At 38.7% G+C, this 105,116-nt stretch overlaps 3 protein-coding genes across 8 annotated transcripts; 1 reads left to right on the forward strand and 2 right to left on the reverse strand.

Moving 5' to 3' along the window:
- Positions 1-597: 597 nt before the first annotated feature.
- LOC127662100 (protein FAM149B1-like) lies at positions 598-17,785 on the reverse strand. Of its 2 annotated transcripts, XM_052153075.1 has the most exons (16): positions 17,382-17,785; positions 16,895-17,014; positions 15,011-15,158; positions 14,205-14,347; positions 13,990-14,106; positions 13,562-13,720; positions 13,234-13,412; positions 12,828-12,970; positions 9,464-9,532; positions 8,948-9,063; positions 7,523-7,741; positions 5,681-5,804; positions 5,335-5,454; positions 5,121-5,202; positions 4,875-5,012; positions 598-3,316 (listed from the first exon to the last, which is right to left on the reverse strand). In XM_052153075.1, exons 1-16 carry the CDS (start codon positions 17,426-17,428, stop codon positions 3,261-3,263), a joined length of 1,980 nt encoding a protein of 659 aa, XP_052009035.1. In that variant the 5' UTR covers positions 17,429-17,785; the 3' UTR covers positions 598-3,260. The 2 variants fall into 2 exon arrangements, with proteins under 2 accessions (XP_052009035.1, XP_052009036.1); XM_052153076.1 differs by lacking the exon at positions 9,464-9,532.
- Positions 17,786-21,404: 3,619 nt separating this feature from the next.
- Positions 21,405-23,717, reverse strand: LOC127662103 (ribosomal protein 63, mitochondrial). Of its 2 annotated transcripts, XM_052153086.1 has the most exons (3): positions 23,665-23,699; positions 22,208-22,244; positions 21,405-21,962 (listed from the first exon to the last, which is right to left on the reverse strand). In XM_052153086.1, exon 3 carries the CDS (start codon positions 21,928-21,930, stop codon positions 21,619-21,621), a length of 312 nt encoding a protein of 103 aa, XP_052009046.1. In that variant the 5' UTR covers positions 21,931-21,962; positions 22,208-22,244; positions 23,665-23,699; the 3' UTR covers positions 21,405-21,618. The 2 variants fall into 2 exon arrangements, with proteins under 2 accessions (XP_052009046.1, XP_052009045.1); XM_052153085.1 differs by lacking the exon at positions 22,208-22,244 and having other exon boundaries at positions 21,411-21,962; positions 23,665-23,717.
- A 332-nt stretch (positions 23,718-24,049) lies between these two features.
- Positions 24,050-91,680, forward strand: LOC127662096 (tetratricopeptide repeat protein 7B-like). Of its 4 annotated transcripts, XM_052153069.1 has the most exons (22): positions 24,050-24,246; positions 27,290-27,444; positions 31,058-31,226; positions 39,139-39,266; positions 42,164-42,285; positions 44,729-44,749; positions 50,278-50,356; positions 51,864-52,036; positions 52,842-52,905; positions 55,051-55,188; positions 55,769-55,852; positions 57,638-57,742; positions 57,917-58,034; positions 59,739-59,796; positions 60,104-60,176; positions 60,499-60,659; positions 64,386-64,502; positions 67,498-67,595; positions 68,702-68,863; positions 78,049-78,189; positions 78,797-78,999; positions 87,846-91,680. In XM_052153069.1, the coding sequence occupies exons 1-22, from the start codon at positions 24,126-24,128 to the stop codon at positions 88,065-88,067; spliced, it is 2,712 nt and encodes a 903-aa protein (XP_052009029.1). In that variant the 5' UTR covers positions 24,050-24,125; the 3' UTR covers positions 88,068-91,680. The 4 variants fall into 4 exon arrangements, with proteins under 4 accessions (XP_052009029.1, XP_052009030.1, XP_052009031.1 ...); XM_052153070.1 differs by lacking the exon at positions 44,729-44,749 and having other exon boundaries at positions 24,051-24,246; XM_052153071.1 differs by lacking the exon at positions 68,702-68,863 and having other exon boundaries at positions 24,052-24,246.
- The last annotated feature ends 13,436 nt before the right edge of the window (positions 91,681-105,116 follow it).

A 105,116-nucleotide genomic window follows, 5' to 3' on the forward strand; every position in this document is an offset into this window, starting at 1 on the left:
CGCATCACAAACCAATATTTCCCTTTTACATCTTCAATTGGAATGCCTTTTTAATTAGTTACATACAAATAATATAGCCTTCTACTGGCTTAACGATTACTTCTGTTTCAAGTGCTTAACTAAATAGTTTTTTATTCTAAAAGTGAATTAAATGAAAATCAGAGTTTATAATCAGTCTGTTAAGTTAATTATTTGTCCAGCTGAAGTTGCCAATACACACACACACACACACACAAAAGAGTAAAATAGTGCGTACGCACATTCAAGAGTGTCTGGACGGTGCGCACATATTTACGGCAAGTTTATTTTTCATAAATCAAGATATGGTCGTGGGAAATTGCTTATGCACATTTCAATGCCAATTTTGTGCATACGCAACGTTTATACATCAGGCCCCTGTTCTTTTCTTCAAGTTGATTTCGTATGTATACAGAAGTTTAAGCTTTAAAATGGGCTTTTCCCATGTAATAACATTATTTCACAGAATATTAACACAGATTTTTGTTATGACGTTAGGATCAGCTAGTGTGTGTGTGTTTGATGCAGTGTTGCAATGTCAAAGATAAAAGAAAAAACAATATTACTCAAATAATCTCCTTTATTTTTAAATTACCATTCCCACTTATTTTATAGAGGTAAACATTCAGGGGAAATCTTAAGGTACAGCAGTGCTACACCTTCCAAGAGCTGTGCCACCTCCACTGAGTCCACAAACACATTCACTCCCGTCCAGTATCAAACATTCTCACCTCACACGTCCACTTGAAAAACAACAACAGCAAAAAAAAATCTATATACATATGTGTGAAAAGTGCCTTATTGGCTCAGGTGGCATGGCTTTTGGAACCTGCCCACTTCAAATCATCAGCAGCAATGAAACTCTGTGGTCTGCAGTCAAACAGCAGAACATCTGGAATTCTAGTAAATTGACAAAACAAACTATATAACTCAATTATGGCTACAACTTCCACAACTGTAGATTGTCCTTGCTGAGCTGTGTGAAGAATTGTTGGATCTGTCTTAAGGACAGAGGCATTAGGCTGGGGTTTGAAGAGATGACGTAGGTGAGAACAGTTCCTCTACTTATGAAATTGCTTCAGTATGGCTGTAGAGGAGTCCATCTCTCAAATCATGAAAACGTATGACTCTTGTGGTCTATTCTCTCATAATACGTGCTTTTAAGCTTGGTTAATCTCCAGATAGATTTATACATGTAGATAAAATGAAATACTCACTCACTGCGATCATTAATAAAGACATTAATCAAATGAAATGCAAATGCTCAGTTAAAACAGAGTTAGATGTGGTACAATTTCAATAAAATGCTGTTACAGTGAAGCTGCCACATTAACATTACAACCCTGAAGAACCACATTCAATATCTGCCAGTAAAATGAACAGTGAGAAAATGTTTTACGAGTCAGAATTTCCTGGCACCAAAGAAAGCAAATTCCAATTAGTTTTAATAATTAGACCAGACTTATTTTGTTCCTGTGAAGTCAAAAAATGTATAATAATATTTGAATGAACCCTGAACTCTGCTGTTCTTTGTGTGTGTATGTACAGTATATAGAGTAGATCTATATGCAATAATAATACACACTTTCCTGTTCCTCTTGTGAAGACAAATACTGCATAATCTACTTATATGGCTAACTGGACTAAGGCTCTATCACAAAGGCTTATTTTATGAATAACCGTTTTAAAAACCAAGAAACTTTAAACTTGAAATCCGCTTTTCAATTGTCATTATGTAGCCTGTTGTACTGGCCTGCCCTTGAAAAGTGAATTGTTTTCCTCTGAATAACAAGGTCATAGTGTTCCTACAATGAGGCTCTGGTGTGGTAATAGGATCTTATTCAAAGGGTCAGTTATGATGTGACAAATGACACTCTGCTATAGCACATTCCATGATCACCAAATCAGAATGTTAAAGGAATAGTTCACCCAAAAATGAAAATGACTTTCTTTCATCTGCTGAACACAGATTTTTTAGAGAATATTTTAACTCTGTTGGTCCATTAAATGCAAGTGAATGTCAGACAGAACTTTGAAGCTTCAAAAAGGACATAAGGGCAGCATAAAAGTAATCCATATGACTTCAGTGGTTTAATCCATGTCTTCAGAAGCAATATGATAGGGTGAGAAACAGAACAATATGTAAGTTATTTTCTTACTATAAATTCTCCCTGCCAAGTAGGTGGTGATGTGCATGAAGAATGTGAATCGCCAAAAACAAAAGAAGAAGAATGTGAAAGTGGAGATTAATAGTAAAAAAAGGACTTAAATATTGATCTATTTCTAACCCACACCTTATATATTGCTTATGAAGACATTAGAAGTTGTATGGAATACATTTGTGATGCCTTTATATGCTTTTTAGCCATTTCATTTCTGGCCACCATTCACTTGCTTTGAATGGACCAACAGAGTGGAGATATTCATCTAAAAATCTTAATTTGTGTTCTGAAAATAAAGTAATACACATCTGGGATGGAAAGAGAGTGAGTAAATGATGAGAAAATTAAACATTTTGGGTAAAGAGTAAACAGTAAAGAGTGTTCCAACTGCGGAATCTTCAAGGATGTTTTCATGTGCAAAACTCAGAACCATGTACAGTATTAGTTCTTACACACCGCTGAAATATCAAGTGTAAAGGCATTAACTAATTTAACAACTTAACTTGTTTTCACTGGATAGAGTTGTTACAGTTGCATCATGATGACTAAATTAATTTTATAATATATAGAGTATCTTTTTCAGCATGTTCCAGAACCCATTTTGAAATTCACATGTGATATCTAGAGCTGAAGAAATCTTGAACACTCTAGTAAAGGCAACTTCCAGGCAATAAAAGTTATCTCCTACACGTATGATGCTCATAGTGCTGAAAAACCTGCTTTATGAACCTGCATAGAAATTCCACGTAGGCCTCACTGAGCCGTCTTAAGGGAAAATAAAGATGTGTTACTCCATACAGTACAGCATATACAGTACATCTACAGATGTAAGTGATAGACAGTTTTCTGTATTTGGCAGCCATATGAAGCTGAATAATCCAATATACAAAAATAAGGTTGTAGCAAATTTCAAACAACAATATGAATAACAATAATAATAGCAATAGTGGTTCATAAATAAATTTTACGCCCAAACGGAGTGTCATACAAAAGTTCAGCAGACGTATAAAGTGTATGTCAGTACTGAAGAAAAGCATCAGTGCTGAGGTGTGTGTGTGTGTGTGTGTGTATGTGTGTGTGTTAAAGCCCTGGTCTGCTACTGCGTGCCGTCGTACTGCCTCTGTTGTGGGAGCGTTCTGGAACAGACATTGGGACCAGTAATGTTAAGAAGAAGGGAGAAAGAGACAAATAATAACTGATCTATTGTCACACATTATACATACATTTTTTGCATATATACAGTGAAAATATTTTTTTCACATATCCCAGCTAAGCTGGGGTCAGAGTGCAAGGTCAGCCATGATATGGCGTCCCTGGAGCAGATAGGGTGTTGGTGTTGGGGCTTGAACCCAGAGCCATAACCGCTGAGCCACCACTGCCCCAAATGTGTGAACACTGACTACATGCTTTCTGAGGTACATTTAAAGGTGCACTCAGTCATTTTTTCCTCTCACATGAGATGAGGACTCTAGTCATATCAGTAACTATATAAAAGCTGTTTTATATAGTTATATAATGCATAGGTGCCCTCATGGAGGCTGCCATTTAAGAGTCACATGACCAACTGGCTTAATCTCAGTAACCGTCTTGTTATTGGACACTTTCACTCTTGGATTAAATTAAACATGGCTAATTGTGAATAGTGAATTTCTACAATGGGATCTGTAACTGAAAACTGTTGATTTTGAATGATGCTGCATCCACACCACTAGGTGTCACTGTAAGTCCAAGATGACAAAACAAACAGTTACTGAGTGCACCTTAAAAAGTAAATAGTTAATTGAAAGTGTTGAAAAGTATAACTTTAAAATAAGATTCTATTTGTTAACATGAGTAATACAAATTTAAGTATCATGAACTAATAATGAACAACATAGTTTAACAGCATTTATTAATCTTGGTTAAAGTATAATAACACAAGTGTTCATTGTTAGTTCAAGTTAGTTCATAATGCATTAGCTAATGTTTTAATAAATGTAACTTTTTATTTTAAAAATGTATGTGTTGAAATGAACATTAACCTAGGTTAAGTGCTGTAACTGTATTGTTTATTGTTAGTTCATGATAACTACAAATATATTCTTATTGTAAAGTGTTGCAACATAATGATTGAAATGAAACATTTTTAATCATATCGCTAATGCACGTCTGTAAGGAATTTTTCATTTGAGATATGTCTGAGAAAGTTTAGACTTTTGGCACACAGACGAGTTAGAGAATGGTAGTTAATGATTAATAATTAATAAATAAATAAATATTAAATAATAGATTGATAATAAATCAGAATAATAAATAACTTCCTTTCTCTAATTCACTCCTTTCATCATTATCCAAAAGTAAAAAATTATGTAATATTCATGTGTGCTGAGAATGGTCGAATTTGAGGAGCCAATGCATAAGTCTTACTACAGTGCTTTCAAGGCAGCCCTATCTTGATATTCCTCCAAAATTAAATTTGTATTATTCACAACGTTCTACAATTTGTAACACATAATACAGTATTTGCATTATGATTTGTGATTGGTCTTTTCTCTTACATCTATATAACTTCTTAACTTTGCTGCCTTATCAGCTATTGATTTTCCTTCAGGAGAAAACAATTACCATTTTGTTTATTAAGGCACCTCAATTCCTTTCTGCCATTATTTTTGGTGTCATGAATAAAACTGTAGATTCAAACTGATTCTCACTGACCTGGCTGAGAGTCTTTTGCATCTGGCTCCTCCTCATGCTCTATGGGGAAGTGGCCGAGAGGATGATGGGAAACTGAGTCTATAAAGGAGCTGCTGCTGATGCCCAAACTGATTCCAGTCACACCAATTCCCAGAGAATCTGCGCACACACACACACACAATAGAGGGTTATATATATGGCACACTGTTTTTATAGATCTACGGTTTACATTTTCAGGAAGTGTAATTTGTGTGTTAATGCACCAACCTTTGCCAACAGATGTTCTGCCAAGTCGTCCCTGCCCAATGTTGTCTATTCCAGTGAATGAATGGCGATAAGGGGTGTCTGACTGAAAAACAACCAAGACACTCCTATGAATAACACATAAACACACATGTCAGTGTCTGCTGAAGATTTAACAGTCATGCTATGTGCTTGCTCAGGTGTACTATATATGTATGCACTTGTGAGAGAGATTCACCCTAATGGTGTGTGTAGTGTTGGGTCTGGAAAACACATCCAGCAGGTGCAGTTTGTCTCTGGGCTGTAGACTGACACCCTCGTCAGTCACTGCACTGTGAGGCCGACTCGAGGAGCCTCTCTGTTTCCACACACACACACACACACACACACACACACACACACAATGGCATACAAACACACATGCATACACACAACCATATATACACATACACATATGAGCACACAAACACACACAGTAAAAACATTTGTATCTTATATTTCCATTGTTAAGTCTGGACATTATCAAGCACAGCAAATAGTTATTGCTAAAGAATGAATCGCTCTGTGTGTTGTGATTAAAGCACCTGAATAAGCCGGGAGTGTTGTCCAGAGTGTGTGTGCTCTGTGTCTCCTGCACCAATGGGAGGGAGGAGAGTATTTCTGCTTATAGGCATTGGAGGTGAGGTCAAACGATCACTGGCTGTTGTCCTAAAACCCACATACACATTTGTTTTTCTATCATTGTGGGGATTATCCATTGACTTCTTTTGCTTTTATACTGCACTGCCTCTAAACCAAAAAAATCTCAGGAACTTTTTGGATTTTCATTAAAGGCATAGTTCACCCAAAACAAAAATTCTCTCAATAGTTACTCACCCTCATGCCATCCCAGATGTGTGACTTAATTTCTTCTGCAGAACACAAAGATTGTTAGAAGAATGTCCCAGCTCTGTAGGTCCATTTAATGCATGTGAATGGTGGCCAAAATATTGAAGCTCCAAAAAGCACATAAAAGCAGTATAAAAGTAATCCAGATGACTCCAGTAGATTAATAAATTTCTTCTGAAGTGAAACGCTAGGTGTGTGTAAGATATAAATCAATATTTAAAACTATTTTCTTACCAGCTGTGGTATGCACGTTCACAAATGTCGAGGTCACGCAGCCTCTCGCGTAATATAAGTGCGTTGGCAAGTTATGTGAGAACTGATGCGTGAAACATGCAAAATATGGAAGCGCAGTGTTGTTTACAACAGAGGAGGTGGAATGTTACACAGAAGCTGAATTGGTTTTGCTATAGATTTGTATCTGTTTCTTTTTCAAAATGGTGCTTGCGTGTGTGCTTATCCTGGATGCCTCAACCTACTGAAAAACATTAGATTATGTTTGCGGGTCATAGAAAGACTAACTTGTCACAGATTTTCTATCCCTATGATCCTGAGCGACGGAGGCTATAGCAGCTCGCTGACTCAATACACCCACTGACTCGTTTAAAAAATGTAGGTTGTGCAGAGAACAATTTCCCTCTGCAGAATTCAGACCAGCCGAGGGATCCAACGATATCGACATGCCTCATGAACGTGCATAACACAGCTGGCCGGAAGCAAACATTTTTAGTAGAAAAAGTTTTCAATATTGGTCTATTTCTTACACACACTTAGTGATTTGCTTCAAAAGACATTACTTCATCAGTTAATTAACTAATGGAGTACTTTTATGATGGCTATATGTGCTTTTTGGAGATTAAAAAATTGCATTGTATGGACCTACAGAGCTGAAACATTCTTCCAAAAATCATTGTTTGTGTTCTGCTGAAGAAAGACAGTCATACACATCTGGGATGGTGTGACAAGGTTCTTTCACTCTCTCAAGGAGGAAGCGGGAGACAGCTAATCAAACTCAAAAATATCTTTATTTTCTCTCACTCCAATGCTTTTCAGCAAAAGCAAATGATGCCCACACACACAAGTGCAGGCTCGGCTCTCTCTCTCCCCTCACGTTCTGGACTACTCCTTTTTATCTCACTCCAAAACACAAACAGCTGTAAGAGATAACACCCAAAGGTGGGACTCCTTTCTACTCTCATCTCCTGACGTCGCTCTCCATTCACAAATCGGTTCTCGACCACCCCATCACCTCCACAGATGGCATGAGAGTGAGTAAAAGAGAATTTTCATTTTTGGGTGAACTAGTCTTAAAGCAGTTTTCCTTGTGAGCAATTTTGGCATGTTCCCGCAATGTAGGTGATTTCAGGTTTTACTTTGCTTTTATTGATGTTTGAACCCCACAATGGAGGCAAAATCTGACCCACACACAAACTATTGCTAGGGAAAGGGCTTCACGACAACAGAGTGAAAAGAGATGGAGAGAAAGAGGGGATAAAATGAGCCTTGCAGAAAGAAAGAGTTGTTATAAATGGAACCCTTACAATCTTGTCCCTCTAACCACCTCTTCCATGGACCCGGGTGTGATAGGCTGTGTTACACTCGAGGTCAATGGCATCAGAGTGCGTGGAGGTGGGTTCCATCGCCGTGCCGACTGAGGAGGGCGTGTCAAGGAGGATGTGCTCTGCTCCAGGGCACGGTGGGGTTTACTTGCGGGAAGGACACTAGAGCCAGGGCGATGAGACACTTTCTCCTCAGAGTCCCTAAAGTCAGAGAGAGAATACTATATAAATAATGTACAAAAACCTTAAAGGGACAGTTCACCCAAAAATGATTTTGTTTTCAGAATTTCAATAATTTACTCACCCTAATGTTGTTCAAAGTCTGTTACACTAATGATACACTGCTCTTTTCCATACCATGATGATGAATAGGAACTAGGAGTGTAACGGCATGATACATCACGGTTAAAACATTTGACAAAGTGCATCGTGGGTATTGGACAATTGTTTAGTTTTTATTACTTTAGCGTCTATTCTATACAATAAGCAGGACATCCCACACCTACGTAACATGGTCAAACAAATGGAAATCGCTTCACTGCACACATGAAGCTCTAAAATAAGATTGCACACAGTAGCCACATGTGTTGTACAATGAGTTCGGCTGAAGCTGCCAAAATGTAAAATGATGCCAGTAGCAGGAGATAGACGTGTCTTTTTAGCGTGAGGGATCAAATGTCCGTTTGAAGTGCGAGAGTGACCTGTTCAGACTGTGTGAAAGAAAATTAACGTTTATAGAGGTTTAATGATATGCCATAATAATCTACTATATATAATACTGAATATTATGTAAAATAATGCTATGTGGAAATATGATCCTAATGTCAAATGTCATGTCTGATTAGATATCATCAGTAAATGATTGTTTTTTAACTAGATAAGCAATTAAATTAGCATTTCTTTAAATAATATTTGTATGTAATCAGTGACAGTGTGTAAGCAGCATATGCAACTAACTTAATTCTGTATTTTCAGTAAGCAGAATTATTAGCTAATATTTCCATTTGGTGTCACCATTGCCCTGTTCTGGGCTGATTGATTTTCAATGATGGATCTTTTACAGTAGTACTTTTGAGAACAGTCCATTTAGCTTAATTTTACAGGGGAGGAACTCTTTTGCATCTGTCTTCAACGTAATAATAATTTTTTTAAATGTACAAAGGTAACTTTTCTTTATTTAGTTTAAAGAATCTTGAACTGAACAGTGAGATAAGTGAATCATTACACCCCTAATAGGGACCACTTTCATTGTATGGAGTAGACATACTACTGTTCCACAGAAGAATAAAGGTTTGAAACAAAATGAGAGTGAGTAAATTATGAGATATTTTTCATTTTTGAATGAAAAATATATGGAAATTCAGTAGAAATGTTGCTAAATATACACAGTAGAGCTGGTGTTCATACTGAGCTATTCGGTCCAGAGTTCCCAGGTTCCTTTGTTGCAATGGAATGCCATGTATCATGATGAGGTCATTGAGATTGTGATGAGTCATGGCCGCCCCTACAGGTACCCGACTGGACTGAGGGGAGAGTGAGAAAGGGAGAGAGAAAGGAAATTTATATAAATATATCCAAAGGAATGAAAGGCTTTACATTTTATTATTTTCATATAACGCACATGTCTGCATGATCACAGAGACAGCATTGACAACATCTGACATCCATCATCTTCACAACATGCAGTAATGTGTTAAACAGATGCAAGCAACAGAAAAAAAGACAATGAAGAGAAATAAAGACAAGCATTTTAAACATCTTCACAAAAATAAACCAAGCTTGAAAATATGTCCGACAGTGTTAAAACAGTGGCCTGTGGTTTGTGTTAGAAAACAAAGACAGGTTTGGGAAAGAGAGAGAAACCTGTCAAAAGACAGAAAACTCTCTCTGTTTGTGTGATGTTATCATGAGAGAGTTACATACAGTCGATGACTTTCTCTGCTTTTTGGATTTCCGTCTTGACTTGTGCTTTGAACCCCATGACTTTGAGCTCTTTGGAAAGAAGATGGAGGGAACAGAGATAGAAAAATAGAGAAAAGAAATAGAGAGATATAGAGAGTGAGAAATTAGATGACAGTTGGATGATTGGACAGAAAGGCAGAAACAGGGACAGAGAGGAAAACAGAAAAAAGGAGGTAAAAGGTTAATGAATTGAAAGTCCGGAAAAAAGCTGAAGACAAATGATGACAGCAGTGAGAATTTTGTGTTTCGATAATGTGCAAGTTTGTGTAAAGACAGAGAGGACACAAAGTAGTGAAGTTCTGTCAACGATAACTACACAATAAAAATAAATTATGAGAGATTATGGGATTCATTCCAACAAGTTAATTTCTTGGACAGTGCCTTCTCCTCAATATTCATGCTCATTATTATGGAAAGAGAATGATCCAAGAACTCTGTTCCCAAACCTAGTGTTCTGCCTGCCTAGACAGCAGATAAAGGCATTATTTGAGCATGGCCACAATGTGAAGGCTGTTCCAAAATGTAGGATGTAACATCATGCTGCCTTGTAAAATGAAGTATCTTTGTTTTGGCCAAAATGATAAATACTGAAAAGCAGTCAAAAAATAGTTCAATCTAATTAAAGATTTGTTTTTGTGTTTGCATTCTGTGTAAATGTTTGCTTATTAGTGTATTGGATTGTTAGTTTTGCAACGCTAACATCAAAGTCGTACACTATTTGTGTGGTGGCAGGGCCATTTCGGACTATTTTGGCACCGTAGGCGAGATCACTATTGGCACCCATACTGGACAAACCCCACCATATTTTCCAATATGTGGAACATAAGAATATGTGGAAAAATACCTTTTTATTTCTAAGAATAACACTTCTTTCTTTCTGTCTGTAATTGCGTTCCAGTTTACTCTCTATAGAGATTCCCTACTCACTAATAAGACAAATCATGACTTTACGTTTACTCCATGGCAAAATATGTGCTAACTTGCACCACTATAAAATTATTACAGTGTGTTTTTAAATAATACCAATTTGCAGGCGCAAGATGTATTAAATAAAAAATAAATACACATATCTTATGATAAATTAGAAAACCTTCAACATGTTTTATTAAACCACATTATCTAAGTCTGCATTATAATAAATTATCATTTAATTAACTTTTTGTAACATTACCTGGATTAAAAAAAAAAGTAAATTTAATTAATAAATTACCGAACAAAAACAAATTTCTATTTTATATAGGATATAATACAGCTGTTTTGACGATGCATTGGATTAGAATGATGATATGATTATTCAAAGTATTTAATAGGAGATTGAGATGTATTACTGACATTAAGATGTTATTTCCACATGTGAACGAAACACTTTATTGTGTTTTCTTGACAAACGTTTTTTAAATACTACAGCAAACCTTTGGTCGAGGCAATCATCAACTAACACTTGCATCCTTTCACAGTCATTCATTTTTTATATAGAAGAGGTGGACATTCTGCAGGTGGTTTGGGTTGGTTGTGGTGGAAGGTGTGGTGCCTCCTCAATGGCGCCCCCGTAGCTGGTGGCACTCTAGGTGACCGCCTAGCATGCAAATGCCTAGAAACAGCACTATGTGGTGGTTCAATTTGAGTTAGAATGCTGCCTAGAAAGCCTATGTAGGCAGAAGAGAGTATTCAGAGTATCCAGAAGAGGAAGCTTGCTACGTTTTTTTAGAGCTGTGCTTTGGTTATCTCAAATTCAGCCTGTGCCATCTGTTTACAAGCTACTATTCTATTTTACCCAAAGATGGTTCACAGCTGGACATTATCGGTAGCATAACATTGCCTTTAAAACAGGCCAGCTGTCTAACACGTCACACATCATTCTTAAAACCTCAGGATAAAAGCTGAACCGATTATCCATATTTCGGTCAGTATGTTTTCTGAAGTTGTGCAGCTATAATTGATCTATAACAAAAACATGAAAAATCATAAATCTAAAATCTTTTTCTGGATGATTTTAAGTGGTTAAAGTTTACATTTTTTTTCTTCTCAGTAAGAAGCCATGTAGAGAGGGGCAGCCCAAAAGCATTTGCCCCACCTCCAGGGTTGGGAGTGTACTTTTTAAATGTATTCTCTTACAAATACTGATTACTTAGTAAAAAATTAAATAAGTAACTTAATCCAACTACTTCAATCTAATCGAATTTACCTTAAACTTAATATAATTATAAGAAATTAATGTAATCAGATTACTTTTAAATACTTTAGATGGCCTCAATTGGGGGGGGTCAAATTCGCCCAATTTGAAATGCCCAATTCCCAATGTGCTTTTAAGTCCTCATGGTCGCATAGCGATTCGCCTCTATCCGGGTGGCAGAGGATGAATCCCAGCTGCCTCCGCATCTGAGACCATCAATCCAGACATCTTATCACGTGGCTTGTTGAGCGCGTTGCCACGGAGACATATCGTGTATGGAGGCTTCACACCATCCACTGCGGCATCCACACACAACTCACCATGCGCCCCACTGAGAATGAACCACATTCTTGCAACCACGAGGAGGATACCCCATGTGACTCTACCCTCCCTAGGAACCGGGCCAGTTTGGTTGCTTTGGAGACCTGGCTGGAGTCAATCAGCATGCCCTGGGATTCTCCACTTTAATACGAAACATGTTCCTGTCACCATTCCATCAATGATGCGAAATTCATATCACAGTACCGGCTATTTCTGCTCCCACGAATCGATCGATGGACGGCAAACTGTTAAGGAACACTTATGACTAATTTTAGCCAACCCAGCAAATGTGATTTTCATTTGGGTATTAACTTAAAATGCTTCTTTAAATTGTATGTCGGGTCATTGGAAAATGACAGTATCTTCACAGCTGGAAGGCATAAATCGCACTGAACTGTAATGTTGTTTCCCTTTGAAGAGACACAAATTTTGAAATTTCCACGAAAACAATAAATGTTCTCCAGTGGCCATCGCAATAAAACAGCCCAATGTGAGACAGGTATTATTTGTGAATGTGACACATGAGTCCCAAGAGAGAACCTGAAGAGATGTTGACCACGCATCTGAGCATCTGTACCACACTAAAGCAAGCAGCGGTCTATATCATTTTATGTCAGGTGGATCTTTTGTTTCCTTTGTTATAAATTAAAAACTGTTCTTCTAATTTTTCTAAAATGTAACTGTAATCTGAATACATTGGGTTTTTAATGTAACTACCGGATTACAGTTACACATTATTTGTATGCTGACTACATTACGCCATTACAAGTATTCCGTTATGCTCCAAGCCTGCCCATGCCCATTCCACAGTCTCTTGAGCTCTTAACTAACCTGTGCTTGCAAGCTAGCTGTGTGCTGTTGTGTTTGGATCTGGGACAATGTCGGAAGCACTGTTGAGACAGTGGACAAAAACAAAAAAGGATTCTGGGAGTCACTGCATGCAGGGCTGAGGGCCACGGCATTCTTCTCATCATCTGATGGGCAGAGAGAGTCAGAGAGGTATTATTATTCAATATATTAATTGTTCTCAACCTCATAGTTACTATACCATAATAATACTCAAATGCTGACACACCAGGTTGCTTGGTAGAATGAGGCATAAAATTATAATATTATGCAGTTCCAAAGAACAATCTTAACTCACAAAAAAATATCTAAAATTTTCTTATTGTTATAAAACATAAGTCAAAATAATCTAACCATACCTTTTGAACAAGCACCTGAAAATTCATCCTACCTGACACAAAACCCTCCCAATGCCTGCGTACCAGCTCCTCCATCCAGCCAATAAGCTCGCGCCACACATCATCAAAAAGCAGATCAAGCACTGCCTCACGATGGCATCGATAGGGTGAGACAGGGGGCAGGCAGTGTCTCTGCCTTCTGTTAATGTACTCTCGTTCCCACTCTTCATCCCTAGACACACACGCATTTAAAACAAATTGACAAATATCAGGCAGATGCACATTAATTATGCTCTAGACCAACCTACATATCACCATCTGTCATATATGTGAAAACATCTCACATACATTCACACAAATTGCGTGCGCACACACACTCACAAGTCTCGGCAGTCGAAAGCGAGATACTCTTCTATCAGCCCCTCTGCTTCGAAAATCCTGGGGAACTCATCTCCATGGTTACAGCTGGGTGTGGCACTAGGGTGTGTCACCTCCACAGATGGCTGACACAAAACAGCCCTCCGGCCTTGAACACACAACCTGCGACACACACAGAGGCATGAAAATGAAAAAAAAAAAAAAAAGATGTTAGGCAGAATGAGCCTTAGTGACATTGCATCTTTTTTCCATTTAATGACAGTAAATGGTGACTAAGACTTTCAGTCCTTAACATTCCCCCTACTGTCAACTGTGCTCCATTAAAGAGAGACATTCATGTGTTTAGAACATGAGGGAGGGTAAATGATGACAACATTTTCATTTTTGGTGAACTATCCCTTAAAGGTTCAACCACGCAAAACTAAACTCACTCCTTTGCTGTTTTCTCTTGGTTTTGTCCTCCAATGGAGGAGATGGACGTTTGAGCAGGCGTGGCATACCACTGGAACCCTTCATCCGTAGGACACACCAGCTGTGCTCCAAGGATCCTGTTACAAACAAATGCTCCAAACAGGTCAAATAATCCTAAAATATGGAGCCATCTTCAGCAGTTTGTTATGCTCTGATCATGTGGATATATATGTACCGTAGGTGAGGGAATCGTGATGCCCACTCATGACACTCTTCCTGTAGGCCTTTGAGGTGAGTTTCACCCCTCCTCTCATACAACAATTCATCAATCTCTTCAAACATCTGTTGGACCTGCCTAGAGGCGGCTTTATCAAACTCCTACAGGAAAAGAGAAAAAGTGGGAGAAGAAAAAAATACATTTTATTCCCCATATTTGGTCTCTATCATTTCTGACCGTGAACAACTGACAATGAATTGTATTCAGTAAAAGATAATTTGCACTATTAAGGATGTTACACATCAAACACGGAGCAAAAAAGTGAGATGAATTGCAGACAAATGGCCCTTTCACACCAAAAGCGATGCAAATGCTTGTCTCTAAAGTGGCTTTCACGTGACTCGGGGCGTCGAGCAGGACTCCTGCTTTGCCCTCCACATGGCAAGCATTGCAGAGAGCATGACTGAATTTTAAGAGTTTGTCAGGAGGTGTGAACAGTAAACATTTGGGCTAGAAGAGAAAAGAGTCTTGGCAATTGATGCAATACAAGATTGTATAAAATAAAAGGAGGACTTAAGGCCTGAGTATAATTCGGTTGTCCGCACTGCTGATTGCTCCGCGCACAGTACGCATGACGCTAATTTCGTCATCACAGTCAAGCCCCTGCCCCGCAGATGTGTTGTCTGTGCGCATTGCATTGTTGGTGCATGCGCTGGCCAAAGTACTAAGTACGCCATAGACTTCAATATTCGACAGCTTTAACATGAGTCATGTGGAAGCTACTGAATCATCACCACGCTTGCTGTCATCATTCTGTCACTCACATCATAGCCCCAAGTGAAGACAGAGCTGCTTTCTGTGGAGATGCCTGTGCCTGTGTAACTATGGATACCAGACCAGGACTGAGGAGTGTCATCTGTGGTGACTGTCTGACATCCTGATCTAACAGATGAAGCAGAGGACTCCTCAGACCTATAGAGAGAGATTCATAATTCAATAAATTCAAACATCATGACTATTGAAACAATATCAGCTGTAAACCATGACAATAAACACTGTGTATGAGAATGAACAGTTTCCATAAGGTCTGTCTCTGAATATTTAGCCAAAATGATAGCTAACATATTGCATGTCAAACACAAGTTAACATAGCTCTGTACACAGAGCGCTATTTGAGCCTGTGGGGGTGTATGTAAGAGGATCCCAACCCCCTTGTTGAAGAAATGACATCCCCCTTATAAAACAACCCCTACCATCCCCTTTAGATCAGTTGTGTCATGTACAGCAGGTATAACTTAGAACTAATCATCCAAATAAAATACTTTAATTCTTTACATATGATATCTAACAGAAATTAAAGAATTGAATATTCCTGTCCTACATATTAAGGTAATGCCAGTTTTCGTCTGTTTCGTGCACCTTCAAAAATGGCCAAGAGAGCAGTTCAAGGAAATCTTTTCACTTGCTTTAAAAAGAAGAGTATGGAAGGTAAGATATTGTTATAACTAGTGTTTTAGAACATTTACAGTGACTTAATAACATTACAATACACAAACAGGGGTTGTGCTAACCAGAAATTCTCAGTTGGATAGATAATTCAAAATGCTCTCCGTCATTTTGACAGGAAAATCTATTTAAAAACAATTTAAACTAGTGGATCAGTTTTGACTTCTTTGTCTCTCTCACAAACACACCTGCTGTTAATTGCCTGGTATTAAGATGTGTAGCCTATTAACAGGCGCCATCACCATTAACATCTGGTAATATGCGTCAATTTTGACAAATTGTGTTCGTATTTTCCGAGAGGGTCTCAGAATTAATGACTGCATACATACAGTATGTCATTCAGTTAGTGACTTACTGCATGATTAGTGTGTTACTTTATTATAATAAAGCCCAAAAAAGTATAATAACAAAATTAAAGCACAAAAAAGCAGTGAATCGTTTCTACCAATTAATTCCAATTAATCTAAGCACAGACATTTAGACCAGAATTGTCAGTTATTTTAGAGGAGTAACTGTATTAGAGCTTCTCATCTGTCACACTTTATTGTGATATCAGGCACACTGAAAAAGTTGTGCATGTCTATATGCGCATTTTCGAACATTTATTTCCTTTTGAAGCACCACATAACCGGCAAAGTTTAAAAATTAGGCAGGTAGAACGTTCAACATATAACTCCTTGGTTTTAACAGACTTGTGCTTGGGGAGTCAAAAAATATATAATTTAAGCCCATCCATTTTCATGTAATGTATATGCCATTATAATGGATGCTACGCTCTTGAATGTAGTAGGCTTCTTATCAAATTAAAACAAGTATAACGGATAAAAATAGACCATATGTAAATTTTACAACTAAGTCTGTCAGAGTGACAGATAAAACCTTTTTTGTATGCAACCTCTGGTTATAACATGTACATGTTTCCCCATATCATGGGGTTTCCACCATCATATGGTTCCCCCTATCATAGGCTTCCCCTACATCTCAGGGTTCCCACATCAAAGGGTTCCCCATCATACAGTTCCCCCATTTTAGGCTTACCCCACATCACAGGGTTATTCTACATAACATATTTACCCACATGAAAGGTTTTCTCCACCTCCAAAATCCCAATTGAACCCCTACTTACATATAAATATTAAAAAAAATTGGTAATGACTTGACAAAGTACTTATACATGCATGTGATTATGACCAGTCACTCACCTGCTGTATGAGGACATATCCTCCTGTAGATCATGCAGGAGTCTGGGAGGATGCACAGTGCCATCATCTGCCTCCTCTGGAAGAGGATGCTGGTCAAGACAGCTGTGGGACAAACCACGGCTATAGATTCACCAAAAACCAGGAGACAGAGTGAGAGAACGAAGATCCATGAGATCATACATGACAACTTCTAATTGGTGCAAAATATCTTCTAACTGACATAAAAAGCACATTTGTACTCAAATGTAAGATATAGTAAGATATATCTAGTGATAAGTCACCCAGTGTGTCTGCATTGAAAATGATCTTAATAGCAACACAAAGAAGAATGCTACCTGACATGCGCACTTACTATGGCTGGGTCTCCAAACCTAGTAAGCGTCCTACCTGCACAGGTAACACCAGCCCAAAAATGCTGGCTTGGTAAGCAGCTCACTAGGTTTTGAGACACAGCCTGTGTATTTGTGAATACTGAGGTGATACGCACATCTCAAGGCTGTGAGATACAGGCCGTCGGCTGTATCGTGAAATCATTCTTCTGATGCTGTTACAGGCGATTCTCCTCCATCAAGCCTGCGATCAGACTCCGAGCCGCCTGTGTCCGGATCGGGCCGCTGCCCCACCGCTGCTCTCTCATGCTTTACCGGCTTCGGAACCACAAAGATGCAAATGACAAGTTACCACGCAGACAGGCACTAAGCTGGAGGAGAGAATCTACTATCCAGCCCGCCGTAGATGATGGAAGAGAGTCCGCGAACATGAAAGGAATATTGGCTCATTCCAGCATATCGAAGAGTGATTTATTGGGTATGGCTACATGAAGAGAAAAGCGGTTAAACTCTTCATCCAACTATGATTATCTATTGAATAACAAGACTGTCATGGAGACCAACCAAGGTGTTGGTGAGCAAGTAATTATGGGAAGGGTAGTTTTTAATGTAAACACGGCAGCCCTAATGTAAACGCTTCCCTCTAGTGCATTGGAGTATTGAGTGTTGGGCACAGATTGAGGGCACAGCCATGGGTGCCACCATGGCCCCAGATTATGACAATTTATATCTTGGTTATCTGGAAGACAAATGTATTTTCAAGAACAACCCCTTTTCTGATATGCAGTTTATTCTGTTTAACAGATATATTAGCCAACCAACATCAGTCCTGATCATAACTATCAAATATATATATTCATTTTCATGATTTTAACCCTTTAAATGCCAGTTTGTCTACATAATGACACTGTTGTTTTTTTACACACACACACACATATACATACACATTTCTCAATACACGCATACAAAACACTCCATACCAACACACCCACACCATTTTAGCTGCATCATTTATTTAATTGGCCTGCAGTGCTCCACAATACAGCAAGCAGAAAATAGGGAAAGGGCATGTATTTGCTCCATAGGCTAAACATGAGAAAAATGTCACCATCTGGTGGAAAATGTAAAAAATTATCATTTTTAAACCAGGGCTCTGGAATGAAAGCATAATATCATAGAATTCGTGATTTTATGCTTTAATGACACTGGGATCAAATATTGCAGTTTTAATGGGTTTCAATGGGGATATTTTTGAGTGTAACAATTGTGTGTGCACCGTGTATTGTAGATGTATTATAGGATATGAGGTTGAAATGTCAAAATTCCCCCAAAAATAAACACTTTTGGCAAAATGTATGCCATTGGCATTAACACAGCCACAATTATTGAAAAAATTTAAATGAAAAAGACAAAAATATCCTGAAGGTCGCTTCTAAAACTGATCCATGCAGTTATATCCATCTCTTCTCCTACAACCCTCATCAATGCCCAAGCAGGGTATCTTTCCATGTAACAATTATACCTCTTGTTCTCAATATGTGAAATGTAAATCTTTTATACACCTCTAAACATCTAAAGCATACAAGATTAGACAATTGCAAAAGCACACGTTTACATAATATTTTTTACATGCTATTTGATATATATTGGTAAAACTAAACGTACATTGCACACTAGACTTATTGATCACACGAGTGCCGTTAGGAGAGAAGATGACACTTCTCTGGTTTTCCAGCATTTTAAGTATGCTAAACACTCTCTTTTAGATTTTCTGGGCATTTAACCTCACAGGAGAGGGGGTGACAGAGAAAAAAAATTGTTACAGAGAGAGGCTTTTTGTATCTTTAACTCCAGATGAATGAAGAGATGGACCTTTCCTGCTTTTTGTAAATGTTCTTTGATATTTTGCTGTCTTATTTTTTCAAGTCTTTGTAGATCTTACTTTAAGAGACTGTTGTCAATTCATATAGTCCAGCTGGTCATAATCTCCATTTAAGTAGGCTTACCTGTAAAATGGGTGAATACAGTGGTGGCCAAAAATATTGGCACCCTTGGTAAATATGAGCAAAGAAGGCTGTGAAAAGAAATCTGCACTGTTTATCCTTTTGATCTTTCATTCAAAACATTTGCAAAAATCTAACCTTTAATTGAAGTAAAACAATTGAAAGAGGGGAATATCTCATTATTAAATAAATATTTTTCTCCGAAACACGGTCACAATTATTGGCACCCCTGGAAATTCTTATGAGTAAAATATATCTGAAGAATATTCCCATTCATATTTTCATTTTTTTAGTGGACCTGGGAGACTAGGAACATGACATTGTTTAACCATGGATTCCTGTTTCACAGGGGTATGAGGTAACACAAATGCCAAATTCCCTTAATCATCAATCACAGTGGGTTAGACTAAAGTATATAGTTCTGATGTGCGGCAAAAGATTGTTGAGCTTCACAAAAATAGCCAAAGCATTGAAAATGCCATTTCCACCATTAGGGCAATAATTAACAAGTTACAATCAACAAGAGATGTTAAGAATCAGCCTGGAAAAAGATGCGTTTCTATATTGTCTACACGTACAGTGAGGAGGACAGTTCAAGCGGCCAAAGAATCTCCAAGGAACACAGCTGGAAAATTGCCCATGCATGGTTAAATGTGGTGATGCATCTTGAATGTTGTGGGGCTGTTTTTCTGCCAGAGGTCCCCGACATCTTCTTCAGATCACAGACTCTTTCAAATAACAACAGATAAAATATAAAACCTGACTGCCTCAGCCAGAAAGCTTACAATGGGCCCTGGTTGGATCATCCAGCTGGACAATGATCCAAAACAAACATCAAAATCAACAAAAAATGGTTTACTGACCAAAACAATCAAAGTCCTGCCATGGCCATCCCAGTCCCCTGACCTCAACCCCAATAGAAAATGTGTGGGGTGAACTGAAGAGGAGAGTCCACCAACATAGACCTCCGAATTTGAAGGATCTGGAGAGATTCTGTATGGAGGAATGGTCTCAGATCCCTTGCCAGGTGTTCTCCAACCTCATTAGGCATTATAGGAGAAAACTTTTATAACTGTTATCTTGGCAAATGGAGGCTGCAAAAAGTACTGAATAAAAGGGTGCCAATAATTATGGCCAATGTATTTTGGAGAAAAATATTTATTTAATAAGGAGATATTTCCCGTTTCAATTGCATGTTTTACCTCAATAAAGGCTAGATTTTTGTGATTTTTTTTAAATGAAAAATCAAAAGGATAAACAATGCAGATTATTTTTTCCAACAGTCTTCTTTGCTCAAATTTACCACGGGTGTCAATATTTTTGGACACGACTGTAACTGCTTTGGATTGAGCTTTGAAGATAGTGATGTGCTGAAACAGCGACTCCTGAATATGATCTGGCTATAGCAAGATGAGTCTTGGAAAATGTTAATTTTTTTTATCTCATCCTTTCTAAACATCTTAGGGATTTTTAATTGCCACTGTCACTTTTGGCTTTCTGATGGTATTAAGGCCCTATTCTCGATAAAGCTGTTTTGGAACAATATGTATTGTGAAAAGCGTAATGTAAATACACCGATCAGCCACAAACAGTGCCAAACCGCATCTCAGAATAGCATTCTGAGATGATACTTTTCTCACCACAATTGTACAGAGCGGTTATCTGAGTTGCCATAGACTTTGTCCGTTTGAACCAGTCTGGCCATTCTCTGTTGACTTCTCTCATCAACAAGGCATTTCCATTCACAGAACTCACTGGACGTTTTCTGTTTTTTTGCACAATTCTGAGTAAATTCTAGAGACTGTTGTGTGTGAAAATCCCAGGAGATCAGCAGGTACAGAAATACTCAAATCAGCCTGTCTGTCTCCAACAATCAGGTACGACTATCTAATCTGCAAATCGTGTGGCTGCAGTGCATAAAATCACGCGGATATGGGTCAGGAGCTTCAATTAATGTTCACATCAATCATCAGAAGGGGGAAAAAATTTGATCTAAGTGATTTAGACCATAGCATGATTGTTGGTGCCAGATGGGCTGGTTTGAGTATTTCTGTAACTGCTGATCTCCTGGGATTTTCACACACAACAGTGTCTAGAATTGACTCTGAATGACAAGCTGGATTATACTTTTCTCCGAATTTGGAATGCCCAATTCCCACTACTTAGTAGGTCCTCGTGGTGGGGTGGTTAAGCCGGATAATTAAAATTGCTCAATGATTCAGAATAAACATCGCAGCCACATGTGTAAATTAGATATAATTTATAAACAGCACATATCACACACAGATGCACAATGTAACATCCACAAACAGAAAATTCAATTCAACACACAAGTCCTTTCTGCTCCCTCTCAAAACTCAGAGATCTGCTCAATCAGTCTTTGGTGTTCTGATTAGCTGGACCAGGTCTTGGTGATTTTCAGGTGGTTCAATTGGTCTGCAATGTATTTGTGTTCAGGGAACTTGGCTTGTCGCGCAGCTTTGATTTGAAGTGACATCCACTCCCGTCTCTGTGCTGCATGGCCTCTCTCCTGCGCTAATGTCATGAAAGGCCGGCTGATCCAGTATTCATTCTCTGCTTCCTGCTCCAGGCGTTCCACCATATTCCGCTTCATCTGCCAGGTGACTGCACGAGGCCGACGGTGCTTCCCGATCCACTGCTTTCCTGGGATCCCCTTCCGAAAAAGTGCCAGAGTCAAGAACATCCTGCAGCCAGTAAAGGGTTTTGAATGTGATTCTATGAAAAACCAGACCAAGTCATTAATTTCAGGCACAACATCAGCTAAACCCATAGTTTATTAAACATTACAAATGTGCACAATAAAAGTAAAGACATACCAGAAAAATTTATGTAGCTATAACCAATCAAGTATAATACACATGAATACATTTATTCCCAAAGGTCACCTTACTTAAAAACAAGCCCACAAGCTTAAAGGGATAGTTCACTCAAAAAATACAATTCGGTCATCATTTACTCACCCTCAAGTTGTTTCAAACCAGTAAAACTTCCTTTCTTCTATGGAACACAGAAGGATTTATTGTTGTTGTTTGTTTGCTAAATGTTACTATCAGTAACCATTTAGTTTCTTTAAATATAAAAAGTATCCTATGAAAGTGAATAGTTACTGACATGCTAACATCTTTTGTATTTCACTGTAGATAGAAAGTCATACTAGCTTCAAACAACATCATGATGTGTGGCAGATTTTTCCATTTGGGGTAAACTATTCTTTAATGGAATAGTTAACCCAGAAATGATAATTATCTCATACCATCCCAGATATGTATGACTTCCTTTCTTCTACTGAACACAAATTAAGATTTTTAGAAGAATGTCTTGGCTCTGTAGATCCATACAATGCAAGTGAATGATGGCTACAATTTTGAAGCACCAAAAAGGACATAAAGGCAGCATAAAAGTAATCCAAAAGACTCCAATGGTAAAATCCACGAGTTGAGACACACTATGACAGGTGTCTGTGAGAAACAGGTCAGTATTTAAGTATTTTTATTTATAATAAATCTCCATTTTCAAGAGTTCTTCTACTTTTGTTTTTGGTGATTCACAATCTTGGTGCATATTGCCACCTACTGGGCAGGGAGGATCATTTCTAGTCTTAAATATTGATCTGTTTCTCATCCACAACTATCATATCGCATCTGAATATACATGGATTTAACCACTGGAGTGTTAAAGATTACTTTAATGCTGCCTTTATGTGCTTTTTGGAGCTTTAAAATTCTGGACAATGTTCGCGTGCATCGTATAGACCTACAGAGCTGATATATTCTACTAAAAATCTTCATTTGCGTTCTGCAGAAGAAAAAGTAATTTACATCTGGGATGGCATGAGGAGGAGTAAATAATGAGGGAATTTTCATTTTTGGGTGAACAATTCCTTTAAGTTTGAATTCTGAGACGCATAAACTGATTCTGTTCTGTATTGACTAAAAAAACTGTGACGTGACATGTCAATTAAGTAGATAGAAAACTCAAAAGATAGAACACTAAATCTTTAATCACCTGAAAATCTAACTAACTAACTGAATATATCTGAAGCAGCTTCACAACAGAACACTGAGCTCTAACAGTCTTATTGACCTTGACATCTGTTGCCATTGGAAAAAAAACAACAGCTTTCCTTAAAAGATAAAGGTCTAAGACAAATAATTATGGTTTAACTAATCATTCATTATAGTCTTAAAAGCCAGATACCAAACACTCGCTATCATCCTTAAATACATTGATTCTCTCTTTAAAAAACATGGCAGCCAATAGCAACATGCTGTAAGCCAATAATAAACACACTGCCGTTTGCAAATCAACGATTAAAATCACTTATTCTAGACAACTTAAATATTGTATGATACACATCAATCCAACCCGTAAATATATTCCTATATACATTTCTTAATTAAAATCTATGATTACTTACACAACGTTCTCTCTACATTCACGACAGAAATGCCGCAGACCGGAAAGCAGTTGCAAAATTGTCGTTTAATGCAGCGCCACCAACAGCACAGGATGTTGCAGTGCAACGCGCTCTCCTGACAGATGAACTACTAACAACTTGGAAGGGAGACTTCTTACAATCTGAGCTGCTAGAAACGGCGCTCTAATGTCCAAAAATACAATTTTTCTAAGGTTTTCAGACGTGTAGTTACTATACAACTACTCTGTTGGTACATTAAATAGAAACATAGTTGTAAATATACGTAAACGAAAAAAACGCAACGCTTGTGGACATATCACCTGACATTGGTTTATCCAATCAGCGTTCAGATTCGTGGCTCGGAAGTATTCCCAATGTTGTCATTCTGTCGTCCTCTCTAGGTATTTTATGTTTCTGTTCTGTGACTCCGGGTCGTGTTTTGGTCCGGAGGTGGCAGAAAGATGACAGCCAGAAAGTCCGGGTCGCGATTAGAGACTGAAATAGAGCGCTGTCGATCGGAGGGACAATGGGACAAGATACCCGAACTTGTGCGGCAGCTGTCCGTGAAGCTCATCTCAAACGGTCTGTGTGTTTATGTTTATACTACATTGTGGGGTCAAAATGTCCAAATGTCCCCACAAGGATAGTAAAATCTGAGATCACCTACATTGTGGGGCCCAGCCAGCGGTTCCCACGAGGGAAATGGCTTATAATCATAATAAAGGAAGTTTTTTTGAACATGTAAAAATGCAAAGGTTTCTTTGAGGGTTATGTGTATTGTTAGGGGATATACATTTATCGTTAGCTCTGTATAAAATCCATAAAATGCATGGAAGTCTATGTAGAGCCCCCACAATTATATAAAAACAAGTGTTGGTTTCTGTAAATAATCTATGGCTAACGCGTTAGCTTGGTTGTCAGAATACATATCTGATTGTTTCCTTCGCATTCAACCACTCTTTAAACGCTACATTGAATGAATAGTCTGATTTCAGGGTGACTAAAATGTGATGTCAATGTCATGTTGGTGCTAAACTCATCTGCCCCGAACACTTTCTTATTCCTAACACATTTGTGCCCATTAGTGCTCATTATGTCTTTAATTCATCTGTTGATCAAGCCTAGGTGTTTACTAAGTGTAACTGTTTGTCTTTGTTTCTTGTGATATTGTATTGTGTACTGTTTTGAATCTAGCAAACGTTCAGACAGTCGTGGATAAATTGCCGCTGGCTACCTTTCAGTAGTGCTCTTTTCGTTAAAAGTTGTATATTAATACAAGAATCATTGATTATTCTCATCCAGAACAATGAATGGTTCGAGACGCGCTCGTGAGGAATCAGATTAAAGTGCACGTGATTGTACTCAAAGCTGCGCGTGTAGTAAGATTTGTAAGAATGTGTTTAGCCTCGTGTCCAAATGTGCAACACTGGATTATTATTTGGCTTTATGTAATGCTGTATTCACAACTCGGCGCTTCTCTGTTGCACTGTGACAGTCTGTACCGTATTCATATCGCGGTAAAGATAGTTTACGGTTTGCGACTTTGATTGGCTAGAAATCTGCTATGCTGTCATTAACTACGATTCCATCCAAGGTTTTTTTGCGAAAAAAGTTTTAGCGCATCAAAATTAAACTGATGGGAACGCAAATTAAATCAATGGCAGATCAAATAAATGGCCACTCTTTGTGATTCAAATAATCGTGTTAGACATCCGTTTATTTATTAAAGTTTCTTTTCCACACCATTCAGAATAATAGATGGGAGTCATGGAATTAGTCCGAAAACGTTTCTATGCACAAAGATGTTTTAAATTAAAAATAAATACACAATACTAGGAGAAAAGCATCAGTGGAACACTAACATATAGCCCAAATCTATACCATTTTTGTTTAGCTTTTTTTTTTTTTTTTAAATGCAGGCAATATTCCCAGTAATAAATTAAATAAATTACCAAACGAAAAAAGCATTAAATAAAAAAATAAAATAAAATGCCAATTTAAAAAATTTATATTTTTAGACCTAAATAATTGCCTTTTCTTTACTCAAACTTAAATTAGCCTCACCCTGTTCTGTGTACCCTGTTTGACAAAAAAAAATCTATCAGAACTATTTGACCTATGCCGAGTTCACTTTCAGAAAACGAGCTTTTGAACATTTTAAATTTTTTATATATTTTAAATCTAACCCTCTTTATGTCAGATCGCATTTGCCGAGCTTCAGAAAATGTAATTTGACACTAAACTTAATTTTAGATGACAATCAAGTTCAGTTGCTCGTTAAATGTTACTGGACAAATATGCGGGGCATAATGCAGTTGTGATGGCGATGCTTTAGATAAGATGATTGTTCAAAATAGATTATTGAATATCAGGAATGTATTTATGTAAACTCTGATATTATACTGCATCAATTTTTCTTTAACAGCATATGCACATCGATGTCCTTATACTAAGACTGAAATTTTCCCTCACTACTTGGTGCAGGTTGCCACCAGTTCTGCCAGCCCTGTTCAAGCTGGCAACCTGCACCAAGCAGTACCAAGACCCGTCTAGGTGCTCATTTTGTATAAGACATTTATTGGTTTTATGGCTTAGAAAATTTGTATTTCACAATGCCAAAATGTAAGAAGCCATCAAACTGAGTAAATTCAATCTGTGAAAGTTTTCACAAATCCAGTTTTGTATGAAACTATAGTGTTTTTCTTTCATAATTATCATGTGTTTGTAAAATGTGACCTCTCAAAGCCTATAACACTGATTTTACAGGTAAACTGTTAAGAGACAAAAACTGATCTGTAAAAAATTCACAAATTACAAAGGTCTATTACAAGTGAATGAACCCAGATTGTGTGTTTATTGGAAATGGCCATTAAAAGTGAAGAGCACTTATTTTTCACCTTCCCGACTCATGGACTTGACAGTAAAACAGACTGCTGTGAAAAAATTCACAAATCAGACTGGTCAAGATGAGAGTGGTTTCAGTCTTCTAGGTGTTCAACTTCTGGAGCTTTTTGGACTATGTAATGAAGAGTCGTTAATGATGATGTCATCCGAAATAACACATCATGAAGAATCACAAGCAACATTATTTACATGTCTATGACCGCGCATAGCAGATTTCTAGCCAATCGAAGTCTGAATTTCAAACCGCAAACTATCTTTACTGTGGTCTGTAGCATCTTGACAGAGTAGATAGGTGCAGGTGACACAGTTACTGATACATTTAAAAGAGTCCTAGAAAGATAATCTGCAGCAGTACATAGTTATTAGCTTATACCACTTTGAAAAATTCTAGTGCACGTATTTAAAGAGCTTTCTTCTTGAGAGCAGTGTGCCGATATGCCCTCAGTTGGAAAGTTGCATGGCTACTACCTTCACCTCGTCATGAGCTCCACATTTACTGAGTGCCACTATGATCAAATGCTGAGCCAACAACAGCTCATTCTGATCATAATATAAACATTGTAGAGTACACATTCATATTCCACATTTCAGAACATGTGTCATGTGGTGTGACCAATTGTCTTCTCATCTCTGTTTGTTTGATGTGTAGGAGTGAGTGTGAAAGGATTTGTCAATCTAATAAATTCATTTGTGCAAGACTGAACAACTTCTTGTTTTATAGATGATCTCGGGGAACTCCTGCTGGGGGAGGCCAAACTCCAGCAGTACCTGAAGGAAAACCCCATCAAGCAGGGAGCCAGTCCCCACAGGACCCGGCCACACCTCCAGGAGGTCCGGAAACACCTGACGGTTGCACTTGATCGGGGAAACTTAAAGGTAATGCTGGACAGGGCCCATTAGACACGTGTTGCTCATTTGTGTTGCATAATGTATCTGACCCATAGTCACACTGGTCAAAATAGATTACTATTATTACTTAAAACCCAATTCATTTATTATTTACGTGACTATGCTATTCATCTGGTATAACATCATACATTTGTCTTATTTGAGTTTTTGTGTGGCATACTGTAAGTTGGTGATGTTCTGTGTTGGAATATCTGCCTCATTCATGAAACAAGAGCAGAACGAATTTATGTAAAATTCTTACGTAAATTTTCAGATACATTAAAGTTTTTATGTTTTCAAAATGTTGTTACAAACAAAATGTATACCTACTCCTGACCACATGTAAACAATGTATGACAACAGAATGTTTTGTGTTCTTTTAAAGGGTTAAAGAAATTCTCTTTTTTAATTGTATATATATATATATATATTAGTTTTACTATAGATCCACTGATAATATTAGTAAAGTTTTTTTTGCGTTAAAATGGTTATAATAATATAGTAATAGTAATACAGTTAACATAAAAAGTGTACACACCCCTGTTAAAACAGCAGGTTTTTGTGATGTAAAATATTTAACAAATATAAATCATATCAGACTAGGGCTGGGCATGAGGACTCGAGGACTCTGATACTCGGACGTGGCAGCTATGATTGATCATGAATAAAGATTTCCGCTCGAGTTTCCAAGTTAGATATCTGATATAAATTGTCATTCTGTTGCACTTTCCTCAGTTGAAAGGTGGAAATTCAGATTCTCCGAGTTGAATGGAACGCTTCATGAATCACAGCAACAACAATACAGAGCATCGCAGCTTTCCTCACAAGAGCGAACATTTGGGGACACACACACACATAAACACACTTACACATACACAACAGGCGCGTGTGGCAGAGCGCAGTTAAATGGAACACAATGCGGCATCTTCAAAACTGAACTTCAACTTAACACGAATATTAAATCGCAATGGTTATGGCATCTCCTGTTATTTGAAACTGTTGACTGTTCAGACAATCTCTAAAAAAACTGGCGCACACTTACTAAGATTATTACGGTAACCTAAAGGAAGAACAGGCAGACGCGTGTTGTGCACATTCTTTCAGAGTTGGGGAGTGGATCTTTGCATAATGACAAAATATGATGCATTATATTTTGATTATGTAATCTTTTGTACATTTTGTAACATACTATTTTATAACAGCCTATAATAATGAATAGACCATACACTGGAACAACAAGATGTAATGCAGCAGCCATAGACGTTTGTCAGACATGTTATTATATATACAGATATGAACATGTAATTGCCCCTTGAGTACTCGATGAGTACTCAAGTAATTAGTCACAGTATTCGAGTAGACAAAACGACCAAAATGCCCATCCCTATATCAGACTTTTTGCACCTTTAATGGAAAAAAATACAACCTATGCAATGCCACTGAAAAACAAAGTGACACATTTCAGAGAAAAAAATAAAAAACTTTGAATAACTTAACTGCATAAGTGTGCACACCCTTTTATATCTGGGTATGTGGCTGTGTTCACTGTCCTTTTCTGCATATCACGGTGCCATTTTGGGGTCCGTTCTGCATAACGTGGCGGCTCATTTTAGCTTATTGCGGCCCATTTGGCCCATTTTGTGGTCGACCCTCTGCCCCGCTCGGTTCTACCGATGGCCAGTCTGCCCCTGATTGGCCCCAAGGTGCGTCGATCCACCAGAAAAATGCCTGGTATGCCAGATTACCAGTCTAGCCCTTGTGACAACTATCTCCCGTATTCTGCATCTGTTTGAGCTATGGGGCAGTGTGGCAAAATGCTAGCCTTTTCTGATGAAAAAAACAAACATCCAAGCCTGGCTAAACTTTGCAAAAACCTATATCCTGTCTCCCAAAACCTCGTGGAAAATTTGGTTTTAGTCTGATGAGACAAAGATTTAACTATTTGCCCAAAATTATAAAATGTATATTTTGTACAAAAACAACACAGCACATCAGCAAAAGAACACCACACTCACGATGAAGCATGGTGGTGGCAGCATCATGCTTTGCGGCTTCTTTTCTTCAGCTGGAACTGGGGCTTTAGTGAAGGTGGAGGGAATCATGAATAGCTCCATGTACAAGTCAGTTTTGGCACAGAACCTTCTACCATCTGCTAGAAAGCTGAAAATGAAAGATCTTTCACCTTTCAGCATGACAATGATCTAAAGCACACATCCAAATCAACAAAACAATGGCTTCAGTAAAAAAGATTAATGTTTTGGAATGGCCCAGACCTGAGTCCTATAGAAAATCTTTGGGGGGGACCTTAAAAGGTCTGTACACAGGAGATGCCCTTGCAATTTGACAATTTAAATCAAGATGTGCCAAGCTAATAGACTCTTATCCAAACAGAGTGCTGTGATATAATCAAAGGGTGCTTCAACTAAGTATTTATTCAGGCATGTGCACACTTATGCTGTTAGGTTAGTCTAAGTTTTTTTCTCTGAAATGTGTCATTTTGGTTTTCTGTGGCATTGCAAATTCTGATATTATTTATCTTTATTTAATTTGTTGAAGAATTAAATTCTTGACCTAGGAGAACTTGTTACCTAGCTTACTGTAGTTAAAATGGATAACTTTGAAGCCTGTCTCTCAGAGATTGTGCAGAAGTATCCATTTTTGCGACAATTGAGTAGACAGCGATTTGTGTTTTTAAAAGAGGAAGGGCCATGACAAGTTTATTAAAGCAAAGAAGCAACACAGTGCTTTATTATAACCAGCATTATTGGCATTACTTATGGCTGGAACAGTACGTTAAACACTGTGACATCACCCTAAACAAACACATTTTGAAACAATGTTGCGCATTGTAGAAATGCAGGCTTCCTTCGCCTAGGGTGCTTTAGTTCGTCCAGGAGAAAAAAGTTAGACTTCTTATAGTATAAATCAGGCTTTAGGCAAACTGCCATGACTTCAATTTGACAGACATTTTTTACACTAAAGCTTCATGTCAAACCATTTTGATTGACCTCTTGGACTGTTCGATTCACAAAAGAGACTGCGATGACAGCAAAAACATGCTATGACAGTAAGTTCCTCACTTTCTTTGAGACGCTAATGTGTTTGCTAAATAAAAATGGTATGATGTGAATGCACTTCATTTCATTACTGTTCTGCATACATGTTTTAAAAACAATTACTAGCGATTCTGGTGCCTTCCTTATATGGTGTTTTCATGGGTGTGGATTATGATAATTGTGAATGAACATGCACATGTCCCCTATTTACGAATGTTTGGAATTCACTAACATACGCACATTTAACAAACAAATCTTGGATGTACGCAGCATTTGTGAATCCAGAGGAAAGTTTTCAGGAAGGTCCATTTTACATGTAAATCACTCTCAATTTACTGATACATTTACGAAAGTTTCATGAATGAGGCCCAATAAGTGCAATTTTGTGTTTGTGTGTATATGTTTACTGAGTATAAGCTGTGTCTGTGGTCACTTCTGGGTTTTCTTTTGGAAATGAACGTGTGGGGTTATGTATGATAATATAAAATTCATGCAGAACTATATTTGATATGTATTTGTGTATAATGCCATCTTTCCTCTCTCAGCCTGAATACATGCAGGAGGCCAGTCTGATCATGGCTAAGCTGTGTTATGTGGAGGGTGATTACAGGGAAGCAATGAATCAGTATAGCCGAGTGAATCTGGAAGAGCTGCAGCTAGTGGGTGCTCCGGTATACAGACTCTCCATGATTGCAGAGGCCTATGCCACCAAAGGTGAGTCCTGTGTCTGAATATGCCTACCTCCCTACTACATAGTATGTCGAAAGACATTCTGAAGTGTGGAACCAATGGACACTTTGCTATCCCACAAATCCACAGGAGCTGGATAGACTACAGAGCTAAAACACTGATTAAATAGAAAATACAGTACATAGGAGTTGCACAGACTAGTTGACTACAAATATTGTATTCAACACTTTCTGCCTAATAGCTCACCACATGATTTAGAAAACTTGGGGCATATTACAGAAAACCTCTTATCTTAAGTCTTAACTAAAGATCTGATCAGTTAGGATTTTTCAGAAATTCATATTACAGAAGCAAATCCTAACTGTAGATAAGATAATGTACTTTGGAAATGTTATTCTGTAATAGCTTTTGTCCTAAATGAGATCCTAACTTAAATTGCCATGGTAACCAGGCAGATAAGATTCTAAAGTTTAGATAATTCTATAATGCACCCCCAGGTCTGTAAGTAATACAGTGGGTGTGAAGCCCTGTGGCTCTGCACTGAAAAGGCATAGTGGCTGAAATAAAGGCTATGATGTTCTGTCAGACTTGCATTAAAAGATGCACACACAGAATGCACTTCAGAATTGGTGTTTATTTACTGTGTCACTCTGCATAACAACACATCGTATCAACATATAACAATCTTGGGCATTCTCCGTAACTGTATGCACATGGCGCAGAGCTTTTGTACAAACACTGATAATGTTCAGAACATTCCATAGGTTGCATGGATAAGGATGACACAAATGCTACGGTAACCTGCTTTATATGCAAATTGGCCTTTAAAAATAACCGAAACACTAATGTTATGCTGACCAGGATGCTCCATCAAGAACACAATTCAGCGACAGTTAGAAGAGTGCTTCAAGTTTGAGTCCAATGACCTGACAGAATACCTCCCAATTGTCATCTTTGTGAGTTGGGACATTTGACTTGGATGACTTGGGGAACCGCCTGCAGCTACAGGTAGTCCAGGCTATCTTCAAACACTTATGTTATCTTTTAGCTACTTTACAGCTTGACATATGCCTACCAATTTTGGCACACTTCCAATAAAAAGGTGCTTAAGAGGAGATAAAGTTATGGTTGATGTTTGTGCAGTGGTTTGGAGGTGGATGAGTAGTCATGACTGGTCGAATTGGATTCGACAAATAGGCTCGACTAGCTGTTGTGCAACCCCTAGTGCATAGTGTGAAAACATGCAAATTCTTAGCTAAGCTAATGCAAAACATTAATATCAATATTTCTAGTTTTCCCCTCTGTAGTGGAGTTGTTGTTTTTTGTTCATACAAATGACCACTTGTAAGTTGCTTTAGTAAGGGAATGTGTTCTAAGAGCATAACTATGTACAACATCACATTTCTGTTATCAAATAAATTGTTCTAAAATAAATGTTAGTGTGATAAAATAGCTTAGTAACCTTTTTTGTGTAAAGTTATTGCCAATTTTACGACTTCATTACCATGATGATATAATACCAACAAACCCTAAAATGATAGGTTGCCTATTCTGTTACACCAGTTTTCTGAAACATTGAGTGGAGAGATCCACCCATGGGAAGGGCATATGCACCTGACCACTGCAGAAGCATCCAATTGCACCAAGACTGGCTTGACAGACAGGAGTGTGTGGCCAATGCTGCTGTAAGGCCCCACACCCTTGTCTGATAGAATAAAAGGACCGGTACCTGCTAATTTTCTTCATTAAGAGCGTAATTGCTTCTCGTGAAACAAGCGGGGCAAGCTTGGTGGATCTCTCCACTCGATGTTTCAGAGAACTGGGGTTACAGAATAGGTAACCTATCATTCTCTTTCATCATCTCGTGTTCGAGATCCACCTATGGGAAGATATGGCAACTCCCGATTGCCCAATACACTCACAGGGAGATGCTGTCAGCCAAAAAGGACGGTCACCTAATTAAAAGCAGTGCCTGGCACATCCTATATAATATTAGCAGGCTCTATAACCCATACGCATTTCATGCAGAAAAGCATTGTTTTGATATAGGTTTACCTGTATGGGGGGCTCTTTCTGATATTCTCAGTCTTATGCAAATACATATGGAGTGCATGCACAGGACATAAAGCATTCAGCCTCTAATGTTCTAGAGAGTTGAAAGGTGGTGGGTGGAAAGCACTGACTCTTTAACACCTCCCCTGTGAATGTAGGGAAGCAATTATGCAGAAAGACTGGATTGGGTCTTAGAGAAACCTTCTCCATTCCCAGGGAAAATCTTGTACAAGAATCAAGAACAGATAAGGCAAGCAGCTCACTGACACATCTGGCTGATGCAGCGCCAGGAGTAAAGCTGCGACTTTAATAAATATTCTCCAAGGGCTTGAAATGCTGCTGTGACAGAGCCTCCAGCACCATGGAGATGTCCCACTCAGGAATAAGCTTTCTAGTAACTGGAACAGAACGGCGAGTACCATTCTTGTATCTACGAATGAAACTGTGCTGTCCCACTGTTGCTTCACTAAAGCCAAAATGGCTGTCAGGTAAACCTTGATTGTAGAAAAGGATTGTCCTGGTCACTAAGGTTTTGTAGAAAGCATAATGTGTCAGTGACACTTTCATGGGGGTTCAGGTTGGACCTCTAACGATGGCTCATAGTGCCACCCATAGTGTCTGGGTGAGGGTGGTAAATTTCTAAATTTTCCTGAGACAAGAGGTCCATGTGAAATGGGAGCGGGCATGGCTGGGTGTAAAGGAGAGGAATTATCTCAGCCAGCCACGGTGCTTTGGGCCTTCTGGGCGCTATGAGAATTAGTTTCAAGCTCTGCTCCCTCAGAACGTACGACAAAGGCCGTTTTTGCGAGAGTTGAAGAGATCGACAAAAGCCCTACTGAACCTCTCCCATATCACACACACTATTTGCGATTCCCCCTCAATAGAAGATCCGCACCTGAGTTTAAAACACCTGGGACATGTGTTGCATGTAACGACAGGAAGTGCTGACCGCTCCATAAGAACATTTTGTGGGCTAGGCAGGGAAGCTGAGGGGAACACATCCCTCCTTGATGATTAATGTGCACTACGGCTGTAGTATTGTCGCAGCGCACCCGTATATGTTGCCCCTGAAGACGGGGCAGAAAGTGTCTTGGAGCCTTCCAAACAGTGAGGAGCTCTAGATAATTTATGTGAGCTGAGCGCAGTTTGGTCGGCCACGTACCATTCACTGTCCTGCCCTCATGAGTTGCACCACACCCAATATGGGAAGTACTTGTTGATATGACTTTTCGTAGCATGATAACCCGTAGAGGCATTCCATGTGCATAAAACTCTGTGCTTGTTCCGTGGCACAATGCTGATGTGCAAGCACGGGTCACTGTAATGTTTCAACTGAGATCATGTAAGGGGCAGAGACGAAGAGACAAAATCCATTTCATGAAAGCTGTCATTCTCAAAAGCCTGGGGACTGACCCCACTGAATGAGAGTTTCCTCCTTTTGGGAGTAAGGATGGGAAAATCCAAACTCGCTTCCATGGGGCTGGTAACTCACCCGCGCAGCTACCCCAACTGTTTTCCATCATAAACATCCCTCTCCTGATCGGTGGCATTTTGAAGAGCCAGCCATTCAATGTTGATGCGGTAACACTGCCAAACCGCTGACTGGTTGAGCCTGAGCCGACAGGATGGCCTCCTCGTCCTCTGAGCTCTCCAGCACAGTGTCTTCATCATCCCCAGAGCCAGGAGGCTCGTGCCCAAACGAAGAAACACCGGGGTGGAAAGATTATTCGAGAAAAGAAGCCTCAGCTTTGTCGGCCCAACTGAGAGAAGGCAAAGACTTGGAAGCCCCCAGAGTTGCAACGTCGTTGCCATTTCCTCCGTTCAAGTCATAATGCTCGAGTTCACTGCCTTGGGTAGCAGCTACTTTGAGCTTACGGTGCAGTAGTTTCCTGGGCAAGGACATAAATGGCTACAATTTTCAGGGAAGGAGAGAGCCTGCTCAATGTGTTTGAATCCCATGCACACAGCGCAGAAAGGATGGGAATCCTTGGAAACGCGCTCCTGTCTGTCAAGCCAGAGTTGGTACAATTGGATGCTTCTCGAACGCTAGACGATGAAAGAGAACTACTGTAGAAATGACAATCTAAACAAATTTACAACTCAAGTAATACATGAGTTTTAACAGAATAAGTAATGTAAGTGCATTTTTTAAAATTATAAGCTTCAAATTTCTGTGTTTAAGCCCTGTGAATGGCCATATTCACTTTCATTGTTTCCATTAACTTCCATTGTAAATTCCTTGCTGTAACCTCTATTTTTGCTTTATTTAACAAAAAGGAGGGAGCGAGTCTAAATACATTTTTGTGGTAATCTTGATCACACAGTCAAAGATTGTTATAATAAAAGACACAAGTCATTGGATTCAGAGCCTTGTGTTTATCTTGTAGGATCCTATTTTGTCATTGGCATATAAATGCATCATGTGCTCCTGCAGTTCACTTGTTGACCTTTGGGTGGCAGCATTGACTAAACATACATGGTATTCTGCAGAGAAAATAGTGCTTGCAACTAATCCTGTGCTCTGTGAACACACACACTTTTAATACTGCATACAGTGATGTGTTTGCCAAGGCCGCAGCATGAGGTCTTTGATCAGAGTTCTGACAGATCAGCGGTACTGTAAGGTTCTTGGGGAAAACTGCATGGTGGCACAGTGCCTGTCTCATCCAATCAACTCACAGCATCTCTGTGACTGACAGCTGCACATCCTGCCATGGTTCTAATCATCCATCCCATCCAGCCACATACTTGCACAAATACACGTGTGTATGACACTTCCTGACTTTTCTCCTGTGTTTATTAATAAATGGGTAGTTCTCCTCAAAATGATCAATTAGTGATTATTTCCTCACCCTCATGTTGTTGCAAAACCATATGTCATTGTTTCTTCCTTGGAATACAAAGGAGAGGTTAGCCTCAATCACCATTCACTTTCATTGCATCTCTTTTCCATGCAATGAAAGTGAATGGTGACTTAAGAATAAACATTTGGCCTAACATCTAATTTTTTGTTCCATGAAAGAAACAAAGATATAAAAGTTTGGAACAGTTGACCATCTCTTTATACTCTCATTGTGAATGATAATATCTCCCTCCTTGCTGCTCTGAGCTGCTCGTCACAGACTGTCATGAGATGTCAGATTTACTGCGGCTGTTATACAGGTAACTAAAGAGACCGGTTACAGTAATGGAACTTGTCTTGTGTCTGGCTAGTATAAAGGGCCTTGAACCTATAAAGGACATTTCTCCAAAATATAAGATCAGACCAGAGGACATTTCTCCAAAATATAAGATCTTTGTCCCCATGTGCACTTGCAAACTGTAGTCTGGCTTTTTTATGGCAGTTTTGGAGCAGTGGCTTCTTACTTGCTGAGCAGCTTTTCAGGTTATGTTGATATAGGACATGTTATACTGTGGATATAAATACTCGTCTACCAGTTTCCTTCAGCATATTGACAAGTCCTTTGCTGTTGTTCTGCAATTGATTTGCACTTTTCGCACCAAACTACATTCATCTTTAGGAGACAGAATGTGTCTTCTTCCTGAGCGGTATGATGGCTGCGTGGACCCATGGTGTTTATACTTGCGTACTATTGTTGTACAGATGAACTTGGTACCTTCAGGCATTTGGAAATTGTTCCCAAGAATAAACCAGACTTGTGGAGGTCCACAATTATTTTTTCTGAGGTCTTTGCTGATTTCTTTTGATTTTCCCATGATGTCAAGCAAGGAGGCACTTTGCTTGAGAGTTTGAAGTTAGACCTTAAAATACATCCACAGATACACCTCCAATTCAGTACACCTCCTATCAGAAGCTAATTGCCTAAAGACTTGACATAATTTTCTGGAATTTTCCAAGCTGCTTAAAGGCACAGTTAACTTAGTGTATGTAAACTTCTGACCCACTAAAATTGTGATCGATATTTAGTATGTAAAAAAAAACATTTATATATTTTTTTTACTTTGACAGGCACAGACAAACAGTCCTAAATTAATAAAATCTCAGATGCAGTATATTGTTCAACCAAAATTACATAATGTGGGACTTTTAAGTATAAACAAGCCAGAAGTACATCGGGGACTCCTATTTCAAAATGAAGAAATTATGAAAAAACTATCGGCACAGATTTTTTAAGATAACAATAGTTCCAAAAAGCAACTCTCAGCACTGATTTATTGGTAAAACTGATATGTCAGTCTACCTCTAGTGTGGAACAACAAGACTGTCAAAAATGTCTTTGGCCTCCTAAACTGTGACATTTTACTTGTCCTTGAAGATGCAGTGTGTCATGTCTGTGCCACCAGCAGCACCTTATGAAAAATAAACATTGCTTTGTTTGAGCATCCCAACCGGCCTGACATAGCGACACTTCCTCAACAAATGGTGTGAGTTTGGGGCGGGAAGATCTGCTTGTCTAACAAATGAGAGACAGGGGGCATATATGGGAAACCTATTTGAAAACGATCAGTAGGTTGGCTTGACAAATCTAATGTACTGATACTCTACACCCTTCAGTTAGGGTTTTTTCAAAATCTTCCCAGAGCTTTTGAGCTTCATCCATCAAACTCTGTACAGACCTTCAGACTGTTCTGATCGATCGTACTAACGGTTTTCCCATAGCCAATGAGAAAAAATCCCCAAAATCCTATAGAGTCACAATGGCGGAATGTTGAAAAGAGCCTTTGTTTGAATAATAAATGTAGTTTGAATAAAAAATTCAACAGTGAAGTTTATCCCAACAGACTTTTACCCATATAGTTATTTTTCTGTTTGGTGTTGCTAAGTAGGTATATTGACATAATAATAGTTATGTCAATCAGTGTCTCTATCCCTCTATCTGCATTATTCTCTTCCTCTCTTCTACTGTGACTTCACAGTGCACTTTTAATCACTTCTTCACCGTTACCTCTTAGTTCATGATTAATTATGCAGTTTTCATTTTGGAATCATTTCGAGACTCGACACTAGAAACTTCCAGACAGTTAATAGCTTTCTTCGCCCTGTGATATATGTTTATAAGCACTTATGTTTTATTAATGTGGTTTGAAAAGTAGTTAGGAGGGTTACAGTTTCTGTTTCCTGTCACACAGCAGTACTGTCATGAAAACTTTATCTGTGCAGAGAACCCAATACTAACACCAGCCAAACAAACAACTCTCATCATGTTCACTGGCCACTTGAGCACTGGGTCTGGCCTGTTGTTCTCATACTGTGAGGGATTTAAGATTTGGCTTTAGAAGCTGAAGCCAGAAGGCAAAGATTGGCCACAGATTGTATGACATCTCTAAGGAGCCGCGCTTGTGCCTGTACCACACTGTTTGGTTCTCAGCTGACCCAGACAAGGCAACGGGATCTGTCAGTGGAACAGATATCAGCTCATGCTAAAACATTAAAAGCTTTTCTGGCTTTGATTTTTTTCACACATTTATATTTCAGTGTATCATTTCTACTGTCCAGAAGCAACGAAGAAAACAACCTGGAGTTAAAAGAATGAAGCATGTGACATTCAGTTTAAAGTGGAAGTGTGTAATTTCTGTGCCACTAGTTTCACCAAACAAAATACTGATTATTTCAAACAGGTTTCTTGTATACTCCCCTCATGCACCATATGTTGGATAAACAGAAAGTCCTGCCCCAAACTCACGCCATTGGTTGAGTCAATGTTGCTATCTGGGCTGTTCGGCATGCTCAAATTAACAGAGCAAAGTTATGATAGCACCACAGAGCAACAGTGTGACTTTTATATTTATATAAAACCGAAGTACAAATTAACTATCATAAGGTATGAATATCCCTGTGAATCTGGCAGTTAGGACAGCCTTGTGTGCTTTCTTGCTGTTGGCTTGTGTAAGTCATTTTTGTGTTGTTGTTGTTTGTCTGTAGGTCTTTGCCTGGAGAAGGCATCTGCAGCTTCCCCATTGCTTTCCAATCGAGACCGAGACCAGGAGATCATCACTTGTTATGAGAAGTCTGGAGACATTGCTTTGCTCTATCTTCAGGAAGTTGAAAAGGTAATTTGACTTTCCTGTTTCATGGGAACATGATGCTGATAAAGACCAGTGCCTGGTTGCATAAAGTCCCTGAAGTGTAATTGTCTCCTAAGTTTCTCTTGAACTTAAGGGTGTTTTAGAAAATAACCCTTAAGTGTTACTTAAGGGCTTTTATAGGTGAAACGCAACAATCATTTACAATTTCCCATAAATATTTATTTGTTTATTTAAGTCTGCCCTTTAAAACCGTTAAGTGTTGTATAAAGTATTTCTTACAGTTAGGAAAACCACCTTAAGTGTAGGTTAAGAGATTGTAGATACAAGATTTCTAAAAATGAAGAAATGACCAAGTTTATAGAACCAGTTGAAGAGTACAGTGTGCGAAGGTGAATTTCCGCATTAGGGAGAACCCTTTAGACCATCTTAGTGCTGATTTAACCGCCACATAGTATGGGAAATAGTTAAGAGGGCGAAGTGTCCCTAGTATTTTCTGCTCTTTGCAACTGGACTAATGGATATATTAAAAATCATATTGCATGTTAATTTGTGTGATATTTCACAAATATTATATATATATATATATATATATATATATACACACAGTATATCTGACAGCTGTACTGTCCACCACTGAAATTCTTAATTTGGGCTGGCAATCAGTTCTCTGCACAGTTATACTAGCATCTTTTAACACCTCTTACCTGGCCTAGTCTTTCAAATTCAAAGGTCTCTTTCTCAAGAGGGTGCTTACCTGTGTCCTAATTTATCCACATGCAAAATTCAGGAATTAAAATTTTTTTTTTACTTACACAGGAAAGATTTTTGTTGACCCGCGCACGCTGTCTTCGGCAGTGCGCATCGCTGACGCATGCACCTGCTATCAACTGTACTTAAAGGGTATCACAAAGAATTTGTAGTGGGCATGTGTCAAACGCGTTTGTATCCACTTACGGTCAGAAGAGTATACTCACAAATGCAACATGGTCGACCTGGAACGCGCCAAAACAAAGTATACCTGGGCCTTAACAGGTGCCATGTGACAATACCGTTTAAACGCTGCTTCAGAAGAGGTCGGACAATAATGAACACATAAATAATGACACAGGGAAACTTTAATAGTCATTAAAACTATTATAAAAAATGATTTTCTAAGTGGTAAAATTGCTCAAGTTTTCGTCAGGATATTTCCAAACTTCTGAAAGTTGGTAGGGACATGTTGTGTCCATGGTAAAAGTAGAGTTTTATTATGGTAAACCTGTTTTATCACTGTAATAAATCCCTTAACGGTTTCCCTTGCCTAAAATAATGATTTAAGGGATTATATGCAACACCCCCTAACCCTTAGGTAAGGGGAAATCTTGCTTTAAAACTTTTTTATGCAAAAAGACACAGGCTTCTTCACTGTGTTGATGTCAGATAGATCCGCATTCCAATCGCTGAGATCTTAGAATGGACCCTTTTTACAGACTGTGATGACACATTTACGCCTTATTTAGTAGCACAATTCTAGCAAACACCTTACTTTACTGAAGATTATTAATAGGGGTGCACAATTAATCAAATACATAATAAAGATTGCAATAACAGATGCAACAATTAACTAATCATGAAAAAGTGTCAATTATAGCAATCCACATCTACTCATGTTGCATCCAAATGTTCTATTTCATTGTCTATTTAATATATGATTTTGCAGCGGTTGAGCATGGTAACAAATCACAGACAAGGCAACTAGTCTTGATTTACTGATGTTTAAAATGGCAGTAATTATAATTCAGCAATAAAACAGCATTAAATTAATTCAGGAATACAGTTTTGGATGTGTAGCCAACAGAATGGGCCATGCAGTTGATATACCCAAATTAAGAATTTTCATGTAAATTCAATTAACAGAAATCAGCTCTAATTCTTAATATAAGATTTGATTGGTTCAGCTACAGTGTTGCAACTGTATAGGTAGGTTGATTCTGAATTCCTTTCAGCAAGCTGCATGACTCCAATGTTTTGTTGGATTGGGATTCATAGTCTCTAACCATAAACCTTTCTTTATACAGTCTTTATGTGTTGCTTTAAATCTCTTAAATCTTGAAATTGCAAACATGAGGATACGTCTATTGAACTAGGGCCCCTTCATACTGACTTTTAGTTAAATTTTAATTTATAGTATTTTTTGCATACAACAATCAGTATGGACCCAGAGGTTATTTTATGTGTTAATGTAGCTGTCTGTTGATTATTTCTCCCTGTCGGTTTCTGATGGACAGTGGAAATGTACATTTGCTTTTTAGCAGAGCACAGATTTGCACTGTAATGCTGCAGAGGGTCAGAGTGAGGAGCAGCCAACCGCGAGACTAATCTCTTCCTGTCCTACCTGTGAATTTTAACTTACAATCAAAGCCTTTGACAGGTCAAAGTTCACCTAGAATATTGTCTTTCAGGACAAGAGCCGTCTCTTTCTTCTGTCGAATGATTTCACCCTCATTCGGTCTGTTCGTAATAGTTCCACACATAGTGAATATCTTCCCGCAGCATGGTGTTCAGTATTTACTGCAAGTGTTTTAATGCTGTTGGAGAGGGGAGGGAGAGTAGAGAGATGGAAAGAGAGAACGAGAGTGAGTGATGGAGAGGAGAAAGGCAATGCTTGTGTTCTGCTGCAGTGTTGACGCTGCATCTTTCGGGTGCAGTCGAAGTTTTACGTTTGACCTTCACACTGTGGATACTCGCACCCTCCAAACTAACATCCTTTTCAAAGTGCTTGTTTTATATTTTGGTAAATATAGCAAACAAGTGTGACTTTGCTTCTTTTGATGGTGTGGTTTGTATTTGCTAAATGATTAACAGGAAGTGGAAGCTATGCAAGCTTGAGATTTTTATAGTAATCTTTGGCTTTATTAATTGATGACATATCCTGTCTTTAGGCCCTCAGTGCTGGCATTCAGAACCGCAGTCCAAAGCCCGGCCCAGTCACACAGGAACAGGAACTGGGCTACTTCCTGGAAACTGGACTTCAGAGGGCCCATGTTATCCTTTTCAAAAAAGGGTGAGTGCATTTCTTGGTGTGTTTATATTTGGACTGAACGAATTAATCATAACAAAATTTAAATTGCGATATGAGGTAGTACGATTATTAAACCGCAAAGGCCTCATAGGCTGATGAGCTTAGCATGTTAAATATACTGAGCTCCAGTTTCACTAATTGCACATTTCTCATGTTTACAAGAATGCCTGGCTGCTAAAAGTTACTAACCAAACCTAAAGTAACCCCCATAACACTAGGTTTTTTTTGGTCAGAAGTGTGGATGTGAACATTTCTCTGCAGTAAACAGCCATTGTGAGCTCAAATATAAACAAATGTATTCCTTGTGTGGAAGCTGGGGAGTGCCAATTTTAAAATAATGAAGAAATAAATGATCAATCTATTAATTTGTAAATAAAAACTTGAAAAAATAAACCAATATGTAAGTGGACAAATAAATAGACACATTTAAATGTATTTAATTCATGTTTAAATAAATTATAATATTTAACAATTAAATTGCACATTAAAGGTGCTGTAAGTAATTTTGGCCATTCTAGAATTTCCACAAGCTGAGCTGTTGGATTAGCCACAGCCCCTATTTCAAAAACACCACCCTTCAAAGAAACCAAACAAGTTTACTGAGACCGACACAAGCTGAAACTGTTGTCAAAAACAACAGCAGCAAAACAGTGCCCTCAACAGAGACCCTATCAATGTTAATGTAATGTGAATCTCAAGTTAATTAGCATATTGTTCTCTTGTTACGTGATTTTCCTTAGTTTCCTGCTCTGACTAAAGGTATTTCAGGCCTAAACTTTGATTGCAACAATGCAATGCAAAGTTATAGAATTTTACCCAACATCAATATTATGGAAATTTACTATGGACCTCATAAATACCAAACATGAGTTTAATAATAATAATTGCAATGGTAACAACATGCATGATAAGCGATTTAAAAGAGTAATAAAAAATTAATCATATTAAAGCAAGGATAACATTACATGAGGTAGTATGACAACTGACAACTGTTATGAAAAACATGCCATAAAAATGGCATTTAAGGCTCAATAATTTGCTGCAACTACAATACTATGAGAACAGCAATAATGATTGACAGGCAGAAAGTGTCAGAGACCACGGCCCATGGACACATTTTTGTTTGCTGTTTACAGAGTCTAGAGCTGCCACAGAGATTGGTGAGATATCTCAGGACACTTATTTTATTAATATCTTTCAGAGTAGGACCATTTTTTTGCATTCATTTCCATGAAGTAATCGCTTACAGCACCTTTAATAAATCATGTATTTAAATAATGTTTAAAATACAATTAAATGTATCAATAAAATAACACATTAATAAGTTATTTTTAAATGCGCCTTTTAAATTGCATTTATTTTTAAAAATTTGGCAATTGTTTTTCATTATTCATTTGACAGTTACTTTTCTTCCTCCATTTGACAATTGAAATTGACAACTGAAAATGCCATTAGACAGTTGGCTCGTGGGAGCATCTAGTGAACTCTTCATTTCGTGTGTGTGTGTGTGTGTGTGTGTGAGTTTTAAGACACACCCCCTCTCCCACGTGCCACTCGAAGGTGATGTTAGACAGCCTGTCATTGGGACGGTTATTGATCAGAGTTATGAGCAGTTCATGTGCTCTATGAAAAGAAAGGGAAGCAAAGCGGTTCAGAAGTTAATGGTCACTTGTCACTGCTGCAGTTAAAGAGCATAGCGCGGCCCTCCTCATGTGTGCATGATGGAAGGGAGCTGTTAACCACGATGCAGTAAACAGAACAAGCCCCCCGAACCGACTGAAGATAAACAAGTGCCTGTAGACAGGGAAGCAAATGGCGACTGCACTGTTTGTTTTTTGTCAGTCGGATTGGGGGGCTCATTCTGTTCTGAGGTACTGAGCTGCTAGAGAAAGCTGCTAGACCTTGCGACTGCAGCAGCTGCTAGATCCTGAACCTACCTGAAGAGTTCCAAAAAATAGTAGTGAAAAGTGGTCTGAGACCCTATCACAAAGCAGATACAATGTGAATGTGATGTGAATCACGTTAACCCAAATTATGTTAATATTCAAATCGCAGTTTCAAAATATTCGCAATTAAATTTTTTTGGTCCAAATCGTTCAGCCATAGTTTATATTTTTAGTAAAAGCGCACAATTACGATTCACAGACCATTCAAGTGTCCTTTTGAGAGATTTTAACCTGGGACAACTGGATCTGAGTTGTTTACGTTCATCCTTCCTTTACTCATGAGTAGTTTTTTAGGAATCTGCTGGGCTTTCTGTCTGTACACTAACTCTTTGCCTGTCTTTGTGCCTAATGTTTTATTTTACACTGATTCATTAACCCTTCATTAGTTTTCAGCTGGTGTATGTTTGTGTGTGTCTCATCCTATGTGTGTTCTGATGTCAAACTCTTCCCCCCTGCACCTTGGCCTTTTCACCATGGAGCCATGTGTATAATGACTACTCGTACGTATCCCTCCACTCTCTTCACATAGAATAGTGTCTTCGCATTACAGTAGCAGCTCCACACAGAGACAAAGAGAAAATGAGCTAGAGAAAGAGAATGTTTTCTGCTGGCCAGATCTTCTTGATTTTTACTTGCCCTGTCAACTTTTTCACTAGCCCTGTCACAAAATATTTTTATTTTTTTAAAAAACAATATTAAAAATGTAAATTTGCAATAATAAATGTACTCCGGGTAGGGAAGGAGGTATTGTCCCAAGTGAAGGAGTTCAAGTAACTCGGGGTCTTGTTTACGAGTGAGGGGACAATGGAGCGGGAGGTTGGAGAATCGGGGCAGAGGGGGCAGTATTGCACTCGCTCTATGGAACCGTTGTCACGAAAAGAGAGCTGAGCTGGAATTTTCCGGTCAAATTTCGTTCCTACCCTCACCTACAGTATGGTCTTGAAGGCTGGGTCATGACCGAAAGAACTAGGTCACGAGTACAAGCGGCTGAAATGGGTTGCCTCAGAAGGGTGGCGGGCTTCTTCCCTGAGATAGGGTGAGGAGCTCAGTCATCCGTGAGGAGCTCGGAGTAGAACTGTTGCTCCTTTGTGTTGAAAGGAGCCAGTTGAGGTGGTTTGGGCATCTGGTAAGGATGCCCCCTGTGTGCCTCCCTAGGGAGGTGTTTCAGGCACGTCCAGCTGGGAGGAGGCCTCGGGGAAGAGCCAGGACTAGGTGGAGAGATTACATCTCCACACTGGCCGTGGAACACCTCGGGGTCCCCCAGTCAGAGCTGGTTAATGGGCCTGTCTAGATTTGATAAATAAGTGACTTTTTCAAATAGTTTTTTTACATCAGTAATGTCCTGACTATAATTTGTGACCGGTTGAATGCCACTTTGGTGAATTTAAGGACCAATTTCCTTCCAAAACAGTAAAATCTGTACAATATTCCAATTGTACAGATTTGGCCACCAGTGTAGCAGAAGTGGCAGGGTTACATGGCTGTAATGATGGCCTGACAAAACAATTGTAATTATTATGTGAATATGGCAACTACTGAAACTTCAGTGAAGACAGCATTTTGTAAATGTGAATTGAGTGCTTTACCATCACCCCTCACTGTATCAATATGTACATTGTTTAAGTGGCAATGCATTGCTTGCATTTAAAACGTCATTTCTGCAACGGAAAAACAGCAAATGCTTCATTTGTAGTAAAAACGTTATTGTTCCATTTGAGAAGATACTACAGTACACAATGAAAATTCATACAATAGATCGCAGTGTATAGTTTGAGAACACAGTGTAAAGTGTTTTATTGAGAAATTTTCTGTCAGCTGAAGTTTGATTTAGTTTACGTTGTTAGGCATGCTAAATGTAAACATTTACTGTACAGTAGATGAACAAAAAAACAGGCAGTCTAGTCAGTTATCTACCTTTCATTTAAATAAATTCAGAGGAGAGAATGATAGAGTTGAAGAGAACCTGGACTGTGTACTGCAAAGTGTCTCCTAACTTGAGGTACTATTATCTGTTTTACAGCCAGATGGTGCCACTACTGTGAAATGTATGGCCTTACAAACATGACTATTAGCTTATGTTTATGAAAAACCCTCCAATCCATCATTATATATTTGTATGGTACAGACCTTCCATATGAAACGAGGTGGAGCACCTGTCAGTTCTTGTAATGTAATGAGTGAAATATGATAAGATGAAATATGGTGCATTGTGGGTCATGTATCATGTATCAACAGTACACAAGTATAAACACCATGGGTCCACGCAGCCATCATACCGCTCAGGAAGGAGATGCATTCTATCTCCTAGAGATGAACGTAGTTTGGTGCGAAAAGTGCAGATCAGTCCCAGAACAACAGCAAAGCAGGACCTTGGGAAGATGCTGGTGGAAAACGGTAGACAAGTATCTATATCCACATTAAAACGAGTCAGGAAGTAGCCACTACTCCAAAACCGCCATAAAAAAGCCAGACTACAGTTTGCAAGTGCACATGGGGACAAAGATCTTAATTTTTGGAGAAATGTCATCCTGTTTAATGAAACAAAAATTTAACTGTTTAGCCATAATGACCATCATTATGTTTGGAGTAAAAAGGGTGAGGCTTGCAAGCCAAAGAACTACGAAAGAACTAGCCAAAGAACTTACGAGGACCTACTACTTAGTAGGTCCTCGTAATGCACTCAGAAGTCTGAATCCACTCAGCACACCCTGGATTCAAACTCGCAACTCCAGGTGTGGTTGTCAATGCTCACTGAGCTACCCAGGCCCTCAACTCATTCACATTCTTAAAATAAAGTAGTGATCCTATCTGAACTAAGACAGGGAATGTTTTCTATGATTAAATGTCAAGAATTGTGAAAAACTGAATTTAAATATATTTGGCTATGTTATATGTAAACTTCTGTCTTGAACTGTCTGCTCTCTTTGTGCTGTCAGAACACTGTAAATGTGAAGTATGTACTTTTGTTGTATTTTTGTTTAAGTATCCCAGCTTAAAGCTATAGTTCACCCAAAAATAAAAAGTCTCCCATCATTTTCTCTCCCACATACCACCCCAGATGTGTATGACTGACTTTCTTCTGCTGAACACAAACATAGATGTTTAGAAGAATTTCTCAGCTCTTTAGGTCCATACAATGCAAGTGAATGATTGCCAGACCTTTTTGTATCTCCCAAAATCACAAAGGCATCATAAAATGTATCATCTGAAAGTCACATGTGGTGTCTGTTAGTTTCACTTTCACATTTTAAAGTGAATGTGAAAATGGAGAATTAGAGTAATAAAGGACTTAAATATTGTTCTGTTTCTCACCCACACCTATTATATAAATTCTGAAGATATAGATTTAACCACTGGAGTCATATGGATTACTTTTATGTTTGATTAATGTGTTTTTTCACCTACAAAGTTCTGATCACCATTCACATGCATTGTATGGACCTACAGAGCTGAGATATTCTTTTCAAAGTCTTTGTTTGTGTTCTGCAGAAGACAGAAAGTCATAAAAACGTCTGGGATGGCATTAGGGTGAGTAAATTCTGAAAGAATTTTCATTTTTGGATGAACGATCCCTTTAATATACAACTATAAATAAGCCATTTGTAAGTTGATTTCTACTCTAACTTTGTGGGGCTATTAGTCATTGCTCTATTTGTTTGAGCAGCCCAACCATTGTGAGTTTGAGCTTTGACCATCCGTTTGTACACCTAAAAAGGGGTTTTCAGAGATCTATTTGAAAACAGTGATTATTGTTGCAACTCCGTTTAGTGACTCTGAAATTGCTTACTTTAGTCACCATTTGCAATCAGGGAGAATCTATGTTTAAAATCGGTTAAATGCACGTGACATTCTTTGAACTGGCCCTGACTCTGAGACTGTTTTAAAGGACCATTTAATGTGCTAGTTCTATCACTTGCTGTCTTTTTCTGTCTCTCTTTCTCTCTGTCTTGATCTCTTTGTCTCTTTAAACATTATTTCTGTTCCGAGTCACCCTGCATTAATGTGCATCACCATAATGCCTCACACTTCCACAGCCTTGAGCTATGTTCTCACACACATACACATACACACATGTCCATTAATGATGTTTGTGTGTGTTCGTGTGCTTTCAGTTTGTGAATAAGTGTGGGAACTCTGCTATTCTGATACTGACCCCAGTCATTGAGGACACTATCTCACACAGATGACCAAACACACACACACACACACACACACACACAGCCTGTGCGCCATTCAAATAGGTGTTAATTGTGAATTATAAAATGGATCGTTCAGACATTAAATTCTATTTGAATGTGCCAAGATGCTACTTTGCTTGGCATCATCAAACAGCCTACAATTAAGCTAATGAACTATATTACTTAATGAAAGATTGTTTATTCTGATTATTAATACATGTAACTTTATAGAACATTGGTGCATTTTATCATATAAGTCTTGCTGCCAAAAGTACTCAAAAGTTGTGCATTACAGTGATTTTACCATAAGGGTACTGGTACTCCACGTCATCTGAAGAACACCCCATTAAGGCCTTTGCACACCAAACGCGAATCTTTGCTGCGATTTCTCAAAACAAGAAACAATTTGAATGGAAACTATGGATTACTAATGAGCCATTCTCACCTGGAGTGAACATTAGCTCCAAATTGCGCAGCAACAGATTGAAGCTTTTTTTATGGTGATTTTTTCTTCTTCGCCGGGTGATGAAATGCCCTGACTTATTAAATAAGAGCTTTGGATCATGTGTCAGGAGCTGCTTCAGTTACCAAAACCAGCGCAACAGGTGACTAAAGCACAGAAAGCTTTATTTGACCACTGACATTAAATGGTGAATGAACTCAAGGAAGAAATCCTGAACCAGCTGTGTGTACGTGTATTTCATTTGCATCAAATGCCTTAAAAACTTAATTTATTTTCCAATATTCCATATTGCTGCAATTTTTGCCTTTTGCATTTAATCTTACATGAGTTCTCTTATATCTCTAATATAACATATTTCACAGCATATATGCCTTTGTATCACCTTTTTTAATAAACAACTTTAATGATCTTAAGTGTTTTTCTTCACCAATTTTTAATCATACTAATAGTATTGCTGTGACTTGCAGTGCACTGTTCATATGTCTTTGTATCAAAATATCTTTGCATACCAAATATTTGGTGGTGTCTCCTCAAAATCGTTAGTTCTGTGCAATTGTTAAGTCATTAACAGCCATGCAGTTGTTGGCAAGTTTTAAAGTATCTAATAATGGGTCCGACTGAAGATGAGTATTGTTGGATGAGAAATGTGTTGTATTGCTTGCATTTTATAGCTTAAATGTTGTCATGTTTAATTAGAAACATGCAGGGTTTTGAGAGAATGTATAACACAAGTAAAAATACATGCAATAAGAAACATTTAGTATTGTTCAAATTGACAACATCTGTTACAACAGTCATTATACAGTATGTGTGCGCATCACACAGTCTGGTTTTAAACAAATGTACTTAACACAAGTACTGTATATAGAGAATGCCTGGCAGTGGCATGTAATCAGCATTGTTCAAAATGCTAACATGCTTTAACTTAAAATATTTTTATTTTTCACTCAATTCTTTCTAATCACCCCTCAGACTGTGTACACATGATAATACTGCCAGTCAACTCATCCAGCAGGTGAACTGAAAGAGACTCGCTTCTAATAATTGTGTCGCCTTTGGTGTGCAAAGGCCTTAACAGTGTTGTTACACCTCTTGTGTCTTATTGCTTTATTGCACTATTGAGAACCCCTGTAATCGATATGCCCTACAGGCCCCAATAATTTCCTGTCCACTGATAAGTGAATATTTAGTTTGAGTGCTTCATGCTAGAGCTCATCGAATCATGGATGGATGGATTTCTGTGTGTGTGTGTGTGTGTGTGTGTGTTTAAAGAAGAGACAAAAGAGTGGAGTTGATGTGACATTTGTTGATGTCACCCATCAGGTTTCTTCAAATCTCTCTAGGTGATTAATGGATCTTTTTTCTCTCCATTTCCCTATTGCCACAGTAACCTGACCCGCGGTGTTGGCCGCTTCCGAGAGATTCTCAGAGCTGTTGAGACCAGGACCACTCAGAACCTTCGTATGGTGAGCTGTGTGTGTTTGTATCTTTGTGATCATAGAACATGTCTAGCCATGTGCACACTGCTGCTCAAAACTGTTGTCCATGCTTAAAAGGATAGTTCACACAAAAATTAAAATTCTCTTATTTACTCACCCTCATGCCATCCCAGATGTTTTTATGACTTTCTTTCTTCAGCAGAGCACAAACAATGTTTTTTTTTTTTAAATGTCTCAGCTCAGTAGATCCATACTATGCAAGTGAATGGTGATCAGAACTTTGTAGCTCCAAAAATCACTTAAAGGAAACATAAAAGTAATCCATATGACTCAGTGTTTAAATCCATATCCCGGAAAGTGATAGAATAGGTATGGGTGAGAAACAAAACAATATTTATGCCCTTCTTTACTCTAAATCTCCACTTTAACATTCAATTTCAGATGTGAAAGTGAAACTAAACAGGCACCACATGAGACTTTCAGTTGTAAAAGTGAAAGTAAAGTTTTAAGTTAAAAAAAGGACTTAAATTTGTATCTGTTTCTCTCTCACACCTATTATATTGCTTCTGAAAATATGGATTTAACCACTGGAGTCTTATGAATTACTTCTATGATTCCTATATGTGATTTTTGAAGCTACAAAGGTCTGATCACCATTCACTTGCATTGTATGGACCGACAGAGCTGAGATAGTCTTCTAAAAATCTTCGTTTGTGTTCTGCTGAAGAAAGAAAGTCATACACATCTGGGATAGCATGACAGTGAGTAAATGACAAGAGAAGTTTTGGGTGAACTATCCCATTTATGCCGTTCTGTACACACAGGGTTTGGTTATTTATGGGCGTGACAACCACATTCTACAACCAAATTCACTCCCCAAAAATGCAGGTAGTGACAACCGCATTTGTATTAAAGGGTATAAATAATGAATTCAGCCACACAAAAAAACGGGAAAAAAATTTGTCATAATTTTCTCACCCTAATGTCATTCCAAAACCACATTAATTTCTTTTTTCTGTGGAACACAAAGAAAATTCCACTCCCTTTTTTCAATACATTGGCACTTTCAAGCAAAAAAACTAAACAATTATTAGCCCATGTGACTCATGTATCATATCCCTAGTCTTCTAAGGGTATTAAATAGATGTTGGTGAGGTTTTGGACATTTTTGAGTGAATATCTTGACGTCCTTTGCACTTTAATGAGAGTTCACTCTAGAACTTGGATTTTTGGGCTAAACTACTTTAATGGTGTTTTTGCATTCTTTTTGAAGCTTGAAAACAGAATCGCTATCCAATGCCTTTGTATTGATAAGAGGGACCGGGATATTCTTCAAAATATCTAGTTTGTGTTCCGTAGAATAACGAATGTCACTCATTCATTGTAATTTTGGAAATTACTCCTATTGTGTGAATACATCACTCCTGCATGTATATGTAGTTTTCACTCCCACTTTGCAGTGTGTACATGGCTTTTATAGAATCTCAAGGCAGAATTTCATAAGTTACAGCCATATGTGAATATGTTTGTTTAGACTATTGCCAGGCAGCTTGCAGAAATCCTGCTGAGAGGCATGTGTGAACAGAGTTACTGGAACCCCTTGGAAGACCCCCCTCACCACTCCCCCCTGGACGACCCGCTTAGACACACCGCTCAAATCAAGGACTACGCCCTCAGCCGCCGCCCACGTATCTACTCAGGAGAGAAGTAATACACACCCCTTTGTCCTCTGTCAATCGTCTTCTATTTCTCTGTTGTCTCTGTCTCTCTTTGTCTTCACATCTGTGCAGTGGTATCTCTAAGGCCCAGATTACACCTGGTGTTAACATCTGTTGTCAATGAACAGTCCTACATACAACTGTAAACGAGTCCAACATTTTGTGATCGGATCATTCAAACCAAATTCAGAAATGCATATGACTACTACTTTGTTGTGCAAACACTAATATGCCTCGGTGCCTCGCTGAAAACAGCAAAGCACTGCCTTTTCACTGGTCATCAGTCATTGTGGCAAAACAAGGGTTTTGAAATGCGAACTATGTACGGTTTTTAAAGGCAATCGTACTATTGGAAAATTTGGAAAGGGGTATATACTGTATATAGTACATGCTGAACTTTTGGGGAAGGTTATTTGATTTGGGAGATTATAGTAAATTTTTCTGGACACATGGTTAAATTATGCATTGCATATTCATGCTCTTTTAATGCATATATACTTGTACTTAATGCATGCATTATACCTTTGTCTTATGGTAACAATAGGTGCTCCATAGCAGACACTTTTGAGACTTATGTTCATACCAGGTTTAAACAGCGATCTTGGTCGGCTGACCAGTTATGATCAGCTCACCCGAAACTTTATTAATACTAGGTGTAAACAGAGTTCTGCTTTCCACACATGGGAAAAATCATAGAAATTTGTCATTTATGGTATGTGATACAGAATTGAAAAATTAATGATGGCCTCTCTCTCTCTCTCTCTCTCTCTCTCTCTCTCTCTCTCCATCTGTAGTTTGTTTTGTCCACAGGAGAACACAGAGGAGGCCTTACTCCTGTTATTAATCAGTGAATCTATGGTGAGTAACAGTAAAACTGTAACTTTCTGAACTTCTATGTTTATATCACTGGCACAGTATTTGTGTTAATGGCGTAAGTTTGGTCTCAGGCAGCATAGTTGAATTCAGGTGAGTATGAGATGTCTTTAACTGTAAGTCAATAGTCCCTTTTGTTCTTTTCTTTAGTTTTCTTTAAACTCTGGTGCTTTTCTCACAAATTGTTAAACTATGCCACAGCTCAGAGCAGAGCCAGAAATAAACATTTCTTATTAAGGGACAATATTTTCAGGGGCAGTTTAAAAAAACTAACTTTATTGGGCCATTTATTTCTAATCATAATAAAACTCATATTGAACAATTATGAATTCTAAGAATATGATGAAATGAACTGTAAATAATGCACAAGATATACACTCTAAACACTCTGCTATAACACATGTTCAATTTCTGCTTCAAAATCCAACTCATGTTAACAGTTAGCATCACATTCAACAACACTTGCCTCTATAAAGCCATCTTTACATTGCAACGGTGGCATAGAAGCTGATGTGGCATTTAGGTGTATTTACACAGCCTGTTTATACCTGCTCAGAGCAATTTTACATAGCAATTACAAATGCATTACAAATAATGTAATGAGATGAATGTTTTAAATGTAACATATAGAGGTAGACCGATATATTGGTTTTACTGATTAATCGGTGCTGATTGTCGCTTTTTAGAATGAGTGTTATCAGCAAATATCTATACCGATAGTTTCTTTTATTTTTTAATTCTCATTAATAAACCTCATCTGGTGAAAAATATATCTAAAAGCGCTATATATATATATATATATATATATATATATATATATATATATATATATATATATATATATACACATACATACACACACACATACATTGCTTGGCCAAAACAAAGTTGCTGTTTGGATTTAAGGCAGTGTTATGATCTGGGGTTCAGTTTGTCAGGTCTAGACTCAGCAATGCTATGCAGCAATAATATGAAGTCAGCTGATTACCTGAATGTTCTGAATGACCAGGTTATCTCATCAATGGATTATTTTGTTCACTGACGGCACAAGCATATTCCAGGACAACAATGCCAAGATTCATCAGGCTCAAATTGTGAAAGATTGGTTCATGGATTGGCCACCACAGAGTCCTTAACCCCATTGAATGTCTTTAGGATGTGCTGGAGAAGACTTTATGAAGTGGTTCGACTCTCTCATCATCAATACAAGATCTCTGCAAAATATTTATGTAACTGGACGAAAATAAATGTTGTTACATTACATAAAGTTGTCGAAACAATGCCATTACGAATGCACGCCTTAATCAAAGCTAAAGGCGGTTCAACTAAATATTAGTATGTGACTTTTTTTATGGCCAGGTAGTGTATATTTACTGTGTGTGTGTATATATATAAACTATACAATACTGTTCATCTGGTGAATATAAAGGTGATAAAAAGCTCCTTACATATACTTTAGAGCATTGTAATGCAGCCAAGTCTCATTAATGTCAAAATAAGAATTCCAGGCATCTTTAGGGATTGTTTATTGTAAAAAGTTCTGCATTATGCACAAAATCTTAATTTTTCTGGTTATTACTGGAATTTCGGTTGCGCAATTTTTGCTTTTGGGATTGTATTCATTTTGGAACCTCAATGTCTGTACCCTCCAATGTACAGAATGACTAAGAATTTTTTTAGTTCTATAGGCTAAGTCTTTTTAAAATTATTGGTCGATTAATCGGTTATCTGCCTTTTCCCCCACCTTAGTTATCGTATCGGCAAAATCTACAATCGGTCGACCTCAAGTATAAATATAGAAATGTGAATTGAATTAAAATATGAAATTATACTTTTAAATATGGAATTAAATTATGAAATGTATGCTCTATCGTGACAACAACAATGTTTAAGGTTTCTCTGATGCTCAATTTAATTTATACAAAACTAAAGCAGCATCAGGACTGCCTTTGATGCTAGGGGCTGAGCAGGCACAGAGCAGGTTAACATGGCTTTGAAATGATTCCTCAAGTCATTGGATACAAATATCTAATCTGATTGCACTTTATTAATTGTTTGTATTCTATATGAGAGTGATGTCATTTTTTATGTCAAGATTTGTGTGTAGTAATTTGTGTGCATCTATCGAAGGCTAACAGAGATGCTGTATTAAGCCGAATCCCTGAGCACAATAACGACCGAATCATCAGTCTGCAGAGTGCCTCGCTGGTGTACGACCTGTTGACCATCGCTCTCGGCCGACGTGGACAGTACGAGATGCTCTCAGAGGTGAGACCCCGCCCATGCTCGTCGCCATGGGAACATACAGGAATACACCCTCAGCAGCACCACTCATACCTCCTGGTGTGGTTGCTGTGGCAGCAAGACTAGAACTGCATTGTAGACTCTACAGCAAAAGATTACATGTCAAGAATTTGACAAACGTGTTGTTTTTATTGTGATGTTTTAATTAGTGTACCTGGGCACATTTTTCTCTCTACCTAGCATCTGTTGATCATGCTGTAATGTTTGCCTTTCTGCTGTGTCTTAAATTCTGATTTTGTGGATGTGCAAGCACAGGGCCCCAAGAGCCTGTCATATTTAATGTGCATGGCCTCTGCAGGGTTATGTGTGTATGTGTTTGTGTGGCTGTTTGCTAGATAGATTTAATTGTTCAATTAAATACTTTCTACTAAGTTGCTGGTGTGAAGAACTGTAATGCCTCAGAGATGTGCTAGAAACCCTCTGACACTATGGCTAATCTTCAACAGTGTGGCTCTATGTTTGACCGTTGTATGTGTGTTTATGTTGGCTCTTCACAGTGATTGTTTCAGTTCTTATCTGAGTTAATTTTAATGTCCCCTCTCAGTGTCTCGAGAGGGCCATGAAGTTCGCCTTTGAAGAGTTCCATCTCTGGTTCCAGCTCGCTCTCTCTCTTATGGCTGCTGGGAAGGTCAGTTTTCAATGTTCGGCCCCCTGTGTATCCACTAAAGATGTGCAAAATCAACGAGTCATTGGGTTTTCTAAACGATTAAGCACAAAGTATACTTTGGTTTTGATGCAAATGCTTACAATATGTGAACAGTCAAATGCTTTGCCTTTCAAAGTATATTCCATTTGACCGTGTGCATACACAGGTAGTTGGCGCATACACTCTATAAATGCAATGAGATGCTGGACTATTTCTTTCCTGAGTTTAGACCTATAAAGATGTCTTTATAGTCCTTTAGACTCGAGTTACACAAATGAAGGTATCTCCTGAACCTCCTCACATACGCATTCTTGACATACACATCCACTTCTTCTTGCACTTATTTGTGAAACAATAGCTCAATTGTGAGTGTTTCCACCTTGTGGACCCACTAAGAAGTGCAAATAATTCCAGATGCATGTAATCGGACCGAACGTTCAGTTTTTGAGCACTGTGCAGATGATGGAATTGTGTCACGCGTCTAACCGAAGTGTACTTTGGGCTTCAGTCAACTAGTCAGTTTAAGGAAAGACCTGAATATTAGGATCCACCCCAATCAAACATGTTTCATATTTGGGACTTTCATGCAGGACACGTTCTGCTGTTTCAAAACAATTGGATAGAATAGTATAGAACAGAACGCATTCTTGAAATATGTTTTTAAAAGTTGACCCACAATTTTTAACTTGACATGTTGTTTTAAATATGCAATGCTCATGGTGCGAGAAGTTTAAAAACACAGCAAGATGTGTCACAATGACCAAAGACTTGTTTGCATGTGTATACGTACCAACAGTTAAAAAATAGCCCTGACGTTTTGATTATTTATTATAGTGGGAATATTGCTCACAACAGATCATTTAACCTGTTGATACGCACCATCTTTTTGAGCACAAACCATGAAAATGACATACCTGAACTTAAATGGTTGTATTTACTGGACCCTTTGGAGTATGGACACAGTTTTAGTATCTTTTGAAAGAAGACGCTTTGGGCTTTATTAATCAGAATTAATATATGTTGTTATTTTTTAAAGTTAGAGAAGCTGAAGTTGGAAATATTTTGTGCTGAACATGTTTTTATAATCTAAAACACCCCATTTTTAAAATAGACTTTGGAGACAGGCTCATTTTGTTTACTATACCCTAATATATAAGATAATATACAGTTTTACAACATGAATGCTGCTCAGATTGCATAGTTTGTTGAAGAAAGACGACGAAGGGTAGTTCTTCCAGGCGAGATCTCATGTAAACAATGGAGAATATATCAATATTTCTCAGATTTATCACTTTTATGGACAAAAACGCTTGTCATGGACAATTGACCCAAGTGTGGCGAACTGATTTCATCTGGCATTCACGTTTTCATAAAAAAGGTATGAAGTCCTGTTTTGATATTGCATGTTTTCATTTATACTCCTAGCACAAATAACTCAATTACTGTTTCTGGAGCATTGCTGTCGTAAAACAGAGATCGGATATCAATATTGAACCCTTAGACCTTTGAAAAGATGTATAATTTGTTAATATTAATTAAATTTATAGATGGTACATTTTATATCAAAGTGACTTCACTACCGTGTGCGTGCATTTACTTATCAACAGGTTAAAGTCTGACAATAATTGACTTAAAATTCCATTTAAATTCTGTTAAACCTAGTTTAAAGCACATCTGCAAAAAAAGTTGTAGTACAGGATGTATTTCCTGTAAAGATTCACATGTGTGTGTGTGTGTGTGTGTGTGTGTGTGTGTGTGTGTGTGTAGTCGGCTCGAGCAGTGAAGGTGCTGAAGGAGTGTATTAGACTGAAGCCGGACGATCCCACTATTCCTCTACTGGCTGTCAAGCTGTGTATTGGAAACCTGCATTGGGTAATGAAACCGGAATCATGGGAAATATATGCAGGCTTAATCAGAGAATTTACAGACCTATTTACGACTCTTTTTACAAGACCATTTTTTTAAATGACCTGTTTACGAGACCATTTATGATCAGTGAGGTGGGGATGACCATAACATGAAATGAAATAACTGAATGTGTTTCAGCTGGAAGAGGGTGAGCGCTTTGCTAAAATAGTGATTGATATGGGTGAGAAGGCGGCTGAATTCAGGGCTAAAGGGTATCTGGCTATCGGTCTGGTCTACAGTCTGAAAGCCACAGACGGTGAGTATATCTGCAGCAGGACACTGCTTATAACCTTTTAATCCTCAATATCCTTTCTGTATCCTCTTTAATACACTACATAACCTCTCTATAATCCCTTTGTAATCCTCTATACCATTGATCAAGACTCTATAACACACTCAAACCCCTTTACCTTCCCTCAATCACACATCCTGAACCATTTATTTACCACTATATAATCCCTTTGTAATGCATTATACCCTTTCTCTCCCATCTATAACACAATCGAAGCCCTTTCTCTATCTTCTGTAACACACTTTAAACCCTCTCTGTAATCCTTCTATAATTCTCTATTCTCTTTTTCTTCTTCTTCTTCTGAGAGAGAGAGACACGTTTCATTAACACTAATGTTGCCAAATATCTGATTTATCTATGGATGGTATAAAGTTTTGTTTCGTTAACAGATAGCAATAAAGCAGGGGTTTTCGAAGTTTTTGAAGCCAAGGACATCCAAATATGATGACCCCCTCTGTACTGTAAGAAAAGTAGTAAAGATTACATTTATAAAGACTTCTTGTTTGCAGGATTAAATCATTTGCTTGTATATTGCCACTGTCCTTAAGACAAAAGAAATTTAAATATTATCTAGCTACTTATTATGTAGTTGTGGTGATGTGGGAGGGAGAAGGAGAAAGGTAATGATTGACACCTGTTCTGCGTTTCAGTGAGAGCTGTAGGGGGATAAAAAGGGTGTCCAGACTGCCTGAGAGAAGAGAGATGCACAACGTTGACTGTGTGCTCGTTCATTTTATGTTGTGCTGAAAAGCAGTTTGTTTGGTTGACATTTGAAAAGTGTCAAAATAAAAGTCGTGTTGGATTTTTCACCCGGTTCCCGCTTCCTCCTTCAGAGAGAACTCAAGAAAGTCAGAGACTTTGTTACAATAGTTGACTATATATCTTTCTTATGCTGGTGTAATGTTAAATGTAAAAACCCAAAGAAAAACATTTCAATACAATTTAAATTATATATATAAAAAAAATATATGAAATATATTTTAAATATTTATTATGAAAAGCACAATATGAATACATTTGTAAAAGTATACAATTAAGCAATAAATATTGTTTCGAAGCAGCTTTACAGAGAATAGTGAATTACAACACTTATTTAGATAATTATTTTTTTTTTAATTATTTTTAAAAATTATGTTATATCGTCACCTTTCTAAAATAATGTCCTAAGTCATTTTTTGACAAAAAACTTGGGACATTATTTTAGGAAGGTGACGATATGCCAATTTACTTTTATATCTGTTTTTATTTCTCACTATGGCTGTCAGTACAATAAAATAATCATAATAATTCTAATGATTTCTGAATTAAATGTAAAAAAAAAAATTCTCTTCAATTTTTAATCGGCCCCTTGGGGTTCCCCAGGCCCCAGTTTGAAAAACTTTTATTTTTCAATATTCATATTTTGTGGGAGTCCCACATGTAATTTCATTCGCCCGCATCCATACTCAGCAAATTAAAACTTATCCCATGCCGCACTCTGTTGCGTTGGGTCCTGCGGATCCCACGGGAGTGCAGGACTCTACTGTAAACCTTTTCTATAACACTATATTCCCTCTCTTTAATCCCTTTTATAATACGCTAGACCTTTCTTCTTGAGGTTTAAACTATCTGAAACTTTACAGGTTACACTTTCTCTTTTTCTTACATCTTCTCATTTTGTCTGAACAGCATCTCTTCGAGGAATGCAGGAAGAGTATCAGAAAAAAGCCCTGAGTGCTTTCCAGAGGTGAGTTTCAGACTCTGTCTAAAGTATCTCTGTGTCTCTTTTCTCTCTCTCTCTCTCTCTCTCTCTCTCTCACTCACTCACTCACTCACTCTCTCTATCTATTCTTGGTACCTTTAACTCATGGCTAAATGAAGACCTGTGGTCCGCTGACCTTCTGAATATTTACTCAGGTTGTTTTTATGTTCTGTTAAATGAAAGGCAGATTATACATGGTGACTGGGGAATGGTTTTTCTGTATGTAAGAGAGTTTAGTGTTCAGTGGACTACAGACTGAAAACACACTAATGAAACAATCTCTATATCTCAGGGCACAGAGTCTATCCCCCACTGACCATCTGGCTGTTTTCTACCTGGCATTGCAGCTGGCTGTATCTCGACAGGTAGGATAATTTACATCTATTCTGATCTTGATGGCACCTTATAGCAATCAGTGGAAATGTGCTTATGGCTATATTCATTTGATTAAGGCCAAATCTCACTTTTATTTGTGGACAGGGTTGCCTTTGTCTTTAGCATTTAACTGTGCCTTATGCTTTACCAGACTATGGGCTTCTGCTTGGTTTCTCCCTATCTGTCTCTTTTCCTGTCAATCTATTATTCTCTCCCTCTCCTTCTTTTTCTCTCTATTTGAGTGATTGTTAAACCCTGTTTTTAACACTCATCTGATAAAAGCCTCTCTACTCTGTGTGTGTGTTTGTGTAGATTCCAGAGGCTCTGGGTTATGTACGACAAGCGTTACAACTGCAGGGGGATGATGTTCATTCCCTGCACCTGCTGGCCTTGCTGCTGTCTGCTCAGAAACACTTCCACGATGCTCTCAACATCATGGAGATGGCCCTTAACGAATACCCAGAGAACTTCATGTGAGTCCAAAACACAAACTCCTTGTCACATACTCAATCTAACCCCTTGAGCTTTCTTTTTGCTGTTGTTTTGTTCTGCACCTGGACTGATTTAGTAGAGGTGCACAAATACGGTCAGAGTCAAGAGGGTTGTCATCAACCAATCAGATAAATGGGAGGAGACTATTCATGAATCTGAGAACCAATCAGAAATGGTAAATTTTCACACAGAAGGTGTGGTATTCTTGTAAACAACATTTAGAGGGTTTAGACATGCCACAGTGTCCACTCTAATGAGAATGTTTGCTGTAGTAGCTGAGATAGATTGGGAGATATCTGCTGCTGACATCTTCAATTAGAGCAGCGAGAAGAAGTGAGTGTGTGTGTTGGGTGTTTGGAGCACTCCCCACACAAATTCCCTTCTCATTTGATTTGTGTCCCCTCATCTCTGTGTTTGTGTTTGTATGTAGTTTCGCTCCTCAGGCTGTGTGCTTTAACCACTTACATAATAGAAAAAAGAAAACAGCTTTTCCTTCTTCCCCCTATACTATGCCCCTCTTTTTTCAAGCTGTTTTGTCCTGGGGGATTTTGGTTTTGTGGATGTCTGAGTTTGTCCAGTTCTGTAAATTTGTGTGTGTGTGTGTGTTCGTGCATTTTTCTTCATTGCCTTGAAAGGAAATGCACCAGAACATCCAGCCCTCCTTATTCAACACACACAGTGGATTAATTCAGTGGTTGTGTGGGCGTCCTAGCGGTGTAGTGTACAAATAGAGCTGAGATGAAAGCACAGCTGATGATAATGTTGCCGTCAGTGTTCTGAATCAACTGAACTCAGATCAGTGTGGCCTTTAGAGCCTGTAGTGTGTGTTAAAAGCTCAGACTGATCTCAGTTCTGGTGTTAGCAGCTGCAGTAGTGAGCTGTGGAAGAGCAACCTCTGTATATGATGGCTTGACACACACACTGGTTGGATCTTCTCACACGCTGCCCTATCTGATTATAGAAATGCCCATCAACACTTTCGACAGTGGCGCTGGTGGTGGGCCTGTGAGCAGGTCATTGGCCTGCAGAAATGAGAGTGTGAAACACAGGGGTTTTTGTTGTTGTTGTTTTACAAGAACCTCACCGGATGTTAAGACATTATGTGTGCTGTCTCTTTTGAGGAGAGTTAAAACACCACACAAAAAATACAAAACCACAATACACAACACAATAAACACAACCCACAGTGTACCACAAATAAGCAACACATACACAGAATAGCAAAAATCTAAAATGTGTGTACAACACATACATTCATCAGCCACAACATTAAAAAAACTGACAGGTGATGTGAATAACACTGATTATTATACATTTCAATTGCGCCTGTCAAGGGGTGGGATATATTAGGCAGCAAGTGAACAGTCACTTCTTGAAATTCATGTGTTGGAAGCAGGAAAAACTATGCAGGGATGTGTAGCTGCAGACCGGTCAGAGTGCCCATGCTGACCCCTGTCCACCACAGAAAGGGCCTACAATGGGCACGTCATTGTCAGAACTGGACCGTGAAAGCAATGGAAGAAGGTGGCCTGGTCTGATAAATCACATTTTCTCTAAGATCATGTGGACGGCTGGGTGCGTGTGCATCGTTTACCTGGGGAAGAGATGACAGCAGGATGCACTATGGGAAGAAGGTAGGCCGACAGAAGCAGTGTGATGCTCTGGGCAATGTTCTGCTGGGAAATTTTGGGTCCTAGCTTTCATATGGATGTTACTTTGACATGTACCACCTACCAAAATATTGTTGCAGACCACGAACACCCCTCACTGCCATCAGGGCCCCTTTTCATAATGCACCCTGCCACTCTGCAAAAATTGTTCAGGAATGGTTTGAGGAGCATGACAAAGTGTTCAAGGTGTTGACTTGGCCTCCAAATTCCCCAGATCTCAATCCGATTGAGCATCTATGGGATGTGCTGGACCAACAAGTCTGATCCATAGAGACCCAACCTTGCCACTTACAGGACTTAAAGGATCTGCTGCTAACATCTTGGTGCCAGATACCACAGGACACCTTCAGAGGTCTTGTGGCGTTCATGCCTCAACGGATCAGATCTGTTTGGCGATACGAGTGGGACCTACACGATATTAGGCAGCTGGTTTTAATGGTGTGGCTGATTGGTGTATACAACACATACACAATATTAAACATCACACCACAATTACACAAAGAAAATATACAACACGCGATATGTTACAAATATGCAACACATACCCACAATATACAACACAACAGAAAATATAACAAATGCCTAGCAGATACACAATATATAAAACAATACACAAACACAAATGCAGCACCACTGACAATATAACTCAAAAACACAACATTTACACAATATAGAATACAATACAACACAAGATACTACAAATTTGCAATACATACAATATACAACACAACAGAAAATATAACAAATGCCTAGCAGATACACAATATATAAAACAATACACAAACACAAATGCAGCACCACTGACAATATAACTCAAAAACACAACATTTACACAATATAGAATACAATACAACACAAGATACTACAAATTTGCAATACATACAATATACAACACAACAGAAAATATAACAAATGCCTAGCAGATACACAATATATAAAACAATACACAAACACAAATGCAGCACCACTGACAATATAACACAAAAATACAACGCATCATAGAACACAATAGCAATACACAAACACTGTATACAACACATTACATATAGAAACCGTATACAAGACAACACAACACACATTATACTTCAGAAATACAAAATACATCACATAAATATACACTATAATACATAAAAAAGAGCAGTTTAAAAGCTGCAAAACTGCTGTTGTTTATAAATGGAGTAATGCTGTCTGTACATATCCTCAAATCTGAACTCAGTGTTCATATTCTCATTTTGTATCTCTAATTGTTCATTTCATCATATCATATATTAAAGGGATAGTTAATTTACTCAACCTCATGCCATCCCAGAAAGGACATAAAGGCAGCATTAAAGTAATCCAGATTACTCCAATGGTTAAATACATGTTTTCAGAAGCTATATCAATATTTAATTCCTTTTTAACAATAAATCTCCACCTTTGACCCGCCCTGACTAGTAGGTTGCTGAATGTGAACGTAAGTGTAGATTTACTGGAAAAGGGACTTAAATATTGTTCTGTTTCTCACCCAAATCTATCATATTGCTTCTGAAGATATGGATTTAACCATTGGTGTTTTATGGATTACTTTAATGTTTTGTTTATATGATATTTGGCGCTACAAAGGTATGATCACCATTCACTTGTATTGCATGAACCTACCGGGCTGAGATATTCTTCTTAAAAAAACTGTGTTCTGCAGAACACATATGGTATGGCATAAGGCAGAGGAAATGATAAGATCATTTTCATTTTTGGGGAACTATCCCTTTAAAAGAAAGATCTAGTGATCTGCATTGTTTATGTTTATTTGAAACTATTCTATTTATTTGCAGAATCTTCTTGACACTGGATAAAGTTTTCTATAAAAATTCCAGAGAGTGATTCACCTTCATCTGTGTTCAGTAAACTCAACTCTTGTCTCTGTTCCTTAAACACTTTTTAAATATTCAGACAGGAAGGAGAGATGATGTTGTGAAAGACAACAATGAAGTTTGAAGTCTGGGTCAAGCTTTTTTAAAATTTATTTTTAAATAAATTATTTTCTTGTCTCTGCAGTCTTCTGTTCACAAAGGTGAAGTTGGAGACGTTGTGTCGAGGCCCCGAAGAGGCTTTACTCACCTGCAAACGCATGCTGCAGATCTGGAAGTCCTGTTACAATCTCACCAACCCTAGGTACACGCACTCTCCAGCTGTTGTCACATGAATGCTAGAAGCTCAAGAGTTGGCACTCACGATAAAACATAAGATACCACAGCATGTCTCTCAGACAATGAAAAGCACAGCGTGTGCCATGGCAGCATACTATGATTCAGTCCTACTCACTCTTTCTCTCTCTCTCTCTCTCTCTCTCTCTCTCTCTCTCATTTTAAAAGTACTTTACTAGCATGATTGTGTTTACATACAATATTGCCAAAACATGAATACACAAAACAGATAATGACAAGACAAAAATAATAATAAAACAGTAACAAATAACAATACACATAGAATTTGAATAAGATGCCAGGTAATTAATAAAATAAAAAACTATAACAACAATAAACACTATACAGTATAAAATAAGAATTTAACAAGACATTATGAACATAATTTTTTTTGTTTAATTAAATACTGTAATGGCAGTGATTGGTGTCTGTGGGTGTGCAGCTCAAAAATGAATTTGGCTTCAACTGATGCATGATTGCAAATGCATCAACACTTGCATTTGATCTGTTTCTGCTGAACTGGAAAATTGAGGCATTAGGTTTGAGAGTTTTTCAAGGTATTTCTCTCTCACAGTAAAGGAGAAAGTGTGTCTCTTGTCTCGACCTCACCAGTGTCACAGTGAGCACAGACTTGTTTTCCTTTGGAAGCCATGTTTGTCTGTGTCTTCCTTTTTCTATGGTCAGACTTTGATCACTGAGTCTGTATTTGGTGAGGATCCGTCTCTGTTTTGGATCTCTTACACTGTGGAGATATTCTGCCAGATTATATGATCTGTTTAGGGCCCGATAACATTCCAATTTGCTTTGGTTTTTACTTTAATGTTCCCAATGCTCCAAATATGAATTTTTGCTTTCTTTTATGATGTGGTTTATTTCAGCAGTGCTGGTCTGAATCTGGTGTCTGTTAGTTGTTAGTGGGTTTGTGAGTTTCAGAGCTAGCTGTCAAAGAGGACTGGTTTTATGCTTCAACTCTTGGGTTTTAAGGGCTTCATGTTGCAGTGTGTTAGGGAAACTTGAATTTAGGTGTGTCCAGAATGTGAGGGATAATTTTTCAATATGTATAATGAGGGCGTATCTGCCTAGTTCGGCCTGACATGCATTAGTAGGTGTTCTTCTCTGAACTCATCTAGAGTAAATGCCAGACAGAGTGGACCCCAAACCTCACATCCGTACAGAGCAATAGGCATTATAATTCTATCAAAGATTTTAAACCAAATTGTTACAGGAATGTCTATTTGGGTAAATTTGCCCTTAATATCATAGAATGCTCTTCTAGCTTTCTCTTTTAGTGCATTCGCTGCCAGACCAAAACCCCCTGAAGCACTGATTTTTAGACCGAGGTTGTCATGGTGTAGGGTGTTTTATTGCAGTGTTCTATTGAGTGAATGTGTATCTGGTTTCCTGTAAACTGCCTTTTATCTGGAAGATCGTAATTGAAGTTTTTTTTTTTTTTTTTTCAAATTGACAGTCAGGACCCAGTTCTGACAGTAGTTTTCCAGCATGTCCATGTGCTGCGGTAGCCCTTGTGCAGTAGTTGACAGCAGCACCAATTATTTAGAGTAAAACCTGGTGTTGCAGATTGTTCCATTAGTACTGCTAACTCATTAATGTAAAAGTTGAACAGAGTTGGACTCAAACTGTTGCCCTGTCTCACTCCACGTCCTTGTGTGTGAAGAATTTGATTCTTTTTCTGTCAATTTTAGCTCCGCCCCTGTTGTCCGAATACATAGATTTGATGGTGTAGTACATTTCACCCCAAAGTCTACATTTTGACTTTGCTTTTTTGACGAACGTGCTTGTTGAATATCGTGTGTAGCATTCATGTGAATGTTTTTTGGTAGGAATCCAATCTGACTCTTACTCAAGACATTGAGATACATTCTCTCTCTCTCTCTCTCTCTCTCTCTCACTCTTTCTCTCGTGCTAATGGCTGAAAAAGCAGCCCCCTGCTGTCAGAACACTCCATCTCTTCCTGTCAAACTGTCCTGAACTCAGAACCTGATGACAGACTACCAGAGACCAATTAGCGCCCGGACACATTTACCAAACCTCAGTACTTCCTAATTTTCAGAGTCCCCCTCCGAAGTCCAAACCTTGGGTAGTGCCAATATGCCAGGGCCCCTTGAGTCTTTCTTCCCTAAACCCTTCCACTGCCTCATATTCAGAGTCATCCTCAGACCCTGAGCAGATTTCACTCTGTCTGAATTTTCCCCTCCTACATCTACTTTTCAGTCGCCATAGAAGTACTGTTATTAGCAGACTGCTTGGTAGCTGTTATGGGAAGTGGACAGACATTGTGCTTTTAAGAGACTGTTTAATTCAACCTTTCTGTTATTTGAGTTTTGCGGAAACATAGAGTGGCAGAGAAATTTACTTTCATTGCATATTTTTTCCATACAATGAAAATATATGATGATTGAGAATGAGTCTAACATCAGAATGACATTTCGTAACATGCTAAAAAATACCTCTGAAGTCCTTAGCAACTGCATAGCTACACTTCAGCAAACCACCCATCATTTTGGCATTATTGGTATTCTTAGAATAATAATTTATATTACAGAAGCATTGTCAGTGTGTGTGTGTGCTGCAGTAGTATGTCATAAGATTTTGAGATCTGTCTAGCTGTGTAGATGTGAAATTTCTGAGGATTTCATCAGAGTGTGTGTGTGTGTGTGTGTGTGTGTGTGTGTGTGTGTGTGCGCGCGCGTGCGTGCGTATTGATGTACAATTATCAGGTCGCCTGTTTGAGTGCTTGACTCACATTTTAATGTCTTAATTGTCTCTTCTTTTCCTGCGCGTGAGTGTGTGTGTGTGCATTTGAGCTTGTGTGTGTGTGCGTGCGTGCGTGTATTGATGTACAATTATCACGTCGCCTGTCTGAGTGCTTGACTCACATTTTAATGTCTTAATTTGTCTCTTATTTGTCTCTTATTTGCGTGTGTGCGTGCGTGTGTGTGTAGTGATTCTGGGAGGGGGAGCAGTCTGTTAGACAGAGCTGTCGCTGACCGTCGCCAGCTGAACGCAATGACGCTACCTGACTTCAGTGATCCAGAAACAGGTGAACACATGCATATTACCATCACATAATTTATATGTCTGCAGTTATTGTGGAAACATATTTTTTGCCCCTCTTCATTACGACATCAGACATCAGCTTCTTTGTGATTTCTTCAGGATTTCCTCCACATATATCTCTCTCACTCACATATTATCTCTCACACACACTTAACTAGAATTACAATGAATGACCTTTAGAGTTAATGTGTTTTGTCATAAAGTCTGTGTATATTAAGTTCTACAAAGGGGTAATATCATGAAAAATCAAGTTTTTCTTGATCTCCTGAAAAAAAGGTGTTTGATGAGTACTATGAAATCATACCGTAACTTTCATTTACATTTACATGTATGCATTTGGAAGACGCTTTTATCCAAAGCGACTTACAGTGCACTTATTACAGGGACAATCCCCCCGGAGCAATCTGGAGTAAAGTGCCTTGCTCAAGGACACAATGGTGGTGGCTGTGGGGATCGAACCAGCAACCTTCTGATTAACAGTTATGTGCTTTAGCCCACTACACCACCACCACTCCTTTCAGAACTTAAAACAGTCCAAAAAGACCATCAGTGCTAATCTGCATCCTGGCCCGCCCAGTCATGTTAAGGTAGTTAGGGGGAAATAGATAAATTCAATTATTCCTAAACGACAACAAATAAAATAAAAAAGTATGATATGATCCCTTGAAATCCTAAACAAGCTGTGGATCTTCATCATACACTATGCGAAAAGCTGCTTTGAGTCATTTCCATTTTCTAAAAAATGTATGAGTGGATTTTTCCCATTATCTGGAGCATTGAGTAAAGTAATTAGATAAGAGGGGCTGAAATGCGTCCAGGTGGTGATTTGCTGTGTTTGCACAGCAGTGATGGTGGAGAATTTCTGTGTTGTGTATGCAGACAGTAAACATGTCATTCTGCCTTTGTAATTCATCAGTTTTCTTTACAGCCATCCTGTCCTGTTCCAGCTATTCAGTTCTAGTTATTTACTCCTTTTACTGTTCCATTCATTTCTGTCATTTCTTTTGTGTTCACTGGACCAGATTATTTCTCTGTTTTCTCTTTTTCCATAAAGTCACTCCGTTTTCACCTTCTCCTTTTCATTCCTAGCCTCTTACACCTCTTCTTCCAACTCGGGGTCAGAACCTGTCTCCCCTCTCTTTCCTCTTCCATCCTTCTATTCACCACCTCCACCCAAGACTGAATCCATCCAGAGGCGCAGCAGCCATGCTTTCTGTGACCACGTTTCCTGCCGGCGCTTCTCCTCTACCAGTAATGTGCTTTGCACCTTGTGTGTTTTTTCAGCCAATAGCATGACTCACCAGCCAATCCCCTGCCACTAACTGCACTGCTTTGCCCGAATCCTGTGCCCACCAGACCAATTTGTGTGGGCTTTGATTGTGTGTTTTGTGACTTGTTTGCTGCTGCAGTTTGAATTTGTGTTGAGGCATTGCATGAACTTTGCGGGCCTCTTTTTGAAGACTTTTCAAGCACTGACAACTACTGTAAGTAATGTGCAGTGTTGGGTAAGTTACACAAAATAAGTAATTCACTACAATGTTAATCAGCCCAATAAACAATTTTTACACTAATTTTCAGATGTTTTTAGACCACGTTTACATAAACCTTCAAACAATGGAAGAAGTCAAACTTTTTTGTCCTGAACAAACTAAGGCACCCTAGGCGAATGAGCCTGCTTTCATACCATGAAGTTCAAACTAAAGCAGCCTGAGTGAACGAGCCTGCGTTTATACTACAACGTCTTCAAATTAGTTTGTTGAGGAAAAATAAATAAATAAATAATGTCACGTCCAAACCATCCATTATTAACGCTCTTTGACTTGCCGAGTTTTCCAAGGTCAAGAATTTAGGGGATGTGTGTGCAAACAGGAGAAATATCACCAAAAGAACTCTTTAGCAGAATATGCATACTGTGTATGCGCACACAGTTAAATGCAGTATAACTTGAAAGGCTATGTGTTTGGCTATAGGCAAACACTAAGCGTTTGTTCCAAAACCGATGTATACTTTGGGCCACTAGTTGTGGCATCTCATACCATGATGAGGCTAAAGTGGGCTGTAAACTGTAAAAATCTGCTTTACACTTTATAATGTATTGTTAATTACCGTAGCAATTAAAAAAAGGGGACATGATGACATGAAGTTCATCAAGAGAGGCCCTTCCTTGAGCACTGACAAATAAACATGTAGATACAGTGCTCGGTGTCACTCGCACAAACACTATACAATATCAGGGTAACACATGTGAAATTAAAATAATGTAATAAACATTAATTAAACTACATCAAATAAAACATGTACATAACTGATATTAAAAATAAGAAGAAACAACTGTTCCCATAAAATATATTGAAATATGATGGGCCACGCAGGGAATCCTAGGAATGGCAATTATAGTTTCTTTTCCGTAATTTTAACAGTGTTATTTAAACGCGTGTGCGCGTGTGTGTGTGTTGATGTACAATTATCACGTCGCCTGAGTTCTTGACTCGCATCTTAATTGTCTCTTATTTTCCTGTGTGTGTGTGTGTGTGTGTGTGTGTGTTAAACATAATATAAATATACATTTATATATAAAAACATAATATAAACATATTATACATTTTTACTGTTAATTATACATAAAATCATAATTTTTACATTAAAAAATTTTTTTTACAAAATGTTACAGTAAAACTACATGTATTGTCTTTTTAAATATATAAAAAATGTGTTAACCAATGAATGTTTTTTACTGTAGCATTTTACCGTTAAAATTACTGTAGCTGAAAATTTGCCGCTAATTATTTTCACATCCAAATGAGCTTGTGATTTGATGCAAATGTTTGCCAGAAGTTTTAAGCTCTTCACCGCTAGTGGTGAACCTGCAGCAAACCTTTGGCAACAATGGACAATTTGCCGCAAGTTTGCCACAAATCTAATTTGCATATGAAAATGATTAGTGCTGAATCTGCAGCAAATTTGCGATGAACTCTCAATTTTTGTAAGGGCAGAGTATCAAGATCTGAGGGGGGTGCAGATGTAGCCCTCCCACTTCAATAGTTTGTCCAGGTATGGTTAAGATCAGCTGTAAAAGGGCATTCAGTGAGTACAGGGCTGTTAGACTGTAAATGCCTCTGGCTGGATAATGTAATGGGGGTGTTGGAATTGTGTGGGTTAAGGGATCCAGTGGCCCGTGAGAGTGACACTAAGCTCTTAATCTCCACTGAGAGGCTCTCGGAGAAATGGAAGACAGAGAAGGAGTGACACTTGCTCTCAGCTAGCCACTTAAGACCCCGGATCATTTGTGCCACCACACTGTTATCAAAAGAGAGAGAGAGAACATCAGGAAATTTCATGTGTTTTTCTGATACTCAATCATACCGAAATTTTGTCAAATTTCACCTCATCTCAGGCTCTTTCGCCCTCTGTCTATTTTTCTCTCTCTACTTTTTACACTTTGTCATTTAATGCGTCCTGATATATCGTATTGCTATCCAATAGGGTATACACATTCCATTTACACTTGGCCACATAATCTGATCTACTATTCCTGCATTTAATGCAAATATAAAAAATTTCACTTCTGTGACGATCCAAATTGGTATACATTTTTATTTTTTTTATGTGCTACATAAAAACTAAGAACAGGAGGTGGCTAAAATTGATAACATTGCTGTTTGTGGTTTAAAAGACAACAGCTGTAACAGCATGTGCTACATTTTCTTTGTTGTCCCTGTAAAAAGGGCATTTATACATGGTTTATTCATGAGCATACATAGTTATATATATATATATATATATATATATATATACCGTAATTTCCGGACTATTGAGCGCACCTGAATATAAGCCGCACCCACTGATTTTTAAATAAAATATTATTTTGAACATAAATAAGCCGCACCTGTCTATAAGCCGCAGGTGCCTACCGGTACATTGAAACAAATTAACTTTACTCAGGCTTTAACGAAACACGGCTTGTAACAAAAATAAATAGGCTTTAACGAAACACAGTGTGGCAGCGGGGGCGTGGTCAAGCGTAAGGGTAAGGGCGCTTACACCTGAGCTAAATTATGTCTAACACCGGTGTCTAATTTCAGTAAGCATGGGGAGAGCGGCATAAAAAGGCAGCAGCCACAGAGCTGAGAGAGTGACACACGTCAGTCTAGTGTTGGCGCATAGAAGAATTGAGAAACTTTATAAAATTGATTGTAAACATTGCTGTGGCCATTAAAAGCCTTACCTGGAACGTCAAGTGCCCTGCTGAAAACTGTCACACTGGTGCCCGTGTGACAGTTTTCCCAAGAAGGACACGTGAAGCAGGGCACTTGAAATTAGACACCGGTGTTAGACATAATTTAGCGCAGGTGTAAGCGCCCTTACAGATTTTCTCTCCCGGACGGGCGCTTGACCACGCCCCCGCTGCCACACACGGCTTGTAATAAAACATTTGCAGTAAACAGTAGCCTACCAAGAAAGTCATTGGTCACTATCTTCCTCGTCCAGTGCACTGAAACCACTGAAGTCATCTCCTTCGGTGTCGGAGTTGAATAGCCTCAGATTTAGTTGTCTTTTTGCACTGAGTCAATTCCTCACGCTGCTGTTTCCAACGTCTTATCATCGACTCATTAAGACCAAGCTCCCGTGCAGCAGCTCTATTTCCTTTTCCAACAGCCAGATCAATCGCCTTCAACTTGAAAGCAGCATCATATGCGTTTCTCCATGTCTTTGCCATGGTGAGGGTGACAAAATTACTACCGTAATCAGAATGATGGGAAGTTTGAGCGCGCTCGATTTAATCTAAACAGTAAACAAAAAAGTTTTGACCTTAACCCGTTCTGCAATTTCAATTGGTCTAATGAAAGTTTCACGCCGCCAAAAAACTGAGCACGTCACAGAATGTTTTTTTTTTTTAATATAAAATTTGAAAGCGGGAAAAATCCATATATTAGCCGCGTCATTGTATAAGCCGCGAGGTTCAAAGCGTGGGAAAAAAGTTGCGGCTTATAGTCCGGAAATTACGGTATATATATATATATATATATATATATATATATATATATTTCCATCATCCATCCATCCATCCATCCATCTTCAACTTATCCGAAGTCGGGTCGCGGGGGCATCTGCTCCAGCAGTGGGCCCCAAACTTCCCTATCCCTAGCCACATTAACCAGCTCTGACTGGGGGACCCCGAGACGTTCCCAGGCCAGTGTGGAGATGTAATCTCTCCACCTAATCCTGGGTCTTCCCCGAGGCCTCCTCCCAGCTGGACGTGCCTGAAACACCTCCCTAGGGAGGCGGCCAGGGGGCATCCTTACTAGATGTCCAAACCACCTCAACTGACTCCTTTCGACACAAAGGAGCAGCGGCTCTACTCTATCTTTAAGGGAGAAGCCCGCCACCCTTCTGAGAAAGCCCATTTCGGCCGCTTGTACTCGCGACCTAGTTCTTTCGGTCATGACCCAGCCTTCATGACCATAGGTGAGGGTAGGAACAAAAATCGAGAGCTTTGCCTTTCGGCTCAGCTCTCTTTTCGTGACAACGGTGCGATAGAGCGAGTGCAATACCGCCCCCGCTGCCCCAATTCTCCGGCCAACCTCCCGCTCCATTGTCCCTTCACTCGTGAACAAGACCCTGAGGTACTTGAACTCCTTCACTTGGGGCAAAACCTCCTTCCCTACCTGGAGTACGCACTCCATCGGTTTCCTGCTGAGAACCACGGCCTCAGATTTAGAGGTGCTAATCCTCATCCCAGCTGCTTCACACTCGACTGCCAAGCGATCCAGTGAGAGCTGAAGGTCACGGACCAATGATGACATGAAGACAACATCATCTGCAAAAAGCAGCGATGAGATCCCCAGCCCACCGAACCGCACACCTTCCCCACCCCGACTACGCCTCGATATCCTGTCCATGAATATCACAAACAGGATTGGTGACAAAGCGCAGCCTTGGCGGAGGCCAACCCCCACATGGAATGAACTCGACTTCGTGCCGAGCACCCGGACACAGCTCTCGCTTTGGACGTACAGGGATTGGATCGCCCTAAGAAGGGACCCCTCCACCCCGTACTCCCGCAGCACCTCCCACAGTCTCTCCCGGGGGACCCGATCATACACCTTCTCCAGATCCACAAAGCACATGTAGACCGGATGGGCATACTCCCAGGCCCCCTCCAGGATCCTTGCGAGAGTAAAGATCTGGTCCGTCGTTCCACGGCCAGGACGAAAACCGCATTGTTCCCCTATAGGGTATCACACTTCTCAGCCTCCCTGGTAAAGATTACTCCAAGGTGCTGGAGAGGAGGGTTCGGACGATTTGTGTGTGTGTGTGTATATATATATATATATATATATATATATATATATAAACTATCCAAACAATAAAAATATGTAAAGTGACAAAGTGTAAAAACTTGCTAACTCTATCTTCCTAAATGCTCTTCATCTGATTCACCATTCTCTACTGTAGCTCTACTCACTGTGCTATGTGTGCATTCAAACTATTGTATTTACACACACACACAATGTCACACAGCTGTGCACCTGACGGTCTGTGTCTGCAAAATGTGGGAATCACAGATATTGGGTTTACAAGGTTATTTCCTGCTCAATCCTCAGGACCGAAATCCTATAGCTTTGATTTGTGGTATAAAGAAAGACAAAATCAATGTTCTTTTCACACTGGAAAAGCCATCTTCTACTAGCTCTATTTTGGAACGGGGTAGTTGGTTTTTAACTCTTAAGGTGGCCTAAAATGGCCCAATTTGGTCATTGACTGGTACAATCTGGTCATTGGCTGGTACAATCTGGTCATTGACTGGATCAAGCTGATCATTGACTGGTTCAAACTGATCATTGACTGGTACAATCTGGTCATTGGCTGGTTCAAGCTGATCATTGACTGGTTCAAGCTGATCATTGATTGGTACAATCTGGTCATTGACTGGTACGATCTGGTCATTGGCTGGTACGATCTGGTCATTGACTGGTTCAAGCTGATCACTGGCTGGTTCAAACTGGTCACTGGCTGGTTCATGCTAGTCATTGGCTGATTTTAGCTGGTCATTGGCTGGCTCAGGCTGGTCATTGGCTGGACCTTGTCTGGTCCAAGGTGGTCATTAGCTTGGACCAGATAATGAACAGTGTTTGGACCAGCTAATGTCCATTTTAGATCAGCTGCCATGTTCCAAGGCACAGCTACCAGCTTAAGATGGATGTTCCATCAGGGTTTCCATAATATCTCTCTGTTTTAGTAAATTTTCTGTTGTTGTTTTTTTTGTTCTAATTTTTGTTGAGTGATTGCCCCCTTTTTGTTTTAATGTTGTTCTTTTGGTTTCCAAGGCAATGTTCCAGATGCTTTCTTTCATGGTTTTGACTCCTTTATTGGGGTTTGTAAGTAGCATTTGCTGTTACTGCTCTACCTCCATACACACACATACCTGCTTCATTGCCCTGCTGGTCTTCTCCCCTTGGCAGAGTTCACCCACCAACTGTCTGTTAACAAATTTTCTCATTGTGTGTTTAGTGGACATGTTGCCTCTTATCTTTGTTTTGCCCTCTTATTGTTTGTCCTCTCCTGTGGGTTTTGTGTCCCCAGGCCTCTTTGTGCTGGAGAGAGACGTAAATGCACTTGTTTGGCCTCAGTTCTTAATAATTAAAGAGTCCGTATTGTTACTCCATGCTTTCAAATGGGGTTTAACACACACAGCTGCATAAAACCATACAGTTAAATAAACACACACATATTTACACAAGCCACTTTCAGCTTGGTATGAATTCCAACTTTAATGATTAATGTACTTATTACTATTAATCATTAGTGGTGCTGGCTACTGCATGCATCACTCTTACTATAACTTATAGTTAAGGAAACTATCCAGTATTTATTTATTTTTTGCATGATTGCACAGCAAATCACTTTTCTTTTTATAGAAAGCAATGACTCTATGGTTAAAAATTAATAAACTAATCTAAGTAGATTTGTTTCCTCAAGAGAGGAGTGACCTTTGTCTAAAATGCACTAAAGAATTTTAACCATTAATCCAAAATTAGACATAAGCCCTTTTAATTCCATCAGACAGTCTGCCGTTTAATCTGTTTAATATCATTGTTTAATTTTGTATTCAAAGAGTTTGAGACGTGAGTGAAATCATCCAAAAGGGTTCTGAGGAGGTATTTTTACTGATCCTGTAATTACTTGAAAAGTTATTGTTTAAATATTCATTATTTGTCATTAGGGACACTTGATATAAAGTAGGTGTGAGATATCTGATGGAATAGCACTCAGGTCTTTGGAGTGGAGACCACAAGCTCTTATTTCCCTTAGTGTCTCAAGTTTAGCAGCTGTTTCTAAACTCCTCCGAGTCTGGGCTTTGTTAACAGAGTGATGAAACATTACAAAGCACTGGAAGGGTGTAAAAGTGTCATGATCTCACTGAGAGTTGCTAATTAAAAGCTAAGTGGGATGGACAGAAGATCCAAAATGAATCTCCGTCTGGGGCCCCATGCAATTGCTTGGTTTGCATGGTGGTTAAAACAGCTACTGCCCTCACCTATCTAATGGTTTTACTTTACTTTAGTAGTTTGTTTGGCACAGTCTAGTCCTGTATATGACTTCTGGTTGAGCTTAAACATCCATAAATGAAGAACATTCATGTACCAAATGTTCTGTTTAATGGCTCATTCTTGTCCGTTCGTACTTGTGGCCTGCATTGTTTTTTAAGGCTGATATGACATTCAGGAAGAGATCCCCTAGAAGCTTTTTAAACTCGGAGCCTTGGTGTTTAGTCCAGGAATCCATGCCTTTGTCCACAGTCACAATAGAAATGCAAAACACAGGCACAGCAACAATGGATTTGAGTCAACAGGCTCATTGCTAAAGGGAAAGAAAGAAAAACTGATATGTCTGGACAATTTATTGATAAACCTCATAAACAGAGCAGACAGGAAAATATGCTTAATTTACATTGGTCTGTTGTGCTGGTTGAAATTTATATGTTGCAGCCAGGCGCTTCAAATGTGAGGAGTAATACGTTTGTGGAAAGAAGCAGCAAATGTGTAGGGCTTCGTTGAGCCCATTTACATGCACAATCTTACACCGATTTTGCTTTATAAGCCCACAACCTTAAATTTCTTTCCTTTTTATGGTCATAAATGTTTCAAGCATAAACCGATTGACACAGGTTAATTTTTACCCATTACCTCGATTTTGCGTTGCATGTAAACACCTTTACCGGCATTCTTTACAGCTTGTCCAATGTGCGCAAGTGTTGTGAACATGACTGTTTATGTTTCATGCAAAAAAGTTGAGAATAATCTGATAATGTCTCGTGTAAACATGTTTTTGTTGCGTTGTCAGAGTTTGTGAATAAACTAATTTATGGGAGTCATCGGTGTATAGACCTTATTCACAGTGGCACCGAGTTTGAATTAAGTGAACGAAAACAAGGCTGTGAGGGATAAACCTATAGTCTCTTCAGTGGCATGCACTGTAAAAATCACAAGTTCTTCAACGGAATGATCCAGAACACTTTAAACAACAGTACAAACCATTGAAGAGACTACAAGTCTATCCCTCACAGCCTGTGTCAGTCCAGTCAAATATTCAAGATGGTTCTTGTGTAATTAAGGTCCATTGATGTGCATGTAAACATGCTCACGGTTTACTATTGATAAACCTATGCTGTACTTCAATATGTATTGTGAGTAAGGGTGCTTTCACACTAGCGCATTTGATGCACGCGCAGGTTCATCTGACGTCAACATTTTGTTTGTTTGATTGGTATGAAGGCTGTTTTCCGAACTTGGGCCGCTCAAGTTCCTCACATCTCTTTTGTCGGCCCGCGGCAGACAAGTGCTAACATTCTTCACATCTTTGCACATTCAGTGCATGTCAAATTTTTATCATAATCCAAGTGACAAATGCTTCAAGAACACAGTGAAACTGGCGTCTTCTGAGCTATTACTCATACTCACGTTAATGACGGAATCGCACATACCCAAATACTACAATAGAAACTGGAGTCTGCAGAAGGAGGGGGAAGGGGGAGGAATCAAAATCCAGTTCGGACCAAGCAATGGAACCAAGTGTGAAAGCACCAATAAGGTTTATTCCACCTTTGGGGAATTTAGAGAGCGGAGTTCACAATGTTGGAATCTTTTGCATGCATTCAGAAATCATTGTCTCCTTGTCTCCATGTAGCCTCCAAACCCTATGGAATCAATACATTTCAGACTGGGCGTCTGTCTATCAAATATAGGAGGACAGAGTTTTAAGATATCTGCCAATAATGTGAATTAGAAAAGGAAAGTGATACTAGATCAGCATTTTCGGTCAGAGAGGCCTGATAAACATGACCCCTAATCTGTGGAGTTTTGTGAAGTCTAACCTTAAATAGAGTGAAGCTCCTTTGGATATGTCATTGCTCACAGTCTGTGTTTGAACTGTAGGTTCTGTCCATGCCACCTCCATTGCAGCCTCACGGGTGGAGCAGGCGCTGTCCGAGGTGGCCTCCTCCCTGCAGAGCAGCGCTCCAAAACAGGGACCCCTCCATCCTTGGATGAACCTCGCCCAGATTTGGCTTCATGCAGGTATATGGCATACATTCCACCCTAATTTGATTCACATGCCCAAAAGTCACATCCACATTGCTACAAGTAGGTGTAACAGGGGGTTAAAATGGGCAAGGAGGAGGTGGGAACCAGCTAAACAGTCAGTAATATTTAATTTAAACCTAAAAAAAAATAAAAGACACACACACGGCAGCTGCATGTGCCTCAAACACAGCTTGGTGCCTTTCACCAAGCTCTGTGAAACTCTGGCAGAACTTGGCAGGGTTAAATAGGTACCTAGAGTGAAGCTCATTTAGTAGTAATTTTCCCTTGTTGTTTTCCCTTGAGTTTTTTGGCTGAAACTTGAAGAGGGAAGATACACCTCCATTATTTGTCTTCTCTCAATCCCCCTCTATTATCACCTGCTCATTGCTGTTTATGAGCTGCATTTGAGAGAAACAGTTAGAACTTCAAGATGTGATGTTGTAATGTATTTGAAAGCCTGTTTGAGAATCTAATTTCCTGTTTGACTACAGATCAGATAAACGACTCAATGATCAGTCACCCCCAACAATGAGGCTTTCTCTTATTTCCTCTTTATCAGTCCTCCTCATTTTTATCTCTTACCGTCTCTGTCTCTCTACAGCGGAGGTGTATGTTGGAATGGGGAAGGCAGCGGAGGCGACAGCGTGTACGCAGGAAGCAGCCAACCTGTTCCCCATGTCCCATAATGTGTTGTTTATGAAGGGTCAGGTGGCAGAGCTGCGGGGGAACGTGGACGAGGCCAAGCGCTGGTACGAGGAGGCGCTGTCAATCAGTCCCACCCACGTCAAGACCATGCAGAGACTGGTGAGCATGTAAACACACACAGTTTCAAAATTTTGTCTCCAATTTGGCAAAGGTTATTATCCAAACTTACTGACAGTGCCAATAAGGTATACATTTTATCAGTATTCATTCTCCTGGTTGTTGCCAAGCGATTTCATGGGGATTCAGGTAAATAGTCCAAATATAGAATAAATAATTTCCTTGTTCCATACACACACACACATACTGCCCACATCAAGACCACCATCATCCCTCTGGTCACAACACATTCTCTCTTTGCAACTTGTGTGCGCGCGCGCGCGTGCATGTGTGTGCGCACGTGACATCGAGATGGCGGAGAGATGGGAGACCTCCATCCATAATTAGTAGATTGCAGACAATGAGTCCAGGATGTATAAACTTGTTATAGAGTCTCTGTGTGTGTTTGGGCATGATCAAATTCTGATGTCTCAGGCTTTGTGTGTGTGTCTCTTAATAGTAAGCAAAAATGTAATGTCTTATAAAGGAACTCACATTTAGTTAGACAGCAGCAGGAAGTATTATCCCATCTCTGTCAAACCTCTCTTTCTCCAAAAGCAGGAGAGTGGACTTTGACTGAATACTTTGAGCAAGACCAAACGCTGCTCACAGATCACAAGATAAAAATTCTTAATTATATTTACTAACATTTACTAGCTTCTGAAATAAAATAAAAAATAATTAAATATATATATATATATAGATAGATATATACAGTGAGGAAAATAAGTATTTGAACACCCTGCTATTTTGCAAGTTCTCCCACTTAGAAATCATGGAGGGGTCTGAAATTGTCATCATAGGTGCATGTCCACTGTGAGAGACATAATCTAAAAAAAAATCCAGAAATCACAATGTATGATTTTTTAACTATTTATTTGTATGATACAGCTGCAAATAAGTATTTGAACACCTGAGAAAATCGATGTTAATATTTGGTACAGTAGCCTTTGTTTGCAATTACAGAGGTCAAACGTTTCCTGTAGTTTTTCACCAGGTTTGCACACACTGCAGGAGGGATTTTGGCCCACTCCTCCACACAGATCTTCTCTAGATCAGTCAGGTTTCTGGGCTGTCGCTGAGAAACACGGAGTTTGAGCTCCCTCCAAAGATTCTCTATTGGGTTTAGGTCTGGAGACTGGCTAGGCCACGCCAGAACCTTGATATGATTCTTACAGAGCCACTCCTTTGTTATCCTGGCTGTGTGCTTCGGGTCATTGTCATGTTGGAAGACCCAGCCTCGACCCATCTTCAATGCTCTAACTGAGGGAAGGAGGTTGTTCCCCAAAATCTCGCAATACATGGCCCGGTCATCCTCTCCTTAATACAGTGCAGTCAGCCCTGTCCCATGTGCAGAAAAACACCCCCAAAGCATGATGCTACCACCCCCATGCTTCACAGTAGGGATGGTGTTCTTGGGATGGTACTCATCATTCTTCTTCCTCCAAACACGGTTAGTGGAATTATGACCAAAAAGTTATATTTTGGTCTCATCTGACCACATGACTTTCTCCCATGACTCCTCTGGATCATCCAAATGGTCATTGGCAAACTTAAGACGGGCCTTGACATGTGCTGGTTAAAGCAGGGGAACCTTCCGTGCCATGCATGATTTCAAACCATGGCGTCTTAGTGTATTACCAACAGTAACCTTGGAAGCGGTGGTCCCAGCTCTTTTCAGGTCATTGACCAGCTCCTCCCGTGTAGTTCTGGGCTGATTTCTCACCTTTCTTAGGATCATTGAGACCCCACGAGGTGAGATCTTGCATGGAGCCCCAGTCCGAGGGAGATTGACAGTCATGTTTAGCTTCTTCCATTTTCTAATGATTGCTCCAACAGTGGACCTTTTTTCACCAAGCTGTTTGGCAATTTCCCGTAGCCCTTTCCAGCCTTGTGGAGGTGTACAATTTTGTCTCTAGTGTCTTTGGACAGCTCTTTGGTCTTGGCCATGTTAGTAGTTGGATTCTTACTGATTGTATGGGGTGGACAGGTGTCTTTATGCAGCTAACGACCTCAAACAGGTGCATCTAATTTAGGATAATAAATGGAGTGGAGGTGGACATTTTAAAGGCAGACTAACAGGTCTTTGAGGGTCAGAATTCTAGCTTATAGACAGGTGTTCAAATACTTATTTGCAGCTGTATCATACAAATAAATAGATAAAAAATCATACATTGTGATTTCTGGATTTTTTTTTTTAGATTATGTCTCTCACAGTGGACATGCACCTATGATGACAATTTCAGACCCCTCCATGATTTCTAAGTGGGAGAACTTGCAAAATAGCAGGGTGTTCAAATACTTATTTTCCTCACTGTATATTATTTTTACCAGTATGCCATGTTTTTTTCTCAAGAGTCACCAAACTTTATGGGCATACAGGTGAAACTCGAAAAATTAGAATATCGTGCAAAAGTTCATTAATTTCAGTAATTCAACTTAAAAGGTGAAACTAATATATTATATAGACTCATTACAAGCAAAGTAAGATATTTCAAGCCTTTATTTGATATAATTTTGATGATTATGGCTTACAGCTTATGAAAACCCCAAATTCAGAATCTCAGAAAATTAGAATATTGTATCTCAAAGTGTCACACTCTAATCAGCTAAATACCTGCAAAGGGTTCCTGAGCCTTTGAATGGTCTCTCAGTCTGGTTCAGTTGAATTCACAATCATGGGGAAGACTGCTGACCTGACAGTTGTGCAGAAAACCATCATTGACACCCTCCACAAGGAGGGAAAACCTCAAAAGGTAATTGCAAAAGAAGTTGGATGTTCTCAAAGTGCTGTATCAAAGCACATTAATAGAAAGTTTAGTGGAAGGGAAAAGTGTGGAAGAAAAAGGTGCACAAGCAGCAGGGATGACCGTAGCCTGGAGAGGATAGTCAGGAAAAGGCCATTCAAATGTGTGGGGGAGCTTCACAAGGAGTGGACTGAGGCTGGAGTTACTGCATCAAGAGCCACCACACACACACCTGGACATGGGCTTCAAATGTCAAACGTCTTACCTGGGCTAAAGAAAAAAAGAACTGGTCTGTTGCTCAGTGGTCCAAAGTCCTCTTTTCTGATGAGAGCAAATTTTGCATCTCATTTGGATACCAAGGTCGCAGAGTCTGGAGGAAGAATGGAGAGGCACACAATCCAAGATGCTTGAAGTCCAGTGTGAAGTTTCCACAGTCTGTGTTGGTTTGGGGAGCCATGTCATCGGCTGGTGTTGGTCCACTGTGCTTTATTAAGTCCAGAGTCAACGCAGCCGTCTACCAGGACATTTTAGAGCACTTCATGCTTCCTTCAGCAGACAAGCTTTATGGAGATGCTGACTTCATTTTCCAGCAGGACTTGGCACCTGCCCACACTGCCAAAAGTACCAAAACCTGGTTCAATGACCATGGTATTACTGTGCTTGATTGGCCAGCAAACTCGCCTGACCTGAACCCCATAGAGAATCTATGGGGCATTACTAAGAGAAAGATGAGAGACATGAGACCAAACAATGCAGAAGAGCTGAAGGCCGCTATTGAAGCATCTTGGTCTTCCATAACACCTCAGCAGTGCCACAGGCTGATAGCATCCATGCCACGCCGCATTGAGGCAGTAATTAATGCAAAAGGGGCCCAAACCAAGTACTGAGTACATATGCATGATTATACTTTTCAGAGGGCCGACATTTCTGTATTTAAAATCCTTTTTTTATTGATTTCATGTAATATTCAAATTTTCTGAGATTCTAAATTTGGGGTTTTCATAAGCTGTAAGCCATAATCATCAAAATTATATCAAATAAAGGCTTGAAATATCTTACTTTGCTTGTAATGAGTCTATATAATATATTAGTTTCACCTTTTAAGTTGAATTACTGAAATTAATGAACTTTTGCACGATATTCTAATTTTTCGAGTTTCACCTGTAATTATGACCGTGTAAAAGTGTATAAATCACTTCTTGAACTGAAATAGACAAACCGAAAATAAACAAATATTTTGTATTTCTCTGATGTAAATAAAGAAATAGGAAATAAAAGGGAACATAAAAGAAAGTGACAAGGTAAAAAGACAAAATAAAATTGTATACAATATAAACTCCTCTCACTTTCAACTGGTTTTATTTTCAGCAAAATTAACATGTGTAAATATTTGTATGAACATAAAAAGATTCAACAACTAAGAAAAAACTGAACAAGTTTCACAGACATGTGACTAACAAAAATTGAATAATGTGGTCCTAAACAAAGGGGGGTCAAAATCAAAAGTAACAGTCAGTATCTGGTGTGGCCACCAGCTACATTATTTTCTGAAGTGCATCTCCTACTCATGGACTGCACCAGATTTGCCAGTTCTTGCTGTGAGATGTTACCCCACTCTTCCACCAAGGCACTTTCAAGTCCCTAGCCCTCACCCTCCGATCCAACAGGTCCAGACGTACTCAATGGAATTGAGATCCGAGCTCTTCGCTAGCCATGGCAGAACACTGACATTCCTGTCTTGCAGGAAATCACACACAGAACGAGCAGTATGGCTGGTGGCATTGTCATGCTGAAGGGTCATGTCAGGATGAGCCTGCAGGAAGGGTACCACATGAGGGAGGAGGATGTCTTCCCTGTAATGCACAGCATTGATATTGCCTACAATGACAACAAGCTCAGTCAGATGATGCTGTGACACACCGCCCCAGACCATGACGGACCCTCCACCTCCAAGTCGATCCCACTCCAGAGTACAGGCCAACGTTCCTTCAACGATAAACGCGAGTCCGACCATCACCCCTGGTGAGACAAAACCGCAACTCATCAGTGAAGACCACTTTTTTGCCAGTCCTGTCTGGTCCTCACATGTCTTCAGCTGACAGCTTCATTGAATTCTACCTGCTCAGCACCAGTTTCATGTACAACAAAGAGAAGACTCAGGGGTGCAGGGCTTATGGGAAGAATTGAAAAGAAAAAGCCACTTTTGAAATAGAAAAACAAAAATAAAAGGTTAGAGTGGGAAAAGAAACACAGACATTGGACAACAGATAATTGGAATAGAGTGTTATGGATCTTAACTCCATTGCAATTTTGTGGGATCAGCTAGGCTGTAAGGTGTGTGAGAAGTGCCCGGCAAGACAGTCACATCTATGGCAAGTGCTACAGGAAGCATGGGGTGAAATTTTACCTGAGTATCTGGACAAACTGACAGCTAGATTGCCAAGGATCTGCAAAGCTGCCATTGTTGCACATGGAGGATTTTTTTTATGAGAAATCTTTGAAGTGTTTTAAGAAGGTTTTTTTTTTCAAATTGTAATAGTAATTTTTCACATTATTAATATCCTGACCATGCATTGTGATCAGCAGCACTTATGTTCCCACGTGTCAAACACCTCACAGGTCAGGATGGCGAAGGTCCAGTCGATGCCGATCACATTTATGGAGGAGGAAACTTTCCACCCTGATCACAAGAATGGACAATGTTGAAAAACGGGTCAAGTTTCTGGAGTCAGCCGTAAGAGAGCTACAGGCTAAACCACCTGCTACCAAGGCTGATGTGGAATGCGTATGGAAAAAACAGAGGATATGGAAAATCGCAGCAGGCATAATAATATTTGTTTTGTTGGAATCCCCAAGGGAAAGGAGAGTCCATTTTTGGTGAAGTTTTTGGAGGGGCTCATTCAGAATTTGATTGACACAACAGACAGAGTTTTCGGGCAGCTTCCCGTGGTGGGTGACAGACTCCAATCTATCCTCGCAAGATTCTTGTGGTCGGCTGACAGAGGATATGGAAAATGCATCCCATTATTTCACACTTACATTCAGTATGGACAATGGTTTCCTGTTTGTAAAATTTTTTATTTTTACCTACATATTTCCTCAAACATATGGCTGAACCCCAAATTGTGTATTATCAAGTCCCCCTTTTGCTGGAAAGAATGGTTGGAGTGGGGTGTTGCTACACTTTGAGATCATTTGATAATGGGATTTCTAGGTCTCAATTTTTCAGGTATTTACAGTTGCTGCATTTAATTTGTACTATTTGTGGTGCTAGTACGCAGCACCCTAAAGCTGCAGACACCCTCTGTTTGGTGCTCGCAGCCTTTGGGAAGGGACATGAAGCATCAGAGTTTTATTCCTCGTTGATTTAGCATCTTGGTGACAGGGCCTTAACAACTCTTAACAAGTTATGGGAAAGAGATTTGAACTTGGTATTGGTGGATGGGAATAAAAAAATATTAAAACAATGTCTAGGGATGCAAGAGTATGCCTTATTTATTTTAAGATTTTGCATACTATGACTCTGTATGTTGTGTGATGGGGGAGGTTATTAAACTAGGTGTCAAATATACAAAAAACTGGGCTTTGACCATTTAGCATGTTTGTTAAGTGACCGGTTGGGGTTATATTCTGTGTGTGTGTGTGTGTGTGTGTGTGTATATACACACACACACATATATATATATATATAAATCAATAAAAAGTGTTAATAACAAAAACATTTTTTAATTGTAATGCATTTTTTATATTAATTACAGGTGAAACTCGAAAAATTAGAATATCATGCAAAAGTTCATTAATTTCAGTAATTCAACTTAAAAGGTGAAACTAATATATTATATAGACTCATTACAAGCAAAGTAAGATATTTCAAGCCTTTATTTGATATAATTTTGATGATTATGGCTTACAGCTTATGAAAACCCCAAATTCAGAATCTCAGAAAATTTGAATATTACATGGAATCAATAAAAAAAAAGGATTTTAAATACAGAAATGTCGGCCCTCTGAAAAGTATAATCATGCATATGTACTCAGTACTTGGTTTGGGCCCCTTTTGCGTTAATTACTGCCTCAATGCTGCGTGGCATGGATGCTATCAGCCTGTGGCACTGCTGAGGTGTTATGGAAGACCAAGATGCTTCAATAGCGGCCTTCAGCTCTTCTGCATTGTTTGGTCTCATGTCTCTCATCTTTCTCTTGGCAATGCCCCATAGATTCTCTATGGGGTTCAGGTCAGGCGAGTTTGCTGGCCAATCAAGCACAGTAATACCATGGTCATTGAACCAGGTTTTGGTACATTTGGCAGTGTGGGCAGGTGCCAAGTCCTGCTGGAAAATGAAGTCAGCATCTCCATAAAGCTTGTCTGCTGAAGGAAGCATGAAGTGCTCTAAAATGTCCCGGTAGACGGCTGCGTTGACTCTGGACATAATAAGGCACAGTGGACCAACACCAGCCGATGACATGGCTCCCCAAACCAACACAGACTGTGGAAACTTCACACTGGACTTCAAGCATCTTGGATTGTGTGCCTCTCCATTCTTCCTCCAGACTCTGGGACCTTGGTATCCAAATGAGATGCAAAATTTGCTCGCATCAGAAAAGAGGACTTTGGACCACTGAGCAACAGACCAGTTCTTTTTTTCTTTAGCCCAGGTAAGACGTTTGACATTTGAAGCCCATGTCCAGGACCCGTCTGTGTGTGGTGGCTCTTGATGCAGTAACTCCAGCCTCAGTCCACTCCATGTGAAGCTCCCCCACACATTTGAATGGCCTTTTCCTGACTATCCTCTCCAGGCTACGGTCATCCCTGCTGCTTGTGCACCTTTTTCTTCCACACTTTTCCCTTCCACTTAACTTTCTATTAATGTGCTTTGATACAGCACTTTGAGAACATCCAACTTCATTTGCAATTACCTTTTGAGGCTTTCCCTCCTTGTGGAGGGTGTCAATGATAGTTTTCTGCACAACTGTCAGGTCAGCAGTCTTCCCCATGATTGTGAATTCAACTGAACCAGACTGAGAGACCATTTAAAGGCTCAGGAACCCTTTGCAGGTGTTTAGCTGATTAGAGTGTGACACTTTGAGCCTACAATACTGAACCTTTTCACAATATTCTAATTTTCTGAGATTCTGAATTTGGGGTTTTCATAAGCTGTAAGCCATAATCATCAAAATTATATCAAATAAAGGCTTGAAATATTTTACTTTGCTTGTAATGAGTCTATATAATATATTAGTTTCACCTTTTAAGTTGAATTACTGAAATTAATGAACTTTTGCACGATATTCTAATTTTTCGAGTTTCACCTGTATATTTGTTTGGGGGCTTTTGATGTATGCGATGAATCAACATGTCCTGTAATTAATTCTATTATATGTATATATTTACACTTACCGACCACTTAATAGGTACACCTTTACACCTACTTATTCATGCGATTTTATCTTCTCAGCCAATCATGTGGAGGCAGTGCAATGCAGAAAATCATGCAGATATGGGTTTGACGTATTGTATGGTCAGAAGTACCTCTCTGTAAATTATAGAGACTGTTGTGCATGAAAATCCCAGGAGATCAGCAGTTTCAGAAATACTCATTCCAGCCCATCTGAAACCAAAAATCATGCCATGGTCGAAATCACTGAGATCAAATTTTTTCCCCCTTCTGATGGTTGATGTGAATATTAACTGAAGCTCCTGGCCCGTATATGTATGATTTTATGCATTGCACTGCTGCCACACAATTGGCTGAATAGATGATCACATGAATAAGTAGTTGTAGGCCTGCAGTTAGAAATTCTTGGGCCCGTATCAGAACGTATTCAGCGGGCTCCCCTCCAGTCAGTTGTCTGACAGGAGATATATTTATTTAATTAGAAGTACTGTAATTATTGGCATGATTCTTTAGCATGCTATATTGCCAAAGCATCAGTACACACACACACACACACACACACACACACACACACACATACAAAGAGCAGAAACTTGTGAAAATAAGGTACCTGTAATGAAGATCTGTATAATATACAATAAAATAGAGCAGAATAAACAGACTGAACATTCAGGTTCTATCTGTCTCTCCCTCTTTATTTCTACAGGGTCTGATATTGCATCAGTTGCAGAGGTACAGTCTTGCTGAGAAGATCTTGCGTGATGCGGTGCAGGTGAACAGCACGGCCCATGATGTGTGGAACAGTCTGGGTGAAGTTCTGCAGGCGCAGGGCAACGATGCAGCAGCAACCGAATGCTTCCTCACAGCCCTGGAGCTGGAGGCCAGCTGCCCCATCTTACCCTTCACCATCATCCCCCGCTCTCTCTGAGGCACTCTGAGCCCTCACTACCCATATAACCTCTGTCTCATAGACATGCATCAACTACAGCCCATACACACATACACACACCCTGAAAGACCTTGAAATTACTCTGCTGTCCTGGAATGCCTTTCTCACCCCTTGTGACATCCCAAGACAGAGAGAAAGAGAGAGTGAGAGAACTTATACCAACGGATTTCATAACCGTTATCTTTTCTTTGTTGTTTTCTTCTCTTTCTCTTTTTATCCACTTCCTTTCTTTTTTTCTGCTAATATATTCTATATTTTCTATTGCTTCTTTACACTCTAGTGGTGAAACCCACCCTTACCAACACCACCCCCTCTGGCACTCTCATTGGCATGTGGGGCCTTGTCATTTTACTTTACTGTAAGATTGGACCAATGAGACGCCTGTAAAAGCTGTTGTCACATTCAAGCAGGTGATTGTCACAGAACTGTCATCAAATCACAGTGCTTCCTTCTTTTCCAAGACACCCTCAAATCTACATCCTTCAGATTGTTGTGCGTGTGTGTTTGAGTAAAACACTGACACAGAGGTGGTCTTAAAGGGATAGTTCACCCAAAAATGAAAATGATCTCATCATTTACTCGCCCGCATGCCATCCCAGATGTGTATGACATTCTTTCATCTGCTGAACACAAATTTTATAAGAATATCTCAGCCCTGTAGGTCCATACAATGCAAGTGAATGGATGCCAACATTTTGAAGCTCCAAAATCCAGATAAGGGCAACATAAAAGGACTCCAGCTGACTCTGGTGGTTCAATCCATGTCTTCTGAAGCTATAGGTGTGGGTGAGAAACCCACAATATTTAAGTCCTTTTTCCTTCATTTTCTCCTTCTGTTGCATTTTGCCTCCTACTGGCAGGGAGGAGAATTTATTATTTAAAAAAAATTATGTAAACATTGATCTGTTTCTTACATGCACCTATCATCTTGTGTCACATGGATTAAAACATTGGAGTCATATGTTCCCTTTATGTGGATTTTGAAACTTTAAAATGTTGGCATCCATTCACTACAGAGCTGAAATATTCTTCTAAAAATCTTCATTTGTGTTCTGCAGATGAAAGTAAGTTTTACAGTCTACATGAGTAAATCATGAGATAATTTTCATTTATGGGTGAAATATCCCTTTAACATTCTGCCAAAGATGTATTTTTGTGTTCTACAAAGTCATATGTGTTTGGAACAACATGAGGGTGAGTTAATGATCACACAATGGTAATGTTTGGGTGAATCCTTGTGTTTAAGTGTGTTTGTCTGGATTTAAGTGGAGAGAGTATGTTTTTTTCTTTATATGTGCTTATGGCTTGGTGTGTGTGTGTGTGTGTGTGTGTGTGTGTGTGTATACACACTTTGAATGGAATGCTATACTACAAACTGTTACAGTAGATCCCTGTTAAACAAGTAATAAAGGCTGTTTCTATGCTGTTATTCTTGAGGGCAGGTATGTCACCCATGCTATGACTCACAGAGGCATATTATGTCCCCTTCTAAATTAAACGCTGTACTATTTATATACTGTATGTACAAATGAATCACATAGAGCAAATGGTATGGATACCAAAAGAACACAACTAATCTAAAAAAAAAAAATTTAACCTTGGTTCTTTTGTTAAAAGAGAAGATAAATATAGTTTTGGATTTTTCGTTTGTTTGTTTATTTTTCCACTTGTGTCATGATTCAGAGGTCAGATTTATATTGTTAATTTAACAGAAACGTTTTATATTAGATGTTTATTTATCTGTGTCTCAGTGGCTGTGTTAGATGGGAAAAGACATATATACAGTTGAAGTCAGAAGTGTACATATACCTTAGCCAAATACATTTAAACTTCATTTTTCACAATTCCTGACATTTAATTGTAGAAAACATTCCCTGTCTCAGGTCAGTTAGGATCACTACTTTATTTTAAGAATGTGAAATGTCAGAATAATAGTAGAGAGAATTAATTATTTCAGCTTTTATTTCTTTCATCACATTCCCAGTGGGTCCGAACACATGCAATTTGTTAGTATTTGGCAGCATTCCCTTTATATTGTTTACCTTGGGTCAAACCTTTTGGGTTGCTTTCCACAAGCTTCTCACAATACATTGCTGGAATTTTGGCCCATTCCTCCAGACAGAACTGGTGTAACTGAGTCAGGTTTGTAGGCCTCCTTGCTCACACACACTTTTTCAGATCTGCGCACAAATCTTCTGTCGGATTGAGGTCAGGGCTTTGTGATGGCCACTCCAATACCTTGACTTTGTTGTCCTTAAGCCATTTGCCACAACTTTGGAGGTATGTTTGGGGTCATTGTCCATTTGGAAGACCCATTTGCGACCGAGCTTTAACTTCAAGGCTGATGCCTTGAGATGTTGCTTCAATATATCCACATAATTTTCCTTCCTAAAGATGGCATCTATTTTGTGATGTTCACGAGTGCCTCCTGCAGCAAAGCACCCCACAACATGATGCTGCCACCCCCATGCTTCACAGTTGGGATGGTGTTCTTTTGGCTTGCAAGCCCTTTTTCCGGTAAACAGAATGGTGGTCATAATGGCCAAACAGTTCAATTTTCTTTCATCAGACAAGAGAAAAAGTAAGATCTTTGTCCTCATGTCCACTTGCAAACTGAAGTCTGGCTTTTTTATGGCGGTTTTGGAGCAGTGGCTTCTTCCTTACTGCGCAGCCTTTCAGGTTATGTCAATATATGATTAGTTTTACTGTGGATATAGATACTTGTCTACCGGTTTCCTCCAACATCTTCACAAGGACTTTTGCTGTTGTTTTGGGATTGATTTGCACTTTTCATACAAACTACATTCATCTCTAGGAGACCGAATGCGTCTCCTTCATGAGCGATATGATGGCTGCAATGTCCCATGGTGTTTATACGTATTATTGTTTGTACAGATGAATGTGGTACCTTCAGGCATTTGAAAATTGCTCCCAAGGATGAACCAGTCTTGTGGAGGTCTACTATTATTTTTTTCTGAGGTCTTGCTGATTTCTTTTGATTTTCCCATGATATCAAGCAAAGAGGCACTGAGTTTGAAGCTAGGCCATAAAATACATCCACAGGTACACCTCCAATTCTGTAAAGTCTTGACATCCTTTTCTGGAATTTTCCAAGCTGCTTAAAGGCACAGTTAACTTAGTGTATGTAAACTTCTAACCCACTGTATTTTAATATAGTCGATTCAATGTGAAACAATCTGTCTGTAAACAATTGTTGGAAAAATTACTTGCATCATGCACAAAGTGGATGTCCTAAACGACTTGCCAAAACTATAGTTTGCTAATATTAAATCTGTGGATTGGTTAAAAACATTTGTTTTAATTACTTCAACCTAAGTGTATGTAAACCTCTGACTTCAACTGTATGTATTCCATGTATATATGGTGTGTGTACCTGAGGGAAGAACATGGAGGGTGTTTGACTGTTACAGGCCAAATTTTCATATCAAATTCATACACTATCTTTATAATTGTCAGAGGGACGTCAGACATGTGAAAGTGAGAAAGAGAAATGCTGTATATGTGTATATGTCTTACCATGTCATTCACAGTTGCAAACAACTGGAAAAGCTTTTATGTTTAGTTTTATGATGTCAATAAATTATGAAAAAATAAAAAACAAGGGGTTATGTTTGCGTTATTGGTAACACTTTACAATACGGTTCCATTTTAGTTAACAACATTAACATGAACTATTAATGAATTATAATTTTACAGCATTTATATCAATATATACAACTTTTGATTAAAAAAAAATGTATTACTAGCTATATGTTAAAATGAGTTAATGCACTGAGGTAAGTCAAGTGAAGGTTTACTTGTATAGCACATTTAAAAGAAACAGAAGTTCACCAAAATTGCTGCACACAAACACAATACAATCAAAGAAACAAATAAATAGGAAAACTTAAAGAATTTAAAAGGTCCTGTAAATGAGAATAATAAAAAAGTTGTTATTTCTTAATTGAGCTTAAAAACTACCAGGACAATCTCAGTTATAAAAGACAGATTAAAAATGGGGCTTTATGATAGATTTGAATAAAGGGAGTTAATATGAACTGACAATGAACAATTGAAATTTTATTATTAAACATTAATTTCATTAGTTTCATTGTTTCCTTCAGGACTGCTATTATTGCTTTGACTTTGAGAGAGAGAAATCTATAATCTAATATCTGTTGTGTGCAACGGTATTGGTTTGCCTCTTCACACACTGTAATTTAAAGTAAAATTGGGGAAAGTGGTGTGTTTACATTATATACTCAAGAACACTGATGCATTGTACAGTACATATTTAACATTATTGCATACCTGGTGGTAACAAACCTTAGTTCTCAGGACACAATAGTTACCTTCAAACATCTGTGCCGCTGAATGAGATTTCTAGTTGACCCTGAAAATCTTGTTGTGATTGTGATTTCGGAATGCAGCAATGCATGAAATCAAGTTTGAGTGGCAAGAAGCATTTGCGTACACTTACAGTACTTGCGTAGGGTACGTTTCAGGCCTTAAAAGGAGGGACTTGAAATTATTTCGTGGTAATCAACATTATGCCCCAAATACTGTTGATTGATCTTAACTTGTTTTGGACTGGAAAGATTCCTTTGATACCTTTTTCTCTCTCTCATGCACATACTTTCTTTTTTGCCCTGCTCACCTTGGCTCATGTATGTTAGATGAGCCGACTGTTTCCTTGACTTGTTTAGCACTTGAGTACCTTTAAAAAGCTCTCAAAGATTGATGAAGGTCCAAAAGCTCACAAGAACAGCACTGGAAAGAAAGGATCAGTCCGCCTGCCTCTGAAGAGTAAATTAATGATGTGGCCTAATAAGAAAAGAAGTTGGGGCGAGGGAATTATGTGAGGTGGGAATTGCAGAGGGTGTATTATTTTATCCACTTACAGGCCTGCTTTAAACTAATGGTTGCTTGCTTCTTTACAGGATTGTCCACACTCCCAGGAGGCTTCTGGGAGATTCATGAGAACAATAGAATAAGAGCTGCAGAAAGAGTTTGGTCATTATTAAAGAGATGTGTTTTAGTGTGCCAGAGTGTACATGCTCCCAGATATGTATTTTGCTCATTCTTGCTGTAGAGAGCTGCACGTCATAAACAGTCACTCTTTGGGTCTTTGATTAGGGTCAGGAGCACATTAAACCATAATGAGTCCTTAATGACCGCATTATTCCTCTGGTTTCTGTAGACACTAAAGCAGAGCTTTTGACTAGTCTTGATCAGTATATCTCTGAGGGCTTTTCTTAGATTTCCTGAAGTTGTAGAGCATGTGCTTGAGAGGGGTATGCTGTAAGGTGTGAATTTACAGACCATTTCATTTACATTATATGGAATAATCTTGCATTTTAAAATGTTCACAATGTAGCCTACTTCTACAGTTTTGAAATTGATAGCTTTAAAAGCATGCATGATAGAATGTCCTATCTCTAAGATGAGAGGTGAATCTCTATTGTTGACTTGCTGTATAATTTAATAACAGAAACAGAAGTGAAATGGCACTTTACATAAACGTCTACATATACCGTAACGCAAAGGCACATTGCAGCCACGCAACTCGCGCAAGTTATCAAAAACGCGCCAGTTTACCGTTTCAAATTATAACGGTTATGGAACGTCGGTTGAACCGAAAGCCTAAGAGAATATCTCCGGTAAGTGTACGAAATCAATTATGTTATTTATTATTTTTACCTAACTTCGTGTCATTTATGACTTAGGGAAAGTGACCCTATTAAGCCCACCTAGAGTTTAATTTTGAAATATAAAAAAGATTGAAAGCAATATAAGATTTGTTGTTGCAGATCAAATGCACATTATTTGTTGGTATCATTTTACTTTTTATTTGGAGTCAATCAAATGTTTTGTTCTTGAGTTATTTAGGACCATATTCTAACACTGATTGGTGCCCATTTTGGTAGTTGCTCCAAAATATTACTGTTTTTCAAGACCTAAAAAAAAATTTCTGGAGTCAGATAAACAAGCTTGTTGAGGAAAGATACAAAATTTAATTAAAGTAAGAGATGAATCAATGATGAAGCAGCTTGATTTTATCTTCTTTGGATTTAACAGCAATAATCTATATTTGAAAAGATAGATTTCATGAGTATCTGGAACTTGCGCAGGACACTGCCTGAGTGATGGTGACAAAGACTGATGCAGCAAAAGAAAAAAAAGAATACAAATTGCTGATAACCGCATTAAATGAAAATATTTAAGAAGCTTCTTGAGCTCAAACAAGACTGTAATTATAATCCAGAAATATACCCATCAGCCACAACATTAAAACCACATGCCTAATATTGTGTAGGTCCACCTCGTGCCACCAAAACAGTGCCAAAATGCATCTCAAAATAGCATTCTGATATTCTATTCTTCTCACCCCAATTGTACAGAGTGGTTATCTGAGTTACCGTAGACTTTGTCAGTTCGAACAAGTCTGGCCATTCTCTGTTGAGCTCTCTCATCAACAAGGCATTTCGGTCCACAGAACTGCCGCTCAGTAGATGTTTTTTGTCTTTTGCACTATTCAGAGTAAATTCTAGAGACTGTTGTGTGTGTGACAATCCCAGGAGATCAGAAGGTACAGTAATACCCAGCCCATCTGGCACCAACAATCATGCCACGCTCCAAATCACTGAGATCATATTTTTCCCCCATTCTGATGGTTGATGTGAACATTAACTGAAGCTCCTGAACTATATCTGAATTTTATGAAGTGCTGCCACACAATTGGCTGATTAGATAATCGCATGGATGATTGTTGGTGACAGAAGGCTGGTTTGAGTATTTCTGTAACTTCTGATCTCCCTACACACAACAGTCCCTAGAATTTACTCCGAATGGTGCCAAAAACAAAAAACATCCAGTGAGCGGTAGTTCTGTGGACAAAAATGCCTTGCTGGTGAGAGAGGTCAACAGAGAATAGCCAGACTGGTTTGAACTGACAAAGTCTACAGTAACTGAGATAACCACTCTCTACAATTGTGGTAAGAAGAACATCATCTCAGAATGCTATTCTGAGATGCAGTTTGGCACTGTTTTGGCGGCACAAGGGGGACCTACACAATATTAGGCTGGTGGTTTTAATGTTGTGGCTGATCGGTGTATGGCAATACAATGTTTGGAGAACAGTAGTTCAAATCAGAAAATTGGTCCGGCCGTGACCCTTGCTGTCTCACAGTGCACACATAGACTCAGAGTGTTGATAGCAATGTGCCATCTCTCATCAGCAGATTAGAGTTAGTGTGTGAGTGAGAGAGAGCCACAGAAATGTTGCTCATTGTTGTAGTGTGTGACAGTTCTTGGTGTCAGTATCACACACTGGGCATTCTCTGGGGTTGTGACCCTTCGCTAAGTTCAAGGGATCTGCAGTCTCTGTGATCTTGGGTTACTGTTTAGATTAGTATCAGTTCCAGCCAGGCCTTACCGAATATCTCTCCAAAGATATTTTGGATACCCTAAGAGTGAAATGTTTAATGTCTGCGCCACTAGTGGCACCAAGTGCAGGGACATGGAAACCATAGACCTTATTCACGCATGCAACGGGAAGGACAACGAAACTGTGAGGGATAGACTTACCATCTCTTCAATGGCATGAATGGTATAAAGCTGTATAAAGTTTCTAGATCACATCCGATTTTCCACAACTCATGTTGTCTGGAGTTCTTTGTATACTGAATATTCTTGGACAGATATTTTTAGCAATGTTTTGTCTGTGGAACTATCCAAAAACACTTTAAACTGCAGTACAGCAACGGCAAACAAACCACAGCAAAAGAGCTGAGCAGGAACCGCCCACTTCCTTGATGCACTGCTAAATGACCCTTTACTAAGCCCCGCCTTCAAAGCGCTTCTGACCAATCCTGTTTTTGCAGTCGATGCCCTGCCACCGTTACTCTGCCATGCATTTGCTATTTTCTAATGACAGCTTATGAAAGCAATGTTTGTTTGAATATTTTTGAGCGGGATTTTATCAAAATAATCCACAAATATAAAATACGTTGCTGCTGGGTCATTTGTAATAATGAAATTAGTTACCCAGTGAGGATACACACAGTTTTTCTTTCTTTTTAAAAAATAATCTTTAAATAAATCTGGAGAAGAGCATGTTATGGATTAAACTGTGTCAGCCCTCATTCCCAAATGAACATATACAGTAACATCTGTAACGACACCTACATTTGCTCCAAGGTAAATTAAAGCTAATAACTGAACGTTAATTCATTTATGTATTGATTCAATACGTAGTAAAAGCAATAGTAAATAAACAGTTTGCAGCATCAAAATGAGTGTGTTATGAAGCGTTATAAACAGCTGTGTTCACTTATGCTAATGTTATTAGATGTGTAATCGCTATTAAAATTTTTCTCTTTTCAAGTGACTTTAATAATCCATTGCCTTGATTCTGATTCAGTCTCCACAGTTTTTAATCCACAGACATTTCCACTGTAACTACTCAGGACTGCAGACACAAGGTGGTACAAATTATGTATTTCCCACAGTGTTCTCCAGTCTGTAGCAAACTGTTACAGCAGATGATTGTCCTATCAGCACATCACACCCACACACACACACACACACACACACACATACATACATACATACACAGAGCGGCGAGCACTACCATATACACATTAATAAAAATGCAAACACTGTTGAATATATTCCTTCTTAAATATTTTCCTTGAATGCACAGATGCAAAAAAAGTATTAAGACACTTCAGTCCCACTTCAAAGTGAACTGGAATGAATTAGACACAATATACTGAATAAAAACAGTTGGCACCTGCAAACAAAATAATGATGCTAGAGAAACAACCTCACGTTTATAAATTACTTTTAACCAGCTGCTCCCGAGGTCATTTTTTGTGGATGTGTGAAGTCAGTTCATCTCAAGTGTCCAAGCAGAGGAAACACAGGTGTATTTCATCATATATGGACATACTCCACAAAGTTCAACAAGAAAATATTGCTACTGGGCAGGAAGAAGAATTTCAAGCAAAAACATATTTCAATATTGATCTGTTTCTCACCCACACCTATCCTATCCCTCTGAAGATATGGATTAAAACACTGGAGTCATGTGGATTACTTTTATGCTGCCTTTATGTGCTTTTTGGAGAGTCACAATTTTGGCACCCATTGACTTGCATTGTGTGGACCTATAGAGCTGAAATATTCTTCTAAAAAAATCATAATTTGTGTTTTGCAGAAGAAATGATGGGGTGGCATGAGTGTGAGTAAGTGATGAGAATTGTAATTTTTGGGTGAACTATCCCTTTAAGTGTCCAAATGCATTTAGGGGCCACTGTTTATGATATGATTCATGATATAAGCTACTACTTTCATTTCTTCATACGTCTATTGAAACCTTCTGTACATCCATCCCTTGCCTGAAACTGTGGAAGGAGAAGGAACAGATGGAGAGTGGGGATAAAAACGGACATTGCAGGAACACCCGGGGAGAGAGAGAGATGGATTTATGGGAAGGACTCACTGTACTGTGTTGTAAAAAAAAAAAAAAAAAAATCTGAATTGTAAATGCAATTCAAGTTTAATAAACTTTATTTGTTGTGCTTATAACAATGGAAATTGTCTCTGATATGCTTTTCAAAGTGTCAGGACTAAAACCCCAAGTGAGCAACCGAACAAAGAAATGCGCTTCCACTAACACAAGAATATGTCCTGGCAAGAGTAATTTGAGCTGTTAATGATGAGAATAGATCAAGAAACAATTCTGTAGCCCTGAGAGACAGTAAGAATTTGGTTTAATAACACATATACAGGACTTTAATACAGTGTCCAAATTATTATTATTATTATTTTTAATCTGAGAACAATTTATAAAAATGTATAGTTCACCCAAAAATGTAAATATTGTCATCTGTTACTCACACCATTTTTGTTGCAAATCCAAATTATAGTTTTTTTCTACGTAATACAAAATTAGTGACATGGGTGTCTCAATCAGCTCCCTAGTTCAGTAGTCAGAGCACTGATCAGGGAGTCGCAAAATCGTTTCAGTGCACAGAAACATTCACTCCCTAAAAAAAAACCACAATGCACTGTAAAAACCAGGGAGAATCATTGCTCACTATGTTCCCTTACCGGAAATGTTGTCATGTCATCTGAAGTCTCTTAGGTCATTAGAAGACCAGCACAAGTGTAAAACTATGTCGTCCAAGCCTTATTTTCTCTTTAAAAGAGATGTTGTTTGTAATGTCTTTCATAATTACCATGAAAGTGAAACAATCTTTCAAATATTTGAGTTGTTAAAAGAAGGATTAAAATACATCTGTGTATTTGTATTTCTTAATTTATGTCACGTATCTGTTATAATAACAGAGCACTTTGAATATCTTCAACGAAAATGAATAATGGAGTAATTTATACAGCGATGGTGCTGATTAATAACAGCTGTGTTTCAATTCGCTAGCTCGTTAACGTGTCACAGGTGATTGAGTCACAAGTGTTCAGTGGATGAACACCCTTGCCAGTGCACGAATTCGTGTTCCGATATACTGATTCACGACATAGGGAGCTGATTGTGACACAGGGATGGGCTGTCAAAATCCTCTAAATTAAAAAAAAAAAAAGCACCATAAAAGTATCATTTATTTTGTGCCAGGTTGGACATGCTGAGACTAATCAGAACCTGGACATTTGATGTCATTGACATCAAATCTGCCGTAATGTGTCCCGATGTGCCATGTTTGAAATTACTCAAAGGTAAATGAGATTTGAAAGTGATGATTTTCAAAAAATTACTATTTGATTTTTGGTCTTTTACTCACACAAAGATTTTATATGACTCCAGAAGACTTAGAATATTGGTAATTACAGCAGTGCTGATGTAGGGCCATATAGCACGATTGCGAGTGTGATATTGCTTATACAACAGTTCATTGAACAAGTCAATTTATAAAAATTAGGAAAACCGAGTACAGTCATAAAAACGCATTTGTGCATGGAACTACTTTCTTATGCGACGGATCAGAATCTGCTTTTGCTGCCTTTGCGTCCAAGTCTCCGTTAATAATTCAAAAATGTCACTTCAGAAATAGTATCACGGCTTGTGCTGTTTTGAACAAATTATTGGATAAACAAGGATAGACGGATGTGTGTGTGTGTGTGTGTGTGTGTGTGTGTGTGTGTGTGTGTGTGTGTGTGTGTGTGTGTGAGCATAGGCGATCACCTGTTGCCACACACAAGCAGAGATGTTGTCAGCTTTCTGAAGGTCAGATTTCTCAGTGGAAAATAAATGTCCAAGTGGGGGTATTCCTCCCTATTTCACGGTAGCCGGTACGCAAAGTCATTCACTATAGAACCAGTGATGTCCTCTGCCATTTTAAACAGCATGTATCCAATGTGGAAACTCCAATAAAAGGTAAGCACCTTGAGTTCTGTAATAAATCAGTTGTGTCTCTCAGCTGTGATGAGCCTTAATTCTGATGTTGTCCGTTTAAAGCTGTATAGAGCTATTTCCAAGCTTTCGTAATGTATTAGTAATACGAGCGATCACAGAGTGCAGAACGGATTCGCTTTACGTCACCAACTGGCTGATATTACACACAAAAATTATATTTTGCCACCACCTGCTGGCTAGCATATATAATTTCAAAAATAAAGACAGTAACTCCTAACAGATCTGCACTGCTCTTACACTTTAGTTTAGAACAGAGTGAACACACAGTGAAGCATCCGAGTGCTGATGGTGTCGGACTATCAGTGCTCATGGAACGTCTCTCGTCCAATCAGATTCGAAGACCGGAACTAACTGTTTTGTGTGTGTATGTACAGGTATATATATATATATATATATATATATATATATATATATATATATATATATATATTCTGTAATCATATCCTCAGTACTATATATGGGTGAATTTTACATGGTTTAACAATTATTACTGTCCAAATGTGTATGTAGCATTAACTGTCAACCCCCTTTGAGACGCCTGAAAGTGTGTGGATGTGTTTGGTTTCTCATGTTACTGTAATGCAAGCCTGTGAATCTTTCAGTGTCGTGTGTGTGTGAAACATTAATGCAGCATTTCACTTTATCATCACTTAACCCCTTTGACTCTCTCTCTCTCTTTCTCTCACACACACATCCCATTCCCTAGCCTCTGATTGTACAGTCAGTTGCCCCTGAAATTAAAAGTGAGCTTGTTGTCCCAAACCCATATGACTAATTCTTCTGTGGAGCATGAGAGAAGTTTTGAAGGATGTTGTTTTCAATACAATGAAAATAAAAGTGGTCTAAGGCTTTAAGTCAGTGTTTAGCATTCTGCCTAACATCATCTTCTGTGTTTCGTGAAACAAAGAAAGTTATACATGTTTGGAACAACATAAGGGTAACAAATAATGTCAAAAAATATTCTTGGTTGAACTATTACTTTAAACTCTTTCTACACACACAGACTGCGCTCTAAAGTCAAAACAAGACCACAGTCCTTCATTCACTCATTTACTCTGCATTCACACAGTGCCAATAAGGTAATTTTATCCTTATGGCTCCCTCTTGACCCTTGAGCAAGCCTATTATCTTGCAGAGGATTTTTAATTTAGGTCTGACCAAGGGTTCAGCAACTCATCAGAACTCCATGAAGTGCAAGGCACATTTAAAGCTGATGCACATATAGCAAAACCATGAATGCATTAAAGGAATAATCCAGGGTTTGCACAAGTTAAGCTTAATCTACAGCATTTGTGTACTTTTGAAAAAGTGAGTGTTACAACAAGGCATGATATGTATTAGGAGCTTTTGTCATCTTTCAACACTCTGACTTGCACAAATGGTTTAAAATAGTGTCAGTAATTGATGGCAGGCCCAAACAGAATCTGTGCCTGCAAAAAGCTCAGCACATTTCTGTGGTATTTGAACACCCATCCATGAGTTGTATTTACAATATTTGGTCATGGATTATTTGGATTATTTGTATACATTTATCTCTATAATTTTTTTTTTTTGGTATATCAGTTGTTCACATTTACTTTCTACAACAGGAGAATGATGTCATTAGTAATGAAGTAAAAACATAAGCTGATGGAAAACGTTTAGAATATTAACGTGGGAATGTATATAACATTAATGTTGACATAAATTAAGCAATTATGACTAATTATGATTATATATATATATATATATATAGTGACATACTGTAGGATTTGTTAGGGCAAAAAAATAATTTTGCAAAAACCAAATTTTGAACAACATTATTCATGCTCTTAATACACTAAACATTGTATTGTGCAATGTATGCAATGTGTAGTGCTCTCAGTTCAGTTTTATAAAATTATACCTTGTTTATATCTATTATGCAGAATTCAGAAAAAAAATACATAATCTGAATGAAACCACATGATTTATGTTGTATTTTTGTCATCAAGAGAAATTAAACAAAGGACACTGAACCTGACCATAAATCTCTTGAAAATTCTTTAAAATAAAAATAAAACCACAAGCAACGATACTACATTTATAGTATAAATGTATCCTTGCTGCTCATATTTATCCTTATAAAAATGTAATGTCAACACATCAGTATTTCCCTAACAGTAAATAATTTGTGATGGCTAATTTTGGTTCTTTTTTCAGAAGTGTTCATGTATTCTCTCTGTCAAGCTCACACACTCAGTGGTTCCAAATAGCATCGCTGGGGTTGAATAATCAGTTACTGCACAGTGTGTATGAGCATTTGACAGAATGCCAGAGTGGTCTGGGGAAGACTCAAAGCCAGCAGAAGCATGTGTGTGGAAGCATATATGGCAAAAGAAAAATGCACAGCAGGAGTGAATGAGATATGAGTGTGTAATGAGTGGGCTGTTTTAGAATGCAGCCATCAGCATTTCAACTGTTCCAACTCACTGTCGGAAGCTTCACTGTCTCTGTGTGCGTGTACTATGTTTATACTACATTATGGGTACCAAATGTCCCCACAAGGATAGTAAAACCTGAGATCACCTACCTTGTGGGGATCAGCCAGCGTTCCCCATGAGGGAAATGGCTTATTAAACATATTAAACGATGTTTTGTTTTATTTATGTAAAAATTCTAAAATTTTTCTGTGAGGATTAGGGGATATAAATTATCGTTAGATCTGTATAAAATCCCCAAAAATGCATGGTAGAATATGGAGGGTCCCCAGAATGATATAAAAACAAGTTTGTGTGTGTCTTTGTTCGGGAAAAAATACTTCCATGCTAATAATATTATTTCTGCAGTGTGCAGCATTTCTATTCATGGAGTAAAGCACAGGACTCTGTGTGGAATACTGTATGCCACATCACAATGCACTCACACTTCCATTTCCAGTGGACAAATGGACCAGAAGTCATAACAGCTGCATTGTTTATGTGTATTCTTATACATAGTTGCAGTTTACAGTGTATTTAATGCAGTATGCTAGTATTCCATTTCAAGCATATTGTGTGTCAAATTATGTGATTTTGCTCACACTCACAAATCACACCCACAGCATGTCAAATTAGGCTACTGAAATTGATACATGAAATGAAATCATCCCATAAAATTATAAAACAGGGAGAGAAAAAAATAACATGGCCAAAAGTGAGAGCAAAAGACATCTCAACATTTTTGTTTGGGCTTGAAATATGAATCTGACATTTCTCTCCCCGTTCCCTGCTTTGACCACAGATCAGGTCTCATCCCTGTCAAGTACTGTCTGAAGTCTATATGCAAAGGTATATGTACACACATATATATATATATATATATATATATATATATATACACATACACACACACACACACACACACACACACACACACACACACACACACACACACACACACACACAGTGCATCCAGAAAGTATTCACAGCGCTTCACTTTTTCCACATTTTGTTATGTTACAGCCTTATTCCAAAACTGATTAAAAGTCATTATTTTCCTCAAAATTCTACAAACAATACCCCATAATGACAATGTGAAAGAAGTTTGTTTGAAATCTTTGCAAATGTATAAAAAATACAAATCACATGTACATAAGTATTCACAGCCTTTGCTCAATACTTTGTTGAAGCACCTTTGGCAACAATTAAAGCCTCAAGTCATTTTTGTGTATGATGCTACAAGCTAGGCACACCTATTTTTGGGCAGTTTCTCCCATTCTTCTTTGCAGGACCTCTCAAGCTCCATCAGGTTGGAGGGGGAGCGTCGGTGCAGAGCCATTTCAGATCTCTCCAGAGATGTTCAATCGGGTTCAAGACTGGGCTCTGGCTGGACCACTCAAGGACATTCACAGAGTTGTCCCGTATCCGCTGTGTGCTTAGGTTCGATGTCCTGTTGGAAGATGAACCTTCACCCCAGTCTGAGGTCCAGAGCACTCTGGAGCAGGTTTTCATCAAGGATGTCTCTGTACATTGCTGCATTCATCTTTCCCTCGATCCTGACTAGTTTCCCAGTTCCTGCTGCTGAAAAAACATCCCCACAGCATGATGCTGCCACCACCATGCTTCACATGGATGGTATTGGCCAGGTGATGAGCAGTGCCTGGTTTCCTCCAGACATGAAGCTTGCCATTCAGGCCAAAAAGATCAATCTTTGTTTCATCAGACCAGATAATTTAGTTTCTCATGGTCTGAGAGTCCTTCGGGTGCCTTTTGGCAAACTCCAAGCAGCTGTCATGTGCCTTTTACGGAGGAGTGTCTTCCGTCTGGTCACTCTACCATACAGGCCTTATTGGTGGAGTGCTGCAGAGATGGTTGTTCTTCTGGAAGGTTCTCTTCCTTCCACAGAGAAACGCTGGAGCTCTGTCAGAGTGACCATCAGGTTCTTGGTCACCTCCCTGACAAAGGACCTTCTCCCCCGATCGCTCAGTTTGGCTGGGCGGCCAGCTCTAGGAAGAGTCCTGGTGGTTCCAAACTTCTTCCATTAATGGATGGAGGCCACTGTGCTCATTGGGACCTTCAATAATGCATAAATCGTTCTGTACCCTTCCCCAGATCTGTGCCTCGATACAATCCTGTCTCAGAGGTCTACAGACAGTTCTTTGGACTTCATGGCTTGTGCTCTGACATGCACTGTTAACTTTGGGACTTTAAATAGACAGGTGTGTGCCTTTCTAAATCATGTCCAATCAACTGAATTTACCACAGGTGGACTCCAATCAAGATGTAGAAACATCTCAAGGATGATCAGTGGGAACAGGATGCACCTGAGCTCAATTTTGAGTGTCATGGCAAAGACTGTGAATACTTATATTTTTTTATTTTTAATACATTTGCAAAGATTTCAAACAAACTTCTTTCATGTTCTCATTATGGGGTATTGTTTGTAGAAATTTGAGGAAAATAATGAATTTAATAAATTTTGGATTAAGGTTGTAACATAACAAAATGTGGGAAAAGTGAAGCGCTGTGAATACTTTCCGGATGCACTGTGTGTGTAATATTATATATATATATATATATATATGTGTGTTTGTGTCGTATACATATACTGTGTATATGATGTGTGTTATATCTTTGTGTGGTGCCATTCAGCTCTGTTATGTAAGTGCTCACTCTATGTGGGATGCTTTGGCTGTTCTTGCCTTTCTCGTTCCCTCATAAAGCCTGAAAGGGCAGTGAGAAAATGTAACCAACCAGTGCCTGCAACTGAACAGAAAAGATGTTTGGTAAACTGTCATATGTAAGGAAGTTTGGGGAGTAACGGAATGCATGTAATGGGATTACGTATTTAAAATACAAAATATAAGTAACTATTCCACTTCAGTTACAATTTAAATCATTGGTAATTAGAATACAGTTACATTCAAAATGTATTTTGATAACTGAAGAGATTAATGGGGGATGATGAGGAGGAGGGTCTTGCCAGGCAGTGAGGGTGCACAGCTGGCTCTGAATCAGATGATCACAGCTAGATAAAGGGTGGCCGGAATGCCAGTTTGAGAGAGAGAGAGAGGAGCATGTTCATGTTTGTATTATGTTGTTTTAACTTGGAGTTTCTCATTAAACTTTGTTCAGCCAGTTCCTGCCTCCTCCTTA

This window comes from Xyrauchen texanus, chromosome 22, assembly GCF_025860055.1.
Source record: "Xyrauchen texanus isolate HMW12.3.18 chromosome 22, RBS_HiC_50CHRs, whole genome shotgun sequence".
NCBI classification, from domain to species: domain Eukaryota; kingdom Metazoa; phylum Chordata; class Actinopteri; order Cypriniformes; family Catostomidae; genus Xyrauchen; species Xyrauchen texanus.

Bases quoted from the DNA above. Each gene is read 5' to 3' on its own strand.
- LOC127662100 (XM_052153075.1), bottom strand. From the start codon at position 17,428: ATGATTTCACGATACAGCCGACGGCCTGTATCTCACAGCCTTGAGAT. The intron at 14,348-15,010 runs GTGAGTGACAGA...CTTTTCCTGTAG, and splicing joins TCTTCACTTGGGGCTATGAT to GAGTTTGATAAAGCCGCCTC. The intron at 7,742-8,947 runs GTATGAACACCA...CTCTGACTTTAG, and splicing joins ACTCTGGACCGAATAGCTCA to GGACTCTGAGGAGAAAGTGT.
- LOC127662103 (XM_052153086.1), bottom strand. From the start codon at position 21,930: ATGTTCTTGACTCTGGCACTTTTTCGGAAGGGGATCCCAGGAAAGCAG.
- LOC127662096 (XM_052153069.1), top strand. From the start codon at position 24,126: ATGACAGCCAGAAAGTCCGGGTCGCGATTAGAGACTGAAATAGAGCGC. The intron at 24,247-27,289 runs GTCTGTGTGTTT...CTTGTTTTATAG, and splicing joins CGTGAAGCTCATCTCAAACG to ATGATCTCGGGGAACTCCTG. The intron at 55,189-55,768 runs GTGAGACCCCGC...GTCCCCTCTCAG, and splicing joins AGTACGAGATGCTCTCAGAG to TGTCTCGAGAGGGCCATGAA.